The sequence below is a fragment of the Lepidochelys kempii genome, chromosome 5, assembly GCF_965140285.1.
Source record: "Lepidochelys kempii isolate rLepKem1 chromosome 5, rLepKem1.hap1, whole genome shotgun sequence".
Classification (NCBI taxonomy): Eukaryota; Metazoa; Chordata; order Testudines; family Cheloniidae; genus Lepidochelys; species Lepidochelys kempii.
In genome coordinates, this window is record NC_136384.1 from 136,283,688 (window position 1) to 136,426,757 (window position 143,070).

The 143,070-nt window shown below is 48.3% G+C and overlaps 2 protein-coding genes, 1 long non-coding RNA gene and 2 other non-coding genes across 27 annotated transcripts; 4 read left to right on the plus strand and 1 right to left on the minus strand.

Annotated features, from left to right (window-relative positions):
• The first annotated feature begins 11,244 nt into the window (after positions 1-11,244).
• LOC140911918 (uncharacterized) lies at positions 11,245-13,052 on the plus strand. Its single transcript, XR_012159194.2, has 3 exons — positions 11,245-11,584; positions 12,046-12,180; positions 12,943-13,052. It is a non-coding gene; the product is annotated as an uncharacterized LOC140911918 (long non-coding RNA).
• Positions 13,053-20,542: 7,490 nt separating this feature from the next.
• Positions 20,543-57,440, plus strand: LOC140911988 (uncharacterized). Of its 23 annotated transcripts, none has more exons than XR_013635870.1 (8): positions 20,543-20,871; positions 26,347-26,473; positions 31,451-31,562; positions 31,921-35,353; positions 41,723-41,827; positions 43,860-43,935; positions 45,146-45,602; positions 55,141-57,440. XR_013635870.1 is itself a non-coding variant. In XM_078852979.1 (5 exons), the coding sequence occupies exons 4-5, from the start codon at positions 31,523-31,525 to the stop codon at positions 33,084-33,086; spliced, it is 1,206 nt and encodes a 401-aa protein (XP_078709105.1). In that variant the 5' UTR covers positions 20,543-20,871; positions 26,035-26,122; positions 26,347-26,473; positions 31,451-31,522; the 3' UTR covers positions 33,087-38,699. The 23 variants fall into 23 exon arrangements, 7 of the variants coding, with proteins under 7 accessions (XP_078709105.1, XP_078709108.1, XP_078709111.1 ...); XR_013635872.1 differs by having other exon boundaries at positions 45,577-45,602; XR_013635867.1 differs by having other exon boundaries at positions 43,860-45,602.
• On the plus strand, positions 40,595-40,667 carry TRNAF-GAA (transfer RNA phenylalanine (anticodon GAA)). The gene has a single exon. It is a non-coding gene; the product is annotated as a tRNA-Phe (tRNA).
• On the minus strand, positions 54,706-54,787 carry TRNAS-AGA (transfer RNA serine (anticodon AGA)). The gene has a single exon. It is a non-coding gene; the product is annotated as a tRNA-Ser (tRNA).
• Positions 57,441-77,811: 20,371 nt separating the features above from the next.
• Positions 77,812-84,418, plus strand: LOC140911985 (class I histocompatibility antigen, F10 alpha chain). Its single transcript, XM_078853013.1, has 4 exons — positions 77,812-77,954; positions 79,767-80,149; positions 81,806-82,081; positions 83,709-84,418. The coding sequence occupies exons 1-4, from the start codon at positions 77,812-77,814 to the stop codon at positions 83,906-83,908; spliced, it is 1,002 nt and encodes a 333-aa protein (XP_078709139.1). The 3' UTR covers positions 83,909-84,418.
• Positions 84,419-143,070: the final 58,652 nt, after the last annotated feature.

The window sequence follows — 143,070 nt, forward strand, 5'->3', positions numbered from 1 at the left end:
AGTTTTTTTGTTGAAGAATTGCCACTTTTAGGTCTGTAATCAAGTGACCAAAGAGATTGAAGTGTTCTCCAACTGGTTTTTGAATGTTATAATTCTTGACATCTGATTTGTGTCCATTTATTCTTTTACATAAGTAGTAGTTTCGGGTATAATTATAGTTCAAAAAAATGTTTCTGCCAATGTTCAGGGTTGGACATGCAGGGAGGGGGAGGGGAGTCATAAAACACTTTGTCTGGAAAAGAGTCACCATCTTGAGTTGGGAAACTGTTTATTCCATTTATGCACCAAGTTTCATTCCTAAATCTAAGACTTCCTGAAGGAGTTTGAGACTTGTGTAAACTTGTTGAACACAGAGCTTTTATTTCCATTTAGGAAAGGTGTCCTGTAAAGCCGCCTAGGCTCTCTCTAGTTTTTGGAGATAATGTTTTTCGGATGAAGATTAACTCTGGTTCAAGTGGGTTGGACCTTGTGTTCAGACTTGTTACACTAGAGCTGGGGTTCCTCTTTGAGAGGCCCTAAGGCTTCCATTCCAAGGCATGCTTAATGGGGTGTTGCCCTTTGTGTGATGTACAATGGAATTTGGAGTTCCATTCATGCAAAGTTATTCTTAATTCAGCATCTCATTTGGGAGAGAAGTTCTTGAACACTTCGATTAGTACTTCTCTGTCCTCCTTTCCTTGTATTGTACTGTTAAATTGAATGTGGATCTGCAGAAGTCCTTGTCAAATGAGGAAGATTAGTTTAAATATATGTGCAAATCCCCATGCCTTCTTTCCCAGCCGGGACTTCGTAATAGATATTTCAATGCGTTGCAGAAACCAGTGACAGCTTAGGGTGTGCTCAGTCTTATACCTGCAGGCCTGAAACCACTGCTCTGCAAAGGGGTGCTCAAGCATCTCCAATTGCCATTGCTTTTATGGATTCTGAGGCCCAAAGAGACTGTTACGGTCCTCTAGCCTGACCTCCTGTATAGCCCAGGCCGGAGAACGTCCCTACAAGAATTCCTAGAGTAGATCTTTTTTAGAAAAACTTCCTATCTTGGTTTAAAAATTTATCAGTGATAGAAGATACACCGTTGGAAAATTGTTTCATTGGTTAAAAATTTACACCTTAGTTCCCTTCTGGATTTGTCTAGCTTCCAACTTCCAGCCACTGGATTGCGTTGTACCTTTTCTTGCTAAAATGAAGAGCCCATTATTAAATAGGGTCTTTTTAGAAGGCTGGCAAAGCCTTCCACTACAGGATGGATCTACGGAGGCAAGGTATTCAAGGTACCACAGTTACACACCTGCACACAGTCTCAATTATATTGGTATAATCAGACTCTTGAACGCTAGAGAGAAGCTATTTACTAGTAACTGTGGAGGGTTTTTTAGTATGTTGCCTCGGCACATCCACACTAAGGGTTCTGCCCTACCTGTAGCACTGCAAGGTAAGCACCTTTGGAGAAGCATTGATGGATGTATATGTCTGTATCTGTCTCTCATTCCCAGGCTTCACAGCCCAAAAATGCAGTTCCTGAGGTCAGAGTGCCATACTAATGAATCTAGGCGCTTTTGTTGCCCATAGTCAACAAGATTCTTGGGCTCTGTCATTCAAACAAAGCCAAATTTAGATGACTCTACCTGAAAAATTCAGCATTCTTGATGGAAGTTTTTTGTTGCATCCACACCACCTTATTCAGATTACAGATGGCCCCTCAAATTTTCTCCAGCTCCTGGTAGTTAAAGATGCCACCACAGCCACTGCCTCAGAAAAGCATGTATAAGGTCCCAAAGCCCTGCACCGCATTCATTTTGAAAGATAGCACCTAATTTTGTTGTGATTTACTCCATCCACCTTCCCTTCCTTCCGGAATCCTGAATGAGAGAAGAGCTCCAAAAAGTGTGGATTCTCTTCATTCTTCCAATAGAAGTACAAATCTCCCTGGCACTTCAAGTGTAAAGGAAACAGCCTCTAAGACCACTACCCTTAAAAAGGTGTTCACAGAAATGGGCAAGCCACTTCCGGAGACCTAGCATGCTCCACGAGGGGATCGCTGCTAGAGCCTCTGCATTCGGTGGAGGAAGCCTGCCGAGTAACAACACGGTCGCTCAGCCATTATGAATTGAGGCTGACTTTCACTGGTGTGTGTTTGTTTTGTTTTGTTAATGGTGGGTTCTTCAAGTGGGAGTCTGTACAAAGTCGCATGTATAGCAGTGGTTACCAGTTCTGTTTTAATCTTTGTTTTAATTTGGTTCTGCTTCAGTCAAATGGGAGTTTTAACAGCTCCTTAAATCCCTCAAGTTAATCTATCCGCATGTGATCTTAGTCTGTTTTCTTTCTCTACAATTCTATCTCATCTCTGCTTCTTCTGAATCTCTTTGTTCACATCTCCATCTCTTCTCTGGCTCTTCTCCCTACATTCCTGGTTTTCCTTGCGCTAAATGCCAGTGTGCTTATTAATAGGATGGCTCTCTGGGCTAGACAGTCCCCTTCCTGCATAGGGCATCTCTGGGCTTCTGAAAATGAGTTCTTCAACAGTCCCACAGGTAGGGCCTCCCCTCTATGTGGCAACAGTCAGTCTCCAGAGAGGAGCCTCACCAGAGGGCTCCAATCTCTCTAAAAATGCACTGCCAAATCCCTCATCAATGGGGACTTGGCATATTTTAATATTCTTCCCCTGTGGAGGGGCTTGGGGTCTCCTACTAAGTGGAGAGGTCATTAATGGACAAATTTCAGAGACCCTGGAGCTGCCTGGGAATGCTTTGAGGAGGTTTTGAGGCCCTTACTCTAGATTTGATAGGCCTCCAAAGTGCACTTGTTGATTTAGTAAAAGTCAGTCCAAGAACTGAGCTAATCTTGAGCAGAGGAGCATATCTCATGCTTGAGTTGGTCCTGTGCTAAAACTGCCAACAAGGAGGTCAGATCAGTGCTGATTTCACTGTCATGCAAAATAATGGGCTCTCGGGTCCAAGGCTGGGAAAATCAGTTTTGGAGTAGATTGGATTATGTTCTGCCCATCACAGGGGGAGAAGAGGAAACTTGTTTTTAAGCACCTCCTAATGTAGTAAGTAGATCCAGTGTCCACTTGGGGAAGGCTGTGTGTCCCGTTTTCCTGCTCAGTGCCCCCCTGTAAAGGGAAAAGGAGATGTTAAGGGAAATCATTGCACAAAATAGCTCATGCTTAAATCCCTGTAGATGTCTTCCTAAGATTGTCTGTCTAAAATGCATAGTTGTTCATTCTTAAAATATTTTGGTTTGATTACTTACAAATGGTCAATGTCTCACTGTGCTTTCCTTTTTTCAAGGTGGAAAAAGTGTGCACTGGTGGGCATACAGATGTACTCCTTTATCCTGCTAAGAAAATGCAACACTTAGTGACGAGTGGCATAGACCATGAAGGAACATCTCAGAACCTTACTTCTTCAAAAGCAGATCCTTTCTTAAAGCCAGTTATGGAGACCAAATCAGCTTCTCTGAATAGTGACTTCAAACAGAAAGTTGCAGAAATTTTGTTTAAGTATTCCAATGGTCTTTGGGCTAATGCACTTCCCAAGGTGTATGAAGACACATACAAAGTAAAATTTCCTGAGGATGCTCTGAATAATCTTGACATATTATCTGATATATGTACTGTCAATCAGATAAGTGACAGCCCTAAAAAGGCAACCCTCTATGCTAAACCACAAAAATACATGGATGAGAATCTGAATGCCACTGATCGTGTCCATATCCCTGAAGATCTGAAGATAACGGTTGAGCAAGAGTGCTCTCAGTTAATGGAAAAGACCAAAGAGCAGGGTCCAGAAAGTATAATGGTCCCTCCTTTAATCATTCCGGCGGAAGCATCTCCTTCTGTATTGGTGGTAGAACTGAACAACACTAATGAAGTTGTTATTAGGCAAGTCTTTATTTCACACTCTTTCTTCATTTTTTCTAAAATCCAGGGATCATTCTGCACAATCAACTTGCTCACTACTTTGCTCACAAAAAGCTATTTTACAAAAGAAAACAGACCAATAGAAAACTCCACTAACAGACTGTAATAGTTACTAAGAATACTAACACATTTAAAATACTATAAAAAATATTCAGTTTGCGATTGCAAAATTGAACAGAAATGAGCTCAGTGAAGATTCATTGAACGAATCCCAGCGTAGGCTTTAGAGTGAGAAGCAGAGAAGGGCTGATACTGTTCAGCTGTCATTGGAAAGTAGGGTTTTTAAATTGTCCTCCTCTTCTTCTTCATCATACTGTTCAGATGTCACCTTCCTATTATAGCTGACTCTTAAAACTATGACTCTTTATCCTTTAGTCGAGGTGTATTTCTTCCAATATAAAGGAAAACTGCAGTGTAATGGAAACATGAGAACAATGACTGTGCACTAAAATGTGCACTGTAATATTGCAGTGATCGACTAGTGCTTTGAACTGTTTGCATGTTCGTTTGTGGGTTAGTCCACCAAGGACCAACGTTAAAATAGCTCCGCTGCTTTAGAAAGGGCGGCGGCTGCTGCTATGCTCCCCTATCTAAAGTGGCTGCTTTGTGTCGGGGAATCCCACGGCAGGTTTTCTAGTCGTCTTCACGCTGTGATAGAATGTAGAAATCTCTGTGACATACAGATACAGCCGCCGCTCGGCCAACTTTTCATCCAAAAAAGTTGAGTTACAAACCCTTGAAAATTACTTTACAGATACTCGGTAGAGTGGTGTATCAACACTCCTCTCGTGGCTGAGTCCGTTTCTGAAGAGTTTAAGCTTACATTTCATAATTTTTTATGAAATTATAACTATATAACTGTTCCCAGCCAGCTTCAGAGTACCGTACAATTTCTTAGTAAAACCTTTATTAAACACAAAAACTATTGTAAATAGTTTTTGGAATACTTATGAATAATTTCTTAAACAAAAGCTAGTAAACTGGATGTAGTAAATTTCCTGTTCTTTCTCATACAGACTTCCCCACTTTGTTGCTATTCTATATTTCAATGCAAGGTTTCTACACTACGGAATAAGGTCGAATTTATAGAAGTCGGTTTTTTAGAAATCGGTTTTATATATTCGAGTGTGTGTGTCCCCCCAGAAAATGCTCTAAGTGCATTAACTCGGCGGAGCGCTTCCACAGTACCGAGGCTAGAGTCGACTTCCAGAGCGTTGCACTGTGGGTAGCTATCCCACAGTTCCCGCAGTCTCCGCTGCCCATTGGAATTCTGGGTTGAGATCCCAATGCCTGATGGGGCTAAAACATTGTCGCGGGTGGTTCTGGGTACATATCGTCAGGCCCCTGTTCCCTCCCTCCCTCCGTGAAAGCAAGGGCAGACAATCATTTCGCGTCTTTTTTCCTGAGTTACCTGTGCAGACGCCATACCACGGCAAGCATGGAGCCCGCTCAGGTAACCGTCACCCTATGACTCCTGGGTGCTGGCAGATGTGGTACGGCTTTGCTGCACAGTAGCAGCAACCCATTGCCTTCTGGCAGCAGACGGTGCAATACGACTGGTAGTCGTCCTCGTCGTGTCCGAGGTGCTCCTGGCCACGTCGGCTGGGAGCGCCTGGGCAGACATGGGCGCAGGGACTAAATTTGGAGTGACTTGACCAGGTCATTCTCTTTAGTCCTGCAGTCAGTCCTATTGAACCGTCTTATGGTGAGCAGGCAGGCGATACGGATTGCTAGCAGTCGTATTGTACCATCTTCTGCCGAGCAGCCATGAGATGTGGATGGTATGCAGTCCTTCTCCACCGTCTGCTGCCAGCCAAAGATGTAAAAGATAGATGGAGTGGATCAAAACAAGAAATAGACCTGATTTGTTTTGTACTCATTTGCTTCCCCCCCTCCCCTGTCTAGGGGACTCATTCCTCTAGGTCACACTGCAATCACTCACAGAGAAGGTGCAGTGAGGTAAATCTAGCCATGTATCAATCAGAGGCTAGACTAACCTCCTTGTTCCAATAAGAACAATAACTTAGGTGCACCATTTCTTATTGGAACCCTCCGTGAAGTCCTGCCTGAAATACTCCTTGATGTAATGCCACCCCTTTGTTGATTTTAGCTCCCTGAAGCCAACCCTGTAAGCCGTGTCGTCAGTCGCCCCTCCCTCCATCAGAGCAACGGCAGACAATCGTTCCGCTCCTTTTTTCTGTGCGGACGCCATACCAAGGCAAGCATGGAGGCCGCTCAGCTCACTTTGGCAATTAGGAGTACATTAAACACCACACGCATTATCCAGCAGTATATGCAGCACCAGAACCTGGCAAAGCGATACTGGGCGAGGAGGCGACGTCAGCGCGGTCACGTGAGTGATCAGGACATGGACACAGATTTCTCTGAAAGCATGGGCCCTGCCAATGCATGCATCATGGTGCTAATGAGAGCAGCCCTCACAGTTGAGAAGTGAGTGGCGATAGCCCTGTGGAAGCTTGCAACGCCAGACAGCTACCGGTCAGTTGGGAATCAATTTGGAGTGGGCAAATCTACTGTGGGGGCTGCTGTGATGCAAGTAGCCCACGCAATCAAAGATCTGCTGCTATCAAGGGTAGTGACCCTGGGAAATGTGCAGGTCATAGTGGATGGCTTTGCTGCAATGGGATTCCCTAACTGTGGTGGGGCTATAGACGGAACCCATATCCCTATCTTGGCACCGGAGCACCAAGCCGGCGAGTACATAAACCGCAAGGGGTACTTTTCAATAGTGCTGCAAGCTCTGGTGGATCACAAGGGACGTTTCACCAACATCAACGTGGGATGGCCGGGAAAGGTACATGACGCTCGCATCTGATCTGTTTCAAAAGCTGCAGGAAGGGACTTTATTCCCAGACCAGAAAATAACTGTTGGGGATGTTGAAATGCCTATATGTATCCTTGGGGACCCAGCCTACCCCTTAATGCCATGGCTCATGAAGCCGTACACAGGCAGCCTGGACAGTAGTCAGGAGCTGTTCAACTACAGGCTGAGCAAGTGCCGAATGGTGGTAGAATGTGCATTTGGACGTTTAAAGGCGCGCTGGCGCAGTTTACTGACTCGCTTAGACCTCAGCGAAACCAATATTCCCACTGTTATTACTGCTTGCTGTGCGCTCCACAATATCTGTGAGAGTAAGGGGGAGACGTTTATGGCGGGGTGGGAGTTTGAGGCAAATCGCCTGGCTGCTGGTTACGCGCAGCCAGACACCAGGGCGGTTAGAAGAGCACAGGAGGGCGTGGTACGCATCAGAGAAGCTTTGAAAACCAGTTTCATGACTGGCCAGGCTACGGTGTGAAAGTTCTGTTTGTTTCTCCTTGATGAAACCCCCCGCCCCTTCGTTCACTCTACTTCCCTGTAAGCTAACCACCCTCCCCTCCTCCCTTCGATCACTGCTTGCAGAGGCAATAAAGTCATTGTTGCTCCACATTCATGCATTCATCACACAAATAGGGGGATGACTACCAAGGTAGCCCAGGAGGGGTGGTGGAGGAGGGAAGGAAAATGCAACACAGCACTTTAAAAGTTTACAACTTTAAAATTTATTGAATGCCAGCCTTCTTTTTTTTTGGGCAATCCTCTGTGGTGGAGTGGCTGGTTGGCCGGTGGCCCCCCCACCGCGTTCTTGGGCGTCTGGGTGTGGAGGCTATGGAACTTGGGGAGGAGGGTGGTTGGTTACACAGGGGCTGTAGTGGCAGTCTGTGCTCCAGCTGCCTTTGCTGCAGCTCAACCATACACTGGAGCATACTGGTTTGATCCTCCAGCAGCCTCAGCATTGAATCCTGCCTCCTCTCATCACGCTGCCGCCACATTTGAGCTTCAGCCCTGTCTTCAGCCCGCCACTTACTCTCTTCAGCCCGCCACCTCTCCTCCCTGTCATTTTGTGCTTTCCTGCACTCTGACATTATTTGCCTCCACACATTCGTCTGTGCTCTGTCCATGTGGGAGGATAGCAAGAGCTTGGAGAACATTTAATCTCAAGTGCGTTTTTTTTTCTTTCTAAGCTTCACTAGCCTCTGGGAAGGAGAAGATCCTGTGATCATTGAAACACATGCAGCTGGTGGAGAAAAAAAAAGGGACAGTGGTATTTAAAAAGACACATTTTATAAAACAGTGGCTACACTCTTTCAGGGTAAATCTTGCTGTTAACATTACATACATAGCACATGTGCTTTCGTTACAAGGTCGCATTTTGCCTCCCCCCACCGCGTGGCTACCCCCTCAATCCTCCCCCCTCCCTGTGGCTAACAGCGGGGAACATTTCTGTTTAGCCACAGGCAAACAGCCCAGCAGGAATGGGCTCCTCTGAGTGTCCCCTGAAGAAAAGCACTCTATTTCAACCAGGTGACCATGAATTATATCTCACTCTCTTTATCACAGAGAGATAAAGAACGGATATTGTTTCAACGCCAGCAAACATATACTGCAATGCTTTGTTGTACAATGATTCTCGAGTACGTGTTACTGGCCTGGAGAGGTAAAGTGTCCTACCATGAAGGACACAATAAGGCTGCCCTCCCCAGAAACCTTTTGCAAAGGCTTTGGGAGTACATCCAGGAGAGCCGTGAATGCCAGGGCAAAGTAATCCTTTCACATGCTTGCTTTTAAACCATGTATAGTATTTTAAAAGGTACACTCACTGGAGGTCCCTTCTCCGCCTGCTGGGTCCAGGAGGCAGCCTTGGGTGGGTTCGGGGGGTACTGGCTCCAGGTCCAGGGTGAGAAACAGTTCCTGGCTGTCGGGAAAACCGGTTTCTCCGCTTGCTTGCTGTGAGCTGTCTACTTCCTCCTCCTCCTCATCATCTTCTTCGTCCCCAAAACCTGCTTCCGTATTGCCTCCATCTCCATTGAAGGAGTCAAACAACACGGCTCGGGTAGTGGTGGCTGAACCCCCTAAAATGGCATGCAGCTCATCATAGAAGTGGCTTGTTTGGGGCTCTGACCCGGAGTGGCCGTTTGCCTCTCTGGTTTTCTGGTAGGCTTGCCTCAGCTCCTTCAGTTTCACGCGGCACTGCTTCAGGTCCCTGTTATGGCCTCTGTCCTTCATGCCCTGGGAGATTTTGACAAAGGTTTTGGCATTTCGAAAACTGGAACGGAGTTCTGATAGCACGGATTCCTCTCCCCAAACAGCGATCAGATCCCGTACCTCCCGTTCGGTCCATGCTGGAGCTCTTTTGCGATTCTGGGACTCCATCATGGTCACCTGTGCTGATGAGCTCTGCATGGTCACCTGCAGCTTGCCATGCTGGCCAAACAGGAAATGAGATTCAAAAGTTCGCGGTTCTTTTCCTGTCTACCTGGCCAGTGCATCTGAGTTCAGAATGCTGTCCAGAGCGGTCACAATGGAGCACTCTGGGATAGCTCCCGGAGGCCAATACCATCAAATTGTGTCCACAGTACCCCAAATTCGAGCCAGCAAGGCCGATTTAAGCACTAATCCACTTGTCAGGGGTTGAGTAAGGAAATCGATTTTGAGAGCCCTTTAAGTCGAAATAAAGGGCTTCATCGTGTGGATGGGTGCAAGTTTACATCGATTTAATGCTGCTAAATTCGACCTAAAGTCCTAGTGTAGACCAGGGCTAATACACAGCTTGATCAATGTTTCAGTTTTAGTCTCCTTGCTGAAGCTTTTGCAAGCCATCTCTTGTAGTAGTCTCTGCTCTTGGTCTGTCACTTTTATGCTTCTCTGGATAAGAACGGTTTACAACCAACCCAATAGGTTTCCTCCTCATATAAACAATCAAGATGTTCTCCCCCACCCCCCAAGAGATCCCCTTGTGCCTCTCATTCTTGCCTGACTTTTCTGATGGGCAAGGCTTTTGTAGAGGTGAGGTGCAAGCCCCCCGTGGCACTTGCAAGACCCACATGCCACATCAAAGTGAAAAGCAGTGCAGTTAAGCAGACCAGTTTTTAAACCTTTTCCAGCTTTGCCTATCAAGGTTTAGGGCAGCTCTGGTGCTCATTCTCTCCTTGGAAATATAACCTTGAATATTTTTTTTAAAATCCCTTAGGACAGATCCAAAGTGGTAAACAGAAACTATTTAAGTATCAGAGGGGTGTCCGTGTTAGTGTGTATCTACAAAAACAATGAGGAGTCCGGTGGCCCCTTAAAGACTAACCGATTTATTTAGGCATAAACTTTCGTGGGTGTTAGGATAAAGATATTCAGGCCTGTCTGCAAAGGCCTGTACTTTAAGAATTTAGGGGTATTCTTATCACTTGGCTAGTTCTAGAGGTATAAAAGAAAGAATCAAAATCACTGTCTGCCGGTGTAAGGGCCTTCTTTTACTGTGACAGATTGAGGCCCTGTTCTTAGGCTAAGGCCTCTGGCTAAGCAGCAGAGGCAGCCATAAGCTAGGAAGCGAACAGTCACATCCTCACATTCCAAACTAGTCACATTGAAATAAGGTGCTATTGGGCTGTTAGGCACTATCAGGACAGGATTGTATTCCTATCACCTCCAGAGAAAGGAAAGTGGCTAGAAAATGTAAAAGGAAACTTAGTTTGATAGCATCCTGTCTGGCAAGAACTCACTTATCAATAGCTGGGATGTGAAATCCTCACTTCTGTATTGTTTTGTCATTATAGTTCCCACTTTACTATTGTTTGTCTGTATAATCTCTCTAGTTCTGTGATTGTTCCTGTCTGCTGTATAATTAATTTTGCTGGGTGTAAACTAATTAAGGTGGTGGGATATAATTGATTACATAATCATGTTACAATATGTTAGGATTGGTTAGTTAAATTTCAGGAAAATGATTGGTTAAGGTATAGCTAAGCAGAACTCAAGTTTTACTATATAATCTGTAGTCAATGAGGAAGTGAGTGAGTGTGGGTGGGAGAGGGAGATGGGAACCGGGAATCGGGGTTAGAAAATTGGAATCATTTTTTGCTAAAGGGGGAAATGGGAACAGGGAATGGGAGTAAGGAAGTTGGAATCATGTCTGGCTAAGGGCAGGAATGGGAACAGGGACACAGGTGTAAGGCTCTGTGGTGTCAGAGTTGGGAAGGAGGATACTAAGGAAGGAAACTGGAATCATGCTTGCTGGAAGTTCACCCCAATAAACATCGAATTGTTTGCACCTTCGGACTTCGGGTATTGTTGCTCTCTATTCATGCGAGAAGGACCAGGGAAGTAAGTGGGTGAAGGAATAAGTAACAGTGGGTAAAAAACCCAATTCTTCAGATGCATGGAGTGAAAATTTACAGACACAGGTATAAATATATATTGGCACATGAAGAGAAGGGAGTTACCTTACAAGTGGAGAACCAATGTTGAAGGCCAATTCAGTCAGGGGGGATGTGGTCCACTCCCAATAATTGATGAGGAGGTGTCAATACCCAGAGAGGGAAAATTGCTTTTGTAGTGAGCCAGCCACTCCCAGTCCCTATTGAAGCCCAAATTGATGGTGTTACGTTTGCAAATGAATTGTAGCTCAGCAGTTTCTCTTTGAAGTCTGCTTCAGGAATACTCAAGAACAGATTTAACCGTAGCCATTCTTCAAAAAAAAAAAAAATTCAAAACCAGCGTTATTATTTACCCTTGTTTCTTTATCGCAGCAGGCACCTGAATGTTTTGTCTCATTACCTTTCTGTGGCAAAATCTGCGTGTTCCATTGTAAAGGAAAATGGGCTCGTGTGGAGGTAAGAAACAGGTGGTTGGTTGGATGTTTTTTTTCACCTCTGAACTAACTTCCCTGTGTCAATTGAAAATTGCTGCTCTTCTTCGATTTCCCACATAGCATCTGCTATTTTTGCAGGTCTGGGGGTTGGCTAAAATCTGGATCATTGAATTCTTTGACACTGATTTTGGCATATGTATCATTTTACATTGGCTACTTACTCAAATAGTAAACACACATAAGTAATCTTTTACTTGAGCTGATGGAATGGGAAATAGATCCCTGTAGGTCTATCTTACAGTTTTTGTGTTGTCATTTAACATATTTCATTTTAACAAGCCATAGCATCATAACATGGAAAATAAAATGCACTGGCAACATATTTTCTTCCGTTTCCTTAAACTATGTATTTGCTTTTTAAAGGTACTCTGTTGCTCTCTTGCTAGTATCAAGTTATCCTTACCACTCGCATTCACGTTTCAGATAACAAGCGTTCACAGTAGTCGTGCACTAGATGTGCAGTTCATGGATACCGGAACAGTTGCCTCTGTAAAAGTATCGGAGCTTCGAGATATTCCATCACAGTTCCTGAGAGAAATAATCACCCTACCACCCCAGGTACAAACATCATTTTTAAGTAAAGCTGATGGCCTCTATACCTCTCTTGGCCATGTCTTAGTCTTGATAATTTTAGATGTGTGCTCTGCAGTGATTTGTGGTTTTAAAACATTTTAAGATTGCCTGTTCTGCACTATGGTTCCTTTTAGTTTGTGCCAGCAGTGTCCACAGGAGGCAGTTAGCAATTCACACCCCTGTAGTCCAAAGTTCATGTTAACGTAGTCCTCTTTCAAACTGGGCTACATTAACGTGAACTTATGTACCTTTTCATTTGCTCCAGCAGCATCCACTCAGGGCAGTTAACACACAACACTTTGGTGCCCTCTGCAGGTCTACACACTCTCTCGCTCCCCCCCTCGCCCCCCACCTACCTACCTTGTGGACCACACTTGAGCACAGTATAGATGTAGCCTTAGAAGTAATGTTAGGATGTGCATTCTAACTCTTTATAGTGTACAGTTTTAAATAAATACAGATTACGTTCTTGTGTGCTCACAGTAGAAGGCTGTGGTGGTTGTCTTACTGTATGGGTAAAGGGACTCCATTCTGCAGACCACCGCATTCTTAGTGGTTGAAGTAATTTACAGCATAATAGGTTCCTTCTTTCACTCTTTTAATATCATATATCTTTTAATCCATCTGAGTTAAAGCTTGTAATAAACTACCTAGTTTCTGTGCAGTTAAACTTCAATAGTATAACATAATCTGTTGAAGAGTGCCATGTAATTAAATTGTACCATTAACATACTCCATGTCTTTTAGGCTATGAAGTGCTGTTTAGCAGATCTTCCCCGTAACATTGGCATGTGGACTCCAGATGCTGTATTGTGGCTGAGAGATACAGTATTAAATTGTCCTGATTGCAGCATTAAGGTAAATGTAAATATCTCAAACATTTGAAATTCAATAAAATATGGAAGACCAGGTTGCAATATGAATGAAGAGTTATAATAAAATGTCATCATGAAGTTACAGGAACTTGGTACCTTCACCCTCCACCAGACATTCAGGTTTTGATGCAAAAAACAAAATTCTTTCAGACTTAAAAACGTTTACCTAAATTAGTTTTGTTTGAAAAGCGATTATACTAGACAACTTACAGCTTTGTAGCCTCCCCTAACGCTTGTATTCTGTATGAATTCATCATTTTTGACACATTTGATACAAAGCATATTTGTTTGCATTTCCCAGCAAACCCTTTTTATACAATTCTTGGATCTGCATTTAAAGAAGACAGAGAATTTTCCCCCTTCCAAATTCTCCTGTGCTAGCTCGGTATAATTCCTTCTTACCAGCAAATGAGGGCAAGAAAAAAGCAAAACTCTTGTTTTTGTGCCGCCTCATAAAAAATGAAGTGGGTGGATGACCCTGCTCAGTTATTTTCATGTCTCCAGCAGGTGGAGGTAACTCTTCCAGCTGGCTAGGAGAGGAAACTTTTAGTTTTCTGTTCTTATTTGCTTTTATTTCTATATGACAAGTCACTACCCACAAGCCAGGCTGTGGCTCTGCTGTGCGCCAGCTTGCTGCTCAGTAACGTCCGATGTGGATGCTGCTACAGCGCCGTGAAAGTCCCACTAAGCCACGCTCTGGGATTTTCACTGCGCTGTAGCAGTGTCCACACCAGTTGTTACGGCATGGCAAACCAGTGTGCCATAGATTCGCACCCTGGCTTGCAGTGTAGTAACTAGCCAAGGAAATAGGCCCTAACACAATGTAGTTTAATTTAGTACAGTCCATTTGCAGACTCATTTTTTTGGATGTGCTGAGTAGATGTCAACCATTTATAGTGTGACCTACTTACCTAATTGTCTGGGAGCACCCTTCAAAGGGAAACAAGTGTTCAGAGTCTGCTATGATTAGTACATCTTGCCCCTAATTTCATTACAGGGTACCACTATGAGTGCGCCTTTTGAGAAGCACGCTTTGTAGCTTTCCCTTTTCTTCTCTGCTTTAGTCTTGAATACTGCACATTTAAAATACTGCTGGTCTAGTCTGGCATATGTAGATATTGTAAAATGATATTGTCACATGTGTGGCTGGGTGTGTTCCCTCTGTGTGCCATCCCAGCTCTGTGCAGACAGCTGGCACAGCAGACCTCGATCAAACTGCCCAATGACCATGAGATTCATTAAGGTACGAAGGCACCCGGCCAGGTTTATTGTCAACAAAGAAAGGTAATAGACTCTACGGGGATACTAAGACATGTATGCCTGTGACAATGGACGCAGCTCTGTGAATGGCGGAACTTTCTATTCCCCACCCCCCGCAGGCCGGCCAAAGACACTCCCTCTGAGACTCCATTTTATACACCAATACAAACAAGTATTTTGACCATAGTTAGTTACTTCCCCCTGACGTGGGTTGTTACCATCCATTACCTTGTACATGTTGGTTCGACCAAAACATCTCTATCCATTATTACTGTCATCTTGACCTTCTCTTTAGGAGGGGTCAGTGTGTTCTCGTTATCTTTGGGGTGTGTTTGTACCATACTTGGTATCAGGGTACTGGTACCATACTTCTGGAATGCATTTGTGTGAGTGTCCGCCTCGTGTAGTGACTAAGGTTGGAATTTTCAAAAAGATTAGATACTTAATTCCCACAGAAAGTTGGTGGGATTTGTGTACCTAACCCCCTTATACTCTTTAAAAATCCAGTCTAAACTTTTAGTATTTCTTTGCTCTGAACAAATTCGCATTCAGCATCACTCAATAGCAAAATATGCTCAACCTTAGGACAGTGCGTTTTATCTTTCTTTTCTTTCCATATCTTCCTTTCTGTGTCTTCCCCCCACCCCCACCCCCTTTCTTCCATCTGCATTTTCCTCCCTGCAACAACTCTTGATTCCTAGTCCCTTCCCCATTTCATCTGCTAAGGTGATCTGGCTATGAAATATTTAATGCTGACGCTTGAAACATCCCATTGAGAGTAATTGGGGCAGGGCTGTTCACATCTGTCAGTCCACGAGGATGTGGTTTTCCATGGTTTTGTCTCCTGATTTACACTAGCATATGAAAGAGAAGAATCAAAATCTGTTGCTTCAATCTCTGCAGATTCTTGAAGGTAACATTACTTTGGATTACTCAGCTTGCAAAGATACCCTTGCAATTGTTATCATGAAGGCTGGAATCTACTTGGCTTTGTAAATGAAATCTTAGCATCTAGAGAATCCAGATATGCCATGAGGGCTGAAGAAATGCATCAAGTAGGCTAGAAGATTAATACTGCAGCCATAATAGGTTGCTTTTTTCTTGTCTATCCCTAAACCCAACCCTCACCCTTAACCCTAAAACTCTAACCCCAACCCCTAAACCTAGCCCTAACCCCTAACCCCTACCCTCTGACCCCTAACCCTAAAACCTAACCCTTAACCCTACCCCTAAGGCCCCTAACCCAACCCCTAAAACCCTAACCCCTAAAACCCTAACCTTAACCTAATCTCAACCCTTAACCCTAACCCCTTAGCCCTAACCCCAACCCTAAAGCTAACCCCAAACCCCTTAACCCTAAACCCTCACCCTTAACCTATCCCCTACCCCTAAACCCCTAACCCCCACCCTAAACCCTACCCCTACACCCTTAACCCTAACCCTCTAACACCCTAACCCTAAACCCATTAAGAATAGTCAGTATGTATCTGCTCTTTTCGATGCTCTTTTGTTGGCCAAAGCTGTTGCCATTGTAAAACGCCTGGCTCATCAAACCCCTCATGATGAAGTTACTCGTGGAAATGCTTCACGTGGAAATGATTCAGCAGCCAAGGATGCGGCCCTTTCTGCCCCTCAGGCTGCTTTTATTTTTGCCTTAGTTGAGCAACCTCCACGGGCTTCCCTCAATGACCTTGGCAGGATCCAGGAGATGGCACCAGAGACCGAAAAATGTTCTTGGAGTGTTGCTGGGTGCACTTTACACCCTGAGTATTTTTGGCGCTTCCAGGACGGTCAGCTGGTTGCGCCGAGAGTGCTTCTGCCCTATCTTGCTTGCGTGCACCACGGGGTGGCGCATGTGAGCAAAGGGGGGATGCTTGCTGCAGTGGGATGCGATTGGTGTCCCAGCACTACTGCCAACAATGTTCAATCTGCCAGCAACACAATGTTGGTAAAGCTGTTAAAACCAGACAAGCAGCCCATCCCGCTCCATGGGGACCATTTGTAAATATTCAGATTGATTTTATTCAAATGTCTAAATGTTGTAGTTATGAATATGTATGAGTACTAGTTGATGTTTTTTCAAGCTGGGTTGAGGCCCTCAACTGCTGATCAGCTTGTTTCTACTTTTGTTCCTTCTCCTAAACGGCAGGAGAAAAGGACAAAGTGAAGTGCTAGTAACCTCTCCCTTGTCCGCTGATGAAATCATTGTGTCATCAGCATTTGCTAAAGAAACCAGAGCTCTGCAGGGTGATGTAATCTCTCCCCTGTATGATACTGGACCACGACTGTTCCAGGAAAGAAGAAAAAGAAACTCTCGCTCCGTCGAACCTGCCAAGGCCCAGGAGTTCCTGACTACAAAGGACATTAAGAACGGGCCCTGGTGGAAGAAACGGAGTATTGTAGGCTGGCCAGGAGGAAATCTTGTGACCAATCTTGGGAATGTGGTGTTCACTGGATTTTGGGGTTCATTCCATCGCCTGCACAGTGTGCTGTTGGACAGGTACCCTGGGAATGTACAGATCTCCCTAATTGGATTTCAGATGAGGAATATCAAAAACGCCCTATTGCCACAACCACTGCCCCTGCCATTACCGCCATTATCACTGCCTTTACCACCCCTGTAACATACCCAGATACAGACAATACTATCTAGTCTGATGAAACCCAATGGCCAAGGCCTTCACATGCTGGTGATTTATTTAAGTATTGTTTGGAAAATTTATTTTTTAAGGTTCAGGACATGTCATATGAGCAAACAGTTGGATGGAGAACAAATGGACCAGTAGAAATAGAAGTATATGACATTATCACAAATGATTCTAGGGAATTTGAATGGGAAATAGATGGGTTTTATGAAGGTGTTGATATGATGGCCATTCCAGGGGTTTGTAGCGTATTGGGAGAAAGGGGCCCTTGTTGTTGTTTAGTTATCCATTTAGTAAATAACCAGACTCATACTCAGAGAATATGTTCTGCCACTAGAAATTTTATCTGTACTGAAATGATCCCAATAACTAACAATTTAACCTGTACCATCTTACAATATACCCCTTCTTAAGCTATTGATGTTAATGCCTCTCAAAAATATTTGAAAATAGTTAAACAACAGATGTGGTATAATGCTATCCCCGAAAAAGATGTACTAGGACATTGAATAACCATAATTAATGCCACATTAGGGGCTGTGACATTTACCCTGCCCCTATCCAGCTTTCAGATTACTTCCACGTATCCCAATTGTTCCAAGGGAGCTGCTATCTGGCTAGAACAGCAAAGAGCATGGGTCTCCTCTCGAAAGAAGGGAGACTTAGCTGGTCACTTATGGGATGGTGCAAATAGTGCAGCAGCAATTTGGAATATTCTTAAGGGATAACTGCATGATGAGAAATTAGGACAACTAGAGAAAGCCACTGATCTTATTACTGGAGCACAACTGACTCAGGTGCAAGCTGGAGTTGGTGAATTACATGTTATTTCCACCCTTAGTTCGATGACCCTGGAGCTGTTGACAGGAATGGTGTTAAATATCACTGAGGCAGGAAAGGAATTGCAGTGGGATCTAGCATGTTCAGAGATTCAGGATTTCCTGAATGACCAGCTGATGGCCATTCGGAGTGATCTTGAGCATCAGGCTTGGCCCACTGCCCTTACTAATGCTTCAGGAGTACCATCTGATTTGTGGCCATGGAGACGTACTTGGAGATTTTCAGGATGGAGTTGCAAGTACGTGCAGTGCTCCTTCCAAGCATATGGGCCGGTAGCAGGCGTGTGGACTCCTACATACCGAATCCTGCTGGGTCCATGGGGAGGATGCATGTGGGACTGGATTATTCATCGTGATGTCTGGGAGATTAGACCACCTGGTATGCCTAGCCGATTTGTTGTTAGTGCTCCTGGAATAACACCTGATATTTGGATTGAAATAGGGAATCAGTGGATATTATGGCCCTTATAAACCCCCGCAGCTTCAATGTGTAAGGAAATTGAAGCAAGGGGAAGTTGTCACAGTATTTGACACAGTCTGTTGGGAAGGTATGGGACAAGGAACTACCTTGATAGGACAGTTACTTTTCCAAGCTAATGATAGTTGTGTATATGTTAAGGCCACCGCTTTGCAAGACTTACATTTTAATCTCAGTACGATCACAGGAAATCACATTATTTCTTGGCCTGCAGAAAAAACCCTACAATTGGACCTTGGGTATCAGATTTCTTTTAACTGGACCACTTTGATACCCGACCGGTTTCAAAATTTACACTCACTCCTACCAGAGGTTAGGAAAATTTCTGACTTACAGGGTCAAATCCATGTGCTTCAGAATATATATCAAATTGAAAAATGTGCTTTTCATACTGCCTATAGAGCATCTACTTTGTGTACTAATTATGATGTAATGTGCTATGTAACTAAGGCAATGAAACAACTCCAGCATATTATTACAATGGGGATATTAATGCATGTATTGCTTTTGTTTAGTATAGTAATATGTTACTGTTGTTGTAAGGGACGTACTAACAAAAATGCCTTTCATGTTCATACTAATAAGGCGTTATCGTTATATCCAGTTAAGACTTATGGGGCTGATTCTGATCCTCCTGAGCTAGAAACAGAAATACAAGGCTTGATGTAATTGGAGGTTTAAGAATGTTAGTTGTGATAAAGGAAGCACAAAAGCGGGGAGTGTGGAAGCAGGGAAAAAAAGAGAGGGTTTAAGTGCAGCCATTTAAGTGTCAGAAACAGAGCAACTGTTTTGTTAAGTCTTAGCCTAATATCGCGAGACCTGTAGAAGCAGGGCTCACGTCAGAAGCGAGTGGAAAACAGCAGAATAGTCAGTGTGACCTAGTCTTGAGATAACGACGTTTTGAGAAGAGAAAGTGAGAAAATACTGGATTAGATAGTAAATAGTCTAAATAAAATGTAGATGTTTTCAATTTCTGCACGTCACAAAGAGGTATAAATGTTTGTGTGATTTTGCTTGTACTTTGGAGAAACTGAGGCAGAGATGCTCTCTGTCAGCTGTTTTCTTCCCTTGCAATTGCTCGAATAAAGCTGTCTCTGATTTTGTTGCTTCCAACCTGAGAGTGGAGTTTGTTTTCTTCCACAATTGGAATTGGAAAAGGTTCAGAAAAGAGCAACAAAAATGATTAGGGGTATGGAACAGCTTCTTTATGAGGAGAGATTAAAACTCTGGGACTTTTCAGCTTGGAAAAGAGACAACGAAGGGGAGATATGATAGAAGTTTATAAAATCAAGACTGCTGTGGAGAAATTAAATAAGGAAGTGTTATTTACTCCTCCTCCTAACACAAGAACTAGGAGTCACCCAATGAAAGTAATAGGCAGCAGATTTAAAACAAACCAAAGGAAGCATTTCTTCACACAACGCACAGTCAACCCGTGGAACTCTTTGCCAGAGGATGCTGTGAAGGCCAAGACTAGAACGGAGTTCAAAAAACGAACAAGGTAAATTCATGGAGGATAGGTCCATGAATGGCCATTAGCCAGAATGTGCATGGGTGGTGTCCCTAGCCCGATTGCCAGAAGCTGGGAATGGACGTCAGGAGGTGGGTCACTTGTTGATGGCCTGTTCTGTTCATTCCCTGTGGGGCACCTGGCCTTGGTCGCCGTCTGAAGACAGGACACTGGGCAGATGGACCTTTGGTCTGACGCACTATGGCTGGATTCATGGACTAGGGAGTCTGGTGAGCCCAGTGTAAGGGGAGGGAGTAGGAAAGTCCCTGGGTGTGCAGAACACTGGGAAGTCAGAAGCCATCATTCAGGCGCAGCGGGCCCTAAGGAGCGTGGAAAAGCGGAGTGTGAACAGTCAGAACCGGTGCGCTGTGGCCCTGGCGGCGAGGCGCCCGCAGAGAAGAGAGGAGGCGGCTGCTACACATGGCGAAGGGGGCCGAGACTCCCGGCGTCTCTAGAAGTTTCACTTCCAGCCTAGGCCATTCTGACACGCTGAGGGGCCACCCAGGCCAGGGAGCAGCTGTGTCCTCCGGCTGAGTTTCAATAGTCTGCTGCTGCAGCGCCCCTGCCTGGGTGCTCCCGGCCAGCAGCCAGGGACCCTCGAGCAGCCGCTCGGTCTCCAGCAGCCTGCTGGGGAGCTGCAGCTCCCGACTCTCCACGGACCGGAAGTGACGTTGGGCAGAGGAGGACGGAAGTCCCCCCCGGGGCAGGATGGGAGATGTAGTTCTTGACTCTCCAGGGAGCGGAAGTGACGCTGGGCCGGGGGAGGACGCGCCGGGCAGTGAACGCGCGCGGGGCGCTGCGGCTCTGCCTGGCTCGTGCGGGGCCGTTGGATCCTCTCCCGGAGCCGGAGAAGAGTTTTTGTGTCTCCCGGCTCTGGGCATGCGCAGATCGGGGGGTTGGGGAGAGCCCCGCATGCGCAGACGCAGAGTTGCCCCGCTGCTGCTCCCTGGGGCTGGGGGCCGGGCTGAGCAGAGGGTCTGTGCCGGGGAGACCTTCGTTAACTCCCCGGGCCCGGCTCGGGCCCTGCTCCCGCTGGAGCCACCCCGTGCTGCGGAGCTGCAGCCTCCAGGTACCGGAGCGAGCCCCGGGGGCGGGGCCGGGGCCGGGGCCGGGCCGGGCCGGGCGGCGACTCTGCCCCCGTGTCCGGGGGGGACCAGGCATCTGGCAGCGGCGGGATCTGCTCCCGGGGGGCCCGCGGGGTGGGGGGCTCGGAGCTGCTGCCTCAGCAGGAGCCCCGCGCCCCGCGGGCCCGGCCAGGCTCTGCCCTGGGGTTCCTGCGTGTGGCTGGGCGGGAGGCTGCCGGGGGCGGGGGGGGGGGTCTGGGAAGGGGCGGATGGGAAATGTCTGTGCAGCCCGGACGTGGGCGGGAGGGGAGAAGAGCAGTGGGGAGAGAAGGGGGGGCTGAGATCCCCTCGGATTTCCCGCTGCCCTGGGGACCCCCGTCCTGCCCCCTTTCTTTCTAGAGAGCAACGAGCAACATCCAGGGTGACCCCCCCCCTCCCGCCCATATCGCTGAGAGGGTCTTTGTTCTCCTCCCCCCACTGTACCCCATTAGCTCCCCACTTCACCCGTGGCCCGTTCAAATCTCAGGTTTCTGGTGTCTCCGCCCCATTTTTACCTGCAGTGACTTGTCCTTTTTTCGGTGGGAAATCGTTCCCCTGAGTGATTTCTGAACTGGCAAGAGGGTTAATGGGCAGAGGCTGGGAGAGCCCTGAGACAGGGATACGGCTGGGCTGGGCTGGGGGGGCCACTCTCTGCTGGCCACAGGGCATGGGAAGGCCCAGGAAGGGGAGGGAGGAGCAAGCATCCCCCAGGGAGAAGGCTCAATCCCAGGTTTCCAGTCCCGGCTACTTCCCCCACCCCCACCTTGCCCAACCCACTGCCTGCTAGTCACATTCCCAGACACCATGGCCAGCCCCTCCCCTTCTGACCTGACTCCAGCCCCACTCCTTTCCCCTGGGAAAGCCACATCACCCAGGGCTCCCTGCTGGCCATGTGAATGTGAGGCAACAAGAATCCATCCCATTCTGTTGTTGTTCCCCTCTTTTCTCTTGACCTGTTAAATGGTGACATAACATCTCCTCAGATGCTGGGCTTCTCTCTTATATTGGCAGATCCTTAGTTTGTGCCCCATTTTCTCCTCAGTTCTGAAATACTGATATCAAATTCTTGAAAATCTTCCTGCTTTTCTCCGCAGGTGTCTGCGTGAGATCAGGGCTGTTATTGTTCTGAGCATGGGTCAGGCCTTGACTGAGATCAGGTGCCCCAGTGTGCCGGGCACTGTACAAACCCTAACCAAGTTTGGGGCACCTTTTGTGCCAGGAACTGCACAGACCCTTACAGAAAGCAGGGACCTTGCTGTACTGGGTGCTACAGTGACCCCGACTGAGCTCCTCCCCCTTTTTGTGCCAGGCCCTGCATCAACATCAAGTGAAATCAGGCTCCAGTTGTGCCAGGTACTGCAGAGATGGCAAACAAAATCAGGGACCTTGTTGTTCCTGGAGCTGCAGAGACCCCAAGTGAGATCTGGGTCCTGTTCTGCCAGGCACTGCAGAGACCCCAACATAGGTCAGACCCCGCTGTTGTGAAGATCCCAAGTGAGATCTGCACCCCTGTTGGGACAGGTAAAACTGAGATCTGGACACCCACCCCCGTGCAAAGGAGTGCAAGACTCTGGCCCAGATTAGAATCTCATAGAAGATCAGGGTTGGAAGGGACCTCAGGAGGTCATCTAGTCTAACCCGCTGCTCAAAGCAGGACCAAATCATTGGAGCCAGGGTTTTGTCAAGCCTGACCTTAAAAGCCTCTAAGGAAGGAGATTCCACCACCTCCCTAGGTAACCCATTCCAGTGCTTCACCACCCTTCTTGTGAAAAAGTTTTTCTTAATATCTAACCTAAACCTCCCCCGCTGCAACTTGAGACCGTTACTCCTTGTTCTGTCATCTGCTACCACTGAGAACAGTCTAGATCCATCCTCTTTGAAACCCCCTTTCAGGTAGTTGAAAGCAGCTATCAAATCCCCCCTCATTCTTCTCTTCTGCAGACTAAACAAACCCAGTTCCCTTAGCCTCTCCTCGTAAGTCATGTGCTCCAGCCTCCTATTAAGAACATAAGAATGGCTGTACTGGTTCAGACCAAAGGTCCATCCAGCTCAGTATCCTGTCTGCCAACAGTGACCAGTGCCAGGTGCCCCAGAGTGAGTGACCCTAACAGGTAATGATCAAGTGATCTCTCTCCTGCATCCATCACCCACGTTTGACAGAGGCTAGGGACACCATTCCTTACTTATCCTGGCCAATAGCCATTAATGGACTTAACTCCATGAATGTATCCAGTTCTGTCTTAAAGCCTGTTATATTCATTTTTGTGCCCTCCGCTGGACTCTTTCCAATTTTTCCACATCCTCCTTGTAGTGTGGGGCCCAAAACTGGACACAGTACTCCAGGTGAGGCCTCACCAATGCCGAATAGAGGGGAATGATCACATCTCTTGATCTTCTAGCAGTGCTCCTACTTATACAGCCCAAAATGCCGTTAGCCTTCTTGGCAACAAGGGCAAACTGCGGACTTATATCCAGCTGCTCATCCACTGTAACTCTTGGGTCCTTTTCTGCAGAACTGCTGCCTAGTCACTCGGTCCCTAGTCTATAGCAGTCTATGGGATTCTTCCATCGTAAGTGCAGGACTCTGTACTTGTCCCTGTTGAACCCCATCACTTTTATTTTGGCCCAATTCACTAAATTATCTAGGTCCCTCTGTATCCTATCCCTACCCTCCAGCTTATCCACCACTTCAAGTCTGTATCCATAACTTCAGATACAAACATGATACATGCACACAAATAGGATAATCATATTCGGCAAATCATAACTTTTCCAATGACACCACACATGATGCATATTGCACAAAATGCATTATAATTCTGTCCTAATCATATTATAATCATACCACTATGCTGAATATGGGGTGTCCTGTCAGGCAGGGTCTTATTTCAAGGCACAGGAGTTGGGAATGGAACTTCCCCTCTTTGTGGAACAGGAAATAACCCTCCAGCCAGGGCTGGGAAAATGTCCCAGACTTCCAGTGCTGGAGCCTGAATCTACTGACACTTCATTAGTTACCACCACTCCCAGTCTTTGTGGCAACTGCAAACTTTATCAGTGAGGATTTTATATTCTCTTCTAGGTCATTGATAAGAATCTTAAATAGCACAGGGTCAAGAACCAATCCTTGCAGGAACCCTCCAGAAATAGATCCACTCAACCATGGTTCCCCATTTACAATCACAGTTTTTAATCTATTTAACGTATGCCAGGTTTATTTTGTATCATTCTAGTTTTTTAGTCAAAATATTGTGCTGAACCAAGTCATATGCCTTACAGAAGTCTAGGTATATTGCATCAATACTATTAGCTGCAACCAGTGGTGAGCTGGAGCTGGTTCGCACCGGTTCGCTAGAACCAGTTGTTTAGAAGCCCTTTTAGAACCGGTTGTTCTGCGAGGGACAGCTGCTTCTAAAAGGGCTTCTAAATTTAACCGGCCAAAAGTGGCGCCTTAGGCGCCAACTCCACGGGTGCTCCAGCCCTGGAGCACCCAAGGGGAAAATTTGGTGGATGCAGAGCACCCACCGGCAGCTCCCTGCCCCACCCCCGGCCGCAGCTCACCTCCGCCTCCTCCCCTGAACGCGCCACCCTGCTCTGCTTCTCCACCCCCCCAGGCTTCCTGCAAATCAGCTGTTCGTGTGGGAAGCAGGCCCAGGGAGGCGGAGGTGAGCTCAGGCGGGGGAGGAGGGCCACCTGCACCGCAGCAGGTAACCTTGGGGGGGGGCAGGGGAACCGCTCCCTGCCCCAGCTCACCTCCGCCACCCTTGGCCTGAGCGTGAAGCCACTGCCTGCTTCTCAGCCCTCCCAGGCTTCCCGCTGAACAGCTGATTCGCGGGAAGCCCGGGGGGGGGGGCGGGGTGCGGAGAAGCAGAGCGGGGTGGTGCGTTCAGGGGAGGAGGTGGAGCGGAGGTGAGCTGGGGCCAGGCACGGGGGGGGGAGCTGCCGGTGGGTGCTCTGCACCCACCAATTTTCCCCGTGGGTGCTCCAGCCCCTGAGGCGCCACTTTTGATGTGATCAGTGGGGGAGCGGTCGCTCCCCCCTAACTATGCTCCACCGCACCTAGGAGCCAGAGGGACCTGCCGGATGCCTCCTGGGAGCTGCCCCAGGTAAGCAGCGCCGGGACTCCCCTCCTTGCCTCCCGGAAGGTGCCTCTGGCTGTTAGGGGTGGGGTGGGCACCCACTACAGTGGCCCACGAGACCCTCCTGCCCGGTTCTGGGGGCAGTCAGGGGACAGGGGAGGGAGTGGATGGGGCCAGGGGTCCTCGGGGGGGGTGGGGAGGGGCGTCAAGGAATGCGGGGGGGTTGGGTGGGGCAGAAGTCCCGGGGGGGAAGATGTGGGCAACGACCCCCTCGTGGGGTGAGGAGGGAACCCGTTGTTAAGATTTTGGCAGCTCATCACTGGCTGTAACCAAACTTTTGATCTCATCCACTAAGGATATCCAATTAGTTTGATAGGATCTATTTTTTCTAAACCTTTGTTAATGGGTACTAATTATATTACCCTCCTTTATTTCTTTATTAATGAAATCCAGTATTGGATGCTCCATTATCTTGCCCAGTATCGATGTCAGATTGACACGCTTTTAATTAGCTGGGTCATCTCTCTTACATTTTTTAAATATTGGCACAGCATTAGCTTTATTCCAGTCTTCTGGAATTTCCCCAATGTTCCAAGTCCTAAGTAAATTCAACCTTAACAGTCCACCACACTCCTCCACCAGGTATTTTAAAACTCTTGGATACTAGTTGTCTGGACCTGCTGATTTAAACATGTCTAACTTTAATAGCTGCTGTTTAATGTCCTCGTGAGTTATTGTTGGAATGTAAAGAGTGTTGTCGTCAACATCTTATGATATGACTACATCATGTGTTTTTATCCAAACCCAGGAGAGAAATATTTATTGAACACTTCTATCTCTTCTGCATTATTTTTGATAATTCCACCATTTCTGTATAGTAATTTACCACTACCATTGTTAGGATTAATTTTGAACTTTATAAACCTTTTAAAAACTTCCTTCTTATTTTCATTGATCATTGATTTCTGATAGCTTCCCTTACCAATTTTCTACAATTCTGACCTTCTAACTTATATTCTTTACTATCGACTTCCCCTTTCTTCCATATAGTGTATTTGTAGAGTTGGGATTCCTACCAGGGAGCCACCAGCAGGGTCCAGAGACAGCCCCATCTCCTATATCAGGCTCTGGCTAGTAGGTATGTGATGAATGTGAAAACTCTGCCTAGTCTGTCAGCTGGGAGACACAATGGTTCTCTTTTTCTACCCTCTGATGCCTCCTGGCTGCTCTAAGCAAGGTGGGGGTGGGACTCTGTTAACATGTGCCTCCCGAAGCTTCCGTTTACCTGGTGCTGCTGTTCTGTGAATAGTGGGGTTGTGACTGGGGCAGCAGATACTGAGTGTTGGACTCTTGCTGTTTCAGAGACCGGTGACTTTCGAAGAGGTGGCTGTATATTTCACCAGGGAAGAGGGGGCTCTGCTGGACCCCACTGTTAGAGCCCTCTACAGGGATGTCATGCAGGAGAACTGTGAGACTGTGGTCTGGCTGGGTAAGGAGTCCTGTCCCCTGGGTTATAAGAAGATGTGGGGTCTCTAAAGAACTTTAACTTTATACCTGTATTTGTCATGCAAGTTTTGACAAGTTCTGCCCCTCCCGCCCCCCTCCCCCACTGTTTTTGCCTTATCTCCCACCCACTAGAATAATTTTTGGACATGTGCCTTTTTGGTGCTGTCAGTCATTTTAAAATTGCATTTAATTTATCATTATTGGATACATTAATAACTATGTTAATAACTAGAGCTTTCATGCCTTTTCCTCATTTTAAAAGGAAAATATGCTGCCTGTAGAATTCTAAATTGAGTAAATAGGTGTATGACTCATGCATGTCTTGTGTGACAGTCAGATGAGCTCAGCTTTTGATAGGAGAGTGTATAATGTTGCCATTCAGGACCCCATGGGTGAAGGGAGAACAGAGCTGTGGGAGGGGAGGAGAAGCGGGGAGTAGCTAATTCTGGGGTGCTAGGACATGGGGAGTGTGTGTGCCGGATTAGAGGTAAGAAGGAGCAGGGAGGGATGAGGTAGTGAGAGACGAGGAGGGAACATAGGAAGCTCCTAAGGTGCCTGGACGTGGTGGTGGCTGAGCGTAATGGGAAGAAGGTGAGGGAAGTGTGGAGGAAAGGCACCCAGGAGGTGGGCTGGGTGGATCAGTGGGAGGTAGGAGAGTTTTGGGGATCTAGAGCTGTGGGGGATCCCAGATCTTTAACCCCAAATCCCTGGCCAGGCCTTTTTGCTTTATAGCCTGCACTCCAGTTTTATTTCTGTTCAGTTTCACTTCATTATACATTTTCCCCTAAACATTATTATTTTAACTCTTGACCTCCCTCTCCCGCTCATTACCCTCCTCCCCATATAACCTTCCCATCTCCATGCACAGCAACCCCATCCACTGATCCTGAGTCCTTGCTGCATTCCTCCCTCCCACAGCAGGGCCACTACCCAGGCACAAATGGGCACCTTGTTGATGATGTCAGGGTGGTAGTGTAGCCTGTACAATTTTTACACCTACATACTGGGGTACAACTTGCCCTTTTACATGGCTGCTCAAAGTTAATTGAGAAGATGAAATTTGGTGAAACACAGAGAAACTTAATTTAATACAGGCAGTTATAATTGGAATTGCAGCTAGCAAGAGATGTTAAGAGTAACAAGAAGGGTTTCTTCAGGTATGTTGGCAACAAGAAGAAAGTCAAGGAAAGTGTGGGCCCCTTACTGAATGAGGGAGGCAACCTAGTGACAGAGGATGTGGAAAAAGCTAATGCACTCAATGCTTTTTTTGCCTCTGTCTTCACGAACAAGGTCAGCTCCCTGACTGCTGCACTGGGCAGCACAGCATGGGGAGGAGGTGACCAGCCCTCTGTGGAGAAAGAAGTGGTTCGGGACTATTTAGAAAAGCTGGACGTGCAAAAGTCCATGGGGCCGGATGCGTTGCATCCGAGAGTGCTAAAGGAGTTGGCGGATGTGATTGCAGAGCCATTGGCCATTATCTTTGAAAACTCATGGCGATCCGGGGAAGTCCCGGATGACTGGAAAAAGGCTAATGTAGTGCCCATCTTTAAAAAAGGGAAGAAAGAGGATTCTGGGAACTACAGGCCAGTCAGCCTCACCTCAGTCCCCGGAAAAATCATGGAGCAGGTCCTCAAGGAGTCAATTCTGAAGCACTTAGATGAGAGGAAAGTGATCAGGAACAGTCAGCATGGATTCACCAAGGGCAAGTCATGCCTGACTAATCTAATTGCCTTCTATGACGAGATAACTGGTTCTGTGGATGAAGGGAAAGCAGTGGACGTGGTGTTCCTTGACTTTAGCAAAGCTTTTGACACGGTCTCCCACAGTATTCTTGTCAGCAAGTTAAGGAAGTATGGGCTGGATGAATGCACTATAAGGTGGGTAGAAAGCTGGCTAGATTGTCGGGCTCAACGGGTAGTGATCAATGGCTCCATGTCTAGTTGGCAGCCGGTGTCAAGTGGAGTGCCCCAGGGGTCGGTCCTGGGGCCGGTTTTGTTCAATATCTTCATAAATGATCTGGAGGATGGTGTAGATTGCACCCTCAGCAAGTTTGCAGACGACACTAAACTGGGAGGAGTGGTAGATACGCTGGAGGGTAGGGATAGGATACAAACGGACCTAGACAAATTGGAGGATTGGTCCAAAAGAAATCTGATGAGGTTCAACAAGGACAAGTGCAGAGTCCTGCACTTAGGACGGAAGAATTGAATGCACCGCTACAGACTAGGGGCCGAATGGCTAGGCAGCAGTTCTGCGGAAAAGGACCTAGGGGTGACAGTGGATGAGAAGCTGGATATGAGTCAGCAGTGTGCCCTTGTTGCCAAGAAGGCCAATGGCATTTTGGGATGTATAAGTAGGGGCATTGCCAGCAGATCGAGGGACGTGATCGTTCCCCTCTATTCGACATTGGTGAGGCCTCATCTGGAGTACTGTGTCCAGTTTTGGGCCCCACACTACAAGAAGGATGTGGATAAATTGGAGAGAGTCCAGCGAAGGGCAACAAAAATGATTAGGGTCTAGAACACATGACTTATGAGGAGAGGCTGAGGGAGCTGGGATTGTTTAGTCTGCAGAAGAGAAGAATGAGGGGGGATTTGATAGCTGCTTTCAACTACCTGAAAGGGGGTTCCAAAGAGGATGGCTCTAGACTGTTCTCAATGGTAGCAGATGACAGAACGAGGAGTAATGGTCTCAAGTTGCAGTGGGGGAGGTTTAGATTGGATATTAGGAAAAACTTTTTCACTATGAGGGTGGTGAAACACTGCAATGCGTTACCTAGGGAGGTGGTAGAATCTCCTTCCTTAGAGGTTTTTAAGGTCAGGCTTGACAAAGCCCTGGCTGGGATGATTTAACTGGGAATTGGTCCTGCTTCGAGCAGGGGGTTGGACTAGATGACCTCCTGGGGTCCCTTCCAACCCTGATATTCTATGATTCTATGATTCAACCCACATCAATGGAACACCGGACAGAGACAAGGGAATAATTGTCACCTGTCCACGGGAGGATCTCCCCTTGGCTGAGTGAAGCGTTTGTGGACTCATTATGTTTTTGGGAGCAGGAAGAACTGGGCTTCCAGATGCAGGGAGCTCTATTGCAGAGAAGACAAATGGACAGGTACAGTGAATGGAAACCAAACTGTTTTCTAGAGCAGCATGGTTCAAGGGCATTGGCCAGCATGGACTATATTGTCGTCTTTGCTTCTCTGTCCTAATCTAAAGACTTTCAATGCTGCGTTTCGATTGACTAATAAACCCTGGTATGTTTTAAAAGTCTGCCTTAGTGTCACAGCAGAAACTTGCACTGTGCATTGAATGAGGAACAGTCTCTGAACAGGAGCGTCATTCAGTTGGACCTGTTGGCAGAGCTCACAGGTTGAAATAGTGTTGGAGCCAGAGGCTCAGTCGTAGGTGTTGAAGCTACATTGGCCTATCATTGGGGGGTCCAGTGCACTCAAGGTGCACCTCCCAAGGACTGTTTAAAAGCCAGGGCATTTCACAGATCCTATGGATCCATGACAGTGTCAGTGTGCCATATGGGAAAAAGATGTAAAGCAAGAAGAGCATCAAAATGCATATTTCCTATCTGTCCTCTTGGGAATCCCCAATCATTTCCAAAGTGTATTAAAACCTTCTTTAAAAGCTTATGTCTTGGTTATCAAGTCATGTCAGTTTGTAGCCCAAAAAGACCCCCTTCAGTCAGCTCAAACTCAGCTGTTTCTCCCCAAAAAGTCTGTCTGTTGTCTTCAGTCTCCTGAACGAGTAAAATCAGTCACTGCCCCTTTCTGTATGGGGCAAAGCTTCAAAAGATGAAGTTCTGTATAACCAGCCTTTAGATCCAGCCTTAGTCATACCAGATTGCACAGGAAACCTATCCCTCAGCCCTCCCCGGTATCATCTGGCCCATCTCAGCATCATAGTCTGTGAAGTATTCATGCTTTCAAGGGCTGGCTCAAAGATACAGATAACGGTCATAAATAGGGTCAGTGTTTGCTGGCAACGAAAACAGAGTAGTTGACAAACATGAGCAATATATAATCCTTTACAGCCTGAAAGTGCATTGCGGGAGAGGACAGGAGTCAGCTGTGTGGGGGAAGTGGGGCCCAGACACTGAGCATTGAGAGCCTAGAGCCGTCTGTGTGCTGGGGAGACGGGTCATGAACCAGCTGCGTGCCGAGGAGATGATCAGGGGACAGGTGTTGCTGACACAGTCAAGAGCAGGTGCGAGCGCCGTCTGCTCTGCAGCATGATGAGGGTGCCCGGCGTCCCACTGCCAAGTGCCCTGCCTCTCAAGGGGAAGCTCCACCGTGTTTTTTCTGAGCCCAGACTTGTATGAGGAAGGAAGAAATTGGTAGGAAGTCTCAAAGCAGCCAGTCCCCAGCCTTTTCCCTGTGCCCTGGGGAGAAGTCAGGTGTCTCCAGGGAGAAATCTGGGGTTTGTGACCCTGCATCCCCACCCACCCTCTGTTCAGCTATTCTGGATGTGAAGGGTGATTCCAGAAATGAAGAGTAATTTCAGGAAAAAATGCAGTAATAGCAGCAGTTTCCGGATAACACTGGCCCTAGTCATAACATAAAATACAATAGTCTCAAGAGATATACCTGTGTTCATCAGATCTGTCACTCTGCCGTCACATCGTTTACTCTGCTGGTGGGTTCTGCCTCGTCCCCCATTCTGTGTCTTGTCTTGTCTATTTAGATTGTAAATTCTTCAGGGCATGGGCCATCTGTTATTCTGGGTTTGTACTGTGCCTAGCACAACAGGGGCCCACGGTTAGTTGGCTCTTAGGCACTAAGGTAATGAATGTGATTTATAATAATAACTCTCCTGCCACTTTGAGCCAAGGACACTAGCCTTGGGATGTTACTTCTTAAAAATGAGCTGGGGTTAAAACCATGGAATATTCCTTGTGACAAGTATCCCACAAATTCCATGGACCTTCCTTGTTTTCTTTGCCTTCCCAGGGTTTCCAATTTCTAAACCTTATGTGATCTCGCAGCAGGAATGAGGGGAACAGCCGTGGGTCTCAGACCTCTATGGCTCTGAAAAAAAGTGCTCCTGAGACCGTCTGCACAGGTGAGGAATTGGGTCAACCATCTCAGTAACTGTCAGTGAATACAGGAAGCATTTGGGATGCCCTACAAAGACTCCAAGTTGTAAGCTGTCCAAGTTCAGGATTGTTCCCTGCAGATGTGGAGTCATTAGGCAGATGTCATTCATGGCTTCCCACCTATCCTGACTGACAGTTGGCAGCAGGTCCCTCCCCAATCTCACTTTCCCCTGAGAGTTCTGGTGAGATGCACGCCCAGAACTGATACCTTCCTCTCTCTCCTCTGGGGAAGGGTTTGGGGAAAATCAGCTCCTGATAGGTTTGATCTCTCCCGCACATATTTTGGTTTGTTCACACCTTTTTCCATTCCTCTCTCTGGTGCAGGGAGTGACCTATGTCTGGATTCTCTCTGTCTCCCATCAGGTGACGGGATGGTGAGTGAGAACGAGGAGACACCCCAGCAGGAAGATGCTGAGCAAGTAGAACCTCATGGGATGTTATCAGGAATATCCAAAGGGAATGTTTCTGGGAGTTGTGCACTGCCAGAAAAAGCAAAAGCCTGTGAGATTCAGGACAGGCCAGAGGAAAACTCAGACCTTATTACATGCGAGACCATCAGCTTGGAAGAGACATGCTACATATGTCATGAGTGTGGGAAAAGCTTCAGTGGGAACTCTGACCTTCTCACACATCAGAGAATCCACAGGGGAGAGAAACCCTACACATGCTCTGAGTGTGGGAAAAGCTTCAATCGGAGCTCACACCTTAACAGACATAGGAACATCCACACAGGAGAGACACCCTACACATGCGCTGAGTGCAGGAAAAGCTTCAATCGGAGCTCAAGCCTTATTAGACATAATAGAATCCACACAGGAGAAAAACCCTACACGTGCTCTGAGTGTGGGAAACGCTTCAGTTATAACTCAGTCCTCATCTCACATCAGAGAATCCACACAGGCGAGACACCCTACATGTGCTCTGTGTGTGGGAAAAGCTTCAATCAGAGCTCAAGCCTTATTAGACATCAGAAAATCCATACTGGGTGGACACCCTACACATGCCCTGAGTGCGGGAAATGCTTCAGTTATAGATCAGCCCTTACCATACATCAGAGAAGTCACACAGGTGACAAACCCTATGGATGTTCTGAGTGTGGGAAACGCTTCATGGATAGTTCAGCCCTCGTCACACATCAGAGAATCCACACAGGAGAGAGACCCTACATGTGCTCTGAGTGTGGGAGAAGCTTCAATCAGCGCTCACACCTTATCAGACATCGGGCAATCCACATAAGAGAGACACCCTACACATGCGCTGAGTGTGGGAAAAGTTTTAAGCGGAGCTCTGCCTTCATCTCACATCAGAGAATCCACACAGGAGAGATGCCCTACACGTGCTCTGAGTGTGGGGAATGCTTCAGTTATAGCTCAGCCCTTACGAAACATCAGAGAAGCCACCGTGGAGAGACGTCCTACATGTGCTCTGAGTGTGGGAAAAGCTTCAATCAGAGTTCAAGCCTTATAAAACATCAGAAAATCCACATATGAGAGAACTGTAATAAATGCCTTGATTCCAGCTGGCCAAAGATTGTTTTTTACAAAATCACAATTGCCAATTCCCACATAGCGACCTTTGCACCATGTTCATCGTGGTCTCTCAGCTCCCCTAGATGAGTTGCCTGCTTCTGCCTTTTGCAGCTCCCCGTTATTTGGGGTCAGTCCTGTGATTTTTTTCCTATCCTCTTTTCCTTTTGAGTTGTAGGAGTGTGTCTCCCTCCAGCCAGGAATGTTCGTCAGCTCCAGGTAGGGGAGAGAGATTTGACCCAACGACCTACACTGAGGCAAAAACTGCCTGGGCCTTACATTCACTAGGACTGTACGTGGTGTTGGCTGCTCAAGTGACCTTGGTGTAAAAAGACAATTATAGTGGTAGTGCAGATGTAGCCCAGGTGCAGTGGTTGGCATTGGCTTTCCCCTTGACCTGACCTAAACTCCATCACTTTTCCTAGTCTAAACAAACCCTGAGCATCACAGTTATACTGTCCACCCATTTCAAAGCAATTGTTAGTTATCAAGTTCCCCCTTTGGGAACCATTTTTTTCATTCCCAGTTGCTCTGATGTTGCTTCAGGTTGTGCTGGAGACCAGATATTTTTACTACCATTTTCCTCTCTTAAAATATATTGAACTGTAACAGAGAACAGGAACAGGGCACGGATAGGGAAAAATGTTATTTCACCCTCTGTAGCAACAGAAGAAGATAGGGTAAGTCAGAGGGATTCCCTTATTCCCCATCACCAACCCAGTCCCCCTGTTGTTAAAGTGGTTAGGTCAATATTTTTTCTAAAGGGCTGGGAAGAGTATTCCCTAGTAATGACTTGTAACTAAGCAAAATACCCATGCATTTGGCTCCCAAAGAAGCTGTGGCCCAGGTCCTGCAGGAGATTGCTCCTGAAGAAATCTCCTTCCTAATCCGTTAGGAATCATGTTGCTTACTATTTGGGAAATGCAATCCCTATCTAGGTAGGGCTGGGAAAAATGGAAGTGACATTTCTATTCAGCTCATCACTGTCAGATGCTGCAAATGCGTAGAAAATGATATCTGTGTTGAATGTGATATAGCTGCAGAAAGATACTTATTTTTAATAGATACCTGACATGTGGTGTCTTACAGGGATTCTAAGCCACTCCTGAATTTAGTCCCTAATTTGAATCTGTGCCACCATATTAAGGAAATAAAAGGGCATATTTGGGGGAGTTATACCTCACTTTCACTACTGATATATTGTGTGGTTGGTGAAGAATTCTATGACAGAGAAGTGTAAAATTACTCCAAGTAAGGTCAAAGATTTGACAAGAACTCAGGTAGAAACTGCAGGTACGAGTGGTTGATTTTCACCCTAGAGGTGGAAGCTATGGTAACCTGTGGTCCAGGTAAACTGTTTTTAGAACACTGCTCCCCAGTTAAGTGCCACTGATCATGGTCCTAAAGGATGCCATGATTAAATTGGGAACAACTGTCTTTTACCATTTGGAGCCAAAGTTTCATGAAGCACAGAGAGAAACAGCTGATTCCTTCAGAGCCATTCCATGCCTATGGGTCCCAATCTGGCTGACTTGCTGGACAAGAAGCACTTCCATGCTGGGCAAATGATGGTAGCCAATGAGGAAATGTATCAGATTCCAAGTTCAGACTGCAGGAGACATGAATGCTGAGTCCAGAGTCTGTGGTTTGGTCTCGTAGCTTTGCTATTAAGTCATGCATTTGTATCGCTTCTCCACCTGCTGCTACATTGAGAGATTAGAAAGTGTGAAAATAGAGCACAGGTGCTTTTTCTCATAATGCAACCTTCCCACATAGTGTGAGACCCCTTCCACCCACACTTATGGGAGAAGATCCAGGGAGAAATGAACTCACAGAAATGGAAGGCTCCTAGGTAATTGTAGAATGTGACTTCACACAAAGCTGACTGGGTGGAAATGGGAATTAAGAGAAAACTGCCCTATAGGTTTATATTTTGTAATCTTTAAATGAATTGTTACCAGCGACAATGAAATTAAACATGAAGTTAATTAATTAGTTAACCCTTCCTTCCTAGCAGAGGAAGCCACACCCCGGAAGCTCTGCTGGGCATGCTCCAACTGGAGAACACGTATAAAAGTCTGCAGAGTTTCTCAGTCTGAGCTGACTGCCGGAGGGGAAGGAGGCACGCCGCCAGCTCCTGAGGAGGGACAGCCCGCACTCCAGGATCCAGAGGCCAGCCAAGCCGAGGCCCAGATGGAGGATCCCCCAAAGTGGAGTACACTGTGTTTATGGTAGGGAGTGACCCAGGGGAACTTTAAAGACAAAGTGCGTTAGAGCCGCAACGACACTCGGCATGTTGCAGGCGGATCCCCGTCAAGCTAAGGCCAAGGGGAACCCCGCCACTAGCAGGGCCCTGGGTCAGGACCTGGTGGAGAGGGCGGGCCCAGGTCCCCCTACTAGCCCACCCACACTGCCCTGACACTTGGGGCGAGCTGCATGGACTCCGGCCACTAGGCTGCATTACCCTGCCAAAGGGGGGGCGGTGGCCATTGGGCCGCACTTCTCTGACACGGTGGGTGAGCTGCATGGACTCCAGCCTCTAGGCCGCACCACCCCGCCTGTGAGGGGGAAGGTATTTGGACTCTGGCCATTGGGCCACACCGCCCTGATATTTGGGGCGAGTTACCTGGACTCTGGCCACTGTGCCACACCGCCCTGCCTGTGAGGGGGAAGTTATATAGACTCTGGCTGTTGGGCTGCGCCACCCCACCTGTGAGGGGGAAGGTATTTGGACTCTGGCCATTGGGCCACACCGCCCTGATACTTGGGGCGAGTTACCTGGATTCTGGCCACTAGGCCGCACTACCCTGCCTGTGAGGGGGAAGTTATATCGACTCTGGCTGTTGGGCTGCACCACCTTGCCTGCGAGGGGGAAGGTATATGGACTTTGGCCATTGGGCCACACTGCCCTGACATTGGGAGAGATTTATATGGACTCTGGTCATTAGGGCCCACAACCCCGATCAAAGGGGTGATTGTGCAGAAACAGGCCATTAGGCCACATTGGGCCGCCCACAGAGAGATGGGCATGGGAGACTTGAGAGTGGCGAGGGTTCGACACCCCATCCCACCCCTGCCACAAAGGGGTGCTGTGGTGCCAGACCCGCCACAGGCTGATTATGTGATAACTTCCGGTGTTCCAATATAATTCAGGTTTTCTTCTAGTTCTCTCCCTGCCCCCTCCTACTATATAGGAAATTGTTGCTAATCCTGAAATTAAAACCTCACTCCAAAGGAATTAGAGTGGAGGAATATGTGAGAGAAATAGCATGGATGAAAATAGAGACCTAGTATAGACTGTCATTGTTTCTATTTAAAATTGAATTTATTTTGATAAATTTTTAAATAAATCATCTGTTAGGAGGAAAATTACTTGAGACAAGATGTGTAACAGCCACAGAGTTCCCCAGGTCTCTTGTTTTCAAAGCAAAGATGTCACATAAGGCAGGACATGTCAAAATCTAAACTGGTGATGGATGTGTGATGGGAGCTTTTCTGGGGTTGTTTTTTTGGGTTTGTTTTTGCAACCAGTTATTTTTATAAGTGCTGAGGCCCCTTTTCCTTTTAAGTACAACACTTTAACTCTCAGGCCCGGCTCCGGAAACCTTCTCAGAACTGGCCTTGTGTTTCTTTCATGTGTGATATCTTTGGGGTTCACATCCAACCTACATGCGCTTCACAGCAACAGATACTTTGAGAAACCTGCTGGGTTAAGTGGGCCTTTTCCAAACTGACATTGGCCTAAAGTCTGCCTCAGTTCAGCTGGATTGGGACACATCTGTATCAAGGGAGTGGTTCACACCTGATTTTCCCAGAGACCTCGGGGGAGGGTGGTAAAATAGGATAAGTAGGAATCTACAACAATGAAGTTAAAGATCAGGGTGAAAGACCCTCACTTTGCAGGTCAAAAAGCCTGTTCTGTTCATTCCTTCTGACACATCTGGCACTGGTCACTCTCAGGCAGCACATGGGGTTAGATGGACCCTTGGTCTGACCCAGTATGGCCAGTCTTGTGTTCTTATGTAAGCCCTCTACAGCCTTGTCTACACTGGCAAGCGTCTGCACAGTCAACCAGATTTCTGCAGTGTAACTTCTGAGGTGTGCACACTGCCAAGCTACTTAGTGCGCAGAAACTGCTCAGTAGCAGTGCTGTAAAAATAGCACCCTGATGAGAGGCGTACAGCTTTCTGTGCCGGGGCTACAATGCTGCGGTGCCAGTGTAGACACCCTGTTCCATTACAGCTCTGCAGCTGGCCTCGGGTAGGCGTCCCACAATCTCTGTTCTCATCTCTCTGGTCATCGGTTTGAACTCTACTGCACTGCCCTCAGGTGACCAACTGGGAACGCCACCCCTTAAATTCCGTGGGAATTTTGAAAGTCCCACTTCCCACAGAGACCAGTTATGGTTACAGACCCATCCTGAAATTAGAGCAGGATATTTTAAAGCTTTATCTCATAGTAAAGTAACACAATTCAAGCATGTCATCGCAGAGGAGCAAGCACTCCGTCATTTCGTATTTATTGCTACTGATCTCACTGAAAAACTTCTGTGGTGCTGCTCCCAGCACTTCAGGGAGTTTTTCCTCTTCTCCCTTCCAGCTGTGGTTGTGGGACTGCTGCACCTCTCCAAATGGCCAGCTTTGCTCTTTGACTTACATCCTTTGCTTATTTGAATGAAGCTGTGTCTGCTACCAGTTTAATTCATAGCTGAGACCTCGGGCACCAGCAGCTAATTACAAAGGCTAAATTCCCATTGCCATCAGTGGGAGGTTATCCTGGGCTGCAGGATTTGGTCCATGATCAACCAAGGTGCTACAACAGCTGCACTTTTACATGGTGAGTCCTGCAGCCTATTACTAAACTGCTCTGCCATAGTCTGCAGGGTGGCCTGACTTGCTGAGAATCTGGCAGAAGAGAGACCCTGGAGCAGAGAAGGAAAATGTCCTCAGCAGTCATAGCTGGCAGGAGCAGGAAAGGTTGGGTTTGTTTTCAAATTTCTCTGCTCAAGCCTTTAATCATTCCTGTGGCTCATCTCTGAACCCTCTGCAATTTATCAGGGAAAACCAACCAACCAAACCAGGCTGTTCTGAGTGATGTAACAATCTATTGCCTTCCAAGGTTGAATATCAATCAGATCATTCTATTCACCCAAGAGTTCAACTTTAAGGCCTTCTTGTTTTCTAGTTCCAATCCAATCCTGTGCCACAGCATCATTGTTAACTCATCACTTGGTCACTTCACGTTCACAGAGCTGGCAGGTCTAAGTCTTTCCTCCCACACCAACGTGAAAAAAATCAGTGACAGAAAATGTCCTGAAGCCCCTCTGCTGCCTTGCCCACGAGACTGGGGAAATACATGAGGGAAAGTGCTTTCCTTTCTCCTCCTGACCCTGAGTAACGTTTCTATCTGTCCTTGAGATCCTGCCACGGGGACAAGGGTTGAGGATGCGTATGACAATTTAAGGCTTCATTGATTTGTTCATTCCTTTACTCCTTCATTAGTAACAAGGGTGCATGAGCTCGAAATAATCCAGCTCTGACTTTCACACAGGAGGCGATTTCCAGGCTCACAATTACCCCCCCCCCCCCCCCCCCCAAAAAAAATCTGTCTTTCTAACCTGAACAAGTTGAATCTGAAGTCATTGAGCCCCAGGATGCCTTTCTTTCATCCAATATTTTTGGAGTATATCACATTAACTGGGTAGGTCTTCCCCTAGGAAGTGTCTGTCCAGTGGAAGCACCCAGTGCACACTCCCCATTTACGAACTCATCTTCAGTATATAGGCCATTGAACCCAGCGAGGGGGGGAGGATCCCTTTGGTCGGGCTCCAGCCTAAGCAAGCTCCTGGAGCCAGAGCCTGGCAAGCCTGAGTCAGCTGGCCTGGGCCAGCTATGGGTTTTTAATTGTACTGTAGACATACACTTAGTGTCAAAATCCCAGCTTTCTCATCAGGAAATCAAGCCCTAGTCCACCACGTGACAGGTCAGGCTAGTCTCCGCTATATTCATGAGGTCAGAACCAACAACTGCCCCTGCATAGGGACTTAGGGGAACAACTTGTCCAGCTTCTGGAACAACTTTGTACAAACATTTCTCCCATCAAAATGATCAAGGCTTTTAAAACGAGAGTAAGAGAACAAACTAAATCAGAACCAGAGAAACTGCTGTCAATCTCCCCACCACACACAGTTTGGGTCTGAATTTTTCTACTGAAATTTTGAGGCAATAAAACTCTCACTGCTATTGTCCAGAAACAAACCTAAACCTCCCGTGAACTATCTAGGACTTTGATTGCTGAATCACCAGTGTTTCAGCTCCTGTGAGATTTGCAGCTGCCCAATACTGCTCCTATTCCAGGGGAGCAATTCTTGACTGCAGTAAGCATTGATCTCAGCCCTGTTCTGTGTATCACAGGTCCCTCTAGGAAAGGGTCCAGTGATCCTCATTCACATCAGGCCAGAACATGAGAATCCTTCCCCTTTCCCAGGCTGTGGGAGGGGAGACGTTTAAAGGAGCTCTCTGAGCTATAGCATGTGGCTAAGTAAAGAGAAAAAGCCCTATATTCTCCCTCTGCTTTGGGTGTTGGGTTTACTCCTGTAGCATCTGCTACCCACGTAGTCCGTATGGATCACCCCTAACCCTTGATGCTGCTCCTTTCTACAGAATGTGAAAGGAGCGGAGGCAGTGCAGGAGCCTTCTGAGGACACAGATCTGAGGCTTTGGGAGAGAGAGATTGTCTGAGACATCAGAGCGCTATAAACCATGCAGCTACCTCCTAAATCAGGGGCCTGTTCCAGCCCTGAGTCTGGGCTACCAGGGTCCCTCCCACAAAGCAGGGTGCCCACAGACTACAGTCTGAAAATAGGCAATCGAAACTAACTCATGCTCTCCCTGTCGTGGCTTCCCCTAGACCAAATGGCATCCCAGCCAAGACGCATCTTTGCTGCGCCCTCACCCCCAATTTGTTAAACCTTTGAATACCTTTTTTTATTGCATTTGTAGCTCATTTCATGATTTCAATGTACAATTTGGATGCATGATTTTCTGTGTCATAAGACAATAAATTTGCATGCTACGATCTGTATTTATTCACGCCATATATAAGCAAATAAATTCATTTCCTTTAAGCATATAAAAACTTTTTAATTTTAACAGTAACTGAAATGTACTAATGTCTAGAAATTGAACTGTCACCAACACAGGGTGGAGCAGTATTAAATAGTGTTACAGTAAGAGACAGAGTTAGAATGTTAACCCTAGTCCTTTAGTTCAAAGGTTGCTTTTCTCACCTTTCTCCTCATGAACTGAAGTGCAGCATTACAGAGATCGAAGCACTGGCCAATCTCCTTTTCAAGTGATGAAATAGCAAGTGATGTCAGTCTCTCATTGGCCATCGGCGATTGGAGATGTTTTATTGAGACTAAGCTTCAAGGTGAGAAGCAGCTGGCCAAATATAAAATAAATGGTGCAGGTGCCAAAGTAGCTCAGTTGGGTGAGTGTTAGACTGAAGATCTAGAGGTCTCTGGTTCAATCCCAGGCTTTGGCATGCTCTTTCATCCCTCTTTGAGCAGGGGTGAGCTGTTTTCTGGAAGCACAGCAGTGCCTTTACCTGACCTGAGTCACTCGTTTTGGGTGCCGCTGTAGGAAAAGACAGTGTGGACATCCGCACCTGCTTGGCTCACCTCACCTTTCTTTCTTCTCTTGCTCTTTCCCAGGAAGGGGAAGAAAAAGAAGCTCTCCTTCAATCTGGAGTCACCAGGGAGACAGAAGGTTGACTTCCTGGGAGCCAGCTCCAGTTCTTTGCTCTAGGCCAGTCGCTTCTTGGAGCCTTGTAGCTTGGCCTCCTCTGCCCTTGGAGGTTGGCCTACAGAGGCCGGCTCTTTCTGCTGGCCTCACTTGCATGACTTGCCAAAGGAGAAAGTGAGGTGGGAATGGGGCAAAAGAGGAAGGTAATGCTGAAGAAGGCATGGCAGAAGCTAAGCTAAGCTAACCTCAGTGGGGTTAGTAGAATACCACAATTCATTCTGCCAAAGCCTGGGAAGGTGCGGTTGGCTGCTGGGAGGTAGAATCCTGTGCCTGCCTCTGGCACCCCAGGGATGGCTACTTGCAGCCCAGGAGAAGAAGCGGGGTTCTGGGTGGAAGGAAAGGTGGCAATGGTGAGTCCTAGTGGGCTCCTTTCTGGCAAGATGGTTTTCTGTTTTAGGCTTGGGAGGAACCTGAAAGCTGTGTGTGGACTTGTTCCAGTGAGAACTGCTGCTCCTTTCTTGCCGACCTGGAGGCGCTGGTGACTGCTTGTGGTGGGGCAGGTGCTGACTTGAGTGAATGCGATATAGGAAACCCTAGCCTAAGTCCACTGCTTGTCTCCTGCCTTGTGACATCAAGATTTAAATCTTCCTAGCACGTGCTGCGGATCGTGCATTAAGCCTACCTGGTTGGCCTGGTCATTGCCCAAGTAGCCCAGTTGGGACTGCATTAGATTGATTTGAAGATTTCTGGCCTGGTTCCAGGCTTTAGCACACCCCTTCACCCTGGGCATGTAGTGCTAGGCTTTCTTCTGGGTTTGCAGCTGTGCCTTGAACTCATGAATTTTCCTAATTTCAGAGGCAGCATTTGCAGAGGCCAGTATGTGGGGCCATGTGCCCCTCCTGGCCTATCCCTACTTGTGGTGCTGCCAGGCTCCCTCCCTGCATAGCAGCTCCTGGAGGGGTAAGTGGAGAGGGTCTGCCTTTGCTGCTTCCTTTCCATACATGGTTCACATGTGGGAGGGGCTGTTGATTATAAGGGGTGTGGCTGAACCTTGAAATTATGCCCCCCCTTTTCAGGAGACTCCAGTTGTCTGTGCCTGGTTTCCAGCTCCTCAGCCAAAGGAAAAAGTGGTGGTATTCACCTGAGTGGCCAGCTCTTATTTTCTTTCTCATGAAGGGAGGAAAAAAGAATCTCTTTTCAAAACCCCTGTCCTACCATTGACCGAGGTGTGACTTTCTAAGTTCCTGCTCCTGTGGAGGATTTAGAGTTAGTGGGGCCCTGTGCGCATAAAGTCCATGCAACATTCCACTTTCATCCCAGCCCTAGTATGTCTCCAGTAGCTGCTGTCCCCTGGCAGCAGCAAAGGAAGTTTCCACCCATCCAGGAGACCCCAGCCTGGGACTAAACTCAGCTAAGGCTTCTCCTCTCCCCCATCTTGGAATCAAGTTCATATTTTCACTATGAGTTAAAGCATCCCGAATCCCCAGAGTCTCGCTCAATGTCACAAGTTCCCAGTGTCTCCATGGAAGACAATTTGTTAAATCCCAGATGAGTGGAGTGAAATCAGTTCTCAACCTGAGTCCTTTGCTCTTAATCCTGAGGGTATTGTCCCACCATAGAGCCATTTACCACCTCTTTCATACAGAAGCACAATTTTCTTTGCACAGACACAGGAACAGCAAGATCTTTCTCTGTCCCTTGTGCAAAGAAGGGTGTCAAATTCCACGGAACCTTCCTCTTCTGCAATGGAAACAATGGACAAACGGGGGGCCCTGATCACATCCAGCCCTGGCAGGGAGATGTTCCCTCCCCTTTTCCTTAGTGCTGCTGCTGCTATTTCATGGAATGTCTGGGATGGGGAAAAAGCTGAGTTCACTCCAGGTGGAGGGAAAAAAGGACCCTGAAAATCTCAGGGCCCCAGGGAAAACCCAACCCCTGCTACCGGAAAACTGTGATGTTGGGGATGTGCATGGGAAAGGGACTGTGTGAATTGTCAAGGTGGGGAATGAATAACAATCTACAACTAGATCCACCTCATTAACCACCGACAGAAGCTAATCATACTGAAGATAGAAGGGAAACTGGGAGCGATTCTTTGCTGTTCAGCCAAAGAAACAGTAACCCAATTGCCCCGCAGTAAATGTACTGGGGAAAGCTGGACTTTTCAGGCAGGTCCTGCTTTTCACAGCAGATCCTAAAAACACCTGGAGCTCCCCACACCACTTCTGTGAGGTGTTGAGCTCCTCACAGCACCCCCCACCACCATTACCTTCCAGTAGGGGGTGGCAGAACCACCCACTCAATACAGGGGAGAGGGCTGATTGTCTCTCTGCACCCTGAGTCCAGTGCACACATTCTCTCTCCCACATGCATAGAATCTGGCCCTGCTGCAAAGTGACCCCTATGAACCAGCAACCTCCAGGACAGCAGGATTGGCCCTCAGAGCTGGGGATGTGTCCCCCATGCTGCTCTTAGTCCACTGAATGCTTTGGAAACAGGAGGGCCTGCTCCTTTGATCACACCCAGAGGGGATGTGGCCCAGCAGTCTCCCTGCATGAGTTTCAATCCTGTTCAGTGAGGGGCAAGTGCCGATTGCATAAAAGGTCTGTGGGGGTTTCTGCTCTTAAGTCACCTTGGTACCTGCCAAAAGCAACCTGTATCCCCTCTGGCAGCAGCTTCTAGGTGGAAGAACTGGGGGAGTTTTTGTGCACCTCTGCTCACAGACACCAGCCCTGCAGCTTCCATTGCCACAGTTGGCAGGGTTGGCACTCGGGGCAGGGGCAGCGCTTGGAGACCCCCCTGGCCCCAGGGCCCACAGGGACATGACAGCCACCTCCAGGAGCAGCACGCCATGTGGAGTGAGTGTGGGCAGGAAGCCGCCTTAGCCCTGTTGTGCTGCTGGTGGGGGTCCCCCAGTTCTTTTAAATTGCCTGGGGGTGGCAGGTGCGGTCTGGGGAGACCACACTAAAGGATATTTTCTTCTGGTTAAAAGGTAGTGGAGTCTCATCACTGAAAAGCCACATCTTGAGTTAGATTTGAACCAGCAGCCTTTCAATTACCTGGCAAAGGTGAGTACCACAGAGGCTGATAACTGTGTACTTCCCAACATTGTCTAAGACGCACCTGCAGGGTGCAAACTGGTTAGTGCAAAGGGAAATATTGCTGGGGTTCTGAGTTCAAGCCTTAGCTGGAGCACTGGTTTCTATTATCCATGTACCTTTCCCCAATGTGCTTTGCCATATTCACATGGAAAGTGCCATACCAGAGTAATGAGAGTAAGTGCTAAAATGTGAAGGTTGGTGCATAGCTTGGGCCTCCCCCCCTGTGTTGCCATTAGCTCTGGGTGGATTGTTCACTGGCAGGGAGGATTGATTCATTTGCTGCTGAGGAAGCTGCCAGGACTGGTCTCTGGGCACCAGATCTCCCTGATTCTTCCAGCACATCCCAGGCTGCCTCCCTGCCCCAGTCACTGCTGCAGGAGGGTCCTGTATGCACTGAGCCTAAAGTCTTTCCAAGCCTTCTTAGTGGAGTTGGCAGCACGTCAGTCTCATCATCTGAAGGTCCTGAGTTAAAGCCTCAGAGAGAGCAAATGTTTTTGCTGCCCTGCTTCAGATTTTCTAAAGGAAATCAGAGAAAAGAGACTAGAGCAGAGTGATTTCTAGACACCCTCCCATCCAGCCCACACACACACTTTTCAAAGGCATTAAATTTTCCTTCTCCTTTATGACTTTAATGCAGCTGGAAATACCAATTCCTAGAGGCCCCTTCCCACAGAGCACACAACTGTAGTGCAAAAAGCTGGGGGATACCAGGTTGTTATGGGCAAGTAGTGGAAGGGATGCACACAAAAAATGCACTAGGGCCATTTCTCCCCTTGCTCACCGCCAAGCAGCTTTGATTCTTGATGACTGTGATGCTGAGACTCCACTGCCTCAGCATCCTCAACCTCCACTGGAGGCCGGTTCCTTAGACCCCTGTTCATATTCCAGACCCCAGCCGGTCAGACCCCAACCCTGCCCAGCCACTCACCTTCTGCCCCAGGTGAACCAGCTGGTGGGCTGCATCCACAGGTAGGCAGCTTATACTGCTCCCCTCAGAGCAGCAGCTGCAGCTGTTGGCAGCTAATCCCCCCCCAAGGCTTGGGGGAAGAAGCTGGGGATCACATTTTATTTCTTCCACACATCGAATCTCACTGTGTTTGAACATATTTCTCTCTAACCCTGATTTTAATTCAGAGCCTCTCCCCCTATTTCTGCTTTATGCCTCATTCCTGTACAGATGTGAACACAAAGAAACTTTTGGTGACCACTTGCAGCTACTTCCCTGAAGATTTTTTAATTTAATGATTGCTGTCTCCTACCCCCATTAAGAACAGCTGATTTTATGCCCAGGCACTTCGTCATCCTCCATAACCATGTCATCAAAACCACCTGGATGACTGCTTGAAACTCCTGACACTACACACTCCTCCTCTTTCATGTGTGTGACCTCCACGTGGCTGTTGTAAGATACATTTCCTCCCATTTCTCCAACCTCTAAGGTTTTCACATTGTCATCCAGAGCAGTTTCCTTTTCCGTGTTTCTCTGTGAGATATTTTCCTCATCTAATTTTGGAGGCTCTTTAAATACTTTTAGTTGGGAGATACTGTACAACCTTGCTAAAGCTTTCCCTGACTTGTCTTCTAATTTAACTCTTTTGCCCTTTACAGCGGCAATTTTGTATGGTCCCACGCAGGTAGGTTCCAGCTGCCCTCCCTTTCTTGTTTTCCTTCTCGCATTCAGTAATATGACAGTGTCACCAACCTTTAATGTTATTTCCCCATATTTATGAGTGTTAGTTTTGGCATACTGTATTTGTTGCTTTTCTTGTGCATTTGAAATATTACTAATAGCCACTTTAGTTTCAGCATCATGGCTACCTTCATTTTTCATGATGTAGTCTTTGTAGTATTCTTCATCGAATTGCTCTAAATCTGTTGGTTTTGGAAACAAATGGAGAAGGAGTTGTTTGTAAAACGAACAATCATAAAATAATATAAGCACCTGAAAGCTGAAGGACACTTACCATGTACTTGTCTGACACTTGGTCTGGAAATCTTGGCTCAACGCCATAGAGTGGTCCATAGGGTGAAAATTTGGTTGTCATGTTTGGTTTTGTTTGCAAAGAAAATACGATGTCACCAAGAAATTCATCCCAATTAGTCGCACTATCAACCAACTTCCACAGTGCTCTGTAAAAAATGGTGATGGATTATTTGTGGGGGAAGGGGAAAGTACTGTCTTTACTGAGAGAAATTGTATGCAATCAGAAAGGTGTAAATAGGCCATGATAGTGCAGTGGGATAATTCCTTTTACTTGACATAAAAGACAAGTTGAGGTTCAATGTACTAAAAATGTGAAGCAATTTGTAGCTTCTGTCCTAGTGCATTCTCCTTTCTATTAATACTAGGGTGACCAGATGTCCCCATTTTATCGGGACAGTCCTGATTTTTGGGTCTTTTTCTTATATAAGCTCCTATTACCCCCTCCCCCCACCACCCTTCTGTCCTGATTTTTCACACTTTGTCTGGTCACCCTAATTAATACTGTAATGTTCAGTGCCCTAAAATTACCTTTTGATGGATTTGTTTGTGTTTTCAGCTAGTCCCTTGGTTTGTGGATAGTATGGGCTGGTCAAGCTCCATTGTATTCCCACTTTTTTGCACATCTCTAGGTTAAGCTGAAAGGAAAAATTGTATGCCATTAACTTTCCTCTGGACAGGTTTGGTGTGTAAAAAGAAAGAATACAAGGTTATGTGACAGTGTACCCCATAAGGCTTTATGGGGGGGGGGTGCTTACATATGTATGTATGTATATGACTGGAATGTGGTTTTTCTACATATGCTATGTAACATATCTATGTAAAGGTTATGATCTACAGGTTATGTTCATCCTAGTTGTATGCATGTACCATTTGTGTGTTCAAAGTTATGAAAATTGGCTGTATACTTGCTTGATTTCTAAGTAGTCTTAGAACATTTAGTCACTTCTTGGGAAAGGAATGTGCAAGTTAAGTGCTCAGTCAGGAAGCACTTAAGAGACAAAAGAGCTTGGAAGGCTCCAATCCACATAAGAAGTCTACCTGAGGATGTTCAGGGTAGCACCTGGGTAATGGCTGCTAGCTGCAAGTCCTGAGTCATGCATGGGCATGTGACTTGCCCATGTGATTCCAAATCTCCATTTTGTGACTGGATTCTACACAAGGGGAGAGAGGGGTGTCCACCCAGAAGAAAAGGAGTACTTGTGGCACCTTAGAGACTAACCAATTTATTAGAGCATAAGCTTTCGTGAGCTACAGCTCACTTCAAGTCTATTTAAACCCCGGGGAGACCCCTCCATTTGGTCTTCAGCCGGCTTAAGTTAGAGCCTCTCCAGCCCAGGAGACCTGAAGGAAACTGGAACAATGGACAGTGACTACAGGGGGGGGTGCGAGTGATAACTAGACCCAGACTAAAAGAAGTTTAGTCTGAAAAAGGAGACTCACTGAAACATCTGAGGGTGAGGACAGTATTCAGTTTTATTTACTGTATTAGAGATAAATCTTTGTGTTTTGTTTTATTTTATTTGGTAATTCACTTTGTTCTGTCTGTTACTACTTGGAACTACTTAAATCCTACTTTCTGTACTCATTAAAATCTCTTTTTACTTATTAATTAACCTGGAGTACGTGTTAGTACCGGGGGCGGGGGAGGGGGGAGCAGCTGTGCATATCTCTCTTAGGGTTACAGAGGGCGAACAATCTATGAGTTTGCCCTATATAAGCTTTATACAGGGTAAAACAGTTTTATTTAGGTTTTGAACCCCATTGGGAGTTGGCATCTGAGTGCTAAAGGCAGGAACACTTCCTAAGCTGCTTCCAGGAAAGCCTACAGCTGTTAGGGGACGTGGCTCCGACCTGGGTTTGGCTTGGAGCAGGCTAGCGGGTCTGGCTCAAACCAGGCAGGGTTCAGGTGTCCTAGGCTGGAAAGGGCAGGAAAGCAGGGGCAGGAGTAGGCTTGGCACATCAGTTGGCAGCTCCTAAGGGGTTTTCTGTGATCCAACCCCTGACAGTGGCATAGTCGAGCAGGATCTGTGCACAGCTGATTGCTTTGAGATACTGGTGGTGATTTTAAGTGAAGTTTAAGTGTGGTGGCTGGAGAACAGATGAAGTGGTTACTGGTTTGTTATTTTCTGTTTGCTTATTTCGGGTAAGGAAAATAGGGACAGAAAAGGAAGCACAATAAGTAAGAGTGAGGATCAGAACAAGCTAGAACTGTACAGGTTGCAAATCGCCCAGAAAGGCTGAACACTGGGTGCTGCAAAAGTCTCTGTTAACTAAGAAGCCCCTGAGCTGAGTGCATCCCAGTTTCAGTGAACTACAGAGGGAGTGTGGCCCAGTACAAGAAAGCAGGAAAATGACTACCAGTGAAGCAGCTACTAAACTAGAGCTGGCTAGACTGGAAGCAGAAGAGAAAGAAAATGAACATAATAGACTTATCAAATTTTAAAAAATTAGAAATTAATGCAGCAGCAGACAGAGAAGAAGATGCCCACAAGACAGCTATGGAGGCAGAAAGAGCCAAAGAGGAGGCTTCCCTCAAGAGAGAGATGGAGGCCTAGAAGTATGAACTGGCTGTTATGGAGTTGAGGAAACAAACCCCTCCAGCTGCTGGTTCCACTTCCCCAAAAATCCACAGATGGGCGCAACTAAGCCCCCAGTATGATGAAACCAGCGATATTGCCGAATATTTCATCACCTTTGAGAGACTGTGTGTACCCTCCATGCAATCCCTGAAGATCGAAAGATGACCACATTGATAGCAAAATTGACTGGCAGCGCTCTGGACATATTCAGTAAGATGCCTATTGATGATGTTTTAAACTATGGTAAATTTAAGGAACTGATTTTGAAACCGTATCAGGTTACACCCGAAACCTATAGGGTTAAATTCAGGATTCTTAAAAGGAGATCTGGATTGAGTAATGTGGTTTATGCAAATAAGTGATTGAGGGGTAATGGCATTACAAGCTTTGAAGGAATGTGTGATTTGGTTACTCAGGAATAGTTCCTGAAAGTGTGCAGTGATGATGTAAAACAGTATTTGTGGGACAAAAAGGTAAATGAGGTGAGTGAATTAGCTGGGTTTGCAGACTCTTATGCACAAGCACAAGCTGCAATTAAACATGAACCACTGGCAGAGGGGCTCAGGGTTGGGGGAAAGCAGAATCACCGTTTTACCCCTAGGGAAAAGGAGGCGGGGTGTTCACCTCCCCATTCCCCTGTGACCCGTCCCAAATCTCCTGTGCAAGCAGAGGAGCCCAAGAGGTGCTCTCGTCGTAAGTCCACCGAGCACCTGAGGAATAAGTGTCCCTCACTGAGTGGAAGAAGGCAACAAGTAACACATGCTGCTGCTGCTTCTCAGAGCCAGGCTGCTGCCTCTTTCCACATAGGATGTGTGAAGCTTGCATCTACAGAACCCAGCAGTGAGCACATGCATGCTGTTAAACTGAATGGGAGATTCATCACTGGATTGAGAGACACAGGCGCTGAGATTTCTGTGGTCAGGAGGGACCTGCTCCAGGAGGAGGATTTGTCGCCAGGCAAAATGGCAGAACTGGAATGGGTGGGGGGGCTACTTGCACCTTTAACTGAAGTTCACAGGCAAACTAAAAATCTGTGAATTGCCACCATGGCCCACAGCTTGGCACCGTTTCTACTGGGGCTGATTTCTTTAATGTGGCAGAATCTGTCCCAGAGTTGGTGAGCAGTGAGCAGGAAGTGTGTGCAAACAGCCCCGGGGGGTGGGGTGGGGGTGAAGCCACAGGGACTGTTGCGGGAATAGGAGCGTGTCTCTTAGGGAATAGGAGCGTGTCTCTTAGGAGGGGGATGTACCACCCTATAGCATGGGGGGCCACCCAGCTGCTCGTCAGCAGGGGGACAGGCCTGCCTTGGGGTGCACAGAGGCATGTGCCCCAAAGGTGGGGGTTAGGGTCCTGGTGACCACTGCGGTGGGAACAGATCTCCAAGGACTCTGTGGCAGGAAGCAAACCCAACCTGAGTGAAAAGGGGTCAGTGGCCAGTGAAGGGTCTGTCATAGCTGGTAGCTGTGAGCCCACAGCCAGACCAGGGTCACCTTCTCTTCTGGGGACACAAGAGTGTCTGACTCAGAGGGAAGCCCAGAGAGGGAAGCCCAGATGGAAGGTGAGGGGGGGCCAGAGAGTCCGTCCACCTTTTGTAGGGAGGATCTTTCTCATAACAGACCCCTCTCCTGTGGATCAGGTCAGAGGGGAAAACTGGGGGTCAGATCTCCGAAGGAGAGTCCTCGAGGTCAGGCAGGCCTCTGGGTAAAGGGAGTGGGAGTGAGAACTCCCATCCTATTGCTAGCCCATTCCACCGGGGTCGTGTATAAGCCAGGAAAATGTGCCACAACATCAGGACCACTCGCCCTCTTTGCTTCTCTGCAGCTGCTCACTCCCTCTCCTTTGCTGTCTCTGCTCCCCTTGACTGTCTCAGCACCTGGCCCCACAGGGCTTCCTTCCAGCTGGAGACTCTGTTTTCTAGGCCTGCTCCTGTGGATAGGAGCCTCTCTCCTGATTCCTAAGGACTCCACAGGAGAAAGGGGCTTCTCCAGGAAATTGCCACTGCTTCTGGGAATCTATGCTGCTCTAGACACTGCCAGAAATCTTTTGGCTCCTCATGCACAAGGCAACTGGAAAGCTGAGTGCCCATCCAGGGGCTTGAATCCTGGACCCTCAGATTAAGAGCCTGTTGCTCTACCAACTGAGCTAGTTGAAAGCATCTACCCTTCTCCCACAAGAGCAAGTAGGCAGGCAGGCAAAAGAGAGGCAAAAAAAAAAAAGTCCCACCAACGCTTCATCTTTTTCTCCTCAGCCACTGCCTATCAGCAAGATTCTTCCTCCTCTGCCATCAAATCTCTCCACCTCTACAGTCCGCTGCACCCCAGTCCCCCATGCTCCCTCCCCTGGAGGGAAGACTCACGCTTGCACAACTGGAGACAGGGGAGCTGGGCATACTGAGCTCAGGGCTTTGTCGCAGGCTACTATAAGTCCAAGAAATCCATGGAGATTTGAACTCAGACTGCAGGGTTCAGAGTCCTGACTGTTTGACCAGGGACCAGATTGCATTGTGCTGTTTGGGCACCTATGAGCTGCACCTGGCAGGCTAGCACTCTGCACTCACAGGTGCTCTCCAGTTGCTTCCCCTCTCCAAACCGTCTCTCCTCTGCTGTCTCTAGTGTGCGCTCTCTCCCCGCTAGGCTTTCTGAGCCCCCGTTGCCCTAGAATGTGACTTTCCTGCCTGTTGTTGCCTGATCTTTGGATTGTGTATTAATTATATAGATTACTTAAGAATCCCCAGTTATCACTTCAAGGATTGACAGGTACTTCTCCCAAAATCAGACCCTGTATTATTTAACTTATTCTGTAGTTGGGAACCCTGATGTGCACAGTTACAACACTCACACAGTAGGAACTCTTTTATATTTAATATAGTTTATTAATACGTTTAGCACAGTCACAAACACCCCAACTTAACAAGATAGATAGAGAATGTACATCTGCACTTCCATATGCTCACACCATCCCTTGTAGAACAATCTGAAGTGTTAATCATCATCTTCCTCATCACCATCACCTTCCCCATCATCACCAGTGGCATCATTCTGGCCCCTCCCAAGGACTACATCTCCTTCTCCTGCTGCCCCTAGGCTGGGATGCCACTTTTATAATACCAGGTTTCAGAGTAACAGCCGTGTTAGTCTGTATTCGCAAAAAGAAAAGGAGTACTTGTGGCACCTTAGAGACTTATGCTCTAATAAATTGGTTAGTCTCTAAGGTGCCACAAGTACTCCTTTTCTTTTATAATACGTTACGCTGACGCCGTTATGTTTGATGCATATTCGGTAGGGGATTTTTCCCCTTATCCTTATTTGCATTTCCTCACTTCACTAATGTTGGAGTGTCTTTTCCCTGTAGGTTAGTATATTATTGATCTCAACTTATTATCATAGACGTCAATTGGTCACCCTGGCCGTTTTGTGGTTAGGTGTCACATTTGTTATTTCTGTCCTAACCGGTTATTGCGGGTTTTTCCAAGTTGTGGTGTATCTGTTAAGTTTAAAAGGGTATGAACTTAGGAAAGCCCCTCTGCCAGCCTGCTTTAACACATCATATGTGGACCTTATGCTTTAACTCATCACCATCTATCTGGGTGAAAGGTCCCAGACATATGTATGCAGACTTTGCCTTAGCTCAACATACAGGATATGGCCTGTAAGTCCCTTGCGGCGTTACAATCAAACTACTTTAATATAAACCTCTTATAACCTATTATAATAAAACAAATAACCAGACCATAAGGCAATAAGAAATCCATAAGAAAAGATATGTAGGCAAGGAAGCAGGTTAGCCCTATAGGCTACAGCCTAGACTGTGAGTTGCATCAGGTGGGGCCACTGGCTACCAGGCTTCCATCCAAGTGCGCGGGGCCCAGGGCAGGGAGTGTTACTGATTTAGGAAGCTCCCTGTGCCAAGAGGGGACCTGGTGACTGGAGCTGCTGTGGTTGTGTGAGAGACCAAAGGGCACCTCCATTCTGGGATGGAGAGGTCTGGCCTGCAGGCACAATTGCCTTTACGTTGGGCAGTTTTCTGGCAACCCTGCACAGAAGGGGCTGCAGCTGGCAGCAGCTTAAACCTCTTCCCCTCTGCTGCGCTAGGCACAGTTTGGATAAATGCAATGTCCATGTTTCATAGAGGCTCTTGGTGCCTTGATCGGAAGAGCAGCGCAGCTGGGAAGCACTGAACTGACTCCGTGTTTTCTGTTTGCAGGGTCGGTCCCAGGAGATTAGAAAGACAAAATGGGGGTCAACTTCTGCTGGGGAGAGACAAGCCTTCAAGCTCCACAGAGTTCGTCCTCAGGCCCTTGTCTCTCTCCTCAACAGAAGTTGGTCCAATAAACTATATGACCTCCCCCGCCTTGTGTCTCGGTGTTTTCTGCTCCCACGGGTGTGGCTGGGAAGGGTCACAGGGCTCAGCAGGCTCAGGGAGTAACATCAGCCCCATTGGAGACAGGAGTGGAGCAAACCTCACAATCCGTGTGGTCACTGCAGGTCTGTCCAGCTGCCCCCTCCTCCCTCAGTGTCAGTCATGCGGGGAGCCTGTCTGCCCCCTCCTCAGCTACAGTCCCCTGGGCAGGGCCAGTCAGTTGGGATGTGTCCCAGCAGCCCCCTGCTCACTCCCACGTGGAGCCCAGATCTGGGTGAACTGGGCCTCTGGTTTGTTTGATCCCTGAGGGGTTTTCTGAGTTCAAATTGGGACCCGAAGTTTCTCCTCACTTGAGGAAATCCCTGTGAAAACTCACCCTTTCCGAGTGTCTTTTTCACTCCCTCTGCCAGAGACGTTCCCCATTCTTTCAAGTCCAGCGTGAGGAGAGGGGCAGAGAGAGGGGAGGTTTCAGGCTGCTGGGTTAGGGCAGGATTGCTGCTATTAATTGCCAGAACCTGCTAATTCTGAGGAACAAGCAGGGGGAAAGGGGCAGAGATACAGAGTCAGGGAGTGAAATGGAGAAAATACAGGAAGAATTTCTAGCAAGGGCGAAGTGTAATTAACAGAATCCAGAATATTCCCTGCACACCTTGTATTACTCTGGGCCTGATTCTCTTCCGCACTGACGACCCTTTCCCTGCCTCTGGCCGTGTCTAGAGGGCTTTATGCCACTGTCGAGCCCCTTTACACCGCCGTGAAGGTAAAGGTGTTATGTCGTCTTAGTGCAAACAAGAATCAGACCCACCCTGGGTGTCCAATGACCCCTCCGCACACCCAGGGTCTGTTTTTCAAAGGCTCTGAGCACCCACAGCTCTAAGTGAAGTCAGTGGGAGCTGCTGGCATCCAGCTCTTCTGACAATCAGGTGCCCAGTGCTTGTTCCATCCAGGGCTCTGGAAGCATTTAATTCTCTCGGGGGCACATGTGGCTCTGTTTGGGGAGGCTCACACACAGGTGCCAGAAACTCTCTAGAAGTTGGGGGGCCACCGGCGTTTAGATCATGGGCCTGCCACCAAGGCCCCACCCCATGTCATTGTCTTCCCCTGAGGCCCCTCCCTCACTCTGGCACTTACTGCCCAATCCCCCGAGGCCCCCCCACTCTTCACTCCTCTCCGCCCCCTCCCCCGACACCCTCCTACCCGCCCCCCCCCGCTCCTCTCTCTCTCTTCCCCCAAGACTCCACTCAGCCCCTGCTTGCTCCTCTGTGCCCCTTTCCTGTAAGGGGGAGGCTATCTGGGGAGCCATGGGGCCAGGCCCCCATCTCTTTTTTCTGCCTTAGGTGAGCAGGGGGCAACAGGTCCTTGGGGAAGGAGACAGGGCAGGAAGATGTGCAGTGGGGAATGGGAAGAGGCAGAGCATAAGTGGTGCCCCCACTTCTCTGGAGCTTCGCTTCCAGCGCTGGGAAGGTGACAGTGGGCCCACGTGCCTCCAGAGGGGTGACCCGCCCCACACCCCCAGCAGCTCAGCCTCCCCTGGCCTCTTAGATGTGCTGCCCATGCTCAGGTCCTTCCACACTCTAGAGAGACGCAGCACCCAGGGGTAGGACTGAGCCATGGGGCACTAGGTGAGTGGCAGAGGCTCCGGGAGCTGAGAGTTTGCCTGAGACCCCTCAGGCACACAGTGTGAGGCACCATCCCAGGCATCTCTATGCAAGGAGCAGAACAGGGTTTACTTGGGGTGCAGAGCGTATTGAGAGCATATCAGGGTCTGTGGAGATGTATTGCCCTGGTTAGCAAGTGTGGCTAGAACACAGGCCTCGCTGTGAGCAGGATTTGAACCTGTGCAGGGAAACCCTATTGGATTTCTAGTCCAACACTTTAACCAGTCGGCCATCACAGCTTTGAGCCCAGCAATGCCCCAAGGCCAGAGAAACAGGTAAACAATCACAATGCCCAGGCCTGAAGTCATCTGAAATACAGAATTCAAACAGGAAACCTGGCTCTCAAAGCACAGGGGGAATTTATGGGTCTCGTTGTTTAGCCATGTGGTTAAGCATCAAACCAACCCCCTCCTGTGGGGTCTGTAATTATTGCTCTCCCCCCTGTAAAGATAGGGACATGGAGATAGAATTAAACTGGCCAAGGTCACACAGTGAGTTAGAATCCACCAGCTCCCTGCTCTAGCCACCAATGTTCGCACTTTCTTGCTTTTATTAAGCTGTTTTTATTATTGGACTCTTTTCTCTATTTTAGAAACAGGACTAAGCCATGACTGGACTGTCAGACTGGAGAATGTGACACAGCTCCCTTTACCTGGACCCTGGATTTCTCATTACTTCAGAGAAACTTGTTAGTGGTAAAATGAACCATATTCAAATGACTACAGATTATGAACCGTTTGTTGTTGTTGCCTTGGATAATCCCACAGCCTTTTCCCCTGAGTCAGGAATGATGATTTCTTGGTTCACTCTCATTTCTTTCAGTGTTATGTTAGCATCTATTGCAACTAACTGGTCAGAACCTGTCACTTCCGAAAGTCCCAGATGCGTGTCTGTTTCCCCACCTAGCTCCCTTCTCGGTACCTTTGATTTTCCTCAGAGTCTCCTTCAGAGCACTGGTTTGTTGGCACCAAGAACCAAGTCTGATTTCCAGGTCAGCAGACGTGTCCTCCAATTGCTAGAACTTCCCTTTTTCACATCTAGAAAGAAACAGGTTTTTTCCCATTGATCATTATTTATTTTATTGTTGTATTTTACTCTGAATTTCGTCCCAGTGAGAAACGCTGAATCGAGGGGCCAGGAGAATGAATCTCTGTGTATCCAGCCACAGAATAGCTCCAGATCCAGCAATGGCTGGGCAAGCTTCCCTGAGGTGTCCCGTCAATGTGCTTCAGCCCTGATTTCCTGAGACCAGCTCTGGGGACCGGACGGGAGTTCAGACCCCGAGGGCAATTCACTCCTCGGCCTCCATGCTTTGACCAATAGATTCCAATGGTCCTGCTGGTCTTTGTTCTGTGGACATCTGCCCATTTGCAACTGGACTGAGATCAACTTCCCTCAAACCAGCTCATTCCTTACCAGTCTCTGAATGATCATCACGTCATACAGACTTCTGTTCCCTCCTGCCCTGGGCAGAAGAGAACCCCAGTGCCCTGGAGGTGACAGGCCCGGACTGTATCCCCAGAGTTCCGCGGGGGGCATCGTCCCTGCCCTAAGGCTGTGGCTGCACTGGGGAGCTTACAGTGACCTCCCAGCACCCATGCAGCTGCCCCCCTGGAAGCTCTCTAGTGTAGCCGCTGGAAGCCGACGGGAGGGAGCTCTCCACCCCCAGCCAGCAGCCGTAGCCATGTTGGCAGGAGAAACTCTCCCAGCGACATAGCACTGTCCACACTGGCGCTTAGGTTGGTGTAACTTGTGTCACTCAGGGGGTGGCTTCTTCACACCCCTGAGTGACGTACGTTCTGCTGACACAAGGGGGAGTGTAGACAGAGCCTTAGCAGAGAAGCGATTTAGAAAACAGTTTTCATTTTGTAGGAAATGCAGGAACCCCGGGTTTGTAATAAACCAAAGGAGATTCCGACCCCACAAGTCACCTACACCACTTTGCAGTTGTGCCCTGGGATAGTTGTTTTGTCTCAGCATGTGCCCAGAATAATGACAGGTGAAGGGGAAGGAGCCATGCACCTGTCTAGGGTGCTTCTGACATCCTAGAGGGGAGAAGGGAAAAAAGACGCTTAGTCCCATACGCTACTCACACAGGGGGTGGGAACTTTTGTGGTAATTTAAATAGACTCAAGGGGCTCCAAAAGAGTCAAAGGTGCTCATGTGTCCCTGTCCAACATTAAACAGGTGAAACAAGGCTTGCCGTTTGGGCTGCTGGACAGAACAAGCATTCAGGCTGAAAAGCGAACATCATTTCTCTCAATTTCAGCAAAAAACAAAATTAAACAAACCCCCACAAAAACAGGCACCTGAAAAAGTCCTGCCCCTGACTTCACCTTTCCAAGGTCTTCTCCACACGCTCTCCCGCCCCGAGTGAGAATCCTACACCTTGACCAACAAACCACAGTCAGACCCTAATGCAGCTTTCCCTCTGCAGGCAGGATGGAGGAGAAAAACACAGGTGAAAAAAACCTCCAAGGTCAGCTGCAAACGGAGCCTTGGCAAGGACTTGGTGGAAATTTGAAGCCGGGATCTCTTGCATCCTAAAGGAGACTTACACCCTAGTCCAACAAATCCTTTGGGAACTCTAAGGAAAGCCACATTCCACAGGAGTTTCCAAAGACAAATGACCAGCCACACACCCAGGCAGAAGGAGCCTGGAAATGGGAAGGTACAGCAGCAAACACACCCTGGGTGACTGCTTGTCTGGGAGCTGCAGCCAGGCCCTCTGGCACCCGAAGTGAGACTCAGACTCTTACAGCAGCAAGCCACATTTGGCCATTGCTGAAATTGTCAGGCCTCAGAATTTTGGGCCAGAAACCAACAGCCAAATCGAGCTGTAAAATTGAACCACTTGGAAATGACAGGTTTCAGAATAGCAGCCGTGTTAGTCTGTATTCGCGAAAAGAAAAGGAGGACTTGTGGCACCTTAGAGACTAAGGAATTTATTTGAGCATAAGCTTTTTTGAGCTACAGCTCACTTCATCGGATGCATACTGTGTGCATACAAGCTCACGAAAGCTTATGCTCAAATAAATTGGTTAGTCTCTAAGGTGACACAAGTACTCCTTCACTTGGAAATGGCACTTCAAGCATGCCACAGTACCATAGGCAACAGTCTGGGTGTGTGCTGTTGGCTGCCGAGAGGTAGAATCCAGTGCCTGCTTCTTCACTTCCCACGGCGAGATATTTTGAGCCCCCAACAATTAGGGGAAGAACAGGGAGATGAAAAGCCAAAGAAAGTTTCAAGAGTTCTCCTTCCTGGCTGAGCTGGGTGTGCTGTCCAGGTCACGGATGGTCATTGTCGGGAGGGATGTGGGTCTGGTTCAGTTTGGGGGGGTTGTTCTGGGGAAGGATGTGGGTCTCATATATTTGGAGGTTTGGCCCAGAGCCCAGTCTTGTGGGGGCACAGCTGGTGGTCCTGATCCTAGTCTGTCTGCCTCTCTTCTGGCAGAGAAGGCCAAGCCAGGCTAGTATGAATAATGATGCTGTAAATAACATGTAACAAAGTTGTGGATGTGTTTTTTTTTTTAAAAAAAAATGTTTTAACAGTTTTCAATCTGCCCCAATTTCATCCTGCCCCAGTAGTTCCTATGAGAAATGTGAAGGATGAGCTATTGTAACTTCCCTCTTAGTGGGAACAACAGCTGGCTGGTGTTTTGGCTGCTCAGGCTTTTGTTAGCTGGTTTTACCCACTGTGTTTTCTTTTGCATGTTTTCTTTCATAATGCATTTGATGTACCTGTGTGTAACTTTTTCCCCTAAGGCACACAGCTGTACAGGTTTTATCTACAGTCTTTACAAGTTGAAGTTGCAGATGGAGGGGGCTCCCAGCAATGACAGCCTTGGGGTGGGGGGCACGGCTAGAAGCTGGGGGACTGGATTGGGACCCCCTACCTACTGGTCTCTCTGCCCTGCAGTTTTAGTCCCCCCAGATTAGCCTGATTATCACAACAAAAGTTTTTTTTCTGCTGCTGCTAATAGCCCACCTTAATCAATTGGTCTCATTTAGAGTTGGTATGGCAACCCCCGTTTTCTCGTGTTCTCTGTATGTATGTGTGTATATCTATATATATATCTTCCTACTGTATTTTCCACTGCATGCATCTGATGAAGTGGGCTTTAGCCTGTGAAAGCTTATGCTCAAATAAATTTGTTAGTCTCTAAGGTGCCACAAGTCCTCCTCATTATCTTTTCCTGACTGATTGTGCTGGGGGCTCTGCCTGGCTCCAGCACTCCGGTCCCTCAGCTACCAAGCCCACCTGGGAACCCTGATCAATTCCAGCTTTAAGGAGTGCTGAGATCCATCTGTCTCTTTCTCTGGCTCTCTCTAGGTATAGCCTCCTGACCCTACCTTATGGGATCAGTTACAATTTGCTAGCCCTAACTGTTGTAATCAAATTTAAGTTAGATTTAATATTGGAACTGTTTTGTTTGTTTGGCTGCCCTTGTAAGGTTACTACCTGGAAATAAATAACTTTCATGGTTAAGCTGATTGCTCTCCCCCATCATGGGTGTGTTTGGCTTTTCCATGCACTCTGCAGCAACGCTCCTTGTACCTAAGCTAAAGATCCCTGCAGTGCCCAAAGATCCTCTGGGGTTTGCTCATCAAGTGGATGCTGCATGCATCTGATGAAGTGAGCTGTAGCTCATGAAAGCTTATGCTCAAATAAATTTATTAGTCTCTAAGGTGCCACAAGTCCTCCTTTTCTTTTACGGATACAGACTAACATGGCTCCTACTCTGAAACCTCTCATCAAGTGGGTAACGAGCAGACTGGTTATGGGGTGAAGGTGGGGACAGGGATGTGCTGAACCTGGGGGCAGAGGAGGGTGGCAGATTAAGGTGTTGCTTAGCCCAGCCCGCTGAGGCCAAGGACATATGAGGGTAACAGCTTTAAATTGCTGTTCAATCCAGCCGACTGAGTCCTGGGACGTATAAGGGGTCTGCTTGTGAGTGCTGATTCCCCAGTCCTCTCAGATGTGTGTGTGTGTGTGTGTGTTCATCAGATTTGGCGGCTGGAAGACCCCAGCCGTGGGGAACCTAGGTCCTGCAGGGTAGCTCCATTAGGAGGGAACTTGCAGAAGGAAGGAGTAGCGCTCCATAGGAAAACACAAGTAACACAAGCAGTACATTGACAGAATTGCAGAATCTTCTCCCCCTGAAGAGTATCCCTAATAAATGAGCGTACCCCAAAGTAATGGGCAATTCTGGTAACCGCTCATTTTGGGCTTGTTTTGAAGGGGGATTGACTTCATTCTTGGGACAAGTAACTTGCTATGGCCAAAAATACTTTAGCACTGTGTGCCCTTCCACACAAGTCTTATGTACCAAATACTTTGGGTCTTCCTGGGTAAGTCCCTGAATAATCAAGGATCTTTACCAAAAATGTCATCACGTCTTAAAAGGAAGAAAGATTGTCATTGTGTAGACCATGAAACAAGCCCTGCAACTTTTTGAAATGTATCGCGACTGTCAACATGGTGCACATCAAGGAATATTCAAAACGAGAACGGCGTTCTTTTTGGGGAGACTAACCACCATTGCGCTAATCTAGTGGCCAAAGGAGAAATTGCCGGCTTCTGGTCCTGTGTGCGCCTTTGGTTCAGTTCACATGCAAAGCTGTGTCACGCCAGGTTGGGAAAAGGGGTTCTGCTGCATGACATCATCCTCTGGAATGACTCAACCCGATAGGACACCTCCTACGATACACGCTACAAATGATACTCTCCAACAGGTCCCCACAGCTCCCCAGCCTTCCCTCACCAGGAGGCAGTTGTGAGAGGATTGTTCTCCTGAACTGACAGAGGGAGAAACGAAGGCTGAGAAAGGCGAAGGGCTTTGTCTTACATCACACAACCTGTCGGGATAGAGTTAGGAACAGGACCCGGGTGTCCTGACTTTCAAACTAACCATCAGTCTGGAGTTTCACACACTGAAAGATCAGAATAAAGTGACCTGGAATGAGCTACAGACCAACAACCATTCACACTGATTCTTCAGCAAGTGTTTCAGAAGCAGGAGAACACCAGCGAGAACCAGGAACGGCTCAGAGACAATCAGCAGCAAGGGGGAGAACAATTCACCAAGCAGATGATTGGTTCTGGCTTATTTGCTGGGCCTTAAAAGAGAACAACAAAGTCCTGAATCTCCTCCCTGCCACTAGACCCCCTGCTCAGCCAATCAGCGTGGAGACTCTGGCGATGGGCTGAGGGTTCCCCAGATGGCCCAGGGATGGCTCAGGTCACCGGTGAGGATCACTCTCAGAGCACGCTTCCTGTCCCATCTCTTTGGGAGGCCTCCCACCATGAGGGCTACAGAGCAGCCCCCTCCTCGCCAGTGGAGGGAGGGAAGCAGGAAAAGGGAAACCAAAAAAGACAAACCCCAATGACTCTAAGGGACAAAGGCCAAGCTGGGGGAAAATTGTCCCACCTTAACCTTGTGTTTTCCGTGCCTAGAATTTGGCCAGCACCGGGTGGATCAGGCTGCCTCAGGACCAAACCTCTCTGGGGCTCTTCCCTTCTCCACAGGGACGTCTGTCTTCTCGCTCAGTGAGCAGTAGGAAAGGAGAAAACTCCAGAGAGGCTCCACCTCGCGCTCACATACGAGACCCTGAATTCTCTCTCAGTCCTCAAGGAGACACCTCAAGAAGGAGACTCCCTGCAGCAAAGCCCCGGGGGTCTCTGAGATCCCCCTGCCCTGCAGCCTGTCCTCCCTGGCCGTTGTCGTGGACTCTCTGTGAGGTCACCGCCTCCCAACCTCCTTTGACCAATCAGCTGAGTGCTGCAAAAGGCCCTTGTGATGTCACGGCCACCAAACAAAGTTTGCCACGGCAACAAAGTTTTTTTGTTGGAGAATTGCGACTTTTAGGTCTGAAACTGAGTGACCAGGGAGGTTGAAGTGTTCTCCGTCTGGTTTTTGAATGTTATAATTCTTGATGCTGATTTGTGTCCATTTATTCTTTTACGTAGAGACTGTCCAGTTTGGCCAATGCAGATGGCAGAGGGGCATTGCTGACACATGATGGCATATATCACATTGGTACATGTGCAGGTGAACGAGCCTCTGATAGTGTGGCTGATGTGATTAGGCCCTGTGATGGTGTCCCCTGAATAGATATGTGGGCACAGTTGGCAACGGGCTTTGTTGCAAGGATAGGTTTCTGGGTTAGTGGTTCTGTTGTGTGGTGTGTGGTTGCTGGTGAGTATTTGCTTCAGGTTGGGGGGCTGTCTGTAGGCAAGGACTGGCCTGTCTCCCAAGATCTGTGAGAGTGATGGGTCGTCCTTCAGGATAGGTTGTAGATTCTTGATGATGAGAAGATGATGAGAGGTTTTAGTTGAGGGCTGAAGGTGATGGTTGGTGGCATTCTATTACTTTCTTTGTTGGGCCTGTCCTGGAGTAGGTGACTTCTGGGTACTCTTCTGGCTCTGTCAATCTGTTTTCCTCTCTTCAGCAGGTGGGTACTGTAGTTATAAAAATGCTTGATAGAGATCTTGTAGGTGTTCGTCTCTGTCTGAGGGATTGGAGCAAATGTGGTTGTATCGTAGAGTTTGGCTGTGGACAATGGATCGTGTGGTGTGGTGTGGATGAAAGCTGGAGGCATGTAGGTAAGTGTAGCGGTCCGGTATAGGGTGGTGTTTATGTGACCATTGCTTTTTAGCACTGTAGTGTCCAGGAAGTGGGTCTCTTGTGTGGCCTCTCCTTCTGCAGCTCCACCCCCACGAACATGATACAGTTCTGCGGTGACCTGGAATCCTACTTTCGACGTCTCTGACTCAAGGAATATTTCCAATACACCTCTGAACAACACACTAATCCACAGAGAGCTTCCTACCAACACTACAAAAAAGAGGATTCTGGGTGGACTCCTCCTGAAGGTCGAAACAGCAGACTGGACTTCTGCCTAGAGTGCTTCCGCCGACGAGCATGGGCTGAAGTGGTAGAAAAGCAGCATCACTTGCCCCATAACCTCAGCCGTGCAGAACACAACACCATCCACAGCCTCAGGAACAAGTCTGACATCAGAATCAAAAAGGCTGACAAAGGAGGTGCTGTCGTCATCATGAATAGGTCGGAATATGAACAAGAGGCAGCTCTCCAACACCACATTCTGCAGCCCATTCCCCTCTGATCCCACCCAGGGTGACCAAGAGAAACGACACCATCTGCTCAAGAAACTCCCTGAAAAAGCACAAGAACAAATCTGCACAGACACACCCCTAGAGCCCCGACCAGCGGTATGCTATCTGATACCCAAGATCCATAAACCTGGAAATCCTGGACGGCCCATCATCTCAGGCATTGGCTAGGGGTGCTGGTCGCATAGGGCCCTGAGGAGAGAGTCGACATGGCATCCTGACAGCAGGATTATCTGGCTAATGCCTGAGAGGATTTCATCGCAGTCTCTGACTAGGGGGTTCAGGCTCCAGTGCTCTGCTCTGTTTTCCCAGCCCTGTCCGGGGGGTTGTTTCCAGTTTCAGAAATGGGGCAATGTTCACACACTCCCAATGGGTCTTTGCATAAATCAGGCCCTAAGCCAGGGGCAGGCAAACTTTTGGCTTGAGGGCCGGATCCGGTTTCAGAAATTGTATGGAGGGCTAGTTAGGGGAGGCTGTGCCTCCCCAAACAGCAAGGCTGGGCCAGGCCCCCGCCCCCATCTGACCCCCCCGCCTGCTTCTTGCCCCCTGACAGCTGCCCCAGGACTCCTGCCCCATCCACCCCCCTCCTGCTTTCTGTCCCCTGACCACCCCTGGATGCCCCCGCCCCTAACTGCCCCCTGCTGCCCCATCCAACCCCCCCTCCTTCCTGACTGCCCCCCCCCGGGCCCCCTGCCCCATGAAACCACCTATTCTCCCTGACCGCCCCCAGACTCTCTGCCCCTAACTGACCCCTGCCCTAACTGACCCCCACCACCCCACCCACCCCCTCTCCTTCCTGCCTGACCCCCGGGACCCCTGCCCCATCCAACCATCCCTTCTCCCTGTCCTCTGACCTCCCCTGACTGCCCCCCACTGCCCCATCCACCCCCTCCTCTGCTTCCTCACTGACCCCGGGGACCCCTGCCCCATCCAACCACCCCTTCTCCCTGCCCGCCCCGACCCCTATCCACCCCTGACTACCCCCGAACTCCCGTGCCCTCTATCCTATCTCCCTTCCTCCTCCCCCACTCCCTGCCCCCTGACCGCGCTGCCTGGAGCATGGGCCGGCGGCGCCGGGAACGGAGGCTGTGGGGGGGGGGACAGCAGGGGCTGCGCCGGGGGCTCTCTGGAGCTCGGGGCCGGGCGGAGCGGCTCAGAGCCCCCTGCCCCGCTTCTGCTCCCTGCTCCCCACATGTTGCTGCCCCCCCACAGGCTGCACCGGGAGCAGCTCCCTGCGGGGCAGGTCTCCCCTTCTCTCCCTGGGGGGCACTGCTGGGGGCGAGGCTCGGGGTCCCAGTCAGGGGGGCCAGGCCGGGGTCCCTGCACGGGGAAAGTCTCTCGGGGGGGGGGGCAGGGGGAATGTCCCTCCCCCGCCCGCAGCCAGGGCTCGGGGGGCCCCAGCGGCACCAGCCGAGGCCCGGGGGGCTGGCGAGGCAGCGACCGCAATTCCCTCCTGCTGCCCGGCTGGGCCCCGGGCTTGCTCCACCCGGCGTCTCCGGGATCCTACCACGCTGGAGTCCCTGGGTCTGGCCCGGGGGGGTGGGGTCTGTCTCTTATTTCATGTCTTGTAGCCTCACCCCCCGGCCCTCCAGCAGGCATGTGGGGCCAAGGGGTCCATTGCCCAGGGGCCCAGTGATTTCAAAGCCCCGGGCGGAGGGGATTGATCTGTATTTTTAAATAAAAATGAAGATACAAAATGTCACGAGATCAGTCAATGCCACAACTTACACCCAGTGGGTGACAGACCCCCCCCCCCAGCCCCTGCTGGTGCACCCCACCAGAGATGCCCCAAGACAAACCAACAGCCATGGCCTGGTGCCACCCCACTACCCTTCCCCACAGTCCCGTGCGGCTGCCTCCCCACAAGGCCCCAGGCCCCAGTGTGGCCAAGCCCCTCCACAGTCCCCCCCCGACTGTCCTCCTCCCCCCAAGTCAGGGTGCAGCCGCCCCACCCAGCTGTGCCACCCCCCACACAGCCCCCCACAGCCCCTCACAGCCATGCTGTGTCCCCCTGGGGCCATGGTGCTGCCCCTCACTACCTCCCAACCCAACCGCCACAGCCATGCCATTGACCCAAGTCCCCTATAGCCTCTCCCTCCCCCAGATCCCTCCCAGACCCAGTCCCCATCCCTCCAACCCAATTGCCCCCTGCCAACAACCCCCCTCTCCTCCTCCCACAGCACCAACCCATCCCCTACCCTCCCTGCAGAGAGCTGGCTGGTGACACAGGGTGCAGCCCAGGACGGGACTGAGGTGTGGCAATGCTGAGCGTCTCAGGCCATGGTTTTAGACAGCTAGAAAATCACAGGAACAACACAGATCCACCCAGCGGAGTTAGGTGCCTAAACTCCTCGTACAATGCTTGGGCGACACGGGCACCTTACAATACAACTCACAAAAACCAGTTCACTGGGCAGGGAGCTGGCCAAACCCGCGAATGGGAGAGACTGACAAGGGCGAGGTGTCCTAGCCCGACCCGTCTCTCACAGCACTCACCTGGGCTGTGTCCAGCTGCCTAGAGTAGCTCAGGGGCATGAGTACCAACCTCGGGGCAGAGTGTTACACACCAGGACACACACCCCTTTTTGCGGATACAGACTAACAGGGCTGCTACTCTGAAACCCATGGGGAGTGGGAGCTCTACATTTTGATTTCACCCACCAAGAGCCAACTCCCCAGGCACGGGTAACAGCCTGAAGAGGGAGTCCCAGACACTCCCCTTGGGCACTCTGCTCTGTTGCTACCTAGGCAAGCCTGCCTTTGTGCTCGATCTGTGGCTCAGGGAGGCCTGAGCATGAGCTGGTGCTGCCAGCATCACCCCCCACTGTCTGCAAGGGAGGAAGGATTGAACCAGGGTCCCCGTGTTCCAGGTCAGTGTTATCCCCTCTGCCACCCTCAATCTGGGGGTTTTCTCTTCTGCACCTACCTGGCAGGGCATCCCCCCATCAAGGTTCTTGGATCTTAAGAACAATGAAAAATCAATCAGGGTCTTAAAAGAAGAATTTTAATTAAAGAAAAGATAAAATAATCACCTCTGTAAAATCAGAATGTGCCGAGAATTCTGCCTGCAGCAGGTGGATCAGACCCAACAGGTTCCAAACCTCTCAGAGCCTCTGACCTTGTCCAAGGGACGTTCGTTTTCTGGCACAACCAGTGGTGGGAAAGGCTCCTCCTCCACAGAGGCTCCTCCTCATGTTCACAGACGTGAATCCTAATTCTCTCCCCGTCCTCGAGGGGAGACCTGGAGAAGGAGACGTGCGGCAGCAAAGCCGGGGGGGTCTCAGAGACTGCCCTGGCCCTGCACCTCGGCCCTGCCCGGCTGATGTCGGGGTCTCTCTGTGAGGTCACCCCCTCCCCACCACCTTTGCCCAATGGGCTGAGTTCCTGCAAAAGGCCTTGGTGATGTCACTGCCCCACCCACCCCTCCCCTCCAAGCTGATGTCCTGCCCCTGCCCAGCCTTTGTGGAGGTTGGAGTTGTTGCCCCTCGATCTAGGGTTGCCAACTTCCACACCCTACAAAACTGAACACCCTTGTGCCGCCCTTCACCGAGGTCCCGGCCCGCTCACGCCATCTCCCTCCCCTCCGTCGCTCCCTCTCCCCCACGCTCACTCACTCGCTCATTGTCACCGCGCTGAGGAGGGCTGGGGAGGGTCCCTTTTCAACTGGGTGTTGTCGGGACGGACCTGAGAAGGAGGGCTGCCTGCCAAGCACCTTTAGGAGGAGGCGTCCCTCCCTGTCAGAAAATCAACTCCCTCCCTCAGCTCAGTGATGGCCTGAATTGCTCCTTCTCCCGGCAGAGCCAGAGGATTGAAAGCAGCAACATCAAACCCCTGTGTAGCTCACAGGAATGAACACAGAGACGCCCTTGTATCTCAACAGATGGTTACTTTTACCCTTGGGAAACTACAAGTCTAAAGGGAAAGGCAGTGGCAGCAGATCTAAGGAATAAACACAACACAATCATCATCGTTATGCCCATTGTGACTGCAACATCTTTTTATACACATCTTATTATCATTCGTGCATTCTTTTCTCTGGAGCCCAGACCTTGACTAGACCTTCTTGATGAAAATAATCGCCCGCCCCTGGTTAACGCAATGGAGTTGACACCCACGGGGGTGTCCCTACGTAGGTGCAAGTAGGAACAACAATGGCTGCCTTTTAGCCATAGTTTTTAATCAGGGCAATACATCAATACAGACCCCGGGTAAATCATTTCTCAGCCTGAGGCCTTCACCCACATGCCTTCGGGCATTGTCCTACCATGGGGACGTTTCATTTCCCTCCTCAATTTCACACAGAGACACAATTTCCTTTGCACGGATGATCCATGAACAGCAAAACCTCCCTGTGTCTCTTGTCTGAGCCAGGGCATTCAATTCCTTTGACACTTTCTCCCCTGCAATAGGGACGTGGCCACCTTCAGCCCTAACACTGAGATATCGGCTCGGCTCTTTCTTTATGCTGCTGTTGTTAGTCCATGGAACATCAAGGATGGAATGCAAGGCTGAGTTCACTCACCAACCCCCTGACAAATGTCAGTGCCCCAGAGAAACCCTGACCCCTGCTATTGGAATGATATGCTGGAGATCTGAAGGGGAAAGGGACTGTCTGAATTGTCAAGGTCGGGAATGAACAACGATCTGCAGCAATGTCATTAACACAAACACACTCTAATCATGCTCCAGACGGAAGGGAAATGGGCAGGAATTCCTGCTGTCCAGACTATACCACACGATCCATTGACTACAGCCAAGCTCTACAATATAACCGCATTTGCTCCAACCCCTCAGACAGAGACAAACACCTACAGGATCTCTATCAAGTTTTTTTACAACTACAATACCCACCTGCTGAAGTGAAGAAACAGATTGACAGAGCCAGAAGAGTACCCAGAAGTCACCTACTCCAGGCCCAACAAAGAAAATAACAGAACGCCACTAGCTGTCACCTTCAGCCCCCAACTAAAACCTCTCCAGCACATCATCAAGGATCTACAACATACCCTTTGACACTTTCTCCCCTGCAATAGCAAAGGTCAAATGGGGGACGTGGCCACCTTCAGCCCTAACACTGAGATATCGGCTCGGCTCTTTCTTTATGCTGCTGTTGTTAGTCCATGGAACATCAAGGATGGAATGCAAGGCTGAGTTCACTCACCAACCCCCTGACAAATGTCAGTGCCCCAGAGAAACCCTAACCCCTGCTATTGGAATGATATGCTGGAGATCTGAAGAGGACAGGGACTGTCTGAATTGTCAAGGTCGGGAATGAACAACGATCTGCAGCAATGTCATTAACACAAACACACTCTAATCATGCTCCAGACGGAAGGGAAATGGGCAGGAATTCCTGCTGTCCAGCAATGGACACACTTACACCCCCGCACAGCAGTGAGTGTGCCGGGGAGGCTGGTCTGAGCAAACAATTTGAAGTGATAATTCAGTGAGAAGAGAATCATAGTGTAGTGAGACAAATGTCCATCAGGTACTTGTGGCTGAGTGGTTAAGGGGATGGACTAGAAACCCCTTGGGGCTTTCCTACGTAGATTTGAATCCTGGCACCTATGGAAACATCGACCTGTTCTCATTGCTATAGTCTTTGTGCCGGAGCATCCAGGTGCCAACGGGAGGTAGATCTGGTCTCACTCTTAGGCTGGCTACACTTAAAAAGCTCCTATAGCACTTTGGAGTAGAGAGTTGCTACAGTGACTGGAGGGGATTTCCCACTGCTCTAGCTACACTGACAGAATACAGAGACTGAATTCCCACCCCACCTCCATAGGAGCTCTCTGCAGTTGAATTGTTCTGCAGCCAGCTTCCCATTAGAAATGTTGTTCTGGGACAGTCCCAGTTGGAAATAGAATGTTTCCACCGACGTGCGTAGGCTGAAATTGTGGAAAAGCAGCACCACTTGCCCCATAACCTCAGCTGTGCAGAACACACCACCATCCACAGCCTCAGAAACAACTCTGACATCATAATCAAAAAGCTTGTAAAGGAGGTACTGTCGTCATCATGAATCGGTAGGAATATGAACGAGAGGCTGCTAGGCAGCTCTCCAACACCACTTTCCACAAGCCATTACCCTCTGATCCCACTGAGGGTTACCAAAAGAAACTACACCGTCTGCTCAAGAAACACCTTGAAAAAACACAAGCGCAAATCCGCACAGACACACTCCTAGAACCCCGACCTCGGGTATTCTATCTGCTACCCAAGATCCATAAACCTGGAAATCCTGGGCGCCCCATCACCTCAGGCATTGGCACCCTGACAGCCGGATTGTCTGGCTATGTAGACTCCCTCCTCAGGCCCTACGCTACCAGCACTCCCAGCTATCTTCGAGACACCACTGACTTCCTGAGGAAACTACAATCCATCGGTGATCTTCCTGAAAACACCATCCTGGCCACTATGGATGTAGAAGCCCTCTACACCATCATTCCACACAAAGATGGACTACGAGCCGCCAGGAACAGTATCCCCGATAATGTCACAGCAAACCTGGTGACTGAACTTTGTGACTTTGTCCTCACCCATAACTAGTTCACATTTGGGGACAATGTATACCTTCAAATCAGCGGCACTGCTATGGGTACCCGCATGGCCCCACAGTATGCCAACATTTGTATGGCTGACTTAGAACAACGCTTCCTCAGCTCTCGTCCCCTAATGCCCCTACTCTACTTACGCTACACTGATGACATCTTCATCATCTGGACCCATGGAAAAGAAGCCCTTGAGGAATTCCACCATGATTTCAACAATTTCCATCCCACCATCAACCTCAGCCTGGACCAGTCCACACAAGAGATCCACTTCCTGGACACTACAGTGCTAATAAGCGATGGTCATATAAACACCACCCTATACCAGAAACCTACTGACCGCTATTCCTACCTACATGCCTCCAGCTTTCATCCAGACTATACCACACGATCCATTGACTACAGCCAAGCTCTACAATATAACCGCATTTGCTCCAACCCCTCAGACAGAGACAAACACCTACAAGATCTCTATCAAGTTTTTTTACAACTACAATACCCACCTGCTGAAGTGAAGAAACAGATTGACAGAGCCAGAAGAGTACCCAGAAGTCACCTACTCCAGGACAGGCCCAACAAAGAAAATAACAGAACGCCACTAGCCATCACCTTCAGCTCCTAACTAAAACCTCTCCAGCACATCATCAAGGATCTACAACATACCCTTTGACACTTTCTCCCCTGCAATAGCAAAGGTCAAATGGGGGACGTGGCCACCTTCAGCCCTGACACTGAGATATCGGCTCGGCTCTTTCTTTATGCTGCTGTTGTTAGTCCATGGAACATCAAGGATGGAATGCAAGGCTGAGTTCACTCACCAACCCCCTGACAAATGTCAGTGCCCCAGAGAAACCCTAACCCCTGCTATTGGAATGATATGCTGGAGATCTGAAGAGGACAGGGACTGTCTGAATTGTCAAGGTCGGGAATGAACAACGATCTACAGCAATGTCATTAACACAAACACACTCTAATTATGCTCCAGACAGAAGGGAAATGGGCAGGAATTCCTGCTGTCCAGCAATGGACACACTTACACCCCCGCACAGGAGTGAGTGTGCCGGGGAGGCTGGTCTGAGCAAACAATTTGAAGTGATAATTCAGTGAGAAGAGAATCATAGTGTAGTGATGCAAATGTCCATCAGGTACTTGTGGCTGAGTGGTTAAGGGGATGGACTAGAAACCCCTTGGGGCATTCCCATGTAGGTTTGAATCCTGGCACCTATGGAAACATTGAACTTTTGTCATTGCTGTAGTCTTCGTGCCGGAGCATCCATGGTGCCAACTGGAGGTAGATCTGGTCTCGCTCTTAGGCCGTTTACACTTAAAAAGCTCCTATAGCACTTTGGAGTAGAGAGTTGCTACAGTGACTGGATGGGATTTCCCACTGCTCTATGTCATAAATATAAAGGGAAGTGTAACCATCTTTCTTTATACAGTGCTATAAAATCCCTCCTGGCCAGAGGCAAACCCTTTCACCTGTAAAGAGTTAAGAAGCTAGGATAACCTGGCTGGCACCTGACCAAAATGACCAATGAAGGGACAAGATACTTTCAAAGCTGGAGAGGGGGGAACAAAGGGTCTGTCTGTCTGTGTAGATGCTTTTGCCAGGAACAGATCAGGAATGCAGTCTTACAACTCCTGTTAAGTTAGTAAATAATCTAGCTAGATATGTGTTAGATTTCCTTTTGTTTAATGGCTGGTAAATAAGCTGTGCTGGAGGGAATGTATATTCCTGTTTTTGTGTCTTTTTGTAACTTAAGGGTTTGCCTAGAGGGATTCTCTATGTTTTGAATCTGATTACCCTGTAAGGTATTTACCATCCTGATTTTACAGAGGGGATTCTTTTACCTTTTTTAATTAAAATTCTTCTTTTAAGAATCTGATTGATTTTTCATTGTTCTTAAGATCCAAGGGTTTGGTCTGTGTTCATCTGTACAAGTTGGTGAGGATTTTTATCAAGCCTTTCCCAGGAAAGGGGGTGTAGGGATTGGGGGAATATTTTGGGGGAAGACATCTTGAAGTGGGCCCTTTTCCTGTTCTTTTTTTAACACGCTTGGTGGTGGCAGCATACAGTTAAAGGAAAAGGCAAAGTTTGTACCTTGGGGAAGTTTTTAGCCTAAGTTGGTAAAAATAAGCTTAGGGGGTCTTTCATGCAGGTCCCCACATCTGTACCTTAGAGTTCAGCGTGGGGAAGGAACCTTGACACTCTAGTTACACTGACAGAATACAGAGACTGAATTCCCCCCGCCTCCATAGGAGCTCTCTGCAGTTTAATTGTTCTGCAGCCAGCTTCCCATTAGAAATGCTGTTGTGGGACATTCCCACACTGAAATAGAGTGCTTCCACTGATGTGCACAGGCTGAAATTGTGGAAAAGCAGCATCACCTGCCCCATAACATCAGCCCTGAAGAATACACCACCATCCACAGCCTCAGAAACAACTCTGACATCATAATCAAAAAGCTTGTAAAGGAGATACTGTCGTCATCATGAATCGGTAGGAATATGAACAAGAGGCTGCTCGGCAGCTCTCCAACACCACTTTCCACAAGCCATTACCCTCTGATCCCACTGAGGGTTACCAAAAGAAACTACACCATCTGCTCAAGAAACTCCCTGAAAAAGCACAAGAGCAAATCCGCACAGACACACCCCTAGAACTCCGACCAGGGGTATTCTATCCGCTACCCAAGATCCATAAACCTAGAAATCCTGGATGCCCCATCACCTCAGGCATTGGCACCCTGACAGCAGGATTGTCTGGCTATGTAGACTCCCTCCTCAGGCCCTACGCGACCAGCACTTTCCACACAAAGATGGACTACAGGCCATCAGGAACACCGTCCCCGATAATGTCATGACAAACCTGGTGGCTGAACTTTGTGACTTTGTCCTCACCCATAACTAGTTCACATTTGGGGACAATGTATACCTTCAGATCAGCGGCACTGCTATGGGTACCCGCATGGCCCCACAGTATGCCAACATTTGTATGGCTGACTTAGAACAACGCTTCCTCAGCTCTCGTCCCCTAATGCCCCTACTCTACTTGCGCTACATTGATGACATCTTCATCATCTGGACCCATGGAAAAGAAGCCCTTGAGGAATTCCACCATGATTTCAACAATTTCCATCCCACCATCAACCTCAGCCTGGACCAGTCCACACAAGAGATCCACTTCCTGGACACTATGGTGCTAATAAGTGATGGTCACATAAACACCACCCTATACCGGAAACATACTGACCACTATTCCTACCTACATGCCTCCAGCTTTCATCCAGACCACACCACACGATCCATTGTCTACAGCCAAGCTCTACGATACAACTGCATTTGCTCCAACCCCTCAGACAGAGACAAACACCTACAAGATCTCTATCAAGCATTCTTACAACTACAATACCCACCTGCTGAAGTGAAGAAACAGATTGACAGAGCCAGAAGAATACCCAGAAGTCACCTACTGCAGGACAGGCCCAAGAAAGAAAATAACAGAACGCCACTAGCCATCACCTTCAGCCCCCAACTAAAACCTCTCCAACGTATTATCAAAGATCTACAACCTATCCTGAAGGACGACCATCACTCTCACAAATCTTGGGAGACAGGCCAGTCCTTGCTTACAGACAGCCCCCCAACCTGAAGCAAATACTCACCAGCAACCACACACCACACACCAGAACCACTAATCCAGGAACCTGTCCTTGCAGCAAAGCCCGTTGCCAACTCTGTCCACATATCTATTCAGGGGACACCGTCAGAGGGCCTAATCACACCAGCCACACTATCAGAGGCTCGTTCACTTGCACATCTACCAATGTGATCTATGCCATCATGTGCCAGCAATGCCCCTCTGCCATATACATTGGTCAAACTGGACAGTCTCTACGTAAAAGAATAAATGGACACAAATCAGATGTCAAGAATTATAACATTCATAAACCAGTTGGAGAAAAACTTCAATCTCTCTGGTCACTCGATGTCTGACCTAAAAGTGGCTATTCTTCAACAAAAAGACTTCAGAAACAGACTCCAACGAGAGACTGCTGAATTGGAATTAATTTGCAAATTGGATACAATTAACTTAGGCTTGAATAGAGACTGGGAGTGGATGTGTCATTACACAAAGTAAAACTATTTCCCCATGTTTATTTCCCCTCCTACTGTTCTTGTAAACGGCTGGAAATGGCCCACCTTGATTATCACTACAAAAGGTTTTCTCCCCCCCCCGCCAGCTCTCCTGCTGGTAATAGCTCATCTTAAGTGATCACTCTCCTTACAGTGTGCATGATAAACACCCATTTTTTCATGTTCTGTGTGTATATAAATCTCCTCACTGTATTTTCCACGGTATGCATCCGATGAAGTGAGCTGTAGCTCACGAAAGCTCATGCTCAAACAAATTGGTTAGTCTCCAAGGTGTCACAAGTCCTCCTTTTCTTTTTGTCTAAAGTGTGTGGCTGAGACTCCTCTTGCGGATCACTCTCAGCTCTGCCACCGGTTCAGTGCAGGGGAGTGCGACCTGCGTCTGGCCAGTCCTCTGCCCCTGCTCCGCAGGCGGTACCGTCGACTCCGCCCTGTCCACAGGCTCTGTGGCGTCCAGTGCCCGACCAGCCGCCGGCACCAGAGGGACCGCGAGGCAGCAGCAGGGTCGCGGTGCCGGCCACCCCGGAGGGGTTTGCGGTGGCCAGGGACTGGCTGGCAGTGCAGCAGTTGGTGCCAGCAGTGGGGGAGGCAGAAGGGAGCGTGTTGGCCCGAGCTCCCGTCTGGTACCAGGCCCTTGCTCTCTGCTTATGTCAAAGCAGCTTCCCCATCTCGGCCCGATCCCTGGATCCTGAGCACCATCCCGGGGAGCCGACGGGTACCACACCCCCCTCGTCCCCACAAGATGACTCATCATCCAAGTTGGCGTTTGAATCTTGCACTCAGCTGAGGGACCTAGTACCAGTACCCCACCAGTCAGCCCTACGCAATGGTGGATCCCAGGGTGGGGGATCCTCTGAGCACCTGGCCCAGTGGGCAATGGCCCATGCAGATACAGTGGCCTTTTTGGAACCCCTGGGGTTTTCGTCCGCTGCTAGGCTGGATCCAGTTGGTGCAGAAGGAGAGGAGGAAGGTCCCATGCTGGTGCAGGCTGCTTCCTCCCCCCCAGAAGATGCAGGGATGGGTGTTTTCTCTCCCCAGGACACTTCAAGGCTGTTTTTAACCCTCTCCCTGTTGGAGTGGGGCAGCCGCCCCACTACCTGCTCCCTCTTTCTGTACCCGATCTCACAAGATCACAGCCAAATGCTCCGTCTGCCTGACAGTGTGGAAACTCCATGCTGAAATCCTGTGGAACGGGCCTGTTTGGAGCAGGTCTTGCTAGGCAGTAGGAAACCCTCTCGCAGAGCTACTTTACCTCCCCAAATGGAAGCGATTCTCTGTTTGGTCATCACAGCTAGGGGCACTGGAACCTTGCTACAAGTGTGGGGAGCGCAATGGTTTCTGCTTCTTCCCCCGAGGCACCACCCCGCTCCACCTCTTCCCCTGAGGCTCCCCCCCCCGGCTCTTGCCCACTGCTAAATTGGTAGGGCCATGGGCCCTTGGCCCTGCTGATCCAGCACCCCTGCCTCTCAGCCGCTGAGTCATCTTTCCACGAGTCCAGACTGTTCTGGAGTATCTGCTTCACCTGAAACAGGAAGGTCTAGCGATTTCATCTATTACGATACGTCTAGCAGCGATCTCAGCGTTCCACCCCCTGCTGGGTGATCGATCAGTTTTTTCATGCAAAATGTCCATTTACTTCCGCAAGGGCTTTGAAAGATTATGTGACGTTGCACTCCATATGCTTCATGAAAATATGCTTGTGAATGTGAATATGACATAACTAGAATATGCTTTATGCTAAATATGCCATGCAACATATCTTTACAAAGGTTGTAATCTGCTGAATCTGTTTTTTCCATTTGCTGGCATGTATCATTTTTATGTCTGAATTTAGGGAAATAAGATATAAAGTTGTATTTCTCTGTGTGTGCTGATGAGTGGCCCATCAGCAAACATTTAACTAACAATGGACTTTGGGGAGACGGCAATCCACATCTGCTGAGCTCACAGGTAAACAATGGCGTTGGCCTGCAAGAAAGCTGAATTGTTCATGAACATGTGACTTGCCCATGTAGCTACAAACTCCATCTTGCTGCTGTGACTTTGCACAGAAGAACAAAGAGGTTTCCGCCCAAAAAAGAGAGAGATATAAAAGGCCCTGGAAGCCCCTCCATTTTGGTCTTGAGCTGGCTTGAGAGGTTGCCGGTCAGGAGAACACCGCTGTCTATCACCTGAGATGTAAGCTGGAACTAACAAGGACTGTACCAGGGGAAAGGATTGGACCCAAGCTAGGAAAGAATCCAGTCTGTGAAGTATGCTTATTGGAACATCTTTGAGGGTGAGATATTACCTGTAACTAGATCCTCAGTGTATTAAGTTAGCTTTGCGTATTTTTATTTATTTTACTCAGTAACTTACCTTGTTCTGTCTGTTATTACTTGAAACCACTTAAATCCTACTCTTTATACTTAATAAAATCACTTTTGTTTATTAATAAACCCAGACTAAGTGATTAATGCCGGGGGGGGGGGGGGACGACAGCTGTGCATATCTCTCTATCTGTGCTATAGAGGACGAACAATTTATTAATTCACCCTATATAAGCTTTATACACAGTAAAACGATTTATTTGGGGTTTGGATCCCATTGGGAGCTGGGTGTCTCGGTGCTGGACACGTGTAACTTGCTAAGCTGTTAAGTCTGCAGCTTTGGAGATGTGGCCCGGGCCTTGGGTCTGTGTTGAGCAGGCTAGCTTGTCTGGCTCAAGCAGAACAGGGATCTGGGGGTCCCAGGCTGGCAGGGAAAACTGACTCAGAGGTAATTTTAGCACATCAGGTGACAGTCCCAAGACCCAACCCATCACAGGCTATACCTGCAAATCCAGGAACCCATCCCCCTGAGGGACTTAAACCTGGTCCTGTCAAAGCTCATGAGGCCTCCCTTTGAGCCGCTAGCATTGTGCCCTCTTGTACCTTTCCTGGAAGGTCGCCTTTCTGGTAGCAATTACCTCAGTCAGGAGGGTCTCCGAGATTAGACCTCTTATGTCAAAACCTTCATATACAGTGTTCTTTAACGACAAGGTACAACGTCGCTCCCACCCCATGTTCCTCCCAAAGGCAGTCTCTCAGTTCACAGTAATCAGGCTATTTTCCTACCCATTTTCTTCCTGAAGCCGCACAAGAATAGGGAGGAATGACATCTCCATACTCTGGATGTTAGGCAGGACCTCCTAGTATTCTGTATAGAAAGGACTATATAGAAAGTTGATCTGTAAATATACACAACTCTTTGTGGCAGTAGCTGATAGGATGAAAGCCCCACCCATTTCAGCTCAGAGAATTTCATCCTGGATCACATTGTGCAGTCGCATGTGGTACGAGGAGGCAGGTATCCCACCACCTGCCTTCCTGACGGCCCGTTCTGTGAGAGCACGAGCTTCCTCAGTGGTGTTCATGGCCCGGGCCCGATCCAGGACATTTGCAGAGCAGCCACCTGGGCATCAGTACATACTTTTTCTTCCAACGATGCCATCACCCAGCAAGTTAGAGATGCACTGGGTTTGGTTGGGCAGTGTTGTAATCCACGTGTCCATTGAGGGTGGAATGGACACGTGCAAGCAGTTGAAGAAGAAAAAATGGTTACTAACCTTTCTGTAACTGTTCTTCTTTGGGACGTGTTGCACACGTCCATTCCCCGAGCCACCCTCCTACCCCTCTGTTGGAGTTGCTGGCAAGAAGGAACTGAGAAGGTGCGGGGGGGTCAACCGGTCCCCTCGCCCTGCGACATGAGCGCATCGTACCAGGGGGCGCTAGAGCCGGCCTGAGGGGTATCACGGAGGGAAAATTCCCGGGGACTGTGGGCGGGGCCCGCACACCTAGCGTGGAATGGACGTGTGCAGCACAGCTCTGAGAACAGCCGTCACAGGAAGGTTAGTAACTGGGTTTTGTCCAAGCCTGGGGCATGGTTCAGGGACGCAGCTCAGTGGGCTTGGCTCTCACCTGTGTCTGTGACACCAAATGGTATTTTAATCCCTTGGCCGACGTTTTTCCAGAAGTGATTAGTGATTTTTGGGTGTCTGATATTCAGAGGCCGGGTGCTCCCAGTTTCTGATCAGGCCCCTTTAAAAGGTCTCAGTTGGGCACCCAAAATCACTAGTGATTGCTGAAAATCTAGGCATTTACCTCAATGTACCTAATGCAGGGTGGGGGAGGAGTGAAAATATTTGGGACCCTGTTTGGGTTATTTTTGTGCCCCCACATTCTGCCCTGTTTGCCAAGCGAGGGCTCTGATCCGTTCCTCACACGTTTCAGTCTTCCTCGTGATCCCCACAGTGATCTCTGTTCACCACAGCCTCCCTCCCTCTCCCCTAAGTTCTCCTTCCTGTCCCCATCCTCACCTCCCACCCCCCAGTCTCCCTCCCTGTCTCCTGTCAGCCCAGGGGTGGCTGTATTAACTGAGTCTGCTCTTGGTGGTGTGCGAGATGGGGGCCGTTGTTGTGAAGATTCGTCTGGCTGTAGGAAAATGGTGGCCAGATGAACTAAAGGCCGTCAATGGCCTGATCCTTACAGGGAATCACCTGGGGCAGTGGCCATGTGAAAAAGAGGCCAAGCGCATCCGAAGTTGGTGCTTTGCCATTCCTAGATTGAGTTGGGAGGACGGGGAAGAGGGGGCAGGGAAACAGAGGGACCCTGGGGATTCTGTGAGGTCATGAAACCAGAGCAGAGGTTAGTGTCGGGGACAGACTTCCTGTACCCCCTCCTCACGGGGACATGGGGTTAATGTGAATGGAGGAGGTGGGGGACCAAGTGACCCTGAGGACCTGCAAAATTAATACAACCACACCAGGAGAGAGGGGGTACAGACACCCTGCACTCCCTCTCTTCTCCAGAATGACCTTGGCTACCAGAACTGGGGGGACCCTCAGAGAGCAGAAGAGAGCTGGAGGGGATAGACCCCTGTAATATCCGGAGTAGTCTCTTGGGGGTTGTGCCACCCTGCACCCCCTGCAGGGAACACACAAGAACAAGCAGCAGTGAGGTACTCCTTGAAGGTTGTGAGCTCTCTGCAGTGGGGGGTCTTTAGTGTACAAAGACCCAACAGATGGAGAGGGGGCCCCCTGCAGGTTTGGGTTCCTTTCTGAAAGCAGTTGGGAGGGTGTAGGACCCAACAGCATAAGGGTGTAACCCTTCTGCCCGTCAGAGTTGGCAGCAACAAGGGCCGGGTTCAGTATCTAGGGGATCCATTCCAATAACACAATGCAAACCGGCTCGAGCCCCCACCCAGTGACCCGGGACAAATATATACCACCCCCGCTGGGCACCTCCAAGAGGCAATACGTCCCCTCTCGCAAGCACATAGTCTGAGTGTAGCAAAAGCCTTTTAATAACAGAGAGAAACAATGTGGCATTATGTTGGGGAAACACCCCCAACAGGATTCAGAACACAACCCATGAGCAAAAACCCGCCCAAGCAAATTGGGGCGTGTCCTTTCCCTTGGGTTCTTGAGTCCAGCAACCCCAAATCACCCAAAGTCCCAAAAGTCCAACGACCCAAAGGTCTCTGTCCCTGGTCAGGGCAGCCCCAGAGTTCGAAAGTTTATCTGCGGAGCTTTACCTCCCAACCTGGGTGGAGATGGGACGGGGGTAAGAGGCACCTTACGTGATCTGAAGCTGACCGCCCCATAGCTCCATAGGCCTTCGCTCCGCTCCGCCAGCCGCCCCACAAACTGCTCCGCTCCACGTCCCAGCAGCAGCTCCCGCCGCCCCATGAACGGCTCCACCAGCCTGTCCACAAGGCGCTCCAGCCGTCCGCAAACTGCTCCACAATATCTCTTCAGGCTCCCCCGCGACTTAACACAACGCTCAGTGATTTCAGCTCTTAGGTGAATTCAGCTTATAGTAGGGGAGCCCCAGTGCTGGTGCACTGTCAGCCCAAAGTGAGCTCAGCAGCCTATAACCAGACTTCTAATGGAATCAAAATTAGCTCTGACAGTCCACAGTGGAGAGAGGAGGAAGTGCAATCAGCATGTAAGGCCCTCACCAAGGGGCCCATGCCACCAAGTATTAATACCTATCCCCAACCTCTCTCCATTCACACAGTTTTGGAACCCATGACCCTTGCCTAAGCGAGTGCCACTTAGTTGATGGCGAGTCCCTCCATCATAACAAAAGGCCACGTACAGTTCCCAGCACAGTTCCCATAATCAGGGTAATAACAATTTATTCTTCCTGCCCCAATAACAGAGACACTGGGGATCCCACAGCAGCCAAAGTGACCATTTGGGCAGCTATGGCCTCATTCTAGGTGGGGTGGGTGTGCCTATGCAAATGAGATCGGCCCCTGAAGTTCTTTTCCACAACTTGCCACACCTCACCACCAGATGTTAGGGTGGAGCTCATCCTGACGCTGCTTACAAGGGGAAACCCCATTTCTCAGGGGAGGGAGGGTCCAGTATCAAGGAGAAGAACCACTGGGCTACCTGCAGTGGTGTCTTGGTGAGATTTTCAGAGAGAGGCTGCTGCTGACCCTCAGCTGTGTTTTAGGGTTTCACATTATCCAGGTGATAAGCGGCTGTGATCTCTGGGAAGACAACGTCATTCAGGGGTTTTACCAGGATTCATATGACGGACGAGACTTTCTTACCTTGGATAAGGAGACCATGACTTGGGTAGCAGCAGATATTGGGGCTGAGATCACCAAGAGGAGATGGGATGTTGAAGTACTTGACAACCAGCAGTGGAAACGGTACCTGGAGGAGAAATATATTCCCTGGCTAAGGAGTGCTCTAGAGTACGGGAAGGAGACTCTGCAGAGGAAAGGTAAGATGGGGGACAAGCCCCACCCAAGAGGTCACTACAGGTTACATCTCCATTCCCCAGCCCCTGTTCCAAAATGGAGCAGGGGGGAAGGGTGCAGTTCAGCAAACCTTGCATCAGAGATGGGCAGGGAAACAATCCCTTCCCCCCAGCTCTGCTGGAAAAAAAGATAAGAAATTGAAAATGTTAAAAGCAGCTCACTATAGAGAAGCTGCATCTGCAGAGCCACTTGACCAAATGAGCCCAAATCTGCAGCACAGATTCTACCTCTTCCCCTGGTGTGTCACAGCAGTAATGAAGGCAATCTGCCTGTGCGTGTTAGAGCACTGAGCTGTAGCTCACAAAAGCTTATGCTCTAATAAATTTGTTAGTCTCTAAGGTGCCATAAGTATTCCTTTTCTTTGTACCTTATCTGTTACCATGGACACAAATTCCCCAAATTATTTAGCACCATTACACAGCCTAATCTTTCTGTTCCCAAACAGTTTGCACTTGCTCTTCAAGGTTACTTGAAATTTGTACCCAGTTCTTTGCAACATTATACTAGTTGTTTATTTCTCTCACAAACCTCAGCAGAACATTAGCTTGTCCTTTGCCATCTGGGCAACTGGGATTGTTTAATCTGCAGAAGAGAAGAATGAGAGGGGATCTGATAGCTGCTTTCAACTACCTGAGAGGTGGTTCCAGAGAGGATGGTTCTAGACTATTCTCGGTGGTAGAAGAGGACAGGACAAGGAGTAATGGTCTCAAGTTGCAGTGGGGGAGGTTTAGGTTGGATATTAGGAAAAACTTCTTCACTAGGGAGGGTGGTGAAACACTGGAATGTGTTGCCTAGGGAGGTGGTGGAATCTCCTTCCTTAGAGGTTTTTAAGGTCAGGCTTGACAAAGCCCTGGCTGGGATGATTTAGTTGGGGTTGGTCCTGCTTTGAGCAGGGGGTTGGACTAGATGACCTCCTGAGGTCCCTTCCAACCCTGATATTCTATGATTCTATGATCTTTACAAATGTCAGGAAGAAAAAGCCACACACAGCCATGTAATGTGTATTTCGGTGCCAAGGGGCTGGGAAACTGATTGTTCAACATGTTTAAATCCTTTTGAAATCCCTAATATTGGATACATAGTTTTGGTAACAACCTACAAGAAATTAGCTAATTAATATTAGTGAGTTTGAGGGGCAGTTTACAACCATGTGTCATTTTTTTGTTTAATGATCCTTTCCATCTCTAATTGGTCAGTTTATCTACTTCATTTTTTGCTTCCTGGCCACATTCTTCTCTCTTTCAAATCCAGGGACAGATAGGAAATGAGCACAAACCTAGTGTGTGATTAAGGATTGACATCTGTGACATCTGTGTCTGGAGCTTAATGAAGCCTTTTAGGTACTTGTGTCACCGTGGCTGGGAGCAGAGGCTTCTAGTTTCCACACTCATAGAATCTGGTCAGGGACCTGGATTCGGGGTTCTACGTTGCTGATGCTGTGAATTGGGCACAGAAATCCTCTAACATGGTGGTTCTTCCTCATCAGAGGGCTTCCATCTCATGGACTCTCATCCTCTCCCCCTGATGGGGTCTGAGAATTTCATGCTGCAAAGCTCCAGCAAAGGCTGCCTGGATTAGAGCTTGGAAACAACTAACTTCAATTTCTTCTTTTTTCCCAGTGCGCCCAACAGCTAGAGTGAGTGACAGGTCATCTCATGACGGCCTCACCACCCTCTCCTGTAAGGTCAGTGGATTCTACCCCTGGGACATCACCGTGACCTGGCTGAAAAATGGGGAGAGCAGACAGCAAGAGACCTACTCTGAAGGCATCCTACCCAGTGGGGACGGGACGTACCAGACCTGGGTGACAATGGAGATTGATCCCAAGATCAAAGCCCATTATTCATGCCATGTAGAGCATGAAAGCCTGGTTGAGCCACTCTCTGTCTCCTGGGGTAAGGCATTTGTTTTTCTAGTGGGAGAGGGGGAATCCATTAAACTCAAACCCTGAAAAATTCTCATTCGGATTTCTAGGCTGAAGCTGGAATTTCCTCAGGGTCTGTGAGGCCCTGTCCCCTTTGGCCCTGTCCCTCTGCAGTCAAGTTCTTGTGCTAGAGTTGGGACCCACAGTGCTTGGGGCTCATGTCTGCTCTCCAGTTTTCTGCCTCTGGGGCTGTTGGATACATCTCAGCAATACAGTGTCTCCGAAGGGAGAAGATTAGTCATGAGGCATTAATGCTGGAAGAGAGCAGCCTGAGCTCCTGCATAGGCCAGGGCAGGGAATCACACCAGGGACCAAGCTGGTAGCCTGTGGGCAAACTAGAACTGATCCTTCAGAAAGAGATGTCCATTCCAGATGTAAAGTCTCTAAGGGATGGAGAATTTACCACATCCCAAGGGGAGCTCAAATCTGCCCCTTACTTGCAGTCAAAATTCGTCTTGCTTCAGCTTCCAGCCTGTTCTCAACTTCAGCAGGTTCTCAGAAACACGGCTCTGGGGGCCCTTCATCCTTACCCATGTGGCCAGAGAGAGAGGTTTAGTTTTGGGAGCAGCTTGTTTCTCTGTGCAGTGATGCTGGAAGGGAGGGTATGGCCTTGGAATGGAGCGAGGAGGCAGATAAGAGCCCTGCATCAGGAGGGAGAGTCTGCTAGTTCCCTAGCACAAGAAAGTCTTGGAAGAATTTTTTACCCATGGAGCTGCCTTCCAGCCATCTTTTTGCCTGGTTAATTGGGATGTGGAAAAATGCAGCATTTGGAAGTGAAAACAATTTCTGAGAGGGCAGCCTGCACCGGGACTCTTGTCAGCAGATGGTTTCACATCATAATTTTGTTACCACATCCCCTGCCAATTTTTGTGTCATAAACCACATTTCCTTATTCTCTTAGAAATATTTTTCTTTTTGCTGTTTTATTACGTGCCTCTTTCTGACAACAGGAGAAGCTGATTAGTGAAACCGAATGTGTATAGAGAACTCGGGGTTTAACGGGCTTATATAAACCAAGAACAGTATTAAAATATCTCTGTCTTCTCCTGTTCAATTCCTGCCTCCTCTAAAAACACGCATTGTGTCTGTAACTCCATTCTTGGCAGGGAAATCCAGAGCTTTGAGGTCAGTTTCCAGATTGTCACCAGAATCACACAATGGGATTGTTCCATTAGTCATGAAAATCAGCGTGGTCAAGGGAGGGGTTAAGGGCTGGGAACCAGGACTCCTGGGTTCTGTCCTTGGCTCTTGCACTGACTCGCTTTCCCCCTCCAATTTAGGGACGATACTGACATCCATCCTCCCCCACACAGAGGTTTATGAGGATTGGTTAATGTTATAAAAGTCTTCTAGTTTAAGTGCTACATATGTATTATGATTTGAAGGGGTAGAGGCTGTGTCCAGGACTTTGTATGGTGGGGTGCAATGCATGGTAGGTGTATGGTGGCTGCGTGGAGCTCACTGGAAGGGGTGGAGGGTTGCAGGACTTAGCCCTAACCTGGGGAGCTGACTGACGGATCCCTGCAGTGGGATGGAAGGGGGGTTCAGTGGGGGGAGGGGATTTTTCCCCATTGATCATTCTCTCCATTCCATTTCAGAACCAAATAACAATCTGTTTCCCGTTTTGGCTGGCGTTATCACTGCAGTTTTCCTGATTGGTGTTATAATCGGAGTAGTCATCTGGAAAAAGAAACGCCCGGGTAAAGAATTGGAATGTGGGAACTCCCTGGACTTGCTGGGACCTGAACACCCGCCTAAGGACAACAGCAGTACAGGAACCAGTGTCAGTCCGGTGTAACTGCCCCACTGTGGTGCTGAGCTAATGACCCCCCATGGGAGCTGCTGGAGAGAGAGACCCAGAAACTGGGTGCAGGTTACAGTTTATATGAGGCTAGATTTTCCAAAGAGCACCCAGTGGGCTGAGTTCTTTGGAAACTCTGTCTCATTGTGTCTTTCCCTCCTGCCGATCATGAGCGCCTCGGACCTTGAGTCCATTACTGAGCGCCAGGGGTCTGTGCTGGGCCAGGGGGCCAGTTTCTAAGGTGCAGACACAGATCAGAGTCGGTTCCTGCCTTGGGAGCTGCATTCACTGAAATTTGCCTTCTCTCTGCAGGGTAGAAGGGAGACGGCTATGCTGTAGCTCAGGGTAAGTGACAAGAGACCCATCGCCTCTTTTCAAGAGGCCATCCCTGAACAACCATCAATATTTGCACAGTAAATTTCATACTGAGGACTCCAACAATTGTGATTTCAATCATTCCTTGTTTCAGACAGGAATGTGTGAGTTCTAGGTGACTTTCTCCTTTCAGAGAGCTAACGTGATCCCTCCTGGCCTATTATATCCACCACTCAGGAAGGTGGGTGAGCTAATATATCTTTTATTGGACCAACTTCTGTTGGGGGGAGAGGCAAAGTTTAAAAAAGCCCCCCCCCCCCCCCGCCTTTTTAAAAGTGACCTGCACTCCCTCGCTCCCTGTTCCAGCACCCCTGAGCTGGGTTGCTCCAGCAGCAGAAGGAGTCCCACAGCTGGGCCAGGCATCAACCAAAAGAGCGGAGACATGCAAATGCCACAGGCCATTACCGGCTAAGTGGCAACAAGTCCAAAGAAGGAAACAAAGTGAACTAGTCTCAGTCTCTCATTAATGTTTATTTTCCACTTACCCAGGTAGGTGACGTCGCTACATTTTAGCAATCACTGAAGCAGCAAGTGACAAGTCCCTGTTTGGAAATAAATCTCTTATTTCTTCTTCCAGGTGTTTATTCTCCTAACCCTCCCCCACCCTTCCCACACACATTCTCTCTTTCTCTGAAGGAAGAGGAGTGGTGGCAGATGACAGATCAAGGGGCAAATATCTCAAGTTGCAGTGGGGGAGGTCTAGGTTGGATATTAGGAAACGCTATTTCACTAGGAGGGTGCTGAAGCACTGGAATGCGTTACCTAGGGAGGTGGTGGAATCTCCTTCCTTAGAGGTTTTTAAGGCCCGGCTTGACAAAGCCCTGGCTGGGATGATTTAGTTGGTCCTCCTTTGAGCAGGGGGTTGGACTGGATGACCTCCTAAGGTCTTTTCCAACCCTAATCTTCTATGATTCTGTGATTTCCCCAAGAAACTCACAGGTACCATTAGAAAAGGAGGACTTGTGGCACCTTAGAGACTAACCAATTTATTTGAGCATAAGCTTTCGTGAGCTACAGCTCACTTCGTCGGATGCGTACTATGGAAAGTGTAGAAGATCTTTTTATACACACAAAGCATGAAAAAATACCTCCTCCCACCCCACTCTCCTGCTGGTAATAGCTTATCTAAAGTGATCACTCTCCTTACAATGTGTATGATAATCAAGGTGGGCCATTTCCAGCACAAATCCAGAGTTTAACAAAACGTCTGGGCGGGGGTAGGAAAAAACAAGGGGAAATAGGTTACCTTGCATAATGACTTAGTCACTCCCAGTCTCTATTCAAGCCTAAGTTAATTGTATCCAATTTGCAAATGAATTCCAATTCAACAGTTTCTTGCTGGAGTCTGGATTTGAAGTTTTTTTGTTGTAATATCGCAACTTTCATGTCTGTAATCGCGTGAGCAGAGAGATTGAAGTGTTCTCCGACTGGTTTATGAATGTTATAATTCTTGACATCTGATTTGTGTCCATTTATTCTTTTACGTAGAGACTGTCCAGTTTGACCAATGTACATGGCAGAGGGGCATTGCTGGCACATGATGGCATAGATCACATTGGTAGACCTGCAGGTGAACGAGCCTCTGATAGTGTGGCTGATGTGATTAGGCCCTGTGATGGTGTCCCCTGAATAGATATGTGGGCACAGTTGGCAACGGGCTTTGTTGCAAGGATAGGTTCCTGGGTTAGTGGTTCTGTTGTGTGGTGTGTGGTTGCTGGTGAGTATTTGCTTCAGGTTGGGGGGCTGTCTGTAAGCAAGGACTGGCCTGTCTCCCAAGATTTGTGAGAGTGTTGTAGATAGGTTGTAGATCCTTAATAATGCGTTGGAGGGGTTTTAGTTGGGGGCTGAAGGTGACGGCTAGTGGCGTTCTGTTATTTTCTTTGTTAGGCCTGTCCTGTAGTAGGTGACTTGTGGGAACTCTTCTGGCTCTATCAATCTGTTTCTTCACTTCTGCAGGTGGGTATTGTAGTTGTAAGAAAGCTTGACAGAGATCTTGTAGGTGTTTGTCTCTGCCTGAGGGGTTGGAGCAAATGCGGTTGTATCGCAGAGCTTGGCTGTAGACGATGGATCGTGTGGTGTGGTCAGGGTGAAAGCTGGAGGCATGTAGGTAGGAATAGCGGTCAGTAGGTTTCCGGTATAGGGTGGTGTTTATGTGACCATCGCTCATTAGCACTGTAGTGTCCAGGAAGCGGATCTCTTGTGTGGACTGGACCAGGCTGAGGTTGATGGTGGGATGGAAATTGTTGAAATCATGGTGGAATTCCTCAAGGGCTTATTTTCCATGGGTCCAGATGAATGTGCAGTCAAATCACTGAAAGAGGCGGAAAAGACCCCCCCCCCACACTCCCCACAGCACTGGGGAGGAGACCAGCAAAATCCTGAGATCTCTAACACAGCCCCCCTTTCCTCCCTGGAGTTTTATCCTGTTACAGTGAGTGCAGCTCTGCTCTGCTCATCGTCTGTCTCACGGAAGCACCAGCTGATGGAAAAGGTGTATGCATGCGAAACACACTGGTTTTGACCCATATGATTCCCCCAATGCCACCGTCACAAACTGGCTCTAAAATAAAAGGAAGAACAACAATTTGCTTAACAATAATTGATCTGTGAAGAGTCAGGAGGCGGTGGCGGCAGGAGGGAATCACTGGAGATCAGGGGTCAGGGAGAGTAACAGCAGCACACAGCAGTGTGTATTCTGACTCTTCGCAGCGTGTATCAAGGATGGGAGGAGGACACAAACACACACACACACACACAACTATTCAGTTTCAGCTGAGGTTGTAAATCAGAATTATGGCCAAAAATAAATGCTGTAAACCAGATTCATTCCCTGCATCTTTTTAAGCGTTGTATTGTGTAATAATCTATAGCATGAAAGGCCCCGAAATCACTCAACAATACTCCATATGGAACTCTGTTAGGCAACATGGTTTGATGGCACTGTTAGCATGTAAGCTTACTGTGACAGGCTCACAGACTTACCATCACTGCCTGCTCCTGTCGGTCGCACCGGGAATTAGCTCAGTCAGCTGTGAAGCACCCCCTGCCGGTGGTATCTTGCCCGTTGTCTGCCTCACTGTTGTCTCCACCACCAGGACACGCGTCGCTCTTGGGACCGCAGTGTCCTATTCAGGACACTGCCCACCAGCAGTGCCCACTACTCCATTCCCATCCCCTTCCAGGGGTATATCAGCAGTCTAAGTCCACACCTGCCTTCGTGGCCGCCTGCCACTCCAAAGTCTAGTCCCTTACCTCAGGGACAAGGTGCAGTCCATCAGCCACTCTCCCTCATGGACCCTAAATGATCTGGAAAAAGGGATAACCAGTGAGGTGGCAAAATTTGCAGATGATACAAAAACTACTAAAGATAGTTAAGTCCCAGGCAGACTGCAAAGAGCTACAAAAGGATCTCACAAAACTGCGTGACTGGGCAACACAATGGCAGATGACATTTAAATGTTGATAAATGCAAAGTAATGCACATTGGAAAACATAATCCTAACTATATATATACAATGATGAGGTCTAAATTAGCTGTTACCACTCAAGAATGATCTTGGAGTCATTGTGGAGAGTTCTCTGAAAACATCCACTCAATGAGCAGTGGCCGTCAAAAAAGCAAACAGAATGTTGGGAATAATTAAGAAAGGGACAGATAATAGGACAGAAAATATCATATTGCCTCTACATAAATCCATGGTATGCCTACAACTTGAATACTGTGTGCAGATGTGGTCACCCCACCTCGAAAAAGATCTATGGGAATTGGAAAAGGTTCAGAAAAGGGCAACAGAAATGATTAAGGGTATGGAATGGCTTCTGTGTGAGGAGAGATTAATAAGACTGGGACTTTTCAGCTTGGAAAAGAGATGACTAAGGGGAGATATGATTGAGGTCTATAAAATCATGACTGGTGTAGAGAAAGTAGATAAGGAAGTGTTGTTTACTATTTCTCATAACGCAGGAACTCAGGGTCAGCAAACGAAATTATTAAGCAGCAGGTTTAAAACAAACAAAATGAAGTATTCCTTTGCACAACGCATAGTCAACCTGTGGAACTCCTTGCCAGAAGATGTTGTGAAGGCCAAGACTATAACAAGGTTCAAAAAAGAACGAGATAAGTTCGTGGAGGATAGGTCCATCAATGGCTATTAGCCAGGATGGGCAGGGATGGTGTCCCTAACCTCTGTTTTGTCGGAAGCTGGGAATGAGTGACAGGGGGTGGATCACTTGATGATTGCTTGTTCTGTTCATTCCCTCTGGGGCACCTGGCACTGGCCACTGTTGGAAGACAGGACACTGGACTAGATGGACCTTTGGTCTGTCCCAGACTGGCTGTTCTTATGTCCATATATATTGATAGTGGTGAACCATTGTAATCAGCAGTTTCTATCTATGCTGTGTTCTGTTAATTCAAAGATCAAAAGAACATCCTGGCATTTAAATGAATTGTAAATAGGGGATGTTGCGGTATTCATCTCTTTGAAATGTATAGTGTTAGAGGGCTTTCCCCTTCACCCTCTCCCCTGGTTCTTCTCACATAGACAGAGATCAGACCAGAAGTCCAGGAGTGCAGACAATATGATGTTTATTGGGGTTAGTTTCCAGTCAAGCATAGTTTTACCAGTCGGGCTTATCTCTATATGCCAATAGAGTCTGTTCCCCAATGTTCCCTTCCCAGCTTTGACACTACAGAGACTTTATCCCATGTCCCCATTCCCCCGTTCCCAATTCCCAATTCCTATTCCCCATTCTCATTGTCCATTCCCTATTCCCGCCTCCTCCTTAGCAGGCCCAAATATTCATGCAGTGTGCGTGCCCAGACACACCTCTTACAGCTTATGGTCATGTTCCGTTCTGGAGGGTCGTGAGTTGGGGTTTTCATCCCACCTCTTTTGTACCCCACAGGAGGATGAGGCATGAGGTTGTGTCCTGGCCAACGCCAAGTTTTTCTTTGGTGTTTAGTGTTTCTTATGCCTCCCCCGTCCACCATCTTTCCCCATTGCCCCTCCTAACAGGTTGCTTGACCTTGCCTTGAGATAAGGAGTTGAGGCAGTCTTTGAGTGTGCGCTCATATATTACATTCCCACCATACCCAGTACCACTTTAGTTCCCTTTGTTATCTCTTTTCACCCCGTCTGCTTGTGGGCCAATGTAAAATGCAGTGTCTGTGTCCTTTGTTTACACATATTAGTATAATATATAAGAGTATCAAAAAATCAAACCCAGAATTCTATCTCAGGCTGACAAACAGGCTTATATGCTATCATATAGCAAATCACCTGTGAATGGTGGAGGAACAAGCTTATCATACACATTGTAAGGAGAGTGATTACTTTAGATAAGCTATTACCAGCAGGAGAGTGGGGTGGGAGGAGGTATTTTTTCATGCTTTGTGTGTATAAAAAGATCTTCTACACTTTCCACAGTATGCATCCGATGAAGTGAGCTGTAGCTCACGAAAGCTTATGCTCAAATAAATTGGTTAGTGTCTAAGGTGACACAAGTCCTCCTTTTCTTTTTGCGAATACAGACTAACACGGCTGCTACTCTGAAACCTGTCTTATGTTAATTCATATAGCTCAGTATGGGAGATGGTCCTCCTTCAAAGACATCCTTATGACACTGCACTCCATATTCTTTATGGAAATATGCTTATGAATATGACAGAACTGGAATACACTTTGTGTAAAATGCTTTATGTAACATACCATTGGAAAGGTTATAATCTACTGAATGTGCTCATCCTATTTATATGCCTGTATCATTTCTATATTTAAAGTTAGGAATATGAAGTATAAACTTGTGTTACTAATGTACGGTTTCAGAGTAGCAGCCGTGTTAGTCTGTATCTGCAAAAAGAAAGGGAGGACTTGTGGCACCTTAGACACTAACAAATTTATTTGAGCATAAGCTCTCGTGAGCTACAGCTCACTTCATTTTCCACTGAATGCATCCGATGAAGTGAGCTGTAGCTCAGAAAAGCTCATGCTCAAATAAATTTGTTAGTCTCTAAGGTGCCACAAGTCCTCCTTTTCTTGTTACTAATGTAGTTATGCTAAGTGAGGGCCATTAATGGTAATTCAGGAACTTGATGGCCCCATTTACGACAATAATGAGCTGTGAACAAACTTGTTTTTCCAGTAAGCCTGTAAGGAGAAGTTATAGGGTCTTACAAAGACGTGATTGTGTCATTTGATGCTGGAATCCATCTTGGATGTGGTATTTTTCCACCAGAGGCATGGAAAAAGTTTAAACAGGAGAACAAAGGATTCCTGCCTTCTGCAAAAGCTATATAAGGGTGGGAAGCCCAACAGGAGGGACCAGTCATGAGAAATCCTGCTTACCACCCAAGATGTCTGCTGGAACTAACAGAGACTGAACAAGGGGAAGGAATGGGCCCAAACTAGAAATGAGTCTAGTCTGTGAAAGAAGCTTATTGGAACATCTTTGAGGGTGAGATATTACACGTAACCATTTTCTTAGTGTATTAAGCTTAGCCTTGTGTGTCCTGTTTTATTTTGCTTAGTAACTTACTTTGTTCTGTCTATTATCTCTTATGACCACTTAAATCCTACCTTTTATACTTAATAAAATCGCTTTTGTTCATTAATAAACCCAGTGTAAGTCACTGTTCCCTGGGGGGAGAACAGTCTGTGCGTCTCTCTCTTTACAAGGAGAAAGAGGGTGAATAACATGAACTTACACTGTATAAAGTCTAACCAATTTATTTGAGCATAAGCTTTCGTGAGCTACAGCTCACTTCATCGTATGCATCCGATGCAGTGAGCTGTAGCTCACGAAAGCTTATGCTCAAATAAATTGCTTAGTCTCTAAGGTGCCACAAGTACTCCCTTTCTTTTTGCGAATACAGACTAACACGGCTGTTACTCTGAAACCTGTATAAAGTCTGGGGGCTCAGGCTCCTAAAGAGGCTGTGCAGTGGGGTGCTGAGGCAAGTCCCTCTAACTGAGCCGCCCCAGAGTCTGTATTCTGCAAAGGGGTGAGGCCCATTATCTGGGTCTGTGCTGGAGGCGGCCTGGCTCAGCAAGGCAGAATCAAGGGGTGCCCATGCTGGTAGAAGGGTTAGGCTCAGTGGTATCTCAGCACATCAAGTGACAATCCCAAGGGACTGAGAACCTGTGGCAGACCGAAGGGACTGAGAACCCATCACAATCCTAATTGCCTTTTGTTCCCCGAGGAATTCCAACTTGTCAAAAAGGACATGAAATTGTATAAAGGATTCTTGGGTCCTGATTCTGTCACCTCAGATCTGCCTAAGGTTTCGTGCGGGGAAACCTAAGCCATAAGGATTGAGATCCCAGTCCAAAGCTGGATTCACCCTGAATATGGACATTGGACTATAACCTATGGACTGGTTTCAGAGTGGAAGTCTTTGTGACTACAAAGCTTACCATCTCTGCTCTGTATCTGCACCTCAATGAATTGAACTCATTCCTGTATCTGTATACATAGTTTAACCAGTGCGCTCTCTTTTCTTTGTAAGACAGTTTAGTTTAGTTAATAAGAATTGGCTGTAAGCGTGCATTTTGGGTAGGATCTGACCTCGGTGTGTGGCTGGTCCTTTGGGATCAGAAGAACCTTTTCTTTTATATGATGAAATAAGATTTTCAGAAATCTTCATTATATTTGATTTGGATACCTAGATGGAGGCCTGAGGCTGGGCACTTTAAGGGAACCGTGTTGTTTGGACGTCTGAGTAACCAGTGAGGTGATACAGAAGCTATTTTGGGCTGGCTTGGAATATCCACCAGTGTTTGGGGTTTGCCCGCCCCATTCTCTTTGCAGTTTATCCTAATTGAGTGACCTCATCTGGCTCCCATCGGGATCACGGTCACAGCCAGAAACATTTATTTTCTGTATATTGACTCCCTTAGAGCAGTATTAAATAGTCTGTATCCGCAAAAAGAACGAGGAGTACTTGTGGCACCGTAGAGACCAACAAATTTATTTGGGCATAAGCTTTCGTGGGCTAAAACCCACTTCATCGGATGCATCCACTGGAAAATACAGTAGAGAGATATATATACACAGAGAACATAGAAAGAAGAGGGTTGCCATACCAACTTTAAGAGACTAATCGATTAAGGTGGGCTATTAACAACAGGAGAAGAAAAACATTTGTAGTGAGAATCAGGATGGCCCATTTCAAACAGTTGACAAGAAGGAGGGATCTGACACAGACGCCTCCTGCCCGCAGTGCAGAGAAACTGTGCAACTGAGAAACTGCAGGCCCAACAGGCAGCTGGGAAATGTCCTAGAAATCGCCAAACGGCTGAGTTTCCAACACGCAAAGGGAGCAGGAGGGGCCGGGGGGTGTGGGGAGCACCAGGAGGCTCTCACACTGCTTTGTGAAGAGGATCAAATCCCCATCAGTGTGGTGTGTGACAGATCCCGAGCTCACCGAGCTCGTGCTGTGGTTCCCATAGAGGAGGCTGCCCAGAAGTACAAGGTAGGGAATTGCTGTCCAGACTCATGGGTAATCACTTTAGAATTTAATTACAATTTAATGTTATCCCAAGTTCCATGACACAGCTCTGTAAAGCCTCCATTGCATGAAAGATGCTATAAAAATAAATGATTCTCCAGTCTGGCAAGAAAGACAAAAAATGAAGCTTTTAAATTTGTCTGTCAAGGGAAACTTTTATCTGAGAAGCTGAATCCTTTTCCAAACCAGCTCCCACTGGTGAAATAAACTTTCTACAGAACAGATGCAGTTAAATGACCAGTGAGGTTTAAATCACAAGACCTGCAGGCCAGTCTATGTGAGAGTGTCACCTTCAGACTGGAGAAGGGGGCATTGTGAGCTATTGCTGTTTCTGATTTGTAGCACAATATTTATTATCACTGTTTGCATCCCAGCAGCCTCTACAGGCCCCAAGTGAGCTTTGACCTCCATTGTGCTGGGCCCTGCACAAAACACAGGGAGAAACAGTCCCTGGTGTGAACAGTTTACAGACAAGGGTGGGAGGGGAAACAGAGGCACAGAGAGGGGAAGCATCTTGCCTATCATTACCCAGCCACTCAGTGGAAGAGCACCCAGGTCTCCTAAGATTCAATCCAGCAGCCTAACCCTTAGGCCATGCTACCCCTGCAGCACTGAGCAATGAGGAGGTCTGTCCATGAAGAGGAAAAGTCTCCTTGAAAAAGGCCCCAAGCCCAGCAGGGAGCTGGGGTTTCCCATTGGGCTTCTGAATTCTCTTGGTGCTCCATGACCAGTGGTGGATTTAGAGTTAGTGGAGCCCTGTGCTCAGCTTCATTTCCGGGGCACCTCCTTGGGACCCAGCTAAGAAAAAGGACATTGGCTCTTATCTCCCCCCACCCCCTTTTCCCTTCTTTTTTCCTTCATCCTCCTCCTATATTTAATAGGAAGTAAATGAAAATAAAGGGAGGGACCTTGATTGTTCTTGTCGTCTAACTTATTTTTCCACAGACCACTAGAAAATTGCGGAGGGTCTCGGTGGACCACTTAATGATCATGCCAAATATTGTTTGTGCCGTTAGCTAACTCTGGTAAAGCACTTTGAAGAAGAGCCCTTTATAAAAAACATGTAAAAAAATGCTGGGGTGCGGGGTCTGGCCAGGACTTAGGGTGCGGGATGGGGCTCAGGGCTGGGGGTGCAGGGTCTGGGAGGGAGCTAGGGTGCAGGAGGGGGCTCAGGGCTGGGGGTGCAGGGTCTGGGAAGGAGCTAGGGGGCTCAGGGCTGGGGGTGTAGGGTCTGGGATGGAGCTAGGCTGTGGGAGGGGGCTCAGAGCTGGGGGTGCAGGGTCTGGGAGGGAGCTAGGGTGTGGGATGGGGCTCAGGGCTGGGGCAGGGGGTTGGGGTGTGGAGCGCTTAGCTGGGGCAGCTCCTGTTTGGTGCGAGGGGTGCAGGTGGGGATGTGGGGGGTGCAGGAGTCAGGGTCGGCAGGGGGTGTGTGAAGGGGGTGCAGGAGTCAGGGCAGGGGGCTGGGGGTGTGGGCTGGAGTCATGCACGTGCTCCCTGCCCCACCCCAGCCGCCTGCCCTTAGCGGCTCACAGGACAGGGCAGGGGGGTGTATGTGTAGGGGGAGTGCGGGGGGCCCGCCTTTGCTCCGCCCAGCCCCGATTCTACCCTTTTCCCCAAAGTCCCACCCCACCTCTTCTCCGCCTCCTCCCAAGTGCACTGCGGTCCCATCCTTCCCCCTCCCTCCCGGAGCAACCTGAGTGCCGGCAAACAGCTGTTCGGTGGTGGGGGAAGCGCTGGGAGGGTGAGGGGCGGGAATGCAGCATGCGCGGGGGCAGAGGTGGGGGAGGGGAGAGGTTGGCTGCCGGTGGGGGCAGAACCTGCAGCAGGAGTCCCAGGAGCCAGCAGAACAAAGCTTCTGCCCCTGCAGCTGCCCAGTCCTGGGGCCCCCTGCCGTTGGGGGCCCCGTGCCAGGGCACCCGGTGTTTCACTGTAAATCCGCCTCTGTCCATGGCTAGTTAAACTCAGATGCCAGCCTGCACTAGAGGAGTTGATTGGGGAGACCCAAGCACCAGGAGTCCACACACAAAAGTGCTCCAGACAGCACAGGTCTGTGCCAAATGCCATTTGGATTACAGTGCATTGCAGCAAAACTAACTGCTGGGTGCTGCCAACCAGTGCGGGTCTGAACTGTTTTGTTGTGTATGTGGGCAAGGACCAGCCAAAGGGGTTCCACAGGTCCCCTAATGCAGACTTTTGAAATCTCCCAGAATCCACTGCTTCGGGGAGCTTTGCTACGGACTGTGGGGTAACTACCCGGAGGTCATTGCCACTGAAAGAGTTTACGACAGCGATAAGGTAAACCTCAGCTGTCCTTAACACAAACCAACACATCTAATGGGGTTTCCACATGTGCCCAGGCCACTTCTGTCTAACTCGGATGATCCAGAGGGGTTCAGGGCTGAAAATCAATGGGAGTTGGGATTCTTTGAGAATCCCAGCCCATAATTCTAACCCTGGTGACCGCTGGGACTTGTATATCTTTGTTTGCTAAACTGACTCAAAAACAGGTTTATTGATCTGCCACCAGGGATCCTGATGGTTTAACTCAATGGAGAAAATGAACTAAAGCAATCCAAACAGTCTGAACAGAAAACGCTGCCAGTCTCCACAAATAATGTGTCATTTCCTTGGTGTCTCTGATGCCATACTGTGATATTCTGGGGCACAATCCTGCCCAATGAGATGCTGGGTGACCCCTGTCCTGCACCCTTGGGATCCTTACAATGCCTTGCTGTGTTAGCTCCAAACCTGGGCCACTTACAGCCAGCCTACCAGCCTGCAAGTGGCCCTGAGTGTCGGTGTGTATCTGCAGCCAGCCAGCCAGCCACATTCAGGCTCTCACCTGCCTTGGTTTCCACTGAAGGGTGTCCCCAACACACTCTCAGTCCAGGATTTCCTCCCAGAATGTAGATTCTGTACTGTGCAGCCCTGGACAGTCCAGAGATACAAGGTCCCTTGTCCATTTGAGTGAACAATACACAACAACTTTCCACCTTAAATGGAGTTACCCAGACAGTTTGATTTAACAACACTGGATTTGTCTCAGTTAAAGAATAAAAGAAATTTATTAACAGAAGAAAATAGGATCTTCAGTGAGCAGAAATAATGAAGCATAAAAGTCAGAAATGGTTACAATAAAAATAAAAATAAAATGCTTCCTAGTGCTTAAGAACAAACTACAATATACTTGATTCAAAGTAAAGTTTGTAGCATGTCCTTCCAACTAACCACATTTTCCAGGTCAGGATCCCTCCCCCAAAGCCCAACAGCTGTTTCTTTTGTCTTCTTAGGTGCATAAAGGGAGATTCATCCCTTGTGGTGTTTGCCCCTCACTTTTATAGTTCAGCCCCCCCTTAGAAAGTTCTATCCAGCTGAGCAGATGGAGACATGGAGTCTAATGGAGAAAGATGCTGTCATAACCATAAGGATAGCCTAAAATTCCTCCTTACCTGTAAGAGTTTAAGAAGCTCAGATAACCTGGTTGGCACCTGACCAAAGGAACCAATGGGGACAAAAGATACTTTCAAATCTGGGTGGGGCGGGAAGAGGCTTTGTTTTGGGTTCTTTGTTTCTGTGTTCGTTCGCTCTTGTGACTAAGAGGGACGGGACACCAATCCATGTCCTCCAAACCCTTCTGAACCCATCTCTCATGTTACAGAAATTGTAAGTACAGCCAGGCAAGGCGTATTAGTTTATCTTTGTTTTCTCAACTTGTGAATTTTCCCTTTGCTAGAGGGAGGTTTAGCCCTGTTTTGTTGTAACTTTGAAACTAAGGCTAGAGGGGGTTTCTCTGTGTTTTGTGCCTCTTTTGTTACCCTGTAAAGTTATCTTCCAACCTGATTTTACAGAGGGGATTTTTACCTTTTTTCTTTTTTTAAATAAAATTCTTCTTTTAAGAACTGATTGATTTTTTTTCAGTGTCCAAAGATCCAGGGGTTTGGGTCTGTGTTCACTTTGTAACCAGTTGGTTAGGATATTATTCTCAAGCCTCCCCAGGAAAGGGGGTGTAGGGCTTGGGGGGATATTTTGGGGGAACAGGAACTCCAATGGTCCTTTCCTTGATTCTTTGTCTAAATCACTTGGTGGTGGCAGCGTACTGTTAAAGGACAAGGTGGAATTTGTGCCTTGGGAAAGTTTTTAATCTAAGCTGGTAAAAATAAGCTTAGGGGGTCTTTCATGCGGGTCCCCACATGTGTACCCCAGAGTTCAAAGTGGGGAAGGAACCCTGACAGATGCTTCATGCTCTTTTGTCTCACCTGGGTGTGCTGAGATGTCTCCTTTCTTTTCCCTCTCACAATCTGAGGACTCTGTGGTATGCAAATTGAGGTAACCACACGTCCCTTTGTCTAAGACCTGCTTGATGAATTTGGAGCTATGTGAGTTTGAATATGTCCCTTTAACATCACACAGGAGGGATCTCATAACTTTACAGTGTTGTGACATACAGTCTACCATGATATTATTGACCAGTGAGTTGTTAGTTTCCAAATCATACCTCAGAAGGCATTTTTGTACAAAGATTATTACAATGGTGTGAAGGGTGTGTACAGAGGGTGCATTCAGTCACACACGGATCTAGTAGGAGTGACAGTCATCTACAGAATCTTGGGGTTTGGGTCAAAAGATTACCCCCCACCCCCTCACACACACACTAGCCTTTAAAATGAAATCACCAAATCATCTCTGTTTATTCAGGAGAGAATCCAGGCCCATTTGAAGACTCTGAGGGAAGAGCGAGAAAAGCTCCTGGGATTTAAAGTGCATGAAGAAAAGAGAACCCAGGAGTAGCTGGTAGGTGACCACACCTGTTTTTCACCTGTTGTGACATGAGAGTGGGAGGTGTGTTTGTTGGTAGATTTCCTTGTGGCTTGGTGAATGTGAGCTTGTGTTTCTCCATGCTCATAGAAGTGTGTGTATGTGTGAGAGAGAGAAAAAAGTTCTCTCCCTGGAGAAGGACAACATCATCGTCTGTAGAATCTGAGATGCATTTGAATGAGTTAAATTCTACCCCGCGTGGCGTTCACAAAACTTCTCCCAGACTGAGCTGACCTTACCCTGGGCACCACTGTCTGTCACAATCTGTGATCATTACTTGCCTTTTTAGATCATTTGATTACTTTTCTCCCTGACATCTCTCTCAGTGTGGTGCTGAGCCCTGCCTCCTGCTGCTTGGGATCTGGATTCTCAGGGCATGTCTACACAGCCAGCAGCAGGGAGCCTCCAGGCCCAGGCTGACAGACTCAGGCTCCTGTCGTGTGGGACTCAGTAAAGCCCTAATGTCAGCAGTGTTTCTAAGCTGCAGGTCAGGCTGGAGCTCAGGCTCTGAAGTCCACCCCTCTCCCTCCCTAGTTCAGAGCCTGAGCGCCAGCCCTAGCTGCAGTGTAACACACACAGCTATTATTACTGCAATAGCGCTCGCCCTGTGAGCTCCAGTCTGCTGTCCTGGGCTCGGAGGCTCCCTGCCACAAGCCGTGTAAACACACGCTCAGAGGCCATTGATAGCATGGGGTCCTAACCATGTCCAAGATGGAAACTTCCCTTGAACAGGTATTGGGGCCAAATGGGAAGCTGTAAGAAAATCCACTCCCTCATAATCACGAAGGATGCTCAAGTGCCAGGAAGTGAAGGATCGAGGGTCCCAAACCGGGGACTGTGGGCCCTGGACCACAGCCACAACCCAGCAGCAAGCTGGAACCAGTGGAGGCGGGGCCCAGCAGAGGCTCCGCCTACGGAGCTCCTGATTGGAGCAGACCTTCGGGGGCACGGCTTAAGTCAGAAGCTGTCTGAGCAGCTGAGCGACCTCCTGTTCTGCTGCTGGACTGGACCCCGAGGGCAGCTCGACCCTGGCCTGACTCCGCTGTGACCTGGGGCACCGTTCCCTGAGTCAGCCTGGTCCACGGCATGGATCACTGACTGACTCCAGTCCTGACCCACGACCTGACTCCTGGCACCGCTTCTGGCACCGCCTTTGCTGTGACTCCTGACACTCATGGGGAGCAAGTGAGTTCCTACAGGTGAGACTGAGTTAGAAACATCCCAGTTCCCTGCCTGGGGAAAGAAAGGCTCCTGACTCACGGGCACTGGGGCCTGAAGTACAAATGGCTATCGCTCTTTGGAGAGTTACAAACACAGAGATGTTAGAACTGGAAAATCCCCATTAACTCAATCAATCTATGGCCGGGGGGCCAGGGCAGGGCCTTTTTACCCCGTACAGGAGAACCTCAGAGTTACAAACTGACCAGTCACCCACACACCTCATTTGGAACTGGAAGTACGCAATCAGGCAGCAGGAGTGGGGGGGGGTGGGGGAGTGAATACAGTACAGTGAGTGCTGTGTTAAACATAAACTACTAAAAAAAAAGTAAAGTTTCCTAGTAAAGTTTCAAAGCTGTATTAAGTCAATGCTCAGCTGTAAACTTTTGAAAGAACCACCCTAATGTTTTGTTCAGCGATACGAACATTTCAGAGTTGCGAACAACCTCCATTCCGAGGTGTTCGTAACTCAAAATCCCTTCCCTGGGACCCCCAGCATGTGTCAAGTGGTACTGAGATATTCTCCCTCTCTCTCTTCCCTCTAGGGTGTCAGGAGCACCTTGAGCAAGTATGTGGCTCTCTCTTACCCCCCACACACTCCACAATGTGGGGAGGGGCTTGGACATAACGTTAACACCACATTTCCCCAGAGCGCCATAGCAAAATGTGAGGGGAAGGTCACGTTTTGGATACAAATCTCCCTGGTGAAGTTAATCCTGAGGTTCTCACCCTTTTGTAGGAGACTCTGGAATTATCTGTTCAGTGGCAGAGACTGACCTGATGTATTTCTTAGAGATGTATCCTTGGGGGACTGGCTGCCTCAGCATTCTGGGGATGGAATATGGGCCTGTCACCTCTAAGGCCCTGGTTACAGTCCAGCCCAGGTCAGCAGTGATCCAGAGTCTTTGCCACTTGAGGACTGAAGAGACCTGAGTGGAACGAGCTGGGGGCAGGGCAGGGTATCAGTCTCATTCCTAGTGAAGAGATGTCTACAACACTTAACACGGGAACCTCCTGATCAGCCGAGCATGGAGGCTAAGGAGTAAATTGGCTGAGGAGACTCAATTTGCCTTTTACAGCCAGAGCTGGTCTCTTCAGGCCACAGCTGAAGAATACCTTTAGCTGGTATATTGGATTGCCATGGTTTGTGCTGTGCCTTCTCTGAGGCTGGGAAAAGTAAAGGACTTCAAACTCCAGGCCCATTAGAGAAGCAAGCTTTACTAAGCAAGAAATTATGAGTCACTGACTGAAATATAATGGATCTTACCCAAAATACCATGTGGCCAGCCAATCCTTTAGTATCTAAAACTAAAGGTTTGTTATAAAGAAAAAGGAAAGAAGAAGAGAGTTGTTAAATGATAAAGCACTCAAATATATACAGAGATTATCAAAGTCCATAGATCAGGTTCTTAGCAGTAGTGGTGAGTTTGCTGGCTTGAAAGTCCCTCTGGAACACATCCACAGCTTGGATGGGTCATTCAGTCCTTTGTTCAAAGCTTCAGTTTGTAGAAAAGTTCCTCCGGAGGTAAGAAGCAGGATTGAAGACAAAATGGAGATGATACAACTGCCCTTTATATTCCTTTTGCCATGTGACTTGTCCTTCCTGGGTCCCGAACACCATCTCCACAGGACATGGCGTGGAAAAGCCTTAAGCCTGGTCAACACTGGCACTGCAGAGCACTGAAACTTTCTTGCTCAGGGGTGTGAAAAAACACCCCCCCCCCCGAGTGATGCAAGCTCAGCTCTCTACAGTGCTAGTGTAGTCGCGACACCAGTGTGGGGAGCCGCGCTCGCAGCGACGTCAGCTATGCCCCGCGTGGGGCTGGCTTTTGCCACAACTACACAGCAAGGTGGCTACTGGCGTTCTGTTATTTTCTTTGTTGGGCCTGTCCTGTATTGGTGACTTCTGGGTACTCTTCTGGCTCTATCAATCTGTTTCTTCACTTCTGCAGGTGGGTATTGTAGTTGTAAGAATGCTTGACAGAGATCTTGTAGGTGTTTGTCTCTGTCTGAGGGGTTGGAGCAAATGCGGTTGTATCGCAGAGCTTGGCTGTAGACAGTGGATCGTGTGGTGTGGTCTGGATGAAAGCTAGAGGCATGTAGGTAGGAATAGCGGTCAGTAGGTTTCCGGTATAGGGTGGTGTTTATGTGACCATCGCTTATTAGCACCACAGTGCCCAGGAAGTGGATCTCTTGTGTGGACTGGTCCAGGCTGAGGTTGATGGTGGGATGGAAAATAACAGAACGCCAGTAGTCATCACCTTCAGCCCCCAACTAAAACCTCTCCAGTGCACCATCAAGGATCTATAACCTATCCTGAAGGATGACCCATCACTTTCACAGATCTTGGGAGACAGGCCAGTCCTTGCTTATAGACAGCCCCCCAACCTGAAGCAAATACTCACCAGCAACCACACACCACACAACAGAACCACTAACCCAGGAACCTATCCTTGCAACAAAGCCCGTTGCCAACTGTGTCCACATATCTATCCAGGGGACACCATCATAGGGCTTAATCACATCAGCCACACTATCAGTGGCTTGTTCACCTGCACATCTACCAATGTGATCTATGCCATCATGTGCCAGCAATGCCCCTCTGCCATTTACATTGGCCAAACTGGACAGTCTCTACTTAAAAGAATAAATGGACACAAATCAGCATCAAGAATTATAACATTCAAAAACCAGTTGGAGAATACTACAATCTCTCTGGTCACTCGATTAGAGACCTAAAAGTGGCAATTCTTCAACAAAAAACTTCAAAAACAGATTCCAAGGAGAGACTGCTGAATTGGAATTAATTTGCAAACTGGACACCATTAACTTAGGCTTGAATAAAGACTGGGAGTGGATGGGTCATTACACAAAGTAAAACTATTTCCCCTTGTTTATTTCCCCTCCTACTGTTCTTGTAAACGGCTGGAAATGGCCCACCTTGATTATCACTACAAAAGGTTCCCCCGCTCCCTCTTCCCCCCTCCCCGGCTCTCCTGCTGGTAATAGCTCACCTTTCCTGATCACTCGTGTTACAGTCTGTATGGTAACACCCATTGTTTCATGTTCTCTGTGTATATAAAATCTCCCTACTGTATTTTCCACTGAATGCATCCGATGAAATGAGCTGTAGCTAACGAAAGCTTATGCTCTAATAAATTTGTTAGTCTCTAAGGTGCCACAAGTACTCCTTTTCTTCTTCCAGTTTATGTACTCTTTGGCAAGGTGGTCTGATGCCAAGATAGGGATATGCATCTATAGCCCCTACACAGTTAGGGAACCCATGGCAGAACCATCCACTGTGTCCTGCACATTGCCCAGAGTCACTACCCTTCTTAGCAGAAGTCCGTTAATGGGTAATGGCCCTTCAAACTTGGATCACAACAGATCCCAGAGTAGATTTACCCACTCCAAACTGATTCCCCACTGACTGGTAGCAGTCTGGCATTGCAAGCTTCCCCAGAGTGATCACCACTCGCTTCTCCATTGTCAGAGCAACTCTCATTTTAGTTTTGCTGCACTTTAGGGCTGGGGAAAGCTCTTCACACAGTTCTTGGAAAGTGGCCTTCCGCATTCGAAAGTTCTGAAGCCTCTGCTCATCATCCCATACATGCATAATGATGAAGTCCTGCCAGTCAGTGCTTGTTTTCCAGGCCCAGAAACGGCATTCAACCATGTTCAGTTGATGTGTGGCTGTTGCCAGCAACTGCGAATTGCTCTGCTCTATGCCTTCCAGCAGGGCTGCTTGTGTGGCATCACATGGTTCTGCACAGTGGCTCCTGTATCAGAGGAGACCACGTGAATCCACTCACTGGAGCCGAAGAGTCGAGAAAATCAAAGAATCTGTTTTGCTCAGAATCCCCACTGGAGAGAGACCCTAAGAGGGCCTGTCAAGGTTCCTTCCCCACTCTGAACTCTAGGGTACAGATGTGGGGACCTGCATGAAAACCTCCTAAGCTTACTTTTACCAGCTTAGGTTAAAACTTCCCCAAAGTACAAACTATTTTACCCTTTTGCCCCTGGACTTCCACTGCCACCACCAAACTTTATCTGGGTTTCTGAAAAAACATAGTTTGGAAACGTCTTTCCCCCCCAAATCCTCCCAACCCTTGCACCCCACTTCCTGGGGAAGGTTTGGTAAAAATCCTCACCAATTTGCATAGGTGACCACAGACCCAAACCCTTGGATCTTAGAACAATGAAAAAGCATTCAGTTTTCTTACAAGAAGACTTTTAATAGAAGTAAAAAGGAATCACCTCTGTAAAATCAGGATGGTAGATACCTTACAGGGTAATTAGATTCAAAACATAGAGAATCCCTCTAGGCAAAACCTTAAGTTACAAAAAAGACACACAGACAGGAATATTCATTCTATTCAGCACAGCTATTTTCTCAGCCATTTAAAGAAATCATAATCTAACACATACCTAGCTAGATTACTTACTAAAAGTTCTAAGACTCCATTCCTGTCCTGTCCCCGGCAAAAGCAGCATACAGACAGACTCAGACCCTTTGTTTTTCTCCCTCCTCCCAGCTTTTGAAAGTATCTTGTCTCCTCATTGGTCATTTTGGTCAGGTGCCAGCGAAGTTACCTTTAGCTTCTTAACCCTTTACAGGTGAAAGGATTTTTCCTCTGGCCAGGAGGGATTTTTAAAGGTGATTACCCTTCCCTTTATATTTATGACAGGGCCATGACTGTGAGATCAGCCTTGCTCAGTCGCCAGAGAATCTGCTCAGGAAAGAGAGGCAGGAAGTGCCCTGACTGCAGGAAAGGCTTCAGAGACAATTCACACCTTGCTAGACATCAGAGAACCCACATGGGAGATTTCAGAGTAGCAGCCGTGTTAGTCTGTATCTGTAAAAAGAACAGGAGGACTTGTGGCATCTTAGAGACTAACAAATTTATTAGAGCATAAGCTTTCATGAGCTACGGCTCACTTCATCGGATGAAGTGAGCTGTACTCATGAAAGCTTATGCTCTAATAAATTTGTTAGTTTCTAAGGTGCAAGTGAGCTGTAGCTCACGAAAGCTCATGCTCTAATAAATTTGTTAGTCTCTAAGGTGCCACAAGTCCTCCTTTTCTTTTCACATGGGAGAGAAACCCTTCTAGTGCCCCAAATGCGGGAAATGCTTCAGTGCCAACACAAACTTCATGACTCATCAGAGAACCCACAGTGGAGAGAAGTCCTATAAGTGTCTTGACTGTGAGAAAAGTTTCAGAGACAGCTCAGGCCTCACTAAACACCTGAGAATCCACATGGGGGAGGGACCCTACAAATGCAAAGAGTGTGGGAAAAGATTCAGTGTCAGCTCCCACCTTCTGTCTCATCAGAGACTCCACAGGGAAGAGAAGCCCTATAAGTGCCAAGTGTGCGGTAAAAGTTTTAGTCGGGGCACACAGCAGGGCTCAGGCTTGGGTCCCCACTCCCGGGGTCTTGTCGTTGTCAGAAGGGGGTTGCGGTGCAATGGAGTTTGAGAACCCCTGGCCTAGATCCATGAAAGTCATCAAAGCTCTGAGAAGTGACAGCACGTGAGATTCTGGCCATTGTTTCTGCCATGGAATCACAGCGTGATGATGGGATTAAATCCACTGTTGTAGCTGGGTAGCAGGTGTAACTGTGCCTTCGTGGTAACTAAGAGTACCAAATTCAGGACAAACTGCTGAGAAATAGGGCAGACAATTCCCAAAGCTAGTGGTTATTCTCCCGTAAGAAGTAAACTTCTGTTTTACCACACTGGCTAACAAAAAGTCAGGAAAGCAGTTTCCTTCTGCATTCCAGTCCTTATATTACCACCAAAAACATTGAACTAAATGATGAGTGGGTATTTAAAACCAGTTTAATCAAATAAAAGGGTCATTTATACAGCCAGGTCAATATATCACTCAGATCTTACCCAATAATCACACTGTTGCCAATCCTTTAGAACCTAAAATCTAAAGGTTTATTTATAGAAAGAAAGAAAGAAAGAAAGAAAGAAAGAAAGAAAGAAAGAAAGAAAGAAAGAAAGAAAGAAAGAAAGGTGAGAGTTAAAATTGGTGAAAGGAGTCAAATACATACAATAAATGCAAAGTTCTTGGTTCAGGCTTGTAGTGGTGTTACTAGCTGGGCTGCAGACAGGCAGATGTGGGGGTGGCAGGGACACAGAATCAAGTAATTGGGGTTTGGGGAGAAGCTGGAGGCTCCTCACCAGCAGGGAGCCTGGGAGATGGAAACCCAGGTACTGGCGAGTGTGACCTCCAGGCCATGGGGAATGAATGCTATAGTGGGGAGGAGTTGCTGGAAGGTGGGGAGGATTTCATATAAATGGAGGTGAGCTGGCTGTGGGGAGGGGAGAGGCAGGTACAAGGTAGGTTTAACCAGAAGGGAGCGAAGAAATGAAAGGGGAAAAAACAGGCAATAATGAAGTAAAACAAGAGTGAATAGAGAAGCGTGGGGAAAGGGGTTCAGTGGTGGGGAACTGATATGACAAGAGTGAAAACAAAGCAATCCTGGGAAGGGAAAAACTCGGGGGACAGCTGGAGGGGAGGGGGAAAGCGCAGGAAGAGACCTGGGAACCCGAATTGTAAGGATCTGTGATAGGGAATACAGGAGATTTAAGAGGAGACAGAGAAATAAATGGATGGCAAACGCGTGCTAGAGACAATGATGTGCACAGCTGGCTGAAATGAAATACAAGGGAGCAGGAAAGCGAATGTGAGAGCGAGAGGAATCTCGGTTCGACTCGACACACACACAGGATGCCTGGAAAGGACTTTGCTAATATGCGGATAAAAGGCCCTGCTGAGCTAATGGGCTAATTCCAACCCCAACATCCACGTGTCCGTAACTGCAAAGAACAATAGTAATTCACATTCACACACTGAGTTACACTGTGCTATCTGACAACTGGACTCCGGGGTCCATAATTCAGGAGCTGACGTCTCTCTGTGTGGGGATCTGGGATGTTTCTAACAGTCTCACCTGCAGGAATTCACTCACCGATCAGCTCCCTGAGACAGGAAATCTCCTCAGAGAGTTCAGTGATTGATTTTCCTTCTGGTTCTTCAGAATCTGCTTGTCCAACTTGGCCAGCGGGAGTTGCTCTTGCTCCTCAAGGCACAATCTTCCACCTTGTAGCCAATTGGTTCATTTTACCCTTCTTTTATTGTGGGATGTTATGATTACCTAACATGCCATGTCATCGATCATCATTGTGTAGCCCCCAAGGAGCAGGCCCGGGTCTCACCCGCTCCCCACACAGCCAGCGTTACCCTTTCCCTGAGTGGCTCCAGACTGCGCTAGTGCTGAGGGGTGGAGAACTGAGGTTTGGAGTTCAGTAGAGTTTTGTAACCTGAACCCTGCATCCCTTTGTGGTGAGGGGAAATCCAGGCACCAGCAGCCTGACTCCTGCATGAAGAGGATGCCTGCCAGCACTGATTGTCAGCCTCTCTGCAGTGACTGAGGAGTCCAGAGCCATCTCTCAACCTAGAGTTGTGAGTGCACCATCCTTTAGTTAGCTGCTCAGAGAAATGGTTTGGGAGACCCCCTGCTCCCTGGGCTGTGTCCTCGAGCCAGGGGGTTCGGGCTTGGGGATTGTGTTACCTGCTGCCTATTAAACCTATGGTGAGACTTACCACCTTATCCCACTTGTGAGACATTTGGGCTGCACTGAGCCCAGTCCGCCAAGTTGCTAACTCTGCACAGAAGATATCATGGTCACAGGTTATCACAGGTCCTACAAAGTGTGTGTAGCAATGGGACACTCATTTTTTAAGTTGGCTGTATCAGGTCATGTGACTGGGGGGATTCACTGGTATAATCAGCAAGAGGTGACCCTGAGAATGGTGTTTTACCCTCTTGTGTTATATTTACCTCCTGTTTAATACAATTACTGTGTTAAATTTGTTGTGTGTGTTTGTGTTATATCTTGGGAGTCTCCAACTCCCTGGCAAGTAAATGAGAGTTACCCTGTGGATGTCTTTTGCACTGCTTTGCTGTAAGAGCCACCACTCCTGGTTCTGCTCACACACAGTCTCCAGCATGCAAAATCATTCCGAGCCATGTTATACAAAAGCTTTGCCAGTCACAAAATTGTATTGCAGAGTGACACCAGCAAATTCCCAGTCCCAGCCTTGTTCCCACAGAAATGCATGTCTTGTACTGCCCAGAACTTTACTGGACAATACAAGCTCATAGAAAGTCTCTCATTTCATTAATAGAATAGGATATGCCTGGATGTTCTTGTCCCAAATTAAGTTCCCAAACTCTTCAGTCCAAACACACTGGTTTAGATAAAACAATAACACAAATTTATTAACTACAGAAAAATAGATTTTAAGTGTAATACAGCATAAAAGTCAGAACTGATTACTGTGACACGCTGTACCTCAAAGTAGCACCCTGGAACCCCCATATTCACCACTGTCACATGATTACAATATGTTTTATGAAAACATGTCATACTGTACTGTTTGCTGCTCATTGATATATTCTTATACAATTCCTCCCCCATTGAAGATTATCTCCAGCTGGAGTTCAGGTGACAGCCAGTTTGTTTACATATGCCTTCCAGATGTTTTCCATTGCTAATATGTAATGTTCTTGCTTATCCTTTCTTCCTGCCAAAGAATGGCTGCTTAACTTGGTAATAGCCCATTTGACTTTCTTGACACCTGGTGTTGGTCTGACTTTTATTTCTGGGGAACTGGTTTGTGTCTGCTTTTCTAAACTTGGAGCATGTTACAGCAACGTGATACAGTAGAATCTTATAACTTTACATACAATTCTAATACACACATTTTCGCAGGACAATAATATTCAGCAGATTATGAGTTTCCAAATGGTACTTCACAAGGCGTACTTTGTGCAAAATTTATTTTCTTGTAAAAAGGGTGAACATGTGGTACAGCCTGTTACCTTCCCTTCAGTGGGGTAGCCTCCTGCTCAGCATATTAAAAAATGAAAGCTTAGATTCTGGAGACCAAAGAACATAGCTTGACAAAGGTGCCAAAATGCCATACTGTCATGTATATAACCCCAGTTGTACCCCTGAGTTAGAGTGAAATAAGATTATGGCATCCTTTTGTACAGTTTTACCTGAAAAAGGATTGAGTAATTACATGCAGCATAGATATTACAGTAAGATCATAATAAATGTATTGATGATTTTAGAAGATGCTTCGGAGACATCAGCTCAGGGAAATTTCTCTTGTCATTTTACACAGATGTTGTGAACCTCTTGTGGAAAGTGAAGGCGTCTTTCCCAAAAGCGGGTTTCATATGCATGTTCCACAATTTGCACTTTTCAGCTTAGCCAAATCTGTTTGTTTTATTCTCATCTTCACCCTGTACCCGTTAGTTGAATGACTACCTACCCCCCTGCACCACTAACCCATGCCCACCCCGGTCAAATATCCCTGTAGTTGGATAGTCCATCTGCTCACTGGAAGGATCAAGTGTATTTTTTTCTTTCTGCTCCTCCCTTTGTGCTTCCCTTTGGCCCCCAGCTGTTTTTTATGCAGATGCTGAGCTGCCCTAGCATCTATCAATGGCCTAGAGCCAGCCCTTCTGTGCTGGGTGGGGATGAGTGCCAGGTTAGCACCAGCAGATGAGGTCCCTCAGGCAAGGTGGGTTCTCCTGTACCCAGAGGTGCTGACTCTGTGGGTGCTCTGGGGCTGGAGCACCCATGGGGAAAAATTAGTGGGTGCTCTGCACCCACCAGCAGCCAAGCTCCCCTCACCCCGTGCCCCACCTCCTCCTCCTCCCCTGAGTGCGCTGCGTCCCCACTCCTCCACCTACCTCCCAGCGTTTCCCCCCGGCATTAGCACACTCTGGGATGGGGGGAGGAACGGGAATGTGGCGCGCTCAGGGGAGGAGGTGGGGCAGAGGCGGGGCCGGGGCGGGGATTTGTGGAAGGGGTTGGAATATTGGCAGGGAGGGGGCAGAGTTGGGGTAGGGACTTTGGGGAAGGGGCTGGAATGGGGGTGGGGAAGGGGTGGGAAGAGGTGGGGCAGGGGCAGGGCCTCACGGAAGGGGTGGAGTGAGGGCAGGGCCAGGGGTAGAGAGACGGTCGAGCACCCACATGAAAGAGGGAAGTTGGCACCTATGCCTGCACCTCTACTCCCTTGCTTTGTGCGTTGCACCAGGGCTGGGCAGGAGACAGCCATCCAGAAGCCCGGCGTGGGGCTGCAGAGTGCCTGCCTGGAGGCAGAATCATAGGCACCTAGGGAGCTTTCAGAGTGGAAATTTGGGCTCTGAGCACCTACAGGGTTCAGAGACAGCCAAGTGGGAGTTTGTGAATCCCAGTGGGATCTGATTCTTGGGCTCACCCCATCCAAGAGGACTGCTGGAAACAACTAAAGACTGAACTGGGGACAAGCACTGGACCCACAATGGAAGCGCGGCTAGTCTGTGCAAAGATTCTTAGAACAACTGTTAGGGTGAGATATTGCATGCAATAAGTTTCCTTAGTGTATTAAGCTTAGTTTGCATGTTCTGTTTTATTTTGCTTAGTAACCTTCTTTGTTCTGTCTGCTCTCTCATATGACCACTTAAATCTTACTTTTATTCTTAATAAAATCACTTTTGTTTTTTAATAAACCCAGTGCAAGTACTTGTTACCTGGAGGGGGCAAGGAGTCTGTGCATATTCTCTTCCACATTGAGGGAGGGTGAAGGAAAAAGCCTCTAACACTCCTGTTTCCTGGCTCCCGGTGGACATTGTGGCTTACTGGCTGGGGGGAAGCCAACTATCTAGCTGTGGAACACTCAGTTGGAAAGGTAGCGTGGCTAAGACTTGGGATTACCGTGTTAGAGACCCATCTTCTGTTCCCAACTCTTTGTAGGAGCTGTCTCTTAACTGAGTGGTAAGGGGGCTACAGCTGCTCATTTCTAACTGTTTCTATGCTTGGGATCATGGCCTTTCTCTCTAGTAAGGGAGATGAATTGCAGGGGATCTAAACCACAGCCTGTATGAACTCGTGGTGATAAATTCCCAGCTCAGGGAACTTTCCCATGCACTGCAAGAAAACTGGGTGTCATGGCCTGTTTGTCACCAATGTCGTCTGTGATCTGGGAGCACTCTGGCAAATTGTAGAGTCCAGGCTTAGAGAGGAGAACTTGGGGAAGGGGGAGTGAGAGCAAAGGGCAGTGAAAAAGAAAGAGGCAAGCCAAGGTGGCAGCGAGATGTGTAAATGCTACTGAAAGTGACAGTGTCATTCACTGCATACTCCATCCATTTCAGGCATTAGTTCAGGAAAAGTGGAGTTATTTCAGTGCCTTAAACAAATCTTTGTAGCAACGTTGGCAGTTGTTTCTGTTCTGGTTACTAAATGGTCACGCCCAGTGCCGCTGAACCCCTCACAGTGATGGTAAATAAAGCGTTCCCCATTTGGAGGTTTTATCCATTTTAATATTTTTTTCTTTTTGTGGAAGGTGCAGAGGGGACCAGGGATTTGAGGCCCCCTGGACCGAAATACGAGGAGGGTGAGAGGCTGCAAGTTAATAGGAGAGATTCCAGGACATAGGTCTTGTGCACTCTTAACAATCACACTAGAAATGATCTGATTTTGTGTCACCAAATGCTCCTGCAATGGAGAAATGACCGGCTATGAAGGATGCACAATCTGCTACTGGTCGGCGAAGGGGCAACAGGAATAACCAATGCTAGACAACAGGGGAACGCAGCCTCAAGATGACATTGCTCTCAAAGCACAATGCACACCTTAACCCCTGCCTCCTATGCCCCCCAGCATCCCACAGTCCTAAACACGCCGCCTCCTCCCTGTGATCGTGTACACTCCCCCATGGTCCACACAGACCAGCCTGCCTCTCCCATAACCTGGAGCCCTCTTCAGCCCATGCGGCTCTTTAGGCCTCCCGAGCACTTGACTAAAAGCGGTTAGGAAGTGAGGCAGGGCTGCGGGATGGGTGAGCACAGAAGCAGGACAAGCACTAGAAGGACCCCACCCACCTCACCTCGGGTGCATTTGTTTGTCTAATTTTGTAACCTGAAAACTAGACGTTTAAACACTTAAATATGTTTAAACTTTTGCTGGGTAAAGAGAGTCCGTGGGCACTGAGAGTGCTGATCACTGCACAGGCACCAGCCTTTGATCCAGGTGTTAAAGCCCCAAACCTGCCAGTGGCTCCATATGAGTGCAGGGGTCTGTCCGTGGGCGGCTCCTTGGAGAATCAGGAGACAGAGCACCGAAGGGAAGTTCCCAGGTGCAGGGAGCAGCAGCAGGATACATGTGGCTGAGTGATGCCTCCAAATCACATGCAATGCATCCACCGAAAGGGGGGTTGCACTCACAGGGGCGGCTGGATTTGCACCTGCGGAATGAGCAAAAGCTTTGGTGGATTTTGCTTGCGGGAGGAAAGGGGAAAGATTTTCCCCACAAGGAGGAGGTTAAGGAGGATAAAGAAAGTCTTGGTTTGGGAATTCAGAATTGCCAGCCCCAAATGTTCAAACGCGCTGACTCAGTCTCACCAAAAGTCATGAGACATGTGGTTATGTCAAAAGAGCAGCTTTGGAGTTTGTTTTATTTGCCTTCTGCTTTTCGAGACTTTAGGGTGCCTTGGGGTCACATTTCGAAGCTTCCTCCACCGCCGTGTGGGCTGGAAACTGACCTTTCCCTTAGAGCGAAGGCTGAAATCCTCACATCGCCACCTGACTCCAGGAGCTGGGGCTTTAAGGAAAACAATCATTACCATGAGCCTCACGACAAAATCATGAGAGCTGGCCACCTGGGGAATTCAGCGCAGCCTGTGGCAGGAGAAAGGGGCACCGCACCCTCTGTATAACACCCAGTGGCTGGAGCTGACGCATGGGCCCAGGTTTTTACCCATCATTCACCTGGCTCCTTTCAGCAGCAGTAACGGTACTAACCCCAGGTGGTGTCATGCACGGCCATGGCATAGACTGGGGGGTTAACTCCCTTTCAACTGTTGAATTTAATACTCGCCTTTCATTCCGGTTACAGGTGGGGAACAATAGCAGTCTCCAATTCAAAGGCACACCTGAGGCCCCAGGAGTCTGAAAGAGCCAGCCGCCAGGTCTATTGCTTCGGTGACATGCGGTGAGGCGGGGACAGGGATGGTGTGTGTGTGAGAGAGAAGCTGCAGCAGAGAAAGAAACAGAAAAGGCCTGGTCTGGGAGCTGGTGACCCAACCTGGAGAAAGCTGAGAGAGAGAGGCTTTGGGGTGCTGGCTGAGCAGAGTGCTTCGGGTGCTGTGAGCAAGGACGCTGTTCCCTGTTTGTGTCTTTCCATGTTCAGGGAAGCAGGACTGTGTATATCCCTTGAAAGCAAAGAAGACAGCGCCAAAGGAAATACAAGACTCTGTCCATTTCTATGCCCAGCCGGAACATCTGCGGGGCCCCAAACTCCCAGTCCTCACTTCAGTTCTGCCCCGTCACTGCCATCAATTCCATCCCCATCCCAGCTTCACACCTGCAGCTCCTGAGGGTCTTTACTCCCCCTGATCCCAGGCCAGAGTGGGGCGGGCTGCAGGGGGGCCCTCTCCCCCTTCCCAGGCTCGGTGTGGCAGGGAGGGGGAGGAGCAGAGGAGCTGTACTCCTTGTACCCACAACGCGGGGAGGGACCTGCCCTCATACCAGAAGCTGCTTCCCATTAGAACTTGTCCCTTTGCTGTTCCTGAGCAGGGTCCCGCAATCACACGCTCAGTAACGTCGGCAAGCCACTGCCCTCGCTCGCCATCGGAATCTGCTCCCTGCAAAAGGGGGCTCAAGGAGAGAAATCGGAGGGGAGGGATGGGCAGGATTTGTACAGGGGCCAAAATACATCCAGAGGAGGGTACATCAGATTCAGGGAGGGGAAGGAGAGAGGCGAAGAGAAGAGAGGCAGGATCTGGGGTTCAGACGGGGGGGCTGCCCTGCCAGGTAGGTGCAGAAGGGAAAACCCTCAAATAGAGGGTGGCAGAGGGGATAACAGTTACCACAGATGGGGTGAGCCATCAGCAGCAGTTCCAAAACAGGGTGTGGTGGATGGTAGAAGGACTTGTGTTCCTCACTGGCTAGTCCATCTCAGCACCCCCTTCCCAGGGCTGTGGTGTTAAAGGCCCAGGGAGCCCAATGCCTAGGGACCGCAGTTCTTCTCTAGCTGAAATGGTGGACTGAGCTGCCACAGGAGACTCGTCTCCATGGGGCGCCCCTACAGGAGTCCCCTCCACTGTAGCTCTGTCAGTGGGTGGGGGCTGCTCTCCCACAGGCTGAGCCAGAGACTTGCCCCAGAACTGGCCGGTGCTGAGGGATCAGCAGGAAGTCAGGAGGCCCCAAGCCCAGGCAGTCCCCACGGCCATTCCTCAAAAACACAGTGCCTTGAGAGCAGCACTAGCAGGAAGTCCCCTGTGATCAGAGTTGCCCCTGGGGAACCCCACAAAGGGGGATCCCCACCACGAGCGGGAAGGTACATAAACTGTACAGCCCCAGGTGACATGGCCTTTTCCAAGGAATCTCCATTGGGCTGAGGGAGGGATGAGGGGGTATCCCCAGCTCTGGCCCACTCATTCCCCTCACCATCTGCTGTAGGGTCCATGGAGCACGCTCTGCAGGGTGTGCAGTGCCATAACAGGGTTGCCAGCCATCGGTAAATTCATGGACAGTCCATAAGAAAGAGCTGAAAGTGGACCTGTCCATAAAAATATTCAGATATCAGTAAAAAAACCACCAAGCTTTGCAGTGGAGCTGAGGAGTCCCTTCCCCTTGGCCCCTAGGCGAGCTCTGCACCGCAAGGCAGCTCCAGGGAGTCCCCAGTTCCCGGTGCGGGCCGGAGAGGGGGATTCTCCTGGTGGGGGCTCCCTCCAACCTGCTGCTGGCTGACAGGGGCTGCTCTTCTCCGCCTCCGACTTTGAACTCTTCTCCTGCCGGGCTCCCTGTGGCTGGGGGGGAAGGGGAGAGGGTACAGCGGTCCAGGCATAGCAGCCTCCCACAGGCTCCCCGCGGCCCCGCCAGTAAGTCACAGCAGGGCGGTCACTTGCTCACTTCTGTCCTTTTGAGCCATCCTTATTAAAGCTAATGTTAAAATTTTTTTTACAAAGTACACAGGTTAAGAAAAAGAGTTTCTGTACATCTGGGTGTCGTGCTTGGGTTATCTACAAATAAAAATTTTGCTTAAAAGTCATATGAAACATATAGTATATAATGAGCAATAACCGAGATTTAGGTGTGCAAGTTTAGCAATACTGTTCGGCTATTATTGATCAAATATTTAGGTACATCACTCCTGGAAAGTTTTACAGAGAGGTGGTAGTGGAAAGTAAATGTATCCATGAGTGTAGATTGTCCCTCAATAAGCTGGATTTTTAGGATAGGCTGTCTGTTGGGAAATGCAATCCACTGGGGAAGTATTGGAGTTACTTTCCTGGCTGTGCCTCTCATCAGCACTCCTGCCCATCCCTTCTGGTATTGCCAGTGTCCAGTGATGTGTTCTGTGTAGATGTCCCTCGACCACCTGATGGCGTCTGACACCACGAGTTGCCGCATCAGCCAAGAGCATAGCGTTGACCACCTCCACATTCTCTCAACACTTGCTCGTTGCTGGGGTCCCATGCACCCAGGGCTCTGACCATCAACGCGTGGGTTTGGACCTTGTAGCCCCAAGCTCTCAAGGTGTCAGCCAGAGGGACTTACTTCTCCAGCTTTCAGGATCTAGCATCGCGGAAGGCCAGGGTCCTGTTCTCGAAGGGCACTGTGACATCCACTGTAATAATCTTCTGAGCCTCATTTGTGATGATGATGTCTGGACGCAGTCGACTGTCCATTCCAGGGATGGCAGAATTCACGGTAACCTTCCCCACGGGTGGCAGGATGGATCTGACCAGGTGATCCTGGGTGGTGCTGTGTCGCAGCTGCCAGGCTCTGGAGTAGGGCTTGCAGTCACACAGGACGTGGGCTAGCGTTTCGTTGGCATAGCCGCACTTCCTGCATCGCTTGTCTCGATTCCTGTGGGGGATGGCTCTGTTCAGTGGAATGCAGCTGAGCTGGGCCCGGTGGGTGAACCTCCACTTTGCAAATCGGGTGAAGGAAGTGGTTGCTGGCGTCACACAGGCACCTCGAAGGCCTTACATAAGAATATGTCTCATAAAAAAACTTTGGTTGTTTGTAATTTTTTTTCTATACTGTCTATACAAATTATTTTCAGCAGTTGGCAGCCCTGCTTCTGAGCCCCATTCACGTGGGAGCAGGGAGACCTGGTGCAGAGGTTTCCTGTGAGAGCAGATCTGGGAAAAGGGACATGAGTCACCCCCATATTTGTTATCTTTTCTTCACACCAGTTTGTGCTCAAAGGCTCCTTGTCTTTGCAGGCAGGAATTGTTGTAACCTTCAGACTTTACAGCAATAAATAATATGGGTAACACGATAAAATAAACCCTTATCAGGTTAACGGTTGCCTGATGGAAAGCAGCACATTAACTTTCCAGCTCTTGGGAAGTTTCATTCTGAAGAAGAGAAGGAAGAAAAGTTAGAAAACTTCATCTAAAATTGAATGATGAAATAATAGTGCCAGATACTGGCTCACACAGGGGACAGGAATAAGGGTACATAGAATCATAGAATATCAGGGTTGGAAGGGACCTCAGGAGGGCATCTAGTCCAACCTCCTGCTCAAAGCAGGACCAATCCCCAATTAAATCATCCCAGCCAGGGCTTTGTCAAGCCTGATCTTAAAAACTTCTAAGGAAGGAGATTTCACCACCTCTCTAGGTAATGCATTCCAGTGCTTTACCACCCTCCTAGTGAAAACGTTTTTCCTAATACCCAACCTAAACCTCCCCCACTGCATCTTGAGACCATTGGTCCTTGTTCTGTCATCTGCTACCACTGAGAACAGTCTAGATCCACCCTCTTTGGAACCCCCTTTCAGGTAGTTGGAAGCAGCTATCAAATCCCCCCTCATTCTTCTCTTCTGCAGACTAAACAATCCCAGTTCCCACAGCCTCTCCTCATAAGTCATGCGTTCCAGTCCCCTAATCTTTTTTGTTGCCCTCCGCCGGACGTTTTCCAATCTTTTCACATCCTTCTTGTAGTGTGGGGCCCAAAACTGAACACAGTACTCCAGATGAGGCCTCACCAATGTCGAATAGAGGGGAATGATCAACTTATACATCCCAAAATGCCATTGGCCTTCTTAGCAACAATGGCACACTGTTGACTCATATCCAGCTTCTCGTCCACTGTAACCTCTAGGTCCTTTTCCGCAGAACTGCTGCCGAGCCATTCGGTCCCTAGTCTGCAGCGGTGCATTGGGTTCTTTCGTCCTAAGTGCAGGACTCTGCACTTGTCCTTGCTGAACCTCATCAGATTACTTTTTATCCACCTTATAGTCCATTCATCCAGCCCATACTTCTTTAACTTGCTGGCAAGAATACTGTGGGAGACCGTATCAAAAACTTTGCTAAAGTCAAGGAACAACATGTCTACTGCTTTCCTCTCATCCACAGAGCCAGTTTTCTTATCATAGAAGGCAATTTACTCCTGGGGGAATTCTGCAATAAGTTAAAAATTCTGTGCTCAATATTATAAAATTCTGCATATTTTTTCAAAATAATAAAATATATTTATTTTGGGAATTTATTTCAAAATACCTGTCAGCAAGTATGTCTGCAACAATACAGAAAATGAGAGAAATTCAGGAAATGTTTTTTGACAAATAGATTTCTTATTAGCCATATTAAAACAGAATCTGAGCAATAATTCATATAAACTACAATGCAAGACCATGTTTCCTGCACCCCACAGAAGCAGGGCAAAGGCTTGGGGGAGTCGGGGTAACGGAGGAGCTGAGGGAGAGGGAAGTGACTGCTGGGAAGGAGCCTGGGTGTGAGTGGGAGAAGTATGGTGTGACACCCTTGGGATGTCCCCTCAGGTGCTGGGACACCACAGAGACAGACTCTTCTGCCAGCCTGGGCCCCCCTTTTCCTGGGTTTCCTGGGCTTCCTGGGCTAGGCTCCCTCCAGCCAAGAACACACAGGCGGGGCCACACCCAGTTGCACAGAGACCGAGATCCACTCTGAGAAGAGTCAGCTAAAGAGCCTTGCCACAGCACCCAGATATCCACCCTCCTCCCTGCCTCTTGGAGTACAAACCCAAAGTTGTAAGTGAGGACTGGCCTGCCTCCCAAGGTCTGGGAGAGGGAGGGATCATCTTCCAGGATAAGTTGTAGATCGCTGATGATGTGCTCGAGGCTGTACGTGATGGCCAGTGATGTTCTGTTATTTTCCTTGTTAGTTCTGTCCTGTAGTAGGTGACTTCTGGGTACCCATCTCGATCTGTCAATCTGTTTCCTCACTTCCCCAGGTGGGTATTGTAGTTTTTAAGAATGCTTGATAAAGATCTTCTAGGTGTTTGTCTCTGTCTGAGGGATTGGAGCAAATTCGGTTGTATCGTAGGGCTTGCAGACAGCCCCCCAACCTGAAGCAAATACTCACCAGCAACTACATACCACACCACAGAAACACGAACCCAGGAATCAATCCCTGTAGCAAACCTTGTTGCCTACTCTGTCCCCATATCTACTCTAGTGACACCATCAGAGGACCCAGCCACATCAGCCACACCATCATAGGCTCATTCACCTGCACTTCTACTAATGTGATATATGCCATCTTGTGCCAGCAATGCCCCTCTGTCATGTACATTGGCCAAACCAGACAGTCTCTACATAAAAGAATAAATGGACACAAATCGGACATCAGGAATGGTAACATACAAAACCCAGTAGGAGAACACTTCAATCTTCCTAGACATTCGATAACAGATTTAAAAATAGCCATACTTGAACAAAAAAACTTCAGAAACAGACTTCAAAGAGAAACAGCAGAACTAAAATTCATTTACAAATTTAACACCATTAATTTGGGCTTGAATAGGGACTGGGAGTAGCTGGCTCATTACAAAAGCAGCTTTGCCTCTCCTGGAATTGACACCTCCTCATCTGTTGTTGGGAGTGGACCACATCCACCCTGATCGAACTGGTCCTGTCAACACTGGTTCTCCACTTATGAGGTAACTCCCTTCTCTTCATGTGTTAGTATATTTATGTCTGCATCTGTAATTTTCACTCCATACGTCTAAAGAAGTGGGGTTTTTACCCACGAAAGCTTATGCTCAAATAAATGTTAGACTTTAAGGTGCCTGTCAAGGTTCCTTCCCCACTCTGAACTCTAGGGTACAGATGTGGGGACCGGCATGAAAGTCCCCCTAAGCTTATTCATAGGTTAAAAACTTCCTCAAGATACAAACTTTGCCTTGTCCTTGGACCCTATGGTGCCACCACCAAGCGTGTTAAACAAAGAACAGGGAAAGAGCCCACTTGGAGACGTCTTCCCCCAAAATATCCCCCCAAGCCCTACACCCCGTTTCCTGGGGAAGGTTTGATAAAAATCCTCACCAATTTGCACAGGTGAACACAGACCCAAACCCTTGGATCTTAATAACAATGAAAAATCAATCAGGTTCTTAAAAGAAGAATTTTAATTAAAGAAAAGGTAAAAGAACAACCTCTGTAAAATCAGGATGGTAAATACCTTACAGGGTAATCAGATTCAAAACATAGAGAATCCCTGTCATAAATATAAAGGGAAGGGTAAACCCCTTTAAAATCCCTCCTGGCCAGAGGAAAAATCCTGTCATCTGTAAAGGGTTAAGAAGCTAAAGGTAACCTCGCTGGCACCTGACCAAAATAACCAATGAGGAGACAAGATACTTTCAAAAGCTGGGAGGAGGGAGAAAAACAAAGGGTCTGAGTCTGTCTGTATGCTGCTTTTGCCGGGGACAGGACAGGAATGGAGTCTTAGAACTTTTAGTAAGTAATCTAGCTAGGTATGTGTTAGATTATGATTTCTTTAAATGGCTGAGAAAATAGCTGTGCTGAATAGAATGAATATTCCTGTCTGTGTGTCTTTTTTGTAACTTAAGGTTTTGCCTAGAGGGATTCTCTATGTTTTGAATCTAATTACCCTGTAAGGTATCTACCATCCTGATTTTACAGAGGTGATTCCTTTTTACTTCTATTAAAAGTCTTCTTGTAAGAAAACTGAATGCTTTTTCATTGTTCTAAGATCCAAGGGTTTGGGTCTGTGGTCACCTATGCAAATTGGTGAGGATTTTTACCAAACCTTCCCCAGGAAGTGGGGTGCAAGGGTTGGGAGGATTTGGGGGGGAAAGACGTTTCCAAACTATGTTTTTTCAGAAACCCAGATAAAGTTTGGTGGTGGCAGTGGAAGTCCAGGGGCAAAAGGGTAAAATAGTTTGTACTTTGGGGAAGTTTTAACCTAAGCTGGTAAAAGTAAGCTTAGGAGGTTTTCATGCAGGTCCCCACATCTGTACCCTAGAGTTCAGAGTGGGGAAGGAACCTTGACAATCCCTCTAGCCAAAACCTTAAGTTACGAAAAGTCACAAAAGCAGGAATATACATTCCATTCAGCACAGCTATTTTACCAGCCGTTAAACAAAAGGAAATCTAACGCATTTCTAGCTAGATTACTTACTAACTTTTTATAGGAGTTCTGAGTTGTATTGCTGATCTGTTCCTGGCAAAAGCATCACACAGACAGACAGACCCTTTGTGTCCCCCGTCCCCCCCATGCTTTGAAAGTATCTTGTCTCCTTATTGGTCATGTCAAAGTCAGATGCAAGACTCACAAAATTTGTCAGACCACTCTGTTTATTAGCAAAGCTCTTTGCCAATGCACCCAGATATGTGAGCCTCCTGCAAAAGCTCAAGCTAACTTATTTAAACAGATAAGGGAAAGCCAATTTAACATAAGAGACAACAGGAAGCAGAAACTGACAAATATACATACATACATATCTTATTTGCATACTAACGTTTACCAATCTCCTAGCTTAGTAGGAGCTCTAAGTTAATTAGTTTGAGGACCCATTGTCTCACACTCCTTAATGTTTCTCTTCCTGACAGCTATATTTCAACAAACCCTTCAAGCAGCATTTCTTTAATGAATTATAATTTCAATATAATTCATTCTACTTTCACAGTCATTTTGGTCAGGTGCCAGCGAGGTTATCCTAGCTTCTTAACCCTTTACAGGTGAAAGGGTTTTGCCTCTGGCCAGGAGGGATTTTATCTGTGGACAGAAATCCTCTTTATATTTATGACAGTGCCACCGGGCTCTTTGTTGTTTTTGTGGATACAGACTAACATTGCTACCCCCTGATGCCTGAAAAAAGTACATATGAATGAAGATGGGGGTTACAATGGAAGTACTATCCCCTAGGGAAACCTATTGCTTCCTTAATGGTGACATTACCTCAACCTGCAGAAAAGGAAATAATCATCACTGGATATATTTAGGTCAAGGCTGGATGTGTTTTTCTAAAAGATACGCTCTAGTTCAATTGTTGTATTAGATATGAAACAGGAATTAATTTAAAGAAATATCACAGCCTGTGTCAGACCAGGTGATCCCAACGGTCCCTTCTGGTCTTATCTATGAAAAGGGACTGTTGTGATCATCTGGTCTGGCTCTCTGCGTAACACAAACCACAAAACATCACCCAGTCATTTCTGCGTCAAGCCCAGGACTCCTGGTTGAACCACAGCATATGTTTCAGAAAGCCTTGCAACCCTGACTGATAGCTGCAAATAGTGGAGAGCCCACATCCCTAGGTGAGTTGGTCCAGTGGTCAGTTACCCTCACTGTTAAAAATGTGTGCCTTACTTTTTTTGGTCTAATGTTCCCACCATTGGGTCTTGCTGTGTCTGGGTAGTTTAGAGGACCATGTACAACCAGAAACCTCCTCCCCATGTAAGTAAATATCGACAGTGGTCATGTCACCTCTTAATCATTCTAAGAGTGAGCTCCTTAAATCTTTTGCTGTAAAATAGGTTTTCCAGAACTTAAATCATTCCTGTACCCCTTTCCAATTTGCCCACTTCCTTACTGAAATGAGGAATTAAATCTCATTGTGAACAGTGTGTTCCAGAGAGAATTGTCTCTTAGAATTTCCACAATCGTGGCAAATGTTTTGTCTGCCAGTTTAATAAGAACTGTTGGGCTGAACAGCAGGTTGTAAGTGTTAGCCTGTCACCGAGGTCTCAGAGGGGCCGCACTGAAATGGCTTAATCAAGGCAACCCCCAAAGAATGGGGCAGATGATCCCCAAAACTGGAGGTTATGTCTAATACTTAGCTTCACCAAGCCAGCAACAAAACATCTACAATACCTTACCGATTACCCAGAAGCCAAACACAGCTCCCTTAAAGCAAGCCAGCCTTGGGCTTCCACCCAGCAGCCAAGTCAAATATGATGAGGATTATTGAAAATCTTGTTCCTCATATAAAAAGTTCTAGCAATCCCAAAGTATCAGACACATTGCCCACCAGGTCAATAAATATTTCAGATCTCACCCAAGCACATGTGTACAGCCAATTCTTATTAACTAAACTAAGATTTATTAAAAAAGAAAAGAGAGATTATAGGTTAAAAGACTGTTATACATACAGATATGAATAAAGTTCTTAGGTCAGTTTCATCATAGAGACGATGAGCTTTAGAGTTGCAAAAAAGTTCTTTCAGAATTAGTCCATAGGTTACAGTCCAAAGTCAGGATGATCCAGATGGGACTAGAAACCTCAGTCTTGTGACACAAACTTCCCTTGAGGCTTAAGCAGATCTGAGATAATAGGATCAGAGCCTAGGAGTTCTCTCTAGCAGCCTCTTGACAGTAGATGAATAATAGGTGAAGCATTGTGGCTTTGAAGAAGACCTCCTGTTTCCTGAGCATCACTGGTAATTGGCTATGTGGATTTGTAACAAGGCTGGTTCTGGTGGGACCCAACTGAGAGTGCCAATTCAGGACAAATTGCTTCAAGCAGGGCAGTGACAGCCCCAGGCTGGGGTTTCTATGCATACCAAGGCAAACCAATCCAGCAAAACAGAGAAGACTCCAGTTTTACCCTACTGGCTAACCACAAGTCACACAAGCAATTCCCTTAGACACTCCAGTTTCCCAGTATCACCACCAGTGCCACTCGTTATGGGAACAGATGGTTATGAAAACCAAATACCCCAGTAAACAGGTTCTCTCAATCCCAAAGGACCAAGCCCCAGACCCAGGTCAATATACAAATCAGATCTTACCCACAAATCACGCTGTTGCCAAACCTTTAGAATCTAAAATCTAAAGGTTTATTCATAAAAGGAAAGAAATACAGATGAGAGTTAGAATTGGTTAAATGGAATCAATTACACACAGTCATGGCAAAGTTCTTGGTTTCAGGCTTGCAGCAGTGATAGAATAAACTGCAGGTTCAAATCAAGTCTCTGGAGAACATCCCCAGCTGGAAGGGGTCCTTCAGTCCTTGGTTCAAAGCTTCTGTGTAGCAAAGTCCCTCCAGAGGTCAGAAGCAGGACTGAAGACCAGATGGAGGAGCTGCAGCAGCTTTTTATATTCTCTTGCCGTGTGGTCTTTCTTCCTTTGTCCCAAGGACAAGCTGCCCAGCACATGGCCTGGAAACACCTCAGAGTTCTGTCCACAGGCAGGTCCCTGCATACCTGGCTGAGTCCCAAGGCGTGTCTGCCTTCTCTCAGTGGCTCAGTTGTATATCTGATGGTCCTTAATGGGCCATCAAGCAGGCTAGGCAGACCTGACACCAACTTCTCTGGGGTGTCCCCCAGAAGCAGAGCACAAGTTTGAAATACAGACAGTATAGAGCCAATATTCATAACTTTAACTATAAAAATGATACACACATATAGATAGCATAATCATAACCAGCAAACCATAAGCTTGTCTTGGACACCTCATTTGACCCCCTTTATATAAGACTTGGTGCCACTACAGGACCTTGGTTACAACAATGATCTATATGGTCCCATTTCAAGTCAATAACGTCACAGGATTAGCATAAGGCAATTGCCCATCTCCCACCGTTTACAGGTTTTTTATTACATACTTCAAAGAGAAATGAAGACAATATTACCACATTCACAGTTCATCTAAATGTTAATATTCCCTTTTGATCTCTGAATCAATAGAACACAGTGACAGATAGGAACCGTCTGGTTACCCTGTTAACCTCTAACAAGATATAGTTAAACATAGACTACTACAGTCACTATCTTCTTCCTATTCCTTAACAATACAAGTCTACATTTCAAAGCTCTAGTCTGTCTAACATGGCTGTGATAGCTCTTGATAAAGAATAGCCCTAATTACTATTTACATACTTTCCTAATATGTATTTAAAGGTAGAATTTGGGTCATTTAGTCTGCAAGTTGCTTACCCCTTTCTGACTCTCTGTCACATAGCCACCACTGCTTTTTCTCATCCGTTAGACTATTGGCTATTATATATTGTTCCAGTCTCTCAGTACAGGTGGGCTAGGCTTCTACTGAGCTATCAAACACATCCATTTTCCCCAAGCAACCAGGTATTTTACTACTCTCATCTCTCCCCCCACCCCCCCATTAAATGAGCAGTTTTGTGACAGTTCCAGTGATTACAGGCTGCAGTTTCTTTTTCGTTCTTTGGCTGACTTCCATCTCTTTATGGTTTTCATCCTCTCTTTTCTCTGTTCTTTTCTTATTTTTCTTGATACTTCTCTTTTGACCTTCACTGACAGGAATAGCTACCTATAAAGGGACCATTCAGCACAGCGAGTGTGACAGAGGTGGCAATTTCCTGCAATATTCTGGGCAAACCTTATTGAACTAAGTTGAAGTATTTTAGGCATTCATTGCATTTGAAATTCAAAGATTGTTGTAAGAAGAAAAGGCATACTAGTGGCACCTTAGAGACTAACCAATTTATTTGAGCATAAGCTTTCGTGAGCTACAGCTCAGTTCATCGGATGCATTCAGTGGAAAATACAGTGAGGAGATTTATATACACACAGAACATGAAACAATGGGTGTTTATCATACACACTGTAAGGAGAGTGATAACTTAAGATGAGCTATTACCAGCAGGAGAGCAGGGGGAAGGTGGGGAGAAAACCTTTCGTAGTGATAATCAAGGTGGGCCATTTCCAGCAGTTAACAGGAACATCCGAGGAGCAGTGGGGGGTTGGGGAAATAAACATGGGGAAATAGTTTTACTGTGTGTAATGACACATCCATTCCCAGTCTCTATTCAAGCCTAAGTTAATTGTATCCAGTTTGCAAATTAATTCCAATTCAACAGTCTCTCCTTGGAGTCTGTTTTTGAAGTCTTTTTGTTCTAATATTGCGACTTTTAGGTCTGTAATTGAGTGACCAGAGAGATTGAAGTGTTCGCCGACTGGTTTATGAATGTTATAATTCTTGACATCTGATTTGTGTCCATTTATTCTTTTACATAGAGACTGTCCAGTTTGGCCAGTGTACATGGCAGAGGGGCATTGCTGGCACATGATGGCATATATCACATTGGTGAATGTGCAGGTGAACGAACCTCTGATAGTGTGGCTGATGTGATTAGGCCCTGTGATGGTGTCCCCTGAATAGATATGTGGACACAGTTGGCAACAGGCTTTGTTGCAAGGATAGGTTCCTGGGTTAGTGGTTCTGTTGTGTGGTTGCTGGTGAGTATTTGCTTCAGGTTGGGGGGCTGTCTGTAGGCAAGGACTGGCCTGTCTCCCAAGATTTGTGAGAGTGATGGGTCATCCTTCAGGATAGGTTGTAGATCCTTGATGATGCCTTGGAGAGGTTTTAGTTGGGGGCTGAAGGTGACGGCTAGTGGCGTTCTGTTATTATCTTTGTTGGACCTGTCCTGTAGTAGGTGACTTCTGGGTACTCTTCTGGCTCTGTCAATTTGTTTCTTCACTTCAGCAGGTGGGTACTGTAGTTGTAAGAATGCTTGATAGAGATCTTGTAGGTGTTTGTCTCTGTCTGAGGGGTTGGAGCAAATGTGGTTGTATCGTAGAGCTTGGCTGTAGACAATGGATTGTGTGGTGTGGTCTGGATGAAAGCTGGAGGCATGTAGGTAGGAATAGCGGTCAGTAGGTTTCCGGTATAGGGTGGTGTTTATGTGACCATCGCTTATTAGCACTGTAGTGTCCAGGAAGTGGATCTCTTGTGTGGACTGGTCCAGGCTGAGGTTGATGGTGGGATGGAAATTGTTGAAAACATGGTGGAATTCCTCAAGGGCTTCTTTTCCATGGGTCCAGATGATGAAGATGTCATCAATGTAGCGCAAGTAGAGTAGGGGCATTAGGGGACGAGAGCTGAGGAAGCGTTGTTCTAAGTCAGCCATACAAATGTTGGCATACTGTGGGGCCATGCGGGTACCCATAGCAGTGCCGCTGATTTGAAGGTATACATTGTCCCCAAATGTGAAATAGTTCTGGGTGAGGATAAAGTCACAAAGTTCAGCCACCAGGTTTCCATGACATTATCGGGAATACTGTTCCTGACGGCTTGTAGTCCATCTTTGTGTGCAATGTTGGTGTTGTTACGAATTATTCCTGAGAGGACACGCACACAACTGCTGCGAATTATACCTGATAGGACACGCACACAAATGCTGCGAATTACACAAACTTTTCCTTAACAGTGTAGAGGGCTTCTACATCCATAGTGGCCAGGATGGTGTTTTCAGGAAGATCACCGATGGATTGTAGTTTCCTGAGGAAGTTAATGGTGTCTCGAAGATAGCTGGGAGTGCTGGTAGCGTAGGGCCTGAGGAGGGAGTCTACATAGCCAGACAATCCGGCTGTCAGGGTGCCAATGCCTGAGATGATGGGGCATCCAGGATTTCCAGGTTTATGGATCTTGGGTAGCAGATAGAATACCTCTGATCGGGGTTCCAGGGGTGTGTCTGTGCGGATTAGTTCTTGTGCTTTTTCAGGGAGTTTCTTGAGCAAGTGCTGTAGTTTCTTTTGGTGTACAGATACAGACAGACATCATCTTCCTTTCCAAATGCAAACAGATGGACATCGTACCAAAAGGACTGAAGGTAAAAAATTAATTACAATATACATATCACACAGACTATGCTGACAGCTTGTGCCACACGCTCTCAAAGAAACTGCAGAATCACTTGATCAACATCCTCTACACCAAACAGGGAAAGATTAAGAATGAGCTCTCAAAACTGGATACTCTCATAAAAAACCAACCTTCCACACAAACTTCTTCGTGGCTGGACTTTACAAAAACTAGACAAGCCATTTACAACACACACTTTGCTTCTCTACAAAAGAAAAAGGACACTAAACTATCTAAACTACTACATGCCACAAGAGGCCACAGCAATGGTTCCCTCAACCCACCCAGCAATATTGTCAATCTATCCAACTATACTCTTAGCCCAGTAGAAGAATATGTCCTATCTCGGGGCCTCTCCTTCTGCTCCTCCACCCCACGAACATGATACAGTTCTGCGGTGACCTAGAATCCTATTTTCGACGTCTCCGACTCAAGGAATATTTCCAACACACCTCTGAACAACATACTAACCCACAGAGACCTTCCTACCAAGACTACAAAAAGAAGGATTCTGGTTGGACTCCTCCTGAAGGTCGAAACAACAGACTGGACTTCTACATAGAGTGCTTCCGCCGACGTGCATGGGATGAAATTGTGGAAAAGCAGCATCACTTGCCCCATAACCTCAGCCGTGCAGAACGCAATGCCATCCACAGCCTCAGGAACAACTCTGACATCATAATAAAAAAAGCTGACAAAGGAGGTGCTGTCGTCATCATGAATAGGTCGGAATATGAACAAGAGGCTGCTCGGCAGCTCTCCAACACCACTTTCTACAAGCCATTACCCTCTGATCCCACTGAGAGTTACCAAAAGAAACTACAGCATTTGCTCAAGAAACTCCCTGAAAAAGCACAAGAACAAATCTGCACAGACACACCCCTGGAACCCCAACCTGGGGCATTCTATCTGCTACCCAAGATCCATAAACCTGGAAATCCTGGAAGCCCCATCATCTCAGGTATTATCAATAATGAGCAATTCAGGCCATCACTGAGCTGAGGGAGGGAGATGATTTTCTGACAGGGAGGGACGCCTCCTCCTAAAGGTGCTTGGCAGGCAGACCTCCTTCCCAAGTCTATCCCGACAACACCCAGTTGAAAAGGGACCCTCCCCAGCCCTCCTCAGCACGGTGACAATGAGTGAGTGAGTGAGCGTGGGGGAGAGGGAGCGACGGAGGGGAGGGAGATGGCGTGAGCGGGCTGGGACCTCGGCGAAGGGCGGCACAGGGGTGTTCAGTTTTGTGGGGTGCGAAAGTTGGCAACCCTAGATCCAGGGGCAACAACTCCAACCTCCACAGAGGCTGGGCAGGGGCAGGACATCAGCTTGGAGGGGAGGGGTGGGTGGGGCAGTGACATCACAAAGGCCTTTTGCAGGAACTCAGCCCATTGGGCAAAGGTGGTGGGGAGGGGGTGACCTCACAGAGAGACCCCGACATCAGCGGGGCAGGGCTGAGGTGCAGGTGGGCCAGGGCAGTCTCTGAGACCCCCCAGCTTTGCTGCCACACATCTCCTTCTCCAGGTCTCCCCGCGAGGATGGGGAGAGAATTAGGATTCCCATCTTTGAGCATGAGGAGGAGCCTCTGTGGAGTTTTCTCCTTTCCCACCACTGGTTGTGCCAGAAAACGAACTTCCCTTGGACAAGGGCAGAGGCTCCGAGAGGTTTGGGTCTGATCCACCTGCTGCAGGCAGAATTCTCGGCACAGAAAACACTGGCTTAAGGGGGCAGAATTTGATTTCCTACCTAGGACTTTGACACTTGGCATCACTGGGGACCTTAGAATTTATCCTTTTTGGTTTCCCTTTTCCTCTTTCCTCCTCTTCTTTTGCTTCTTTTTCCCCTTTTCCCGGCTTCCCTCCCTCTACTAAGGAGGGATGTGTGTGGAGTGTGGGCAAGGCAGGACGGTTGCTCTCATTGCGGGAGGTCCTCACAAAGAGGTGGGTCTGGATCTGAGAGTGATCCCCTCTGACGGTGACCTGGCCCGTCCCTTGGGACATCTGGTGAGACCTCTCAGCCTCCCACCGCTCAGCATCTCAATGCTGATTGGCCGAGCAGGGGGCTATCGACAGCAAAGAGACTCAGGTCCTTTGGTCTCCTTTCAAATCAGGCAAATAAGTCACAACCAATCCAATGTATGGGATTAATCTTGCTGCTTCTCTCCATTAATTGTCTCTGAGCAGTTCGTGATTTCCTCTCATGTTCTAGGTCTTCTAAAATACTTGCTGAATAATTCCTATGAACGACTGTTGGTCTGTAGGTCACCTGAGAGCACTTTATTCTGATTGGTCAATATATGAAATTCAAGATGTGACAGACAGGTTGAAAGTCAGGAGCAGTGTTTCCTCTAACTTGTTATGTCCGTGTACGGAATGAATTTTGTTATATGCACCTGTCATAAATATAAAGGGAAGGGTAAACACCTTTAAAATCCCTCCTGGCCAGAGGAAAAACACTTTCACCTGTAAAGGGTTAAGAAGGTAGGATAACTTCGTTGGTACCTGAGCAAAATGACCAATGAGGAGACAAGATACTTTCAAAGCTGGAGGTGGGGGAGAAACAAAGGGTCTGTGTCTGTCTGTGTGATGCTTTTGCCAGGAACAGAACAGGAATGGCGTCTTAGAACTTAGTAAGTAATCTAGCTAGATATGCGTTAGATTCTGTTTTGTTTAAATGGCTGATAAAATAAGCTGTGCTGAATGGAATGGCTATTCCTGTCTTTGTGTCTTTTTGTAACTTAAGGTTTTGCCTAGAGGGATTCTCTAGGTTTTGAATCTGATTACCCTGTAAGGTATTTACCATCCTGATTTTACAGAGGTGATTCTTTTACTTTTTCTTCAATTAAAATTCTTCTTTTAAGAACCTGATTGCTTTTTCATTGTTCTTAAGATCCAAGGGTTTGGATCTGTGTTCACCTATGCAAATTGGTGAGGATTTTTATCAAGCCTTCTCCAGGAAAGGGGGTGTAGGGTTTGAGGGATTTTTTGGGGAAAGACGTTTCCAAGTCAGCTCTTTCCTTGTTATATATTTGTTAGACGCTTGGTGGTGGCAGTGATAAAGTCCAAGGGCAAAAGGTAAAATAGTTTGCATCTTGGGGAAGTTTTAACCTAAGCTGGTAAAAATAAGCTTAGGGGGTTTTTCATGCAGGTCCCCACCTTTGTACCCCAGAGTTCAGAGTGGGGAAGGAATCTTGACATGGTGGCAAAGCGGTGGGATTAACTTGAAATCATTTTGAGATCAATTTTGAGATTTTTTGAACCAGAAACACAGATTTTTTAAAGGAAATATTTTTTTTCCTTTGGGCTGCTGGAAAGCAGGTTTTCAGCTGAAAGCAGTTAGAGGGTTTTTTGTCTCTACTTGGGAGCCAGAGCAGAGACAAAAGGGAATTGTCTTTTGTGAGTTGGAGTTTTCTCTACCTAAAGGCAGGGTAGTTAACCTCCTGCAGGGAAATTCACAAGTTTGTCACAGACCTGAAGAGGGGTTTGTTTGTTTGTTTTTTAGCTAAGAGCAGCTGGAGGGTTTTTCTGTCTATTTGCCTGGAGACAAAGGTGTTAGTTTTTTTTTTTTAAGGATTTTTCTGTAGGCTGACAATCACGATCCGAGAACATCGGGATCCGGTTACAGCACAATCTATCTATCTATCTATCTATCTATCTATCTATCTATCTATCTATCTATCTATCTATCTATCTATCTATCTATCTATTTTTGTCAAGCCAAGTTTTTTGTTTGTTTGTTTGTTTTATTTCTAACTCTCGGGTGTAAAGTTAGTTAAAAACAGAGAGGCAAACATGACAGTGCCCAAGGCAGAAACAGCCAAAGAGGCTGCCCACAGGAGAGAACTGGAGGCAGTGAGAGAGACAGAAAAAAACCAAGAGGCTGCCCACAGGAGAGCTATGGAGGCAAAGGAAAAAGAAATGGAGGAAGAGGAAAAAGAGAGGAAGCATGCTGAGGAGGAGAAGGAAAAAGAGAGGAAGCATGCCCTGGAGATGGAGAAGGGAAAGGGTAAGTGGAATCAACTGGATAACCCTAACCATCCTTCCCCAACAATCCACAAATGGGAGCGACTACATCCACAGTATGATGAATCCAGTGATATTGCTGAATATTTTCTCACCTTTGAGAGACTGTGCACTCTCCATAAAATTCCTGAAACTCACAAGATGACCACATTGGTCGCAAAATTGACTGGAAGAGCTCTGGACATATTCAATAAGATACCTATTGATGAGGCTTCTGACTATAATAAGTTCAAGGATTTGGTTTTAAAGCAATTTCAAATTACATCTGAAATGTACAGAGTAAAATTTTGAACCCTTAAGAGAGGGCCTGGACTAAGTAATATGGCTTATCTAAACCAGATGAAGGATCTGTTAGATAAATGGGTCCAAGGAAGGGGTGTCACTAACTTTGACGGAATGTGTGATTTGATAGCTCAGGAGCAATTCCTGAATATGTCCAAGGAGGAAATAAAACAGTGTTTATGGGATAAGGAAATGGACTCTGCAGAAAGTCTTGCTTCTTCTGATGATCGATACGAGCAGTCCCAGACCGCCAGAGAGGCAGGGCAAGCCGGAACAAAACGGGTGGAGGGAGGAGAGAGGAACAACCCTGGTCGCAGTTGGAGTGGATACCAGAAGGGACATCCTCAGACCACACCCTACTACCGGGGGCAGCCCAAGGCCCCAACTACACACCAAGGAACCCTCCAGCCACCTTATCGTCCTGCCACACTGGACTCCAGCAACCCACCTTGCCCCAGTGACCCGTCAGCTGGATGATGTTTTAAATGTAACAAGCCGGGGCATGTGAAGGCCAACTGCCCCAAGAACCCCAAAAGATTACAGTTCATTGCACCGGAATCACACCAGAGGTCCTCGGGCCCAGATACCTCCCAGATACCCTCAGAGCGGAGGGAAACTGAGTGTGGATGGAAAAAAGGTCACTGCGTGGAGGGACACTGGAGCGCAGGTGTCGGCTATCCATGCTTCCTTAGTGGACCCCAATTTAATCGACCCAGAGATCCAAGTGACGATTCAACCCTTCAAGTCCAACTCTTTCAATTTACCTACAGCCAAGTTGCCTGTCCAGTACAAGGGCTGCTCAGGAACATGGACTTTTGCAGTATATGATGATTATCCCATCCCCATGCTGTTGGGGGAAGACTTGGCCAATCACGTGAAGCTAGCCAAGAGGGTGGGAATGGTCACCCGGAGCCAGGCTAAGCAAGCCGTTCCGCCTAGCTCTGTTCCGGAAACTTCTACCAGGACCCGGTCAGAGGTGATGGACCTGGACCCCATGCCAATGTCTGCAACAGCAGTAGTGGATCCAGTCCCAGACAGTCCCAGAACTGGAACCGGCAGCAGCCGATAACCCTCTAATGCTCTTATCACATGATCAGTAACATCTGCAAGTTGCTGCCCTCACTTGCCACCAGAATCTGCTCCCTGCAACGAAAGGCAGGGAAAATCCCCCTGAAGGGGGGAAATTGGAGGGGAGGGATGGGCAAAGGGACAAAACGGGGACAGGATCAGGGGTTCAGATGGGGGGCTGCCCTGCCAGGTAGGTACAGAAGGGAAAATCCTCAGATTGAGGGTGGCAGAGGGGATAACAGTTCCCACAGATGGAGTGAGCCATCAGCAGCAGTTCCAAAACAGGGTGTGGTGGATGGTAGAAGGACTTGTGTTCCTCACTGGATGGTCCATCTCAGCACCCCCTTCCCAGGGCTGTGGTGTTAAAGGTCCCCGGGTGGCCCAATGCCCAGGGACCGCAGCTCTTCTCTAGCTGAAATGGTGGACTGAGCTGCCAAAGGAAACTTGATTCAGGGAAGTAGTTTACACCCTCGCCCCAAACCCCCTCAGCATAAAGCAAACGGAAACTTTTATAAGTGTTTAGCCAGTTTCAAAGAATTCCTGGCCAGTTTCCATCTCTATAACATGTCTGCTTGCAGCCTCATAGTAGCTCAAAATTTGTCATATCTGCTGTTCTGAACCCCCCTGGATTTCTGTAGTTCCGCATCTTTTCATGATTGATTTTTAACAACGTTATTTGGGTGACACTGTCCAGTAGTTCAGGAACCCACCGGAGAGGTCGGAATTAGGAAACCCCGGTGATTCAATCCCCCTGGCCCAAGCTCTTTCATTATTTAGCCTCAGGGGACCAACTTCAAAAGGAGCGCTGGAGAGAGCCCCACCACAGCACCGTGCCACACACTGACCTGGAACACGGGGACCCTGGTTCAATCCTTCCTCCCTTGCAGACAGTGGGGGGTGATGCTGGCAGCACCAGCTCATGCTCAGGCCTCACTGAACCACAGATCGAGCCCAAAGGCAGGCTTGCCTCGGTGGCAGGATCAAGCAGAGTGCCCAAGGGGAGTGTCTGGGACTCCCTCTTCAGGCTGTTGCCGTGCCTGGGGAGTTGGCTCTTGGTGGGTGAAATCAAACTATCGAGCTCCCAACCCCCATGGGGTGTGTGCCCTGGTGTGTAACACTCTGCCCCGAGGTTGGTACTCACACCCCGAGCTACTCTAGGCAGCTGGACACAGCCCAGGTGAGTGCTGTGAGAGACGGGTCGGGCTAGGACACCTCCCCCTTGACAGTCTCTCCCATTCGCGGGTATGGCCGGCTCCCTGCCCAGTGAACTGGCTTTTGTGAGTTGTATTGTAAGGTGCCCGTATCGCCCAAGCATTGTACGAGGAGTTTAAGCACCTAACTCTGCTTTATGGATCAATGTTGTTCCTGTGATTTTCTAGCTGTCTAAAACCATGCCCTTCAGAATTGCCACACCTCAGTCCTGTCCTGGGCTGCACCCTGTGTAACCAGTCAGCTCTCTGCAGAGCACAGCTGAGCAATTCCTGATTGACAGGGGTGTGTCCAGGACAAGAGACAGAGCACTGACTGGAAAGTGACACATCACAGCAAACCCCAAACGCTCCTCCTAGAGGCACACTATTCCCTATGGGTGCTGGAGGGGGACACTGTGATGGGATCCCCCTGTGGTGCAGCCTGGGACCATGGGACCGCTGTGCCCCCTGAACCCTCTCCAGCCTGGGCTGTCTCTCACAATGCCCTGCTAGTGACCAGCAGCACCCCGCCAGGTGCTGTGATCACTCAGCACAACCACATGTGGAGCCCCACACCCAGCTTGATCGCATGAATGCTCCCAGAGCCACTCATGAATCACACAGGGAGGCACCAGCCGGATCCCCCCAGCTCCCAGCCCTGTATCTCAAGAATATGCCACCTATATTATAAATTGCTTCCCCACTTCATCAGTGGAAAGTGGCTATACACCAGCCTTTGATAACTGAGGAATTTACCATCCACTTCAGGGAAACTCACTGGTAAAGTTAAACAGGTCAACAAGTTTATTGGCTACAAAATGGAGATTTTCAGTGGTATTAACTGAGAGGCAAAACATCCGAGTTAGTTACCAAAAGAAATAAACACATAAGCGCGCAGTCTGAACTCTCAACCCTCATAGGCTGGGCAACAACAAGACTAAGCAGTTTTTATCCCTTTCCTGAATTTTGCAGTCTGTAGCATCCAGATTTCTCCCTTGAAATCTGGGCCAGTCCCCTCAGTTGGAGTCTCAAGTCTTCAGTGTCCTTCTTGCTTGCAGTGTAGGTGGGTGAAGGAGAAAGGCCAAGCATGGGCCCCTGTGTTTGGGTTTGGTTTTTATACCCTCAGTCCATATGCTTGGGAAGCACCAATCCAGGCATGTCTGGGGGGGCGGCTGCTCAATCTCCCAGCAAGGTAGAGCAGTTCCCTTGCTGTGGCCTCATGCAGGTGAATCACTGAATGGGAGCTTCCTTGCTGGACGATGGCTATTGATGGGTTGTTTCACACCCCACCCGGGGGTTGCTGACCTTCCTTGCTAGTACCTCTGGGGAAGCTAATTTTTGGCTGATTCCACAACTTACAGCATGTTTCAGTGAAAACCGTATGATTCTTGTCATTTCATAGGCATTGAGGAGGCACATATCTAGACAGAGAGAAGAGTGACTTTTGGCAGCTCCTAACCTTTCCCCTGATCCCTTGCATGGCATGGTTTACGTGTAATATCACAATTCAATCCAAGATGAGGAATATGGGGGTTACAGGGCACCTAGAGGAGTAGGATTTTATGTTTGCATTTGGCATAATGAAAGATAAGGGATAATCATGTATTAAATGGATTGATGTATGATAGGATTTGACCATATTCTGCCAGCCACCCTTTCTGAGAGCAGGAAGAAACGGCCTCGTGTGCCATTGGTAAAGAGGCATCAGCCAGGTTCTGATGTCTGAAGCTGATTTCAGGCAGGAATAGACCAGAACAGTCCTGGCCACCTTTTGTTTTAGGATAAGGTTTCATTGCAGGATTTGCTAGAAGGTCTTGTTTCTTATCTGCATTACAAATTAAGTTGTGTTTCTTGTCTGCATTGCAAACTAAGTTGCATAAGGTTCTTTTGTAATCCCTTTAGTAACCATATCATCCTTTCTAAAATGTTATCCTGTCCGAAAGTCTCCGTCAAATTGTTTGGTGTGAGTGAGAAATGTGTGCATAGTTCAGAATAAGTGTGAAAAGCCATCACAAATGTCCAGATGGTCAAGAAGAAGTGAGAGACTTGAAAACACCAGGAGACAATCAGAAAACATCCATTGTATCCGACGCTAAACATGTTAGCAGCATTGATGACCTCACAGGCGAGGCAGGCACCCCTGAATGCAAGACAACAAACAAGAGCTTACGATGGGAAGCCAACAAAACCACCAAATGATAACAGCGGAAAACCCGGAGATTAACCCCACTTAAGTACTAACGATTACAGAATGACATTGCAAAATCCATAGAGTAAAGTGGGAACTGACAAGTATAAAGCTGGGGTGTTTTGCCATAAGAATCTAGGTTCAGTACTGCAAAGCCTCGGAGCATCGGATCGCAACCAACGGAGCCCAGCTCCTCGCTTATGTTCAATCTAACTGGCCATTAGATTGACAAAGAGCTGGTCACTGTAACTGGTAACTGTAAGACCATCTGCAGGGTGTGTGTGAATGAATAAATGCATACGCTAAGAGTTGTATTTTCAATAAATGCGGCATATTGCCTTTTCCCCTGAAAAGATCCCGTGTGCTTCTTATAAGCATAACACGCTCCCCAAGGCATAGAGTGTCACAAATACATCCCATGACTCTGCCCCCAACAACTGGAACTAGGACATGAATGTGGAAGAAACAAGAAGAATTGTGTTAATGGTTTGTTTACAGTAACTGGAAAGCAGGAAAGTAAAAGGAGCTGAGAAGGAGCTTTCATAACCACAACATATGACAAGGAGACCCACAGATTTTGAGAATAGTTTTCATAATGGCTCTAACGTGACACTAATGGCTAGGAAGTAACCCAGGGAATTAATGAATTACCATCTCACTTGAATAAATCTCTCTGTCCCGCTCACTGTCCCGTTCTTTCTCCTTTTCCTTTGTTGTTGGTCCAAGAGTAGCTTTTCTTTTCCTGCTCGAGATCATGATTGGCTGTCGGTTGCCCCATCCTCTTCTGGGAGCATGTGCAGAGAACTAGAAAAGCTTTCAAAGACTGGGCTCCTTCCGTTTTGCCTGGGAACGACGGGGCACAGTGACACCAATAGGATGGGGCATGTCCAGAAGGGGCAGTGTTGCCTAGTGCAGTGTTTCTCAACCTTTCTGGTACCAGGGACTAGCTTGCTGCCTTCCTGAACTGTCAGGGACCACTGGAGGGAACAAACTGAACAATGGTTCCTAGGTATTTCTTGTTCAGCAATAATTGAATGGATACACTGATTGCTAATGCAAGTACAGAAAACCTTTACATTTAAAATATTCATATTCTGTGTCAGGGAAATCTCAGGGACTGGCAAGGAGGCTGCCATGGACCAGTCGTTGAGAAACACTGCCCTATGGAGAGTGCACTGAGCTGGGACTCAGCACACCTGGGTTCTATTCCCAGCTCTGCCACTGGCCTTGAGGTGACCTTGGCCCAGTCATGCCCCAGCCCTGTGCCTCAGTTTCCTCACCTGTACAATGGGGATAATGATACCAACCCGTTTGTAAATTGCTTTGAGGTCAACTGATTAAATGCACCAGACAGTGCTATGGGCTGCTATTTGTGCAGACAGATTATTAGCCAGTGATGGCAGTTCTGGCTGCCTGAGCATCTCCATTCTGAAGGGCCTTTCCCATTGGTTTCCAACTGCCTCAGACTTCCCTTTTCAGGCTGAAACATTCCTGCTCTGGGCTTTGAGTTGGGCCAGAAAAGGTCCAGCCATTTGTGAGTGTGAAGATAACAGTAGAGGCTGGGGCAGAGGAGGAGGATGCATTCTGTCATTATACAAAGAAAAAACTTGTTTTGAGCTTCTTGTGATCGGGACTGGTATCTCCGCAGTTGAGGGCAGAGATCTGGACCGGGACAAGGACTTGGGGCCATGTGACAAAGGGATTTAAATACCTGATGAGGCAGAAAGGGGACAGCTGGGATTTCTGAACAGAGACGCCTGACTCCCCATGAAATCACCAGGGTTAGGCACTGAGGGGCATTTGGAAATCTGGCCCTTAGCTCCCTAAATCGCACACGCGGGTTTGGGTGGCCTAGTGACAACCTGCCTGGGCATAGCCGTGTTACAGCACGGGACAGCGCACAGCAAAGGAGACCCGGGCCCAGACCTGTGCTGGTAACTACGCAGGTCAGCTACACCGATGGAAGCAGCGTGAGTGACTCTGCAGAGGGGATTTACACCAGATTCAGTAATTCCATTTACAGTGTAAATGGGTGAAGACCAGACCTCATGCACACATGAGTACTCGGCACGTTGTGGGGCCTCTATCTCATCTGTTACATTGTCCCAGTTCCTGGCATGTGGCTCATGTTCTGTGTCTTCCCCTAGGTCTCAGTTTCCCCACACAGATTCTCCCAGCAGCTCCGTCACCCTCTCCTGCCACACCAGAGTCTTTTACCCACATCCCATTCATGTCTCCTGGGTGCGGGATGGAGAAGACATCCCGGCAGAGACAGACTCCAGCAGGATCCCGCCCAATGCCAGTGACACCGACTGCACGCAGTCATAAAAATCCTAGAAATCACAGAATATCCGGGTTGGAAGGGACCTCAGGAGGGCATCTAGTCCCACCCCCTGCTCAAAGCAGGACCCATTCCCAATTAAATCATCCCAGCCAGGGCTTTGTCAAGCCTGACCTTAAAAACTTCTAAGAAAGGAGATTCCACCACCTCCCTAGGTAATGCAGTCCAGTGTTTCACCACCCTCCTACTGAAAAAGTTTTTCCTAATATCCAACCTAAACCTCCCCCACTGCAACTTGAGACCATTACTCCTTGTTCTGTCATCCGCTACCACTGAGAACAGTCTAGATCCATCCCCTTTGGAACCCCCTTTCAGGTAGTTGAAAGCAGCTATCAAATCCCCCCTCATTCTTCTCTTCTGTAGACTAAACAATCCCAGTTCCCTCAGCCTCTCCTCATAAGTCATGTGTTCCAGACCCCTAACCATTTTTGTTGCCCTCCGCTGGACTCTTTCCAATTTTTCCACATCCTTCTTGTAGTGTGGGGCCCAAAACTGGACACAGTACTCCAGATGAGGCCTCACCAATGTCGAAGAGAGGGGAACGATCACGTCCCTCGATCTGCTGGCAATGCCCCTACTTATACATCCCAAAATGCCATTGGCCTTCTTGGCTACAAGGGCACACTGTTGACTCATATCCAGCTTCTTGTCCACTGTCACCCCTAGGTCCTTTTCTGCAGAACTGCTGCTGAGCCATTCGGTCCCGAGTCTGTAGCGGTGCATGGGAGTCTTCTGTCCTAAGTGCAGGACTCTGCACTTGTCCTTGTTGAACCTCATCAGATTTCTTTTGGCCCAATCCTCCAATTTGTCTATGTCCGTCTGTATCCTATCCCTGCCCTCCAGCGTATCTACCACTCCTCCCAGTTTAGTGTCGTCTGCAAACTTGCTGAGGTTGCAATCCACACCATCCTCCAGATCATTAATGAAGATATTGAACAAAACCGACCGCAGGACCAACCCTTGGGGCACTCCGCTTGATAGTGGCTGCCAGCTAGACATGGCGCCATTGATCACTACCCATTGAGCCCATCAATCTAGCCAATTTTCAACCCACCTTATAGTCCACTCATCCAACCCATACTTCTTTAACTTGCTGGCAAGAATACTGTGGGAGACCGTGTCAAAAGCTTTGCTAAAGTCAAGAAACAATACATCCACTGCTTTCCCTTCATCCACAGAACCAGTTATCTCGTCACAGAAGGCAATTAGATTAGTCAGGCATGACCTTCCCTTGGTGAATCCATGCTGACTGTTCCTGATCACTTTCCTCTCACGCAAGTGCATCAGGATTGATTCTTTCAGGACCTGCTCCATGATTTTTCCAGGGACTGAGGTGAGGCTGACTGGCCTGTAGTTCCCAGGATCCTCCTTCTTCCCTTTTTTAAAGATGGGCACTACATTAACCTTTTTCCAGTCGTCTGGGACATCCCCGGAGGTGTTCCCGCAGCAGGAGGACGGGCACCGCTACGCCTGCTGGGTGGAGCACAGCAGCCTGCCAGAGCCCGCACTCATCTGGGGTAAGGGTGTGTGAATGGCAGGGCCCAGGGGTGGGGGAACAGCCCCATGGGAATTACAGAGATGGAGTGAGGCCCTGCAGAAGGAAGGTCAATATCCCTACCCATTGTTAGTGTGAACTCTTCTTGCTCAAGGTATTCATGTGACCCACAGAAAAGGGTGATGTGTCAGTTACTCTCATTAAGTTCCTGGATAAGGTGCCTTCCTGTGGCAGTGAGTTCCACTGGCTGATGACATTATAAAGGAAGGGCTGGGTTGCTGTATTTGCTGCCAGCCGGCATGTCTGGCAGTGCCTGGCAGGCTGCCTGCCCTCTGCACCCATCCCTCTCCCCGTGCCGGCTCAGCCTTTCCCCTCCCTCAGATGCCAAGTCTCTGCAGATGCTCTTGGGGAGACGTTGAAAGTGAAGGCCTGTGGATGCTCTAGGAGGATGCCCCAGCGGGTGCTCCCTGCGGTGACATGAGCCCTTCTCCATCCCACAGCCTCCCGGGGTCCTGGCCATCATCATCCTGGCTGCGCTGGCTCTGGCTGGAGTCATAGCATCCAGTGTCATCCTGTGGAGGAAAAATCAGCAAGTAAGAGCTGGTCCCCGCGGAGCTGGGATGTGGGGCGGTTCAACCAGCCCAAGGGGGAATGGCTCCTCCCACTGCCCCCCAAGGAGAGGTGAGGCAGGGCCATGGGGCAGGGCCGATCACCCTAACCCAGCCCTGCTGGGGGCAGAGTGGGCTCTGTCATTGGCTGGGTACTGTGTGCCCTGCTGTGTGTGTGTGGGGGTACACTGGGGTGGGGCTGGCCTGGGTAAGGTGCATTCGGGGTTGTGTGGAGCCCTGTGTCCAGGGGAGGGTGTCGGGTTCACTGCGGAGGAAGGGTTACTCTGCTCCTCTGCACTGTCCCTCATTCTCTGCTTGTGTTTCAGGCCCCTACGTTCTGGCAGACAGTGACTAAATCCTGGGCATGGGGCCCAGACACCCCAGTGAACTATGGGTGGGCGCCGGGTCCCCATGCGGGCAGAAGGGAGCCCAGCAGTGACTGAAGATGGGTGCCCATCACTGGTTACTCTGTGTCTGTGGGAATCTGCGAAGCCGTCTCCAGCCATCGCCCTTCCCTGGCTCCCCGGGGTTCTCTGACACACGCACTGCCTGCACCCAAACCCAGGGAACCCCAAAGAGCTGGAGCAGCATCCACAGGTCACCCCTGAGAGCAGAGCTCATCCAGCATCCCAGCATGCCCGGGGGCCCCTGAGCGTGACCCTGGGGACAGGACTGCAGGCTGGTACCTGGGGCTCCGAGAGACAGGCGTAGGGTTGTTACGCTCTCTCCTGGAGGCTTGTCCATTGTCCCGCTGTCAGGACCCGGGGTTTCTGTGCAGGTTTCTGTTTGGGGTCCATCGGGGGCACTGCGGGGGAAGCCCAGAGCTGAATTCCCAACCCCTTCCCTAGCTGGGATCCCCCACAGCTAAAGCCACCTCTCAACAATCTTCTTCTCACTCCACAGCATAGATGGGAGAAGATTTTGCCTCTAGCTCTTCATCGGGGCAGACACCCAGAATGTGGGTCCCCCGAGCTAGGGGCAGAGAGACCCTGCTGACCCCACTGACTCAGCGATCTCTGTCCACTGACTCCCTTCTGCTCTGGGGGAGATTCTGGCTTGTTCGTTATAGCAGTTTTCTCCTCTGCGTGTTGGGTCGCTCTCCTGCAGCTTGTTCATTCCAAGTCACTGATCACTGGGACCTTCTCCAGTCAGGGCCCAGTCTGGATGGTCCATTAAGGGCAGTCAGGGCCCAGTCTGCTTATGCCAGGCTTCTTAGGGAGAACCAGCCCAGCTCAGCCAGCTGTCAGTACTTAAAGCCCGGCTCCGCCAAGGGTTTCAATGGAAGTTAGGAGAATAAATCCCTTTGTGGAGCTGGGCCTGACTGCCTGGGTGGCAGCTAATTGGCCAATGAGCCCATGGCCCGGAGAAAAGGCTCCCAGTGCTCAGGTAGGAGCAAACAGGCCCAAGGGACAGAGCAGGAGAGTTCCAGGGGAAAGAGCTGAGGCGGGAATCTCTCAGCCAGCTGCAGGAGCCCAGCCTGCCAGGAGCTGTCTGCGGCTGGGAGAGGCGCTGCAGTGAGCAGCAAGGGACTGGTTCCAGGGAAGGAATGGAGGGTGGCCATGTCCTGGGGGTGAAGGGCCTGGCTGTGGGGCTGACGCACTCACATGCAGTCTGCTCTCCTGCCAAGGGGCTGGGTGAAGGGCTGCCTTGGGTATGTTGAACTTTCCTTTAACTAAACAATGGAAGGGGGAGCTGTTCAATGCATAAAGGCCTTGGTTAGCTTACTGATGACCCGCTAGGGCAGGGAGCAGTTGCAGAGCTGTATCTGGGTGCTAGGGGTTTGTGCAGATGGCACGTGCCACTTATACCCTCCAAAAATCAGAACACTGATTCACAAATAATGAGACTTTGAACAAAAGAGGGGAGTTTATTTGCATTCTGAGTTTTGAACCTCGGGCAATCACATTTTAAAGCTTTTCTCACTGCTGATCCTCAGAGCCTACTCGGACCAGAGCACAGGCATCCTTGGCGGCATTCCTGGCATTCATCCTGATCCAGGACGTTTGTCGGGCCTCGACATGGTCCTCTGTCCATACCTTCATGGCCCACTCTGTCACCACGCAGCAGGTGAAAGATGACGCTGGGTTCGGCAGCGCTGTGTTGCAGTCTACATGTCCGTGAACTCCTACCCGCCTCCAGGGGTACTGCTTGGGAGTTACCTACTGTGAAATGGACACGAGCAATCACTCAAAGAAGAAAAGACAGTTATCTTTCTCGTAATTGGTGTTCTTCGAGATGTGTTGCTCATGGCCGTTCCACAACCCACCCTCCTTCCCCGCTGTCAGAGTTCCCAGCAAGAAGGAACTGAGGGTGGGGGGAGCTGGCGGTGCCCTATATCCCACGGCATGTGCGTGCCACTCCAGAAGGCACCAGAGCTGGTCCCCTATGGATATTGCTGTGGGAAAGATTTCTGGCATTGTTGCATATGGTGAGCACACACACCTAAGTTGAATGGACATGAGCTACACATGTCAAAAAACACCAGTTATGGGAAAGGTAATGGTCTTTTACTCCTGTCCCAATAACAAGGAGACTGGGGATCCAACACCAGCCAAAAGTGATCATTTGGGCAAACAGTCCCATCTTGCTGAGCACCTAGGCAGGGTGGTTTTGCCCATGCAAACAAGCTAAGCCCCTGAAGTCCCTTTCCACAGCTCAGCACCAGATGTCAGGGGAGAGCTCATTCAGACTCTGCTTCAACTTAGATAATATCATTCTCCACTGCGGGGGCTAATACCAGTTAAAACAGTGGCATTAAACCCCAGCAGGGTGTGTGTAAGCGCACGCTAATGCTGCGTGTCGCAGGTGCAGCAGGGAATTGATTAGTTCAAAGAAACATGCAGGGCTGCCCCACTTTGCAAATTCCCTTAGGGACTGGCATGACCAGCAGTTCAGCTCCAGCTGCCTGCATGAGGCATGTGCCAGGCTGCCATGTGAGCTCTTTGGCTGGGCTGCAGGGGGTGCCCAGCTCTGACAGCTAACACGCTCCACTGTTTAATTCCAGCCCCAGTGAGTCGGATGCTGCCACTGCTGAGAAATCATGTGAGGAGGGAGAAACTTCCCACGCTGGGCTGAGGAAGGCACTGCAGCCTCAATACAACCTTGCCCTGAGGTTAGCTCCTGCTGGGGACGGAGCTGGGATCCTGGGTTGCGAGGGAGAGAAAATCCCCTGATTGTGTGACCCAGCCTGGGACTCCTCTGTCCCGAGTGGTGCTGGGACGCTGACCATGGAACAGGGACAGGATCACTAATGTTTGCAGTGTTGACGTAGCTTTGTTGGTCCCAAGATCATTAACGGCACACAGAGGAGAACCCCACCCTAGCTGGGCATGGGGAAGCCAAGAGCAAAGACAGAGACTGAGCTGGGGAGGTTGTTTGGTGCCCCGGCTAAAGTTCCCCATAAACACAGAGTGGTCCCCTGGTGAGTGGGGGACAGTGTCCCCCAGTCCAGAGACAGGTGTGTTCTCCCCACTGCATTGAAGGGGAAGGGGGGATCTGAGCCCAGACCTATGGAGAAAAGGCCCAGCAGAGTCAGCCAAAGAGAGGAACTAGAATGAAATCCAACACCTCCCTTCCCCCCCACCCCTGCCACCTGGCTCAGACTGTATCTTTGCTCCTGGATTTCCAATATTAGCCCTACAGAGACAGGGGCGAGACAGTCATGCTGAAGAAAGGGTCTGCTGTTTAAACAGTTGCAAGGCCATTGCTGGGGTCAGGCAGTGATGTCTAGTCACAGCAGTCTGAGGTGACAACTTGGGGCTGTGAGCAACACGGATCACACACTGGAACTGCAGGGGGAAATTCCAGCTTCCTCCCCCTTGGACTGAGCTCCCAGCAGGTCACTCTGTGTGGGAAGCTTGGGGGGGGCCCTTAAATCCCAAGGCCTGTCAGATGGGTGTAGGTTAAAGGCCCCATAGGGCACTTTCCGTAAGAGCAGGGTTTGCCCCACAGCCCTTGGCTGATATTTCCTCTATGTGTTTGGTTGATGTGCTCTTCCCCAGAGGAGGCTGCATCTCCATGGGGCTGTGGGTGCTGGGTGTGACGGGTTCAGTCACAGAGACCCCCTTGAGACTGTCACTTGATGCGCTGGGGTACCACTGAAAACAACCCTCCTGCCAGA

Excerpts from the sequence above, each read along its gene's own strand:
- LOC140911988 (XM_078852979.1), top strand. The coding sequence starts at position 31,523 with ATGGCTCTGAAAAAAAGTGCTCCTGAGACCGTCTGCACAG. Across the intron at positions 31,563-31,920 it reads TCCTGAGACCGTCTGCACAG|GGAGTGACCTATGTCTGGAT; the intron begins GTGAGGAATTGG and ends TCTCTGGTGCAG.
- LOC140911985 (XM_078853013.1), top strand. The coding sequence starts at position 77,812 with ATGGGGGCCGTTGTTGTGAAGATTCGTCTGGCTGTAGGAAAATGGTGG. Across the intron at positions 80,150-81,805 it reads GGAGACTCTGCAGAGGAAAG|TGCGCCCAACAGCTAGAGTG; the intron begins GTAAGATGGGGG and ends CTTTTTTCCCAG. Across the intron at positions 82,082-83,708 it reads GCCACTCTCTGTCTCCTGGG|AACCAAATAACAATCTGTTT; the intron begins GTAAGGCATTTG and ends ATTCCATTTCAG.